Source organism: Vipera ursinii (assembly GCF_947247035.1).
Source record: "Vipera ursinii genome assembly, chromosome: 2".
Classification (NCBI taxonomy): Eukaryota; Metazoa; Chordata; class Lepidosauria; order Squamata; family Viperidae; genus Vipera; species Vipera ursinii.
Window position 1 is genome coordinate 150,266,048 of NC_139513.1, and position 140,384 is coordinate 150,406,431.

At 40.9% G+C, this 140,384-nt stretch overlaps 1 protein-coding gene across 2 annotated transcripts; it reads left to right on the forward strand.

Annotated features, from left to right (window-relative positions):
- Nucleotides 1-3,633: 3,633 nt before the first annotated feature.
- Nucleotides 3,634-116,359, forward strand: ATF7 (activating transcription factor 7). 2 transcript variants are annotated; one of them, XM_083353674.1, is made up of 13 exons: nucleotides 3,634-3,805; nucleotides 24,524-24,639; nucleotides 39,526-39,590; nucleotides 91,770-91,866; nucleotides 96,143-96,261; nucleotides 101,361-101,495; nucleotides 104,121-104,278; nucleotides 104,994-105,093; nucleotides 106,554-106,667; nucleotides 107,923-108,075; nucleotides 110,838-111,035; nucleotides 114,433-114,541; nucleotides 115,601-116,359. In XM_083353674.1, the coding sequence occupies exons 3-13, from the start codon at nucleotides 39,543-39,545 to the stop codon at nucleotides 115,816-115,818; spliced, it is 1,449 nt and encodes a 482-aa protein (XP_083209800.1). In that variant the 5' UTR covers nucleotides 3,634-3,805; nucleotides 24,524-24,639; nucleotides 39,526-39,542; the 3' UTR covers nucleotides 115,819-116,359. The 2 variants fall into 2 exon arrangements, with proteins under 2 accessions (XP_083209800.1, XP_083209801.1); XM_083353675.1 differs by lacking the exon at nucleotides 24,524-24,639.
- The last annotated feature ends 24,025 nt before the right edge of the window (nucleotides 116,360-140,384 follow it).

The following is a 140,384-nucleotide window of genomic DNA, read 5'->3' on the forward strand; positions in this document are numbered from 1 at the left end:
ATGAACCCATCCAACTATGGTTTATTCAATAAAACATGGTTAAGCAAATTATACTTTGGGACGATGTGAACTTAGTCAATGAGCCTGAAACAGTCTAAGGTGGCAATCCTAAATACATAATTCCCAGAGAGTAAATCCAGCTAAAGTTGGTGTATTCGTGCAATATACTTACCACATTCCACTGCAAAAGCTGGGTTTAATCTAAATTGTGGTTGGTTTGTAACAAGTTATGTCAACCCAGCTATTCTGTACCAGATTTACTGTATGTTAAAGTGAAAATAACATTAGATAAAGAAAACATTGACATAAATGAATATTAAGTAAAACTAGATAGCCATCTAATTCATTGAGCCATCTTTTCAGAGATACTGCCTTACCTAAACAGAGAAACAGAATTACTAAAGGTAAAGGTTCCCCTGCACATGCATGCTAGTCATTTCCAACTCTAGGGCCGGTGCTCATCTCCGTTTCAAAGCCGAAGAGCCAGCGCTTGTCCGAGGACGTCTCCGTGGTCATGTGGCCGGCATGACTAGACGCCAAAGGCGCATGGAATGCTGTTACCTTCCCACCGTAGTGGTCCCTATTTTTCTACTTGCATTTTTAGGTGCTTTCGAACTGCTAGGTTGGCAGAAGCTGGGACGAGTAACAGGCGCTCACTCTGTGACGCGGCACTTGCGTCCTAACCCACTGAGCCACCACGTCCCTATACAGAATTACTATGGACAGGCAAAAAAGCAGTGGGAGCAGGAGTCGGCTCTAGCTGTCTGCTGGCTTCCCCATTAAATTTTTCTTGTGAGAAGCTGAAAGGGCATACCGGAAGTCATGATCACAGGACCATGATTAACTGTGTTGCAAGCAGCCACAACTTTATAATTGTAATTGGTTTGAAGATCCTTGAAATTTCAATTACGTGGGAGTAATGGGCTGCACTATAGTAACAACCCAATTGTTGGTAAATTGTTCTCTTTCCTCCCCCCTGTAATAATGAATCTTTTGGAATTTGTGATACATTAAAAAGGTAAAGGTTCCCCCGCACATGCGTGCTAGTTATTTCCGACTCTAGGGGCCGGTGCTCATCTCCGTTTCAAAGCCAAAGAGCCAGCGCTTGTCCGAGGACGTCTCCGTGGTCATGTGGCCAGCATGACTAGATGCCAAAGGCGCACGGAACGCTGTTACCTTCCCACCGTAGTGGTCCCTATTTTTCTACTTGCATTTTTATATGCTTTCGAACTGCTAGGTTGGCAGAAGCTGGGACGAGTAACAGGCACTCACTCTGTTACGCAGCACTCGAGATTTGACCCGCCAAACTGCCAACCATCTGGTCGACAAGCTCAGCGTCCTAACCCACTGAGCCACCGCGTCCCTTTTGTGATACATTACAGGTAGGCATAAAAATACACATTATTTGAGTTAATCCCTGTAACTGATATCTTTAACTGAAATTACATTTTTCCTTAAACCAGAGGATATAAAAGGCTGCACAAGAATGAAGAAGGGAGCCAGTATGCACCACATCAATCTTTTCAATGCAAAACAAGTAATCTTCAATTTAGTTAGAATGGGGGGAAAAGCACAAAGGCAGCCAGTCTTAAGAAGAGAAGGTTTCTTAGTGGATTTATTGCTTGCATTTATTTTGGCTCTTCCTCCAGTAAGCTCAAAGTAGTGCAGTGATTCTTCCCTGTTTTATCCTTATAATAACCTATAAAGTAAAATAAGGTGAAAGACAGAAGCTGGGATTGGATAAGTTTAGCCACGCTTAATTCAATCTATGCAGTCAAGTTTTCATAGCACATTGAACCATAAAGTACAAAGGTTGGAACTGATCAGTATAGGCTTTATCAGCATAAACTAAGCCTGGGTCTATCAGATAGCTGAATAGACATCTGAATTGATTCCACAATCTTTATTAAATGCGGTTTAAATTCAGATATTGATTTAATTACTTAACTTTAGTTTATTGAAGCCATAACTGGGTTCACACATCAATCAAGACATATTCCATAATTCACAAATATCATTTCACACAAAACACTTAACAAAATGAAAGTAACTGTAGGATTTAATGTGATGACCAAAAGCACTATAATTCAGAGTTTGGTAACCTATGCTGTCCAGGTATTACTGTTGAATTATCCCTCGCCATTGACTGATTTATAGCTGATTTATACTTTTGATCATAGTTAATATCTGAGGGATATAATTCTACAGTCTCTGTGATAATTGGATCCTTTTATAGAAACTGTCTCATCTTGATAGTTGTAAAGCCTGCTTTTATCAGAGAAAAAATTTGGTCCTTAAATCCAAGTTAAAGCAGCAGAACCTTGAAGAATTTTAATAAAGAAGAGATAAAGGAAAAGACTTCCTTCAATCAAATTCAGCCTCTGGTAGTTTTCTTGGCAACGCTATATTAATGGATTACTGCCTTCTTCTGTAAGGTCCTTCTCCTGATGGCCTCCCATCCAAGTATTAGTTTTGATTCTACTTGGCCTTTTCCAGATTAGCCACGTTTGATTAGATACAAGAATCTGCTGTGGGGTTAACAAAAAACATCAAGGAAAGAAGCAACCTTAGAACTAAGGAGAAACTTCCTGACAGTTAGAACAATTAACCAGTGGAACAACCTGCCTCCAGAAGTGGTGAATGCTGCAACACTGGAAGTTTTTAAGAAGAGACTGGACAGCCATTTGTCTGAAATGGTATAGGGTTTCCTGGCTGAGCAGGGGGTTGGACTAGATGACCTCCAAGGTCCCTTCCAATTATTATTATTATTATTATTATTATTATTATTATTATTATTATTATTATTATTATTATTATTATTATTATTATTATTACATGGGCAATGGCACAGGGCAGTTGATTATCTTTAATTATGACAATTCCTCCAATCCTGCAGCTGTAACTTTGTTACCTGGAAATAAGGCTACTCAAGAGATTTATTGATTAAATGCATTGGGAATACGGTCATATTTGGTCCACGCTACGGCCTTCTACCATTCTTCTGTGCACTGGGTGGAAAAGAGAATGACTTAAATCAGGGGTCGGCAACCTCGGCTGTTTTATGACTCGTGGACTTCAACTCCCAGAATTCCTGAGCCAGCATAGCTGGCTCAGGAATTCTGGGAGTTGAAGTCCACGAGTCATAAAAGAGCCGAGGTTGCCGACCCCTGACTTAAATCAACCTTCCCTAAACTTACCGTCTTTCAGCTGGCATACTATTAATCTATTTTTTTAACTTTTGTATGTTATATTTTAATTGCCCTGTACACCGCCCTGAGTCCCTCGGGAGAAGGGCGGTATATAAATCTAATAAATAAATAAATACGAGGACACTTTCCCAGCCAGCCTCTGGAGGGCGCCAGGTTGGAGAAGGACGCGGGAATAACTACGTCTCGAGGGCCCTAGCTAGCCCGAAGTCTACTGGCGTACCTCGCGCGCACATTGCGCCCGCCCGCTCTTCCCACGCTGGGCACTAAGCGGCGAGAAGCAGCACCCACCAACTGATCCCTCAGCCACCGCGACCCCCCTCAGCACCGCCTTCTGTTTTCCCTAATTCCTCCCACCCCCCTCCTTCATTGGCTTTGCCATGCGGTAACCCCGCCTCCTCCTCAAATCTCGCGAGGATCTCGGGTGCTCAGAAAGCGGGGAAGGGGGGGGGGGCCGCAGCAATCCAACACAGCGAGACTTGGGGGCTGCTGCTCGAGAGCGGGGAGAGTCCCGTTAAGTGTCGGCGCCAGGCGGAGGGGCCCGGGGGACTCGAGGGGAAGGGAACTCGGTCACTTTCCCTCCCTTCTCCGCTCCCGAGGTGAGTGTCTCCGTTGCTTCTCAGCTTCCCGCACCCGCTCTCGCCTCTTCCTCCCCGCAAGAAAAGCCTAACTCCTCCAAGACTTTGCGAGATGGGGTTCCGCCTGGCGGTGATTGGCAGCTCAGCCGCCTCAATTAGCGCCGCGGTCGGGACGAGTGGTGGGCCAGTCGGCTAATCAGAGCGTGAAGCTGGAGCGAGAGCCCGCCCGCTTGCCTGGAGGTGGGCGGGACTTTTTAAGGGGCTGTGAGGAAGCTCGGAGAAAGGGGCCCGGGCGGTGGCCAGGAGGAGGGGCGCGCGGCCAGGAGTCGGAGTGATGGGCGTGCGAGAAGGAGAGAGTTCGGAGCAGCCTGGGTGGGTGGGTGGGTGGCCCAAGGCTGCTTCTGGCACACGTGTATGGATAGGTGTGCATGTGTGTACGTACCTATATGTGCGTGTGTCTACACACACACACACATGTGGTTGAAACGGCTGGGAATGAAAAAAAAGAGTCCGGGGGCTGAGGTTTATGAGAGGCAAAACAGCATCATCCTGAAGGAAGGAAACCTGGGTGCTGTTACTGATCTGAGACGATTACAGTTCTTGCAAAGACTTAGTGGGAAATACACGTCCCAATAGAGAAAGCCCCCCCCCCATCAAAAAAAAAAAGAAAAGCAAGCATATTGGAGGTTGTTGTACAGTATACTAAAACAACAAGGGTGACTCGATCGGGCCTTAAAAGATGCTGCAGAGTCAGCGAATAAGCTTTGGAAAGCCCTCCTAGCTCACTCGGGGAAAACTTCCATCTTTGGTGCCCAAGCAGATGCAGAGAAGGCAATTGCAAGTTCCTTTTAACACACACCTGTGAAGTAGAAATTAGGGGTAGCAAGTCTCCCATCTTCTCTTTGCCTTACTGGGCAGTGTAGCTGATGGAGAAGTTGCCGGATTGCCCAGAGGGAATCAAGTGAATAGCAGTTGCTGCTCCTGTGGTTATTGGCTTGTCCACGAAATATCCATTTCCATGTGAATGTCCAACCCTTTTGAGAGGGTATGGGGTGTCTATAATGCAAAACGTAATGGGTTAGGAATGGGAAACGTGTACAGAGATGGCTTCTTCTGAAAGTACTGCAGTTTTGCTTTTCAACAAGCTGAAAAGGACGAGTGTTGCTTATGTTGCTATAGGAGGTGCTCCCCACCCTAAAAATGGTGCTACTCTGCTGGTGCTGTTATATAATAACTATAGAGGCATCTGCATCCCATAACCCTTCTTCAGCCCCATCAAATGAGATTGCCCAGTAAAAGAAAGACCTCACATCACTAGTAGAGTGATGCTCCTGAACTGTTTAAGGGGATAGCATAAATGAGTAGAAGATAGCAAATGTTTGCTCACCTGAACTGATAGTCAAGAATAGTTGTTGCTGTGGGAAATTGCTGTAAACTAAAATCTTCTTTTTAGATTGTACAATAGCTAAGTAGCTCTGTCCACCATGACAGGTGTCTTTTGAGCTGTTGCTCCTTACTTTTTCTTATCTCACTACTACTACTACTACTACTACTACTACAGTATATAAAGGAGTAGGGCTGGCAAATAAGCGGTGATCACTACTTTTTAAAAATAACATTCACTTGCCAATTTTGAATGGGGAGGAGGAAATGATGCCTGCATCATGGTAGGTGCCAGTAAGGCAGTCTACTCTAGTGGAATGGATAAACGTGGTTGTGACAGCATAGAGGGTTGATGGTTGCTGCTTTGCCGTGTCAGCCAGTTAATTGAAATTGACATCACTGGGACCACAAAGATCTGTGCTTTGGCAGCAGCCCAGCAACTCCAGCTAGAATCATCATGGAAAAGATAGTGTCCATTTGGGAACATTAATTGCATCTTTGTCAGCCCCTTGAGTTGGGTGCAGACATTATTTTCTTTTAAGGAATGTTGGAAGTAGATTATTCTTTCTGATTGGCTTCATCATTTTTTTTTTGCAACATAGCATGCTTATTTCACACCATCAGATTGTATTAAAGCACTAACTTCAGTTGATTGATTAGTTTATCTGAATCTAACTGGGGCAGTGGTAGACTAGGTTGGAGCTAAAAATACTATACAGAGAGTCCTTGACTTATGAACACAATTGGGACCAGAATTTAAGCAATGCGGTGGTTAAATGAGTTGTGCCAGATTTCATGACCTTTTTTGCTGTGGTTGTTAAGCAGATCACTTCAGGAGTTACATGAATCCTGAGGTCATTTGGTGAATCTGGCTTCCACTGTTGACTTTGCTTGTTGGAAACCAGCTGGCAAGGTTGCAAATGATGATTATATGACCCTGGGATAGTGCAAACATTGTAAATACATGCCAGTTGTCAAGCACCTGAATTTTGATCACATGACCCTGGAGACCCTGCCAGGTTCATAACTATAAAGCACATATTTCAGGGCTATTGTAACTATGAACACTAGCTAAATGAATGGTTGTAAGTCAAGGCCGACCAGTATAATATTTGGAAATATATATTTTAATATGCATACCTGATTTAGCAAGAGCTTACAGTATCCACAATGATACAAAAGATGCTTTGTAAAAAAAAAGTCCAAGATATGCACTTACCCCACTATCTTGCTTGCAAGTGCTTTCATTTCAGTAGCAGTAATTGCAGCTTGTTTTGCTTAGAATAATACATGATATTTGTGTGGCTTATTTTAAGAGCTCCAGATGCTTCACACAGAACCTTAGCGACAACAGCAGTATGGGAAGTATTCTAATCTAGTCTGAATAGCTATTCGGAAAATGAAGAATAGTGGTTCCCTATAGCTGCATGGTCAAGTTTCAGTTAATACAACATTTGAATTATGGATTTACAGGCTAACCTTTCAGTCATTGAATTAACATTACTTTTTGTCCTGCAACTTCATATGTTGGTGGTTATGTTAAACCCATGTTTCTTCATGGGAAACAAATTGATAAGGAATAAAAATTGTCAAAATTGAGAAATATTGTAATATTGTATTTTAACATGACAAGTTCCTTTGCTGACTGAAGTTACATGAAGCAATTTATAATCAATTTTAATTTAAACTATCATTATTAACTATACATTGTAGAGTGTTTCATCAGACACTTACTTGTTATGTCCTTGCACTGAAAACAAAAGCTTTACTTCAAATAAATGAGGGATGGGCTTCATCTGAATATTATTAAGCTTATCTTATATTTGCAAACTATGGGGGAAAGGGAGACTGGCAGGGGAATTGAGGAGATGGAAAAAGAGTAGGAAGGCTTAGGATGATTAATTCCTCCTTCATAATACCTTACTCCCTGTAAAACTTTCAGATATGAGGATTTCTCAATTCTACAATTGGAAAGGGAGATTAGATACTAAATTCTGCTCAGATGCAGGGTCTTCCTTGTCCTTGACCTGGACTATAGAGGGCTGAAAGCTAAGGATTCTGCGATGCCCTATTAGCTATACAGGTCTTAAGTATTATTTTTTTCCTTGACAGCTGGCCCTGGTATTAGCATATGTTGATTTAATATATTGATGTCATGTCAGAGGTTTTTCACATTGCAGCATTGAATGTGGCTAAATCAAAGTGAAATTACTCAAAACTCGTGAAAATTGTGAAGAAAAGTGATTGATTCAAGATGTTTCCTGTGTACTTAGCCACTTCTTTTGCTAAGAACCTCATAGAATAGCACTGTGATTTGACAGAATTGTTTGAGAGCATTGGGCATAATGGGGCTGATAAATATATTGAACTGTCTTTGGGTAGAAATTAATATATTGCTTTCCTAGCAAGTGTTAAGTAAGTTCTGTTTCTGAATCAAACATTGTAGATATGTTGGCTGTGTCTGAGGACTTGGAAAGTGTACTTTTGTAAAGTTTTGACCCATTAGAACAGGGGTGTCAAACTCAATTTCATTGAGGGCCGCATCAGCATTGCGGTTGCCCTCAGGGGGCCGGGTGGGTGTGGCCAGGGTGGGTGTGACCTACTGGGTGGGCGTGGCTAGAGTGCGTATGGCCTACTGGGTGGGCGTGGCCAGCTCTACATCGTTCGCATCAAGGGTGCCTATGGGAGCCTGGGCAGGAGTGGGACAGATCTGAGGGTCTCTGGCAGAAGGAGGGTCTCTGGGCCAGGGCCAAGGCAGCAGGGGCCGTTCCCTCACTGTTTCCAGGATGGCTTCGTGGGCCACATGAAACCACTTCACGGGCCGGATCTGGCCCCCGGGCCTTGTGTTTGACATGTCTGCATTAGAACAACAAAATAATGGGAATAATGTAAGAAGAGTCCATTAGTTCAAATATTAAATGGCATACATAAAATGATCAACCTGTTTTATCCATTAGTTTGCTAAAATGAAGTCCAGCAAATTCAGGGTTTACTACAGTAACTTCTGGTAACTCTATGGACATACCCATGTTGCTTTGGTGCAATATGGAAGTAGTTTCCTTTGCCTTCTTCCAGACCATTAAAGTTATGTTTTAGTGTGACTTATCATTATCTTCCCTAACCTAAGTGCCTTCTTAGTAGCTAGATTTCCAATTTCCAGAACTGTTAATAGGTGTACTTGCTGACAAATTTTGTGAATCAAATACTTTTTATTTTATTTATGTATATCCTACCTTTATTATAACTCAAGGTGACGAACATATCCAACATACCTTCTCCCTCCTATTTTATCCCCAGCAACAACCCTGTGAGGTGAGTTGGACTGAGAGAAAGTGACTGGCCCAAGGTCACCCAGCTGGCTTTCATGGCTAGGGCTGGACTTGAACTCGCAATCTCCCAGTTTCTAGCCTGGTGCCTTAACCACTAGACTTTCTCTTATCCAGAAAGTGTTCAAGTAAGAAAATCTGTCTTGCATCAACTGGGGAAAAAAATCTGAAACTTTAGGATTTACATTTTTTGGTAACCATATCTTGATATCAATATTTGTTCCACCTATCAAATATTTCTTATATTATGCAACGCTCCTACCTAGAAGTTACATAATGCTCACCTGGATGAATAAAAGAAGATAAGTAGCATTAACTACTTAACAGTCTACACAGTTATCTGTAGCCCAGTAAGTAGAAAAAGTATTTTTATTAGGTAGGAATAAAATGTAGGCTTCCATTATGATACAAGAATGAGCAGATTTATTTTCAGTACATATACAGTTATTACCCAAACTGAGCATGCAAGACTTTTCTACTGGCCTAATTGTCTTTTAAGTATTGTAAGTGATGTCAACAATTGTGTTTTTACTATACTTTTGTTTGGATGCCAAAAATCTGAGCTTGTCGTGTATATTTAACCACCTGGCTGCTAATGGGAATTAGGAATGGTTTGCAGTAAAGCACATAGAACTTCCTCCAGACAAGTGAGTAGGCCAGTGATGGTGAACCTTTTGGAGACCGAGTACCCAAATTGCAACCCCAAACCCACTTGTGTAGTGTTGGGTGCCGGGTGGGTGTAGCCCATTGGGTGGGCGTGGCTGCAGTGGTAACGGCAAACTGGGTGGGACTAAAAAATTCAATCAATTCCAACTTTGCGAGATCTTTTTTTCCCGCAAGAACTTGAAATTGATTGATTGAACCTTTTTTTTTGCACACGGCGGCGGAGGCCTAAAGCGAAAAGGTTTTATAAAACCCAGATGAAGGGCTCTGCGTGCCACCTGTGGCAGGCATGCCATAGGTTCGCCACCACAGGAGTAGGCTATTAAAGAGGAAGTGAGATCGTTGTCCTTTCTTTGCCAGCCTTTAGCTACTGTACTAGCAGAAAAGGAAGGGGATTCTTACCTTCCATACCGTCTGTGTAAGAAAAGTAACCAGGCCATGGAGTAACAGCATATATATTTTTTCCCTGGTTGAAAGTAGATGAGTAAACTAGCAGTTTTTTAGAGCTTGATAACGATATTTGGATAGAGTTGGCTTAGAATAAAGGCCAAGTATATGAGCTGCAAATTCCAATATTACCCTATCTACGTACTCACAACAACTCACCATTTTCGGTCACAGCCCCCCTTTTTTTATGGGCTGGATTAGTAAATAAAGATTTCAGAAGGCGGCGTTCAAAAACCTATCTCTGCATCATGACAAACAACTAGCATGTACATATCTATGTATCCATCAGTAGGCAAGTTTGACATGAAATAACTTTCCCATGTGTTTGTAGTATGAAATCTTACACAAAATTGATTTTGTATATCCATATTAATTTTGTATTCATGAAAATATATCTTTGTGAATCCTTCCTTTTAATTCAGCCAGTTCTGTCTCTATAGTACATTATGTTCCCACACATATTTGCATGTCAAGCTGCCTTAAGCATATTATGCTTCTGTGGAAATAAGTTTTTATTGAGCAAGTATTTACAAGATGACCAGGTAAAGGAAAATTTTCCCATCATTTTACAAGGTATGGAATGTTGAGACTTTTGAACAGGGCATCCCAAAATAGTGGCTGAGGAATGCTGTTGCTTATTCCAAGTACACTGGTTGTATAATTGCTAGGATCATAACTAAATTTTGCTTTATGATTCCACAACAAACAGTGTAATTGCACTGTGCTAATAGTTTATTATAGGTATATCTAAGATTTTGCAAGCATGTTCAGTTGATAGTGTGGGGATTAAGAGAATTACATTATTGCCAAAGCCTTTATAGATAGGAAATCTTGGATGGCACTGTGAGTTCATTTGTGATCCCGGTCATAGTAGTTTTTATGAACAGGTTTGGGAATGCAGGAGCTTTGCTTTTTCATATGTTGTAAATCTCAGGCTAATGCCTAAGTCTTTTGTGTAGTTATGGATTATGGGGCCCCATAACTAAGGCTTTCACTATTGAATCAATAACCAGCATAAGTTTTTTTGTACAGCCATCTAACATTCAGTAATGCTTCGGTTTCAATAATACAAATGTTATTTCCTATATTTATATGGTGTTAGAATTTCTTCCTTGTTATATTTTTGGGGAAAAAATATCCAAAGTAAATAAGATTATAAATCAAAATGACAAGTGTTTCAATGTTAAAATAGTAATCAAAATAACAATTATAGAAGTTTCCTCTTTGGGCGCAAATTCTTTTCCTGAAGTACTGAATCTATATAGGTATGATTTTGATACTTTTCAGTAGCTATGGAACGGTAGTGTAGTATTAGCCAATAATACTAGATATTTGACTAGACATTTGAAACTTGTTCTAAGAAAGACATGCTAATGAGGCTTATTTATACTTTTTTAAGTCCTAACAAGGGAACAATTATGTTTTCCCTCCATGTATTTACAATTATTTTGACTCATAATAGTGATTTAAATAAAAGCATTCCTATTTGAAAGCCTAAATTACTCAGATTTATTCATGAATTGTGTCCCTAAAGCACAGTTTGAGCTAGATTCGAAGTTTAGCCTTCCAATTTGAATTACTAATTTAAAATCTTCACGCTTCAGTATATGCTAGATGTTGATAAAGCTTTAAGCAATCAAATCTGTAGACAGGTCATTTTTTGTTGCGTTTCTACCCCAATCAATTATCCTCATGACTTAATTTGGAAATTGCATTAAAAAATCTAATAAACTAAGGGCATTATTATGACTATGTTTTAGCTAAGATAAACTATTGCATTTATTTCTGACACTTTTTTGTTAAATTAGTTGAAATAATCTCAAACATATATTTTTTAAAAAAATGCAGTATTAGTTTTGCTTAGTGAATTGGTATATTTGTGATAGCTCTGCTTTACAAAGTATGTTTTGTTATCCATAGGAACATGTTAGAGTTTCTGCTATGAAATTATTTAGCTTTTTTCCTAGTCCTTTTATTTACACAATAAGTAATAAGAATCTACAGGTAGTTCCTGAGTTATGACTGTAATGGACCCTGTCCATTGTGATCATAACTGGTGACAGTCGTAAAGTGTGCCAGCCACAAGACCAACTTGATTTTACTATCTTTTTTGCTATGGTCATTTAACGAATACTGTGGTTATTAAGCAAACCAGTGGTACTCTTTTCAGCAAAACTGTTGTAAAATGTAGTCACATGACTGGGATGCTGCAAATAGCCATATAGAGAGAGCTGATTGCTGAGTGCACAAAGTTCAGTCACATGATCACATGGGGGTGGCGTGACTGTTGGCACTTTGAATACAGGTTGTAAGTACCGCCCAAGTAGATCCATCAGAACTTTGAACAATCACAGGTTGAAGATTACCTGTATTACAAGAAGTAATAAGTAATCAGGATCTATTTATATTTTTGGAGACCATGTGAGTGCCAATATCATACACTGGGATTTTCAAATGCCTTTTTAAAATGAAAGTAAAAAAGGACATTTACAGATAGTCCTCAACTTATAACAGTTCATTTAGTGACTATTCAAAGTTACAATGGCACTGAAAAAAGTGACTTATGACTGTTTTTCACATTTTCACATTTCGACTGTTGCAGGTCACCTGATCAAAATTCAGGTGCTTGGCCCGCGACTCATATTTATGACAGTTGCAGTGTCCCGGGATCATGTGAAGGTCCCACCTTTTGGGACCTTCTGACAAGCAAAATCAGTGGGGAAGCCAGGTTCATTTAATAACCATGCCATTAGCTTAACAACTGCAGTGATTCATTTAACAATTGTGGGAAGAAAGGTCATAAAATGAGGCAAAACCTAACAACTGTCTTCCTTAGCAACAGACATTTTGGGCTCAATTGTTGTTGTAAGTCAATGACTACCTATTATGTTGCTAAAATTGGCTAAGAAATATTTGCCAATAAATGGTGGCTAGAGAATCCTCTTGCATCCTGTAATCTAAAAGAGTAGCATTGTCAAAAATGCTGTAAAGAATGACTGGCTGAGTTGCATGTTTCCAGTCTCCTCAGATTTTACTGGGAATAAGGGAAGAGTGAACACACACATATATAATTTTCAATATCATTTTGCTTGAGTCGTGTTTTTGATGTTTGATCCCCTGCGCTGTAGGATGCACATGGCATTCTGAGAGGATGATGTTGTTTATAGCAAAGTTATTAAAATATATAGTAAATTCCTTCTCTCTCCCCTTCTAATTAGGGCTGTATAAAAAAAGGGGTAAACTTGTTTGTCTGACAGCATCAGTTTTTTGCTTTTATATTTTAATGGGCTTATACCATTATAAATCCTGCCTCAAAAGGCGGTATTGGGGAACAAGTAGAGATCCAGCAGTCCATCAATAATTCTCACTTGATTGCAGTACTCTAATCTTGTTTTTCAAAATGCCTATTTAGACATGAACAATTGTGAGGAAACATTTATTTAACAGTAAGGAAATTGGGGAACAGTCTGAAAATAGCAAATGCTGCAGTTTTGCTAAATCCCAGGAAGCCAACATTTCCTGAAATCTCAAGGTCCCCCTTGGGAAATCATACTGAATACAGTCTCTATTCATATGCCATTTAGAAAACTATGGGCATACTCTGAGCTAACTTTTTTAACTTAGTTTCCATCAAAACCACAAGACCCATCATCTCTAGCTATTATGTTGTACTCTTGAGGTGCATTGCAGCCTGTAGAGTTTAGATGAGAATAGTTGTGAATTAACTTTGAGCAAAAAGGGCATTCTTTTTACTGGATGTACACATTGCTGTCTATGCAGAGTCGCTGAATAATAAAACAAAAATAATAAAAAGGCTGAAAATTTAAAATCGTGTCCTGTTGTAGGCCTCTGCAAGTCATTTAACTTCTGCAGCTGATACTCCCCTTTTGATCTGTTCCTGAAAACTGCAAAGAATCCAACTTTTTAAAGAATCGAAATGGCTGTTTTGAAGCTTTCCTGTAGTCTTCGGGATGAGTGGAAATTCTGCCAGGATTGGTGACAAAAGGCTTATACAGGGATGTCCAGAGGACCTTCAAAGGATTTCGTAACAGCCATTCTGGCAACTGGGATGGTTGGAGCATGAAGAATAGATCCAGTGGGTCATTTTGCCCCCTCCAAATGATTTGCACATGCCTTAACAAAGTTTGTTTACTGAGCCCAGAGCTAAATAAATATTAGCATTCTGTACAAGGTGGTGACTCCAAACTACATTCAAGAGCATATATAAATCAGTGTAATAATCCAAACAAAGTATGGATCAGTGTGGTTAGGTTATCTTCATCTAGTGCTCTAGCTGACAAACCACTCAGAACAGAAAATAGGCATGATTTACAACTGCAGGTACTTTTTAATGGGAAAGGTGAATTCAAGTGTTCTGTGACATTACGCACTGTTTGCTTCTTTTAATCTTTCTTAGAGCAGGTTGTCTTTTTTTATCCTGTATACGGAAACTATTCATCAACAGTGCCTCCTTAATTAAGGCCTTTATGTCTTCCAGTAACTTGCCAGATACTTTTTCCTTGGGACTTTATTGATATTTCTCTTACTCATTCTTCAATATCTTGCAGATATCCTTCTGCAGTATTTTGAAATTGTCATTTTCTTTATCAAGCTCTGGAGTAGGAAAGATTTAAATCTTGAGATCAAGATCAAGACCTTAACAGGGTAATAGGTTTCTTGTTGAAGTTTTGTGAATTACTAGTTTCATTTTATTTATTCTATTGGATACATTTCTAGCCCTCAATGAATATCTGGGATTTTGAGAAGAAATAAAGCAATAATTAGAATGTATTCACAAAGAGCCTTGGTGGAGCAGTGGGTTAATGCCTCCTTAAGTAACACCAGCTGCCTGCAATTAGTGCAGGTTCGTATCCCACCAGGCTCAAGGTTGACTCAGCCTTCCATCCTTCCCAGGTAGGTAAAATGACCCAGATTGTTGGGGGCAATTAAGCTGACTTTGTAATTGGGGTGTGTGTGAAAGCCCTAATAAGCAGGCATATACATAGAATGAAGGCTACTGCTAAGCTTGTAAGCCGCCCTGAGTCTTCGGAGAAGGGCGGGATATAAATGGAATTAAAATAAAAAATAAAAATAAAAATAAAAGAATTGTTTTAATATATGTTTTAGTTCTTATGAGTTCTTGTTGTATGATTTTTATTAAAGATTTTCACAGAAACAAAAGATAAACATGAAATAATATAAAGTAAAATTAAAAGACAAAAGGGAAGAAAAAGTGTGAAAAAGTAAAAAAAATACGGTATATAAAGAAGCAATTTCCTATTTTTACAGCAGTTACAAACAAATGTATTTATCTGTCCTCCTTTTTTAAAGTTATATCATAATACACTTCTTCCCATATTCAACCCTTTTAATCAACAAATTTATAAATCATCAATAAGGTAGCAATAGTGCATTGAAATTTAAGAATCTTTTCCACTTTGGATATCAGTTTGAAATCAGGATTGAAGTGGGGAAAATGTAACTCTGCTTTTGATACATTTATGAAATGTACCATATTTCTTAAAAGTATCCAAGTTAAAATATTTACAGTGTACTAATTCACCAATAAGTGAATTGGATTATAACTGTAACAGATACAGCAAAGAATGACAATTTTATTCAGTGTTTATTACATGGTTCATGTTGACAGAAGGAAACTTGGAAAGAAAGTGTTGTGTTCATATACAACAGACATGTCAAACTCACGACGTCATGTGACGTCGCACAACGTATCGGGACAGTTTTGCCATTGCCGGCAATGGGGTGGGCGTGGCTTCTGGATGACGCATCCGGCCTGTGGGCCTGCAGTTTGACACCCCTGATGTATAACATAGTATATTATAAGGATGAGCTGCAAAACCCTTCCTGCAGAACTCCTGTAGGAGGAAATTAGAATTATTTCCAACCATTTTAGACAGCAGATTTAAAATCTGTAAGTGGAAATCTTTCAAACTCAAACCATATTTTTTTTAGTTTGCATGTTTTCACTAATCTTACATGGTAGGTATCATTCTCTATCAGACCTGTAGAAAATGTCACACAATGCTGGCAATCTTCCATGAGCTCCTTGAAATGTTTGTACAGTTGCTGAAATCTTATACATCAGAACACTGAAATTTTGAAAGGTTTTACCTGACAGTGATTTCAACAACAAGGTGTAGCGTAGATTGGGAGCATCTCTTGATAACACATGTCATGCCTTGGTAGCCTGGAGTAGTCCAAAATAAGAGTAGTATGTCTAACATTTTAATGAAGCATATTTTAAAAGTTTGGCTTACTTATATATTCCAGATCCAGTCAGGCACTAGACCAGTGATGGTGAACCTTTTAGAGACCGAGTGCCCAAACTGCAACCCAAAACCCACTTATGTATCGTCAGGTGCCGGGTGGGCGTGGCCCATTGGGTGGGTGTGGCCCATTGGGTGGGCGTGGCTGTGATGGCAGACGGGGTGGGACTAAAAAGTTCAATCAATCAATTCCAACTTTGCGAGATCTTTTTTTTTTTCCGTGAGAAGTTGAAATTGATTGATTGATTAAACCTCTCTTTTTGCACACAATGGCGGAGGCCTAAAGCGAAAAGGTTTTATAAAACTCAGCTGAAGGCCTAGGACTGGGGCTGTGGTGTGTGTGCCCACAGAGAGGGCTCTGCATGCCACCTGTGGCACACGTGCCATAGATTCGCCACCACGGCGCTAGACTAATACGATGCCCCAGATTCCAACATGTAGTTGTAGTAAAGGCAAAATAGTTCATTTTACTTCTCCCTAAGAATTTTATATTACTTTGTAGTAATATTGAGCAGTTAAAGTATAAATAGTAGTGATGTGTTTCTATATCTTTTGTACAATTTTCCCCAATCATTCAGGAACTCAAGTTTGTTGAAACAGAACTATTCTATTGCAGCAATACAATAATTAAAACAGGAGATAGCAGCTAAAATCTTAATTATTAAACAGTCTGTTGCACCTTATGGCAGAATATATGCTGGAAACAATCCAGTTCACACCCCCCCACACACTTGGAACATTCTGTTTTGTTGTTGCAAAGCAGAAGTTCTTTGGTAAGAAGCATACTGGTTAAAAAAAGTGGTACAAGAAAGACTACAATATTGCGATTCTTTGGTATTCTGAAATTTGTTTTTAAGCTTTTGATTAATATAATGTAACTATGGGCTCCAAGATCACTGCAGATGGGGACTGTAGCCAAGAAATTAAAAGACGCTTGCTCCTGGAAAGCCATGGCAAATCTAGACAGCACACTAAAAAGCAAAGACATCACCCTGTCAACAAGAGTGCGTATAGTCAAGGCTATGGTCTTCCCAGTTGCAATGTATGGCAGTGAAAGTTGGACCATAAGAAAGGCTGAGCGCCAAAGAATTGAAGCCTTTGAACTCTGGTGCTGGAGAAGACTCCTGCGAGTCCCTTGGACTGCAAGGCGATCAAACCGGTCAGTCCTAGAGGAGATCAACCCTGACTGCTCTTTAGAAGGCCAGATCCTGAAGCTAAAACTCAAATACTTTGGCCACCTAATGAGAAGGAAGGACTCACTGGAGAAGAGCCTAATGCTGGGAAAGGTTGAGGGCAATAGAAGAAGGGGACGACAGAGAATGAGGTGGCTGGATGGAGTCACTGAAGCAGTAGGCGTGAGCTTAAATGGACTCCAGAAGATGGTAGAGGACAGGAAGGCCTGGAGGAATGTTGTCCATAGGGTCGCGATGGGTCGGACACGACTTCGCAGCTAACAACAACAAACTATGTTTAAGGGGCTCCATATGAGTTCTTCCTACCCTGGGCTTCACCATTAAGTTGTCATTGAAAGAATATGTCTTTTCACCGAAAGAAAATCTTACTCCCATTTTTAGTAATGGTTTGTTTTGTTTTATTACTGCAAGCCATGATTTGGGTTGATATTCAAGCCCAGCTTTACATAGTAAGCCATGATAAGGATTATATGGTTTTGGCTTGATAAGCAGCCATTGTTATTTGTAAACTATGCTTTATGACTTAGGTGTCTGTGCAGAAAAGATCACTATAGCTTTCAATATTAATAGCCTAGCACACTTTGGGATTCTAGTGTTACTTAATCTGAGTTCGCCTAGGTTGTTTTAATTGTTTATAACTGGTTTTTTATATATATATACCACTCATAGTCCTTAGTTTAGATGGGTGGCTATAGAAACCAAACAAACATCAGGGTTTCTTCCTTGTGGCTTGAGTGAGCCCAAATTTTTATTTTTACATAAACATTCAGATAGAGGAGCCGAGGAATCTCTCTCTCAGTCCAATTCATCTCACAGAGTTGTTGTGGGTGGAAATAGGAAGAGGAAAGTATGTTGGATATGTTTGCCACCTTGAGTTATTTGTAAAAAAAAAAGGCGGAATACAAATTGTGTGTGTGTGTGTGTATTTACTTATATATGTGTATTAGTGAATTTACATTTTTTATTTACAGGTTTTTTTTATTAAAAAGTTTTAACATACAATTTTTCCCCTTACAAATCCCCCTCCCCCTCCCTTCTCCCTCCCCCCTTCCTCTCCCCCCTCCCCCCCTTCCCCCCCCCACTTCCCAGAGCTAAATACAAGGTATATATATATAAAAAAAGCAAACATAAACAACCATAAGCCAACAACCCTAAACTCTCAGATCTATCACTCTCTAGCTTATATAGGATAAAACAAACCTTAATAATATTAAATATATATTAAAAACAAAAAGAAGAAAAAAAACAACCCCAAGATAGAAAGGAAAAAAAGGAAAAAAGAGTTATTCAAATACTATAATACTTCTTAACCCTATACTTATCCTAAATAGACTCCATCCCTTTTGTCCATTCCATAATATAACATTCTTACAAATAATCTTTCAAATTGACCAAAATCTTCGCCACCTCAACCAAATCAGAAAACTTTAAAGTCAACTCTTCTGTAATCGGCAGTTCCTCTTCCAGTAGTGAGCTATCAAAAGTCTTGCTGCCACATCTATAATTATTCCAAACAAAAAAAAAACTTTATTTACAGTTTTATATCAAAATAAATACATGTTCTACCCAACCTGGAAATGGGCTAAGAAGACGTGTTGCAGGTGTCTTGATAAAGAGCATATGTATGAGAACATTATCAGTGCTTATTAGTGATATAATTATTAGTGAAATTCATTTTAAAAAATAACGGATGGATTACGTGCCATCAAATCATTTTCAGCTGCTAGCTATCACATAAAAGATTTTCTCAATGGCATTCCATCACCACAATAACTGAGTCCATCCAACTTGCTGCAGGTACCCCCCTTCTCTTTCCTTCCACCTTTCTCATCAGTAGAGCATCCCTGCCACAATGAGACAACACAACAGGGCTTGTGGGGCAGGAATGGGTAGAACTATATAGGAGAAAATAGATTGCAAAAAGTATATTGGGCAACATGATATACAAATATCTAAATATATATAGCAGTGGTGGCGAACCTTTTAGAGATCGGGTGCCCAAACTGCAACCCAAAACCCACTTATTTATCGCTGGGTGCCAGGTGGGTGTGGCCCACTCAGCCTTCCATCCTTCCAAGGTAGGTAAAATGAGGACCCAGATTGTTGGGGGCAATTAAGCTGACTTTGTAATAATGCCGCTTGGGGTGTGTGTGAAAGCCCTAACAAGCAGGCATATACATAGAATGAAGGCTACTGCTAAGCTTGTAAGCCGCCCTGAGTCTTCGGAGAAGGGCGGGATATAAATGGAATTAAAATAAAAAATAAATGTTGCTCGTGGGGAGGGACACCTGTGGGGGGTGGGCAGGGTTGGGGCAGCTCCAGGAGGTCTCTGGCAGGTGGGGCGGTAGGCAGGAGACTCATCCTCTGGGGTGAGGCGAGGCAGGGTGGGGATGCCATTGCCATGGGGCAAGGCAAGGGCTGGGGTAGTGTCCATCCGCAGCCACAGTCTGCTGGCCCCTCGACCGGCACACTCTGGAGCTCTGCAGCCCATCACCAGCAGTTCAGTGAAGCCGCCTCCGAGATGGATGTTTGGCCGACAGCTGAGGCGATGCAGTGGGTTGTGCCCAGGAAAAGGAGAGCATGCGAGGCCAGGAGGGATGGGATGGGGGGGGGAGGAAAACCAGCCGTGCTGGGATGCATTCAGCCACGTGAGACCTTGGTGAATTAGCAGGCGGCTGGTTGAAGAGGGACAGTTGCCACCTCCGGGGCGTGGCCCGGGTGCCCACAGAGAGGGCTCTGAGTGCCGCCTCTGGCACCCGTACCATAGGTTCGCCACCACTGATATATAGTTTATGCAAACTTTACGAAAAAGGTTTTTTGCTTTTAAATCTTTATAATTATTGTCTTACTCTTTACTGTAATCCTTCTCATGCCAACATCCTTTTTAGTTGTGCTGCATTTTAATGAAGAATATTAAAATATTTCTAGAAAATATTGCTGTATTGTGTATAGTGACCATCATAACCTGACGTAGGTTTTTAAAGAAATAGATACTGATTTCTTGCTAATTTTTCTGTTTGGGAATTTTATAGCTTAAATTGGCAGATCTGTGCTAGCATCAGTCTGCTAAAAAATAGAAACGAATCCTTATGCTGACAAACAATATTTTTTAGAATGTTTGCAGAACATTTTAGAAATGACAAGAATGGTTTTGATCTCAAATTCAAATTCTGGTCAACCTTTAGAACAATTTAGAATCTCTGACTGGGTTACAGGAATACTAAGACTTAGATTTTGAAGACTTTGTAACAAAATGCTTGTATGTATACTGAAAATAATTTTCTTAGATCCCTATTATAAGTAGCAGGGATTTCTCATCCCTTTCCTCTTTTTTTTCCAAATTTATTCTTCTGGAAATTCCTTGAATAACTCTTGGGGAGTTATAGGAAAGAGACAAAAGCCAGGTTTTACACAAGAGAGCAAGTGCTTCTGTAGTTCTCCACTCTAATTACAGCCTTTTGTGTTTTACCCATGCAGTTCTGGTACATTAACTGCCAGTAGTGAGATTTAGGAGCAGAGCTGTGGGCTTCCGCTGCATCCAGTTTTGTCACCTCAATACAAAAAAGATGTTGAGACTCTAGAACAGGCATGCCAAACTGCCGGCCCAAGGGCCAGATGCATCACACCAAAACCGTGCCCACCCCATTGCCGGCAATGGGAAAAAAGTTGTGATATGTCGCGACACATCATGTGATGTTGCGAGTTTGACATCCCTGCTCTAGAAAGAGTGCAAAGAAGAGTCACAAAGATGATTAGGGGGCTGGAGGGTAAACTATACGCTGAACTATTGGAGAAACTGGGAATATCTAGTGCAGGGGTGTCAAACTGCCGTCCCGGAAGCCACGCCCACCCAATTGCCGGCAATGGCAAAATCGTCCCAATACTTTGCGCGACGTCACGTGACATCGTGAGCTTGACATGTGTGATCTAGTGTAACAAAGGGAAGGACTAGGGGTGATGATAGCCATGTTCTGATATTTGAGGGGTTGTCACAGAGAGGTGGGGTCGATCTATTCTCCAAAACCTGCAAGGGCAAGACAAGTTGGAAGCTTATCAAGAAGAGTTCCAACCTACAACTGAGAAGAAATTTCCTGACAGAATAATTAATCAGTGGAACGGGTTGCCTTCAGAAGTTATGGTTGCTCCATCACTGGAGGTTTTTAAGAAGAGATTGGACAGTCATTTGTCCAGAATGGTATAAGGTCTCCTGCTTGAGTTGGGGATTGGACTAGAACAGGGGTCCCCAAGCCCCAGGCCGTGGACTAGTACTAGGCCGTGCCGTGCCAGCAACTGGTCTGCACAAACAAGCAAAGCCCCATCTGAGGGATTCAGGCAGCACACAAAACCATACACCCTCCAGACCGTGAAAAAAACCTCTCTCCACAGAACTGGTCCCTGGTACCCGAAAGGTTGGGTACCTCTGGACTAGAAGACCCCCCAATGTCCCTTCCAACTGTGGTATTCTATATTGTAGCTGCTCATGTTTTTCTGTGCACTTATAGTCTCTTACGTATTTTCCATTTTGTTTCTGTATGTTGGCATTAGTACAAGCAGTCCTGGGCTCTCAATCATTCATTTATCAACTCTTTGAAGTTATAATAGCGCTGGAAAAACTGACCTACAACCAGTCCTCACACTTACAACTCTCATTTAGCAACTGCCATGATTTGCTTAACAGCTGGGGCAAAAAAAAACACATCATAAAATCAGGCACAACTCATTTAACAACCACCTTCTTTAGTAGTGGAAAGCGTGAGGATTCCTCTCCATTTAGCTACTTCTGGTCAATACATTCTCCAGCCTACATCAGAAAGTTCAGTGAGCATGGGAGGAATGTGTTTCCTCTGAAACCTTGTCAAGGAGCGATGTGCTTTTGGAACAGTTTCAGAGCACAGATTTCCTTTCTTTCACTTTTTTAGCTAGGGAGATTTTGCTGCTCCGGCAAGATGAGTTGTTCTTGAAAGCAAAGAACTAAGGGTTCTTTTTAATGACTTATTGTAACCACTGCTTTATTTGGTTTGTTGGGAACTGTATGGTTTTCCAGGATGTTGACTTAGATTTTTTTTCTTACAGAAGCACATCCTGTAGCATGTGACATAGTAAGAAAGTGCCCATTGACATACAACCTTAATTTTAGTACATTGAGTGGTCATCTTGGCATTTTACTTTGTGTACTTTTATGAAACCTGTTTGTTGTGCCTTGAAGTTTGGGTAAAATTTACAACACATATTGGACTAATTTATTGGTATCATGGCTCTGTAGCTTGCTTATACTAGACGCAGGGGTAGGCAACCTTGGCTGTTTTGTGACTCGTGGACGTCAACTCCCAGAATTCTTGAGCCAGCTGGCTCAGGAATTCTGGGAGTTGACGTCCACGAGTCATAAAAGAGCCAAGGTTGCCTACCCCTGTACTAGAGTTTTAGCCTCCCAAACTCCCAGCATGCCTTACAAATAACAGAGGTGAGAAAGCCCTTTGTCTTCAGACTTACGCCATAAAAACAAAAAATGAAAGAAAAATAAATTGAAGAAAAAAAATGTAAATGAGATACCTTTGCAGACAATTAGTTTTAATAAGTGGTTATTGATTCAATTAACGTTTGTTTTTCCCCTGCCCTTTTTTGGACTGGTTGAAATATACATGCATGTTCATACATTTACCTGTGTGTCATATAGATACATTCATTGGTGGAGAAGAGAATATCTGTGATGGCTGACATCAACCAATAGACCTAAAGTAATGGAGGTATGATAAAATATGCCTTTACACGAAACATGATTCTCAAAAAAACAAAAAGTTCTTTAAGGCATATTAAAGTTGACTTAGGGTTGTATTTTATCGGGTGGGTCAGAAGTGTGGGAACACTAGAGAGAAAGAATGCTTGTGTGAATGCCTCAGACTACTGTAAATCCTCTTCCTCATCAGCACTGGGCAGAAAAATAGTCTTCATTATATATCTATTCTGGTAATCTGGTTACATTTATCATGTCAGTAAGAAATTACAGGAAACTCTGGGACATGGATTGCAGTTCTAGCAAGCGCCCATGTTGGCAAAGAGCAGCTCCTTAAATCTGTTGTTACACAAGATGTCTCCCAATTTAAACGCTGGGGAAACTAAAACTAATTACCGTATACAGGTACTAGTCAAGAGTGGCTTTTGTTACTGAGCATGAGAAATGAAGCTGCTTTTTAGACATAGATCTTTGTTTATTTCAGGCATGCAAAGTAGTTAGCAGTCTCTTGCCCGAGGCAGGGGAAGATACTTGAAAGAGGCATTTATAACATTTTCCCTTTAACTGTTATTAAAATCTATATTAAGAAACACAGGATCTGATGGATGGAAATACATGAACTTGAAGTTTTAAATGGGATTCCTGACAACCGGCAACCATTTGGAATGCACCTTAAGGTCCTATATAGTAAGTGGGAAATTCTGCTCTGCACACCAGTTGCTCTTGCTAGCTGGAAAGCTGCTCTTCCAAAGATCGGCTTCATGAGGGATCTTTGGGTCATGTCTTGGCCCGTAGTGAGGCAGCAGTTGGAAGTTCATTTCATTCTTCACAACTGAAAATTGTCCTCATTTTCACATTTGTTTTTATTGGAATAAAGCATTCATTTTCCTTATGGTAAGATGTGACATTGGGTTGAAACCGTACTGAAACCTTATCTTTGGCTTCTTTTTGAAAATATTTTTTGAAGTGCAGCGTGCTGGACTTTGTTGGAGTTTGTCTTCCTAAAATGGTGACAAGCTGAAAGGCGAATACTAGGAATGGCTGACGGGTCAGTTCCTCAGATTTTTCTTCTCATCGGTTTTGTTCATCTATCAACCTATCTCTTTCTGATGTTGATAGTGCCTAGGCTCAATTCCTGAATGTAAAATAGTTCTTGAATGTAAGATAGAGGCAAATTACAATGCTTTATTTCATATTATACATATATCTACGTATATACTATTTTATATATAAACATATATATTTGTGTGGTATATAAATACTATGAATCAACAAACATCCACCATCAATACATAAAATATACTTGTGGGAAGCATCCTTTTGACTGAATTTTTGATGGATGAAATGTGGTCTTTGTCGACCAATTGATGGGAGACATGTGCACAGACAGTTGTGAAAACACGCAAGGACAATTCTCAATATAAATAGGCAGAGGATCGTGTTTCTTCTCAAATGGATGACAAATATAGATTAAGAAGTGTTGAGCCTTTAAAGGTGTTCAGTTTTTATTTGAGTCCTATGGGGTGGGGATGCTACTATAGTTACTTTTTTATGTATTCTGCAAATCTCAGAATGTGGTCTAGTTTGCCAAGGCTCACTAATCAATTTTGCTATCAATTTTTTTTTAAGGTGCTGATTGAGTGAACTCTTATGTTTGGGTATTGTCGCTGATTTTTGTGTGTGTGTGTGTGTGTGTAATCCATCTTTAGAATGCAATCAATTATGGGAAAAACCTGAGATGACTATTTCAACTATAATTTGCAAGATTATTTCATCAGGGAGAAAAGGAAAATAAGTCAAGAGCCTAATGAAAGCCTTATGAAAGGTATGTGTATCTTCTTTGCTTCAGCCTCTGCATCATCTCCTGAATATGTAAACAAACTGCTTATGAGCATGATGTTCTCTAGGACACATAATTAGCCCGGGGCCCCATTCCAGCTCAGGAATCTTTTTTTTATCCCAGTTTTTAAAATTTGAAATGTGACATAGTCTCCAAACATTGGGTTTACTGGAATTTTAAACTTAGTCTTTCAAGTTTTAAGGATTAGTTTAATGCTTTTTTCTCCTCACTGAAGCCTAGTCTGGTCTGCTATTCCCCAGATGTCCCTTGGGAAGTCTTTACGTCAGGCCACAGCCCCTTTAGAACAGACCCACACCCATGTTCACCCACCTCCCATGGGGGAAGGAGAGAGATCAGGAACCCCCATTTTGGGGCTTCCCAACCAAATCAAATTGCAAGAGTAATATATTGTAATTGTGTTTAACTATTTTATGATTGTTTGCTGCCCAGAGACACTTGCTTGATTTGGGTGGATGTAGAAGTTGGAATAAATGAATAAAAGCATCTAGATTGGAGATTGGGTGGGGCCACCTTGTAAGCCTGTAATACAATACCAAAAACTTACCATCCTCCATAGACAACTGTCAGTCCCTTCTTCAATCTTATCACCAGAATATTTCTAAAGAAAAAAAAAAGGAAGATTTCTATGATAGGCCTCGCTATTAAGACCAGGGCTTTTTTTCTCATAGAACACTCAGAACGGAGTTCCGGCACCTTTTTTGGATGGAACCTTGTAGAGTAGGCATGTGTGAGTTCCGGCACCTTTTTCTTTTACAAAAAAAGCACTGATTAAGACCAACCACTGCCTTTTTTTTTAATCTGTTAAGGAACTTTCAGCTAATAGGCTAAGCCCTATCCATGCCTCATTCAAAATCTTTGAATAAGTCATCCCTTGACTGTTGACGTGGTACCAGTTGCTAACTTGCTAAAGAAATGTCAGAGGTAAGAGTGCTCTATGCCAAAAAAAACCCGAAGTGGTAGATCTCCCACCTAGCCATTCTGAATCGCTGGCACAGCAATTTGCTTATAAATTCTCAGATTCACAGAAATCTTGAGGCCATTTTGATAACTAGGGAGAGTCCGACCACATTATCTAGGACTGCTTCTGGCCTGTGAACTTTAACAAAAGGAAATAAATAGGGTGTTGTTTTAGTGTCTCTGGTCACTTGTGTTCTTGAATTAGTGCCTGATTGCAGGAGACTGATACTACTAGTCTTAAAAGAGGCTGTGATGCACCCTCTCTTTCAAGAGGCTCTCCTTTTTGCCAGTGGCGTAGCGTGGGTTGTCAGCACCCGGGGCAAGGCAAGTGACGTCACGGCACCGCCGAAAAGATGCGCCCCACAGCGGCGTAGACTTTCCAAGAAGAGTCGCGCACATGCGGGATGCTTCCGGGTCCCTCGAGGGCGGCTGGGCGGCTGCATTCAAGCTCGCACGTGAGCCCCGCTAAATAAAACCATGCATGCGCATGAAGCTAGGCCGGCCGGCTGGCCGGCGAGTCCGTCTTCGCTTGGCGAAGCCTTGCGGGGCGCTTGCGGTTGGCCTGAGCCTGGGCGGAGAGTTGGGCGCTTCTATTTATTTTATTCAGTTTATGTGGCTGCCCATCTCACCTGCCGGACTCGTTTCGCTTTGCAAGAAAGAGCAGCTTGAGAGCGGAGCCAAGCCGACTCTGTGCAGCCCTTGGGGCTCCCTGAGCAGCTCAGTGCGAGCGCCCCCCCCAGATGTTGCATCTGGTGTGGCCGGCCCCCCCTGTACCCCCCACGCTACGTCACTGCTTTTCGCATCTGATAAGGATTGCCCAGGCTCTAAACTGCTCTTCTGGAGAAAGGCTATTGAGACTACAGTCAATATGCAGCCGTAGAGCACCTTAAAGGAATCATATTCCTTTTCAACCAGGATTCAGAAGATGGTAGAGGACAGGGAGGCCTGGAGGAACGTTGTCCATAGGGTCGCGATGGGTCGGACACGACTTCGCAGCTAACAACAACAACAACAACAATGGAACTAAGATATGATTGGTTGTTCCTATAGAAGATGACCTTGATTATGACCTGTGTGGGGGAAATGGTTCATTTCTTGCACTTTGGGGCCTTTCAGCAGCTTTTGACGTTATCCATCATGGTAGCCTTCTGGACTACATGCAGAGAACTGTTTTAAAGTTCCGTTGTGTTCCTAGAGAGTTCTAGTCAACGGACAGGAGAAAATTAAGGCAGATTCTCTGAAATGTTGCAGAAATTAGTTTTCTCTCCCCAGGTTTTTAATAACTACATGAAGCTGCAGGAGGTCATCCGTTGTTTAGGATACAATATGTTAATGATGCCGAGTTGTACAGTTGTTACTCCCATACCAGATGAAGCACACTCTCAATATCTTGATCCATTGTCTGGTGCCTGGGAAGTTTGAAGAAACAGGATCACAGTGCGGGGTACTCCTGATTTCAGCAGCTACTGCTCGATGGATAGATGGAAGCCATGGCCAAGAGGCCTTTGCTCAGCTCTAGCTAGTGTACCAGTTGCCCTTATCGCAAATGTTAGGACTTTGCAACAGTGATTCATACTCTCATTGCCACTTGCTTGGGATCATTGCAACGTGGTCTACGTGGAACTGCCTTTGTAAACCACCTGGAAGCTTCAACTAGACCATTATACTTGTGTTCAAGTCTTGCATTGGATACTTAATGGCTTCCAAGTGAATTTCAGAGTGCTGGTTTGGACCTTTAATGCCCTACATGGCTTGGCTGGAAGATATTTCAAGGATCATTTTCTCCAAGAAACCTGTCTTAACACAAATGTCCCTAGAGAACCTTTACTCCATCCATTCATTACCAAACTTTCCACTTCATCATTTTCACAAAGTAGATGGAATGGTGGCTCATAGGAACGGCTTCTCTTTTGTCATTTTAGATAGATAACCTTTATTGTCATTTTTTTTACTGTGGGCACAATGGCACACATTAAAAATGAAATTTAGTTGCTCTCAAAGTGTACGTGTACATAACACACATTTAAACATACTATATACAACATATGTATTGACCTACACCCTTACATATAAGTAACATATAAATATTATTCACTGTCCATCTTGAATACATAACGGAAAGAGGAAGCTTGAGAGTTCACAAGGTTAATGCTGTATGGAACGAAACTGTGACTGAATCTGGATGTTCAGCTGCGGATACCACGGAGCCTCCTCCCAGAAGGGAACAAGGAAAACAGGTCGTGAAGAGGATGAGTAGTGTCCCAGATAATCTTATGGACCCTGTTCAAACAGCTCTTCTGTGCTACGTCCTGGATGGGAGGGAGGGAAATGCCAAGGATCTTTTCGGCCTTCCTCACCACTCTTTGCACTCTCTTTTCTCCCTATTCATCAACTCCTACTTTATTAACAATTTATAAACTGTTCAGGATAGAAGCATTTATAAAAGTGTTTGAATTGTGATTATTGTCATCTACTTATTTTGGGGTTTCATTTTTTTTATTATTCTACCATTTATTTTGTATATAATTTTATTTATATTTTATTTATTCATTAGATTTGTGTGCCGCCCATGTCATCTATTCTATATTATGCCATTGATGCTTTAGCATAATGGATGATTTTGTAATTCACTAAGAGTAATTTATTTATTACGGGCAAATAAATTAATAAATAAAGTCTCCTTGGGAGATATCTGTAAGGTTGCCACATGAACTTCTCTTCCTCCTTTATAAAAGCACTTCACCTCCATGCCCCCTTTAGAAAATGTGCTACCAGAAATATTTCTTAGCAAGGGCCAGAGACTCTCTCATCGTCAGGAACAGCTGTGATATATTCTGTTGTAAAGTATCCTGGCCCTGCTGAAGGAAAATTGCTAGGAAAGTCATCTTTCTACTGCAGTTTCAACAGCCAAGTATTTGTAATTCCATATATTTCCATACTCGTACCTTCCTTAAGCACACTGTTTTTATTTTTATTTTTATTTTTTATTTTAATTCCATTTATATCCCGCCCTTCTCCGAAGACTCAGGGCGGCTTAGAAGATTAGCAGTAGCCTTCATTCTATGTATATGCCTGCTTATTAGGGCTTTCACACACACCCCCAAGCGGCATTATTACAAAGCCAGCTTAATTGCCCCCAACAATCTGGGTCCTTTTGTGCTTTCCTTGTGTCTTTCCATTCTGAAACTGCAAGAGTGGAGTGTAATGGTATGTGAGAATGACCTTGGGGATAGTGGATTGTAATGTAAAGGGAACCTTTTCCCCTTCCTCTCCATCTTTGTGTGTGTGTGTGTGTGTGTGTGTGTGTATTTATTTTATTTTATTTATTTTAATTCCATTTATATCCCGCCCTTCTCCGAAGACTCAGGGCGGCTTACAAGCTTAGCAGTAGCCTTCATTCTATGTATATGCCTGCTTATTAGGGCTTTCACACACACCCCAAGCGGCATTATTACAAAGTCAGCTTATTGCCCCCAACAATCTGGGTCCTCATTTTACCTACCTCGGAAGGATGGAAGGCTGAGTCAACCTTGAGCCTGGTGGGACGCGAACCTGCACTAATTGCAGGCAGCTGGTGTTACTTAAGGAGGCATTAGCCCACTGCTCCACCAAGGATATACACACACACACACATGCATACACACACACATGTATATGTATGTGTGTGTGTGTGTGTGTGTGTATATATATTATATATATATATATTTGCATTATTGGTTTTAACTTTGTAAGCCTCCCAGAGTTGCCTTGTGGCAAGATAAGGGATAAATAAATTTAATAAATACTAATAATAATCTCAGTCTGCAGAAGGAGAGGCAAGACACACGAGAAATGTTTCAAGAAGGGGAAACTTCCTAGATTTCCAGAGAGTAAAAGGAAACAAGAGGAGGAACAATTTCAATCCTGCAAGATTCTGTTAATAATAGAATTGGTATTCATAGCTGTGCTTCTTATGTGGACTACCTGAAAGGGGTAACATGGAACTGTGTCCTCCATCTGAAGCATGTTCAGGATCTTCTAGCTTTGCCTCTACCACTAGTGTTGAAAAAGCAGCATAGTACATTCAACACACTGTTTTTTGTTTCACATTGGAATTGAAAATTACCACATGACAAAAAAAAGCGATGATTTTGTCTGTGGAGCCATTTAAACTACTCTGCTGGTGGGAATCCAAATATGTTAGTTCTCCTGCTTCATATTTAAATACAGTGTTGGCACAAAAGTCCGATAGTCTTGGTGCATGTGATACAAGTCTTCTCATTTTAGCACACCCATGTAGAAGCACACTGTTGTATAAAGAAGCAAAAGGAAATTGATTTTCTCAGCCCATGCTTCTAACAATCATGTTAACATTAGAAGTTTTGACTCCCTGAATAGAAGCTTATGCACTTGAACATAGCCTCACAAACATTTATAAGAAAGCGCAACTAAAATTGCAGCATATGAAAGGAAAGGACAGTGTAGCACAATACCTGTGTTGTACAAATGGTATTGCTGCTTTCAGAAAAGTGCGTGAGAGCAAAAGGAATGTAGAAAGGAAGGAGATTCTAAAATCCATTGGATGAAAAATAAAATACAATTACTGAAGATAGAGTAGATATACTACTATTCCTGATTCATCTTATTTTTGCCTTCAGTTTTTATTGAGCCTCATGATAATTTTGTGAGTTTAAAAAAAACTTTTAATAGTCAAGTGTAGTTTCCTGAATCAATTGTGTATCGAAGTACATTACTGTCAAGGTGCAATTTGTGATCTCTGTAAATATTCAAAGAGTCTATCTTAACATATGACTTACCTCCTCCGAACAAGCTAACTGTTTTACTCTTTTCTGCTTAGTTTTATATTTGTACTTCCTCAGTATAGAGATATAATACTCCCACATGATGAAATAATGTACCACTTCCTGTTTGTGAAACTGGTGAGGTAGACTTCTCCTAATATTCACAACAGTGTGCTACAGTATAGTAATACAGTGCTGGACTCTGCTTGGGAAAATCCAGATTTGAATGTTGCTTCCCTTTTAGCTCCAGTGGGTAACAACTAGGTTAATGGCTAGCTGTCAGCCTCTCCTCCTCCATGGGATTGATCTCTCAGAAAAAAATGATTGGGACGTATTTTTACAATTTGGATACGGTGGCGGTGGCTCAGTGCATTAGGACACTGAGCTTGTCGATCAGAAGGTCGGCAGTTTGGCGGGTCGAATCCCGAGTGCCGCGTAACAGAGTGAGCGCCTGTTACTTGTCCCAGCTTCTGCCAACCTAGCAGTTCGAAGGCATGTAAAAAATGCAAGTAGAAAAATAGGGACCACTACGGTGGGAAGGTAACAGCGTTCCGTGCGCCTTTGGCGTCTAGTCATGCCAGCCACATGACCACGGAGACGTCCTCGGACAAGCGCTGGCTCTTCGGCTTTGAAACGGAGTTGAGCACCGTCCCCTAGAGTTGGAAACGAGAAAATATATGTATGTATGTGTGTGTGTGTATGTATATGTATGTGTGTATATATATATATATATATATATATATATATATATATGGGGTATCTTGTACCATGCAGCACAGGTGTGCATTTTTATTAGAAGGGAATATATTTTGCTTTAGGTCTGGCTGTTGTGATGTATGGTAACTGTGATGAGTGTGGATTTAGGAGCTATATTTATAGCATGGCACCAGCTGCTGCCCTTTGCAGATATCTTACAGCACAAACATGGACAAACTAAACCTTTGCTGCTGTGCAAGGAAATGGAGCTTTTTGTGAGGTGGGACTCTTTGCAGAATTCCCTTCCCCAGAAATCCTACTGGCACATTAGGAGGCCAGTTAAAGCTGTGTTGTTGTTGTTTTTTTCAGGAGACCTTTGAAATAATAGGCTGACATAACGGCTGATATTCTGTGCACTTTGTGTTCATTCATCTGGATGGTATCCATCCTACTGCTCAGCTTACTATTTCAAAGGTTGCAATTTGAAATGCGGTATTGTGAGAATATGGCCCGGAGGCTATTCTTATCGTACAAATCCTGATACAGATTTTAACAGTTCATTTAGTGACCATAACAGTTCATTTAGTGACCATGCAAAGTTACAACAGCACTGGAAAAAGTGACCTATGACTGTTTTTCACACCTGTGACTGTTGCAGCATCCCCAGGGTCACATGTTCAAAATTCAGGTGCTTGGCAACTGGCTCATGTTTAGGATGGCTGCAGTAGCTTGGGGTCACATTTTGTAAACTTCTCACAAGCAAAGTCAATGGGGAAGCAAGATTTACTTAACAGCTGTGTTACTAACAACAACTGCAATGATTCACGTAACAACAGTGGCAGGAAAAGTCATAAAACGGGGCAAACTCACTTAACACATGTTTCAGTTAGCGATATAAATTTTGGGCTCAATTGTGGTCCTAAGTCAAGGGCTACCTGTAGTCAGCTACTAGGGATTTAAATCTGTTTTGTACCTGAGATGTAATTGCCATAATGAACTGAGTGGGCTATTAAAGCAAAATGATTTGAATGTGGCCTTCCCTACCCACCTCTGTAAGAAAAATCTTGTAGCACTTGAAAGCTGGTTTATTAGCTCTTGCTTTCCGACTTCCAAAACCTGATTATTGCATTCTTAGATCTGTGTCTCTACCAGATCAATCTGATAGCCCTTGGTTATATTGCTTGGTCATGGAATTGGGCCATGAGCAAATTTGTCATGGGAATGGCACAATCCTGGCAATAGAAGGGAAAACGGCCTCTCTTGCCATTTTTCCCTTGGTCAGTGTCGGAATCTATCCTTGTTTCTCTCTTGCCAAGATCTTACTGAGCAACAGGTAATGTAACCTCCAAATTTGGGCTTTGTCTTTGTGACTTTTGTAACCTCCCTGATTTGTCCCTCTATAAATTGGGCATATGCTTTCCCATTTGATCTGGAAGTAGCGAAGAACTATGAAGATTTCAAAAACCAAGTGAAACCAAGTCTAAACAGTTTTTTTAAAAAAAAAAAGAGATTTGTGGGTTTTCTTTTTTTTTGCACATTCTTCCGTTTTAACTTTAGCTATTTATTTTAATAACAACTTTAGCATGGCTTCATATCGGAAAACTTTATATTGAAAGTTGCAATGCTGAACAATTTAAAATAACAGTAATGGTTTTTCACTGATGTACAGTGGGACAAAAAAGTATTTAGTCGGCCACCAATTGTGCAAGTTCTCCCACTTAAAAAGATGAGAGAGGCCTGTAATTTTCATCATAGGTATACCTCAACTATGAGAGACAAAATGGGGGGAAAGAATCCAGGAAATGACATTGTAGGATTTCTAACGAATTAATTCGTACATTCCTCGGTAAAATAAGTATTTGGTCACCTTCAAACAAGCAAGATTTCTGGCTCTCACAGACCTGTAACTTCTTCTTTAAGAGGCTCCTCTGTCCTCCACTCGTTACCTGTATGAATAGCACCTGGTTGAACTTGTTATCAGTATAAAAGACACCAGTCCACAACCTCAAACAGTCACACTCCAAACTCCACTATGGCCAAGACCAAAGAGCTGTCGAAGGACACCAGAAACAAAATTGTAGACCTGTACCATGCTGGTAAGACTGAATTTGCAATAGGCAAGCAGCTTGGTGTGAAGAAATCAACTGTGGGAGCAATTATTAGAAAATGGAAGACATACAAAACCACTGATAATCTCCCTCGTTCTGGGGCTCCACGCAAGATCTCACCCCGTGGGGTCAAAATGATCACAAGAACGGTGAGCAAAAATCCCAGAACCACACGGGGGGACCTAGTGAATGACCTGCAGAGAGCTGGGACCAAAGTAATAAAGGCTACCATCAGTAACACACTACCCCGCCAGGGACTCAAATCCTGCAGTGCCAGACGTGTCCCCCTGCTTAAGCCAGTACATGTCCGGGCCCGTCTGAAGTTTGCTAGAGAGCATTTGGATGATCCAGAACAGGATTGGGAGAATGTCATATAGTCAGATGAAACCAAAGTAGAACTTTTTGGTAAAAACTCAACTCGTCGTGTTTGGAGGAGAAAGTGCTGAGTTGCATCCAAAGAACACCATACCTACTGTGAAGCATGGGGGTGGAAACATCATGCTTTGGGGCTGTTTTTCTGCAAAGGGACCAGGACGACTGATCCATGTAAAGGAAAGAATGAATGGGGCCATGTATCGTGAGATTTTGAGTGAAAACCTCCTTCCATCAGCAAGGGCATTGAAGATGAAACGTGGCTGGGTCTTTCAGCATGACAATGATCCCAAACACACCGCCCGGGCAACGAAGGAGTGGCTTTGTAAGAAGCATTTCAAGGTCCTGGAGTGGCCTAGCCAGTCTCCAGATCTCAACCCCATAGAAAACCTTTGGAGGAAGTTGAAAGTCCGTGTTGCCCAGCGACAGCCCCAAAACATCACTGCTCTAGAGGAGATCTGCATGGAGGAATGGGCCAAAATACCAGCAACAGTGTGTGCAAACCTTGTAAAGACTTACAGAAAACGTTTGACCTCTGTCATTGCCAACAAAGTGTATATAACAAAGTATTGAGATGAACTTTTGTTATTGACCAAATTTTTATTTTCCACCATAATTTGCAAATAAATTCATTAGAAATCCTACAATGTGATTTCCTGGATTCTTTCCCCCCATTTTGTCTCTCATAGTTGAGGTATACCTATGATGAAACTTACAGGCCTCTCTCATCTTTTTAAGTGGGAGAACTTGCACAATTGGTGGCTGACTAAATACTTTTTTGTCCCACTGTATGCATGCAACTTACTGAACATGTGAGAAAGCAAGAAATTGGATGGAATAAACATCCCAATAAATATTGTCCCTACTTTAAATCCTGGATTAAGCAAAGCACTTGACAAAACAAATAGACTCTACAACTACCATATATATTTTTCTAGCCTAGCATTTTCAGTATGATAGCCAGGATGCCTGTTAGAAAATTTGGGAAAAGAATTAGAACACATCTATAATGGAAAGCTATTTTAGAAGATGCTATTTCATATTTTGAGAATTCTTGGCGCAAATTGGTTGGAGTTCCATTCAGTGTAAAGGATATGTGTTTGAGTTCCATGCTGAAAAGGACTAGGAGTTGAAACTATTTTCCCAATATACTAGGGAGTAAATAGCAAATTTCAATTTTTTAGTATGAAATTAATTTTGAGGCTAAATAACAAAATGTGTTATTTAGCCTCAAAAGACCAGAGATCTTTTCAAGAAAATTGGAGAGATGAAGGGAACGTTTCATGCAAAAATGGGCATGATAAAGGACCAAAATGGCAGGGACCTAACAGAGGCAGAAGAGATTAAGAAGAGGTGGCAAAATTACACAGAAGAACTATACAAGAATGAGCTTAATGTCCCAGATAATCACAATGAGGTGGTCACTGACCTCGAGCCAGACATCCTAGAATGTGAGGTGAAGTGGGCCTTAGAAAAGCTGAGCAACAACAAAGCTAGTGGAGGTGACAGTATTCCAGCTGAGCTATTCAAAATCTTAAAAGACAGTGCAGTAAAAGTGCTACACTCAATTTGCCAGCAAATTTGGAAAACTCAACAGTGGCCACAGGATTGGAAAAGATCAGTTTACATTCCAATTCCAAAGAAAGGCAGTGCCAAAGAATGTTCAAACTATCGCACCATTGCACTCATTTCTCATGCTAGTAAAGTCATGCTTAAAATCCTACAAGCTAGACTTCAGCAGTATGTGGATCGAGAACTACCAGAAGTACAGGCAGGATTTCGAAGAGGCAGAGGAACTAGAGATCAAATTGCCAACATACGCTGGATCATGGAAAAAGCTAGGGAGTTCCAGAAAAACATCTACTTCTGCTTCATTGACTATGCTAAAGCCTTTGATTGTGTGGATCATAACAAACTGTGGCAAGTTCTTAAAGAGATGGGAGTACCAGACCATCTTATTTGTCTCTTGAGAAACCTATATGCGGGTCAAGAAGCAACAGTGAGAACTGGACACGGAACCACTGATTGGTTCAAAATTGGGAAAGGAGTCCGGCAAGGCTGTATACTGTCGCCCTGCCTATTTAACCTATATGCAGAGCACATCATGAGAAAGGCAGGGCTAGATGAATCAAAAGTTGGAATTAAGATTGCCGGAAGAAATATCAACAACCTAAGATACGCAGATGATACCACTCTAATGGCAGAAAGTGAAGAAGAACTAAAGAGCCTCTTGTTGCGGGTGAAGAAGGAGAGTGCAAAACTTGGGTTGAAACTTAACATTAAGAAAACCAAGATCATGGCATCTGGCCCTCTCAATTCTTGGCAAATAGATGGGGAAGAAATGGAGGTAGTGACAGATTTTATTTTCCTGGGCTCCAAGATCACTGCAGATGGGGACTGTAGCCAAGAAATTAAAAGACGCTTGCTCCTGGGGAGGAAAGCCATGGCAAATCTAGACAGCACACTAAAAAGCAGAGACATCACCCTGTCAACAAAAGTGCGTATAGTCAAGGCTATGGTCTTCCCAGTTGCAATGTATGGCAGTGAAAGTTGGACCATAAGAAAGGCTGAGCGCCAAAGAATTGAGGCCTTTGAACTATGGTGCTGGAGAAGACTCCTGCGAGTCCCTTGGACTGCAAGGCGATCAAACCGGTCAGTCCTAGAGGAGATCAATCCTAACTGCTCTTTAGAAGGCCAGATCCTGAAGCTAAAACTCAAATACTTTGGCCACCTAATGAGAAGGAAGGACTCACTGGAGAAGAGCCTAATGCTGGGAAAGATCGAGGGCAATAGAAGAAGGGGACGACAGAGAATGAGGTGGCTGGATGGAGTCACTGAAGCAGTAGGTGTGAGCTTAAATGGACTCCAGAAGATGGTAGAAGACAGGAAGGCCTGGAGGAATGTTGTCCATAGGGTCGCGATGGGTCGGACACGACTTCGCAGCTAACAACAACAACAAAATGTGTGTTCTGTGTCTGTTAGAGATTTGGAAAATTTCAGTCACTATAGATTATTCTTTAAGGCTGCAATTTATTGGACCATTCCAGTAAGTCAACAGAAATCAGACAGAATAAAAAATGCAATGCATGTAGTACTCTAACCCAAAAGAGTAAATCTATAATAAATGACCAGTAAGTATATTAACTTTTCCTGGAGAAGATCTGTCTTTGTGGTTACTAAAGGTTAGCACTGATTTGATGGCTCATAATCAAAGTGTATTAAAATAGTATAAAATAGTAGTGAAATATAATTCTTCTAAATTCACAAGACGATATTTTAAAGTTACAAATATAGCACATGTATTAAAATGTGTAAAGACAAATTCCAGATTATTTGCCTGTGGTAAAAATTTCAGTTATGCATTGTGATCCACTTCATCATTTTAAGTACCGTAGTTTGATCAATAATTTGTAAAAAAAAAAAAAAACTTCCTCAAATCTGCAATTAATCCTACTTTGCAATTTCCATTGAACATCACAGATTGCTTAAAAAGAAATATCATTACAGGATACAGATTATTCCAATCGTGATTTCTTTTTCTCAGACCTATTTTTTGGAGGATTGAGAACATTATCACCTGATGCAGTCAGCATGAACATTACAAAAAATAGTTTGCAGGCAGATGTAGTTATATACGCTCAGATACAAAAAATAATGTGCATTTAAATTAGGTGCATTTGAAACTGCACTTGCTGAAGATAGGATTCTGATTTAGCAATCAACAGTTTCCAACAAACGTAACTTCTTAAGTTAGGAAAATATATGGAAAGTTCATGAACAGTTATAGTACAACTAGTCTTCAACTTATGACCACAATTGGGAAGAGAATTTTTGTTGCTAAGCAAGGTGGTTGTCATTTTACAACTTTTAGGTGTGGGTCATGTACGTGTTTCATTTTGAGAGCGGGCAACTAAATTTCATTTTTGATGTGTGCCGTTGTGCCCACAGTAAAACAAATGACAATAAAAGTTACCTTACCTTACCTTATCTTTTCTTGCCACGTTTGTTAAATGTTAAATTAATTGTTAAATGAATGAGTTGTTAAATGAATCACTGTAATTGTTATGTGAATCTTGCGGTTGTTAAGCAAATCCAATGTTAAGCGATTTTCAGAAGTGGTTTCAAGTGGTCTGCCACTGTCTCCTTCCTAAGGCTGAGAGAAGGTAACTCCCCAAGGTCACTCAGCTTGCTTTGCCCTTAAGGTAGGACTACAACTCAAGTTCTCCTAATTTCTAGCTTGATGTCTACAGCAAACTGAGTCTCTGTAACTACGAGTAGTCCTAGACTTAAAAACCACAATTGGGACTAGAACTTCTGTCACTAGGCGAGTGAGTTGTGTCCGATTTTATGATCTTTTTTTGCTACAGCTGTTAAGCATATCACAGCAGTTACTAAATGAGTCATGCAGTTAATCCAATTTCCCCCATTGATTTTGGGAAGGTCATCGAGAGTGATCACATGATCCGAGGATGCCGCAACAACCGTAAATGCAGGCCGATTGACAAGCACCAGGGTTTTGATCGAGCGGCCGTGGGAACGCTAGGATTCCTTAAGTGCAAGGTCTGGTTGCAAGTCACTTTTTTCAGTACCATTGTAACTTCAAACGGTCACTAAAAACTGGCTGTAAGTCAAAAACCGTATTCCTCTGAAGAAATAATAGCAATTTCATTATAGTGGTTTCACTGTTAAAAAGCTGGGTGGGATGGAGGAATGATCATTTTTAAAATTTGCATAGTAGAGACTTCTTTTGATTCCACTTCTTGTTACTAAGAATAGTTTTACATGTAGTATAACAGGACTGATATTTTAAATTCTTTTACGGTGTCAGATGACAGATCATTTTTGTCATCACTCTTGCAGTTTTACCATCAGGGAGCTAAGATTACTGCTTTGAGAAAATGGAGCTTCATTCCTACAATCCTGTTAACTAATTACAGATTTGTAGTTCTCTCATATTAAAAATACTGATTCCGCATTGCGTAGAATTGAATTTATTTCTCCATAGCTTGGAGATAGAGTGTTGTGTATTGTACAGTCACCTTATAAATATGTGTGTTTATCTGTGCTGTGGCGATCACAAAAACCAAGACTGCCTACCTTCAGAAGAATAATGCATGGTATTTCATAATCCAGCTATCTTCATTCTGTGGCCAGGATTGAAGATTAAGGCCTGAAAAGCAACCTGAGTGTAGTCTAAAGCAGAACTGAGATTTTGCTAAGTTGTGCAGTATGTCTGTTTCTTGAAATACTGAAACTTTCTGTGATTCCTAAACAACATTTTTCTCACTCTGGAAGGAGTGTAGACTACTTGAAATATCAGAATGTACATAGTATCCGTGGTCCAGATGTTTTCAAGGATCTGAGTTTTTCCTCTACTTCACTATTGGGGATAGCTAAAGTGTTAAGAAAAAAAACTTCCCAATGGTAAAAACTGGAACAGAGAGACAATTTCTCAGAGAGCTGCTGAGTTGCCTCTTAACTGGATGAATTCAGGAAACTGGACCGTCATCTATCTGTCTGGAATATTTTAATCTGCATTCCTGTACAATACTGAGCAGGGGATTGGAATCAGACCTCCTTGGCCCCTTCCAACTCTATGATTCAGTGATTCTAAATAACAGTTGCGTTACTGCAGTGTGTGTGGCTTACGTCCCGCTGTCTGTGTTGCACATTTTTGTAGAAGTACTTCGGGCCCAAACTGGGAGCCAGGCAGACCTTGCTGCTCAGTATGTATCTATTCCCCCTAGAATTCCCATTGTCTTTCCTTGTCCCCACCTCCTTGCCCCAGGTGGTCTGTTCAAGCATGTCATTCATATCGATGAACTGCACTCCTAAAAAGTGCTACGCTTTTGATATTCCGACTTAAAATTCATCTTTAGCTAACCTAATTATTTTTCCCCTCCTTCCTCCATCCCTTTTTTTTTTCCCCTTTGCAGCTCAACTGTAGAAAAATATGGGAGACGACAGGCCGTTTGTGTGCAGTGCTCCCGGCTGTGGACAGGTAAGTTTACAGTATCCTCTGCTGTTAGTATATTATTATGAATCAAAGTGGCTGTTTTATCACCAAGGCAAAGAGTTTAAAGCCGACCTCTTATGTGATTGCTGGAGATAATCAGATCGGAAGATTTGCTGTGTGTAAATCCTAGTTATGAGCATGTGCAAGAGCCCTGAAGTAATGAAATTTGCCTGATATGCCTGGCCTTTTGCAGTTTTTTCTCTCTTCTTGTATCTCACATCTAGTAGTAATCACAGAACATAGAGGGAGGAAATCCTATAACTGATATCTAGATAACATAATCTGAAAGCATAATACGATTTAATAACATTTCTTGGTTTCTCCCCCCCCCCCCCAAACATATATTTATTTCTTAGGGAAAGGTTAGAATGTCTTTAAGCTTATTTTTTAAAGCGCATATTGTTCCATATCAGGATACTACATTTTCTTTTTACAATAACATTCTGTATTATTTAAAAACATACCCACCAGGATAAAAAGAGAATAAAAATAAAAATAAAAGCCTCCAAGCATATAATCTATACAAGGATACTCTTCAGCAAAATCATCTAAACATTAGCCTATTTAGTTTTAGAAACAGTATTTCAATAGCTTAAGAAAATAAGTTGACATTTGCTCCTGGATGAACACATTTATTTTTCAAATGGAGACACAAATAAATACACCTTGTTTACATTCAGAGTCTATGAGTGAAGGTTTGTACTTGCTCTGGTAATAATCTTTGCCATTAAATGGCTTCCGATGTGCACGTAGTACACTGAGATTCATATTGCAGGATGTGCAGTTTGTCCTCAACTTACAGCAGTTCATTTACTGACCGTTCAAAGTCACAACGGCACTGGGGAAAAAGTGACACGACCATTTTTCACACTCACAGCCACTGCAGTCTCCCTATGGTCACATGATCAAAATTCGGATGCTTGGCAACCGACTCACATTTATGATCATTGCAGTATTCTGGATCGATGCGATCACCTGTTGCAACCTTCTGACAAGCAAAGTCAATGGGGAAGCCAGATTCGCTTAACAACGATGCTACTATCTTAACAACTGTAGTGGTTCATTTAACAACTGTGGCCAGAAAAGGTCTTAAAATGGGGCAAAATTCACTTAACAAACGTTTCACTCAGCTGCAGCAACGTTGAGCTCCATTGCGGTCGTAAGTCAAGGACTACCTGCATATTAAAAAAATACAGGTAATCCTCAACTTATGACCACAATTGTGGACTGGAGTTTCCATCATAGGTCGTTCTCGTCATAGGTCGAGTCAGATCTGATTTCACAACAATTTTTGTGGCGGCTGTTAAGAGAATCATCCTGGTCCTTAAGTGAATCCAGCTTCCCCTGTAGCTGTTTTTTGCTAGAACTCGGCAGAGGTTCCAAATTAGGACCATATGATGCTGCTACCAGTGATAGATGTGAGCCATTGGCCAAATGCCAAATTGTGATTGTTTGACGGTGGGTGTGGTGCAATGGTTGTAATGCAAGTGCAGGCCATAACTTTGAACTGTCGTTAAACAGACAGCCGTGAGTCGAAGGCTGCTTCTAAGTCCAAAGGAATTGTCTCTGTAAGTGCTTAGCTGAAGTGCTTAATTAATGCTTAATCTGAAAAGATGCCCGTATGTGAGTGTATTGGGTTTTGTAATGAGATGCACAATTCAGTTGTTATTATGTACGCTTGTGAAAGCGAAACTACACAGCAACTCTATAAGCTCTTATCTGCACAAGTCCATTGAAATCAGCCAGACTTAATCCTGAATTAGCATCATTCAATCTGGGTAACTTGCATGGTACAACAGCTGATGTTATGCTATATTTGTAAGGCTCTGAAGTTCCTTGTGGAATGCAAAGAGATACTTACCATAGGTCAGGGGTAGGCAACCTTGGCTCTTTTATGACTCGTGGACTTCAACTCCCAGAATTCCTGAGCCATTCTGGGAGTTGAAGTCCACGAGTCATAAAAGAGCCAAGGTTGCCTACCCCTGACCTATGGTAAGTATCTCTTTGTATAGCTGGCTCAGGAATTCTGGGAGTTGAAGTCCACGAGTCATAAAATACTGCTAAGCTTGTAAGCCTCCCTGAGTCTTCGGAGAAGGGCAGGATATAAATGGAATAAAAATAAATAAATAAAATAAAAGAGCCAAGGTTTCCTACCTCTGCCATAGGTGGTCAGAGCAAGGTAAAGACCTCTATAGAGGTTTAAAACAAGTGCAACAAAATTAAAGAGATCTTGATGACCTGTTGGTCTAAATTTGAAACAAATTCTTGCTTAAAATTGTCTGGTGAACCTTTTATTAGGATCCATTTTTCTGTGCTGGTGATAAAAAATGGTATTAGAGCAGTACACTTCAGCATTTCCATAGGTCGGTTATTTTGTAATCCAGATTAACTACATTTTATCATTGCTGGATTAGTTGAACTACTACCATTTTCAGTCTTTCTGAACCATCCTATACGATCCACTGCAGATGTTGATATTTAAACTGAATAATTTTAATTAGCTGTCTTTAAGTTTGCTTCTTTTCACTTCATACTCCTGTTTTAATATTTTTCCTGATTTTTTAAATTCTTCGTTATATGTATGTTATGATTTATAATGTTAAATGAATGAGTGAAGATGAAGATTGGCCAGAAAACAGGGACTTCAGGAACAAAATAGAAATGGGATAAGTGTTGATAACTGTTGCTAAATGACTTACTTTTAAATGTGAATTATTCTTCGGTGGTTGTATGGTTGTTTTTTCTTTCCTGGCTCAGTTATGAAAGTAACCACTAGAGGCAAAAAATGTAGCACTAAAATCAATGTTATTCCATGTACTAGTAGACCTGGCTCCTGCAAAATGCTGAAGGCATAATATTTTTTTAAGTAACACATTGTATGAAATTAGCTAGAACATTGGAAGAGACCTAATCTAATCCCTTACTTGATACATTAATTCACAATTATGGCAAATCAAATACATAGTTGTTTGAAGGCCTCCATAGGACTACAATGAGTCTGTATTGCAGTTATTATAGTCAAGACTCTTCTACCACCCCAAAGGATAGTAAACCTAGTATGAAATAAACTTATGTAGATATAGGTCCCTAGAGATGCTAATTCCATAATAATGTTAATAAGTCTTTAAGGAAGAGATGGGCAATCTTTTTAATTTATTAAGAGCTGCATTTCCTCAGGGGTAATTGATATTGTGGAGATTGGATTTAAGCAATATTGAAGAAAGTGGTGTATTTCTTTTGGACACTTCCTCCCTCCCTCCCAAGCACCAGACTTCAGGGAAAGCGACAGTATCTCTTATCATATGTCTGAACTGAGAGATAGCTTTTAAACTAATCTAAAGGCCCCATATGTGCTTTCCCTTCTTTAAAAATATATGTCTCAATAATATGCTAAGTTTGCCTTGATACTTAGAGTCATGATGCTCTCCTGTAAGATTCTATTAACAAATATTAAGTTGTGGTATCTAGCAGATGTATTTTTAGTGTATCCTTTCATGCATCATGAATTTCTTGTGTATTGGAGATGAATAACTATAAGTTTGTATAAGTCTGTGTATGTCAAGGACATAAAATTATTGAAATGACAGGAAGATAATGACCACTAACATATGACTACCATATGTCCCTTAGCATTTGCAGATGTGTTCTGCCCTTTGAAATATTACGATTTTCAAATATAATGGAAGTATTTCAGAGCAACAGTCCAGTGACAAATTCATCTGTACTGAAGATCCGTTGAATTTTCCCATATTATTTCTTAAAGAAAAGCAGAAGGAAAGCCATACTGTAGCAATTTATCCTTTTTATTTCCTTTATTTGGAAATTAACTTACTACTTTTCAAAAGTGTGGCATGGTGAGGGCTCATATATGTAGGAATGATTTAAACCTGGAAAACAATTTCACTTGATTCATCAGTGTGCTCTTTTATAAAATATGACTGTACAAGGAGAGGAACTGATTCTGCCTCACGCTGTCATCTTGATGCTATAATTTTGTTTTGTTTTATTTTTGTAGTTTGGGAAATCCCAAACCAAAAAAATTACCTAGTTCTATATGGCTATTGTTCTGTACCAGCCTGCTACCGGCCCTGCAGAAAAGGCAGGGTCAACCCCTTTACAAACGGCAAGAGGCTGGAATTATGCCTGCCAAATTTATAGCTACAAAAACAAACAAGACACGAACCAAGAAACATGAGCTTTAAGAAATATGAACCATCCGAGTGGTTGCCTTCAGCAAACCAGCCCTCCCAGACATTCCCCTTATATAGAGTTCAGGGCGTGGCTTCTCTCTGCCTCCTTCCGGCGTCCTTGAACAGGGCCAGCTGTGGGTCATCTTCATCCACACTGTCAGGCTCACACAGCTGGGTCTCCGTGGTGACCAAGTGGGAGGAGCCTGGCTGAGGGCTATCATCAGCAAGATCTTCAACCCCCTCAGCAAGGTGTTCAACACCCCCCTCCTCCTCTGAGTCGTCCGACCCAACTGCCGAACCCACAGGCTGACCCTGAATCACAACTGCTATATTTGTTCATAGTGCTAAGTTGAGATTCATTTTGTTTATATTTATTGAACAAAACTGAGTTTTGCAGATGAGCAATGTAAACATGGCTTTTGCAGTCGATTTCTTGTTCATGTTCTCCATTTCCTTTGTTAGTATCACAAGAAACAGGTTAAGCACAAACACCAGAAATAGACCAGGGGGAAATATACTGATAAGCATTGTTGAAATAAGTCATGACTCATAAAACAGGTATAAATCTCTGAAAATAGCCATGAAAGCCAGCTGGATGACCTTGGGCTAGTCAGTCTCACTCTCTCAATCCAACTTACCTTAGAGGGTGGTTGGTTGTGGGGAAAATAGGAGGGAGAATATCTTCACCACTTTGAGTTATTTGTAGACATAATAAAAGCGGGATATAGATAGATGGATGGATGGATGGATGATAGATAGATAGATAGATAGATAGATAGATAGATAGATAGATAGATAGATAGATAGATAGACAGATAGACAGACAGACAGGAGTTCATCGGAAAAAGAAACTTGGGTTAGAGCCAAACATCCATAAGTTATCACAAGAAGAGTCTCAATGTGTTTTTCTTCACTTCTGCTCAGAACTGTGTTTCACCCCATGTCCAGACAAAACAACCCTATTTTGTTTTCCGTACAAATCAAAGCATTCAGAACATGCCTTTTCAGTTCAGGCATGGATCACTTGAAAACAAACTGTTAATGCATGTGCACTCCTAATGTACCCTTAAGCAGACACTGTTCTTTTTAAAAGTGAAAGCTTTCAATCAGGTTTTAGTTGTCTTTTGATTCCAATCACAATTCAATCTCTTTTATCTATAGTATATATCACATATGGTTGCTAGTAACCATAGAATTCATGATAGGCAACCCATTGGTTTGTAGTGTTAATGAACCTTCAGAAGCTTTTTTTTCTCCCTTCTTCCCCTTCACTCCTTTTTCATATGTAGCTTTGGAGGGGAAAAGTAGGGCCTGAGACCTTGGTATATCCCTGCTAGGAGTCCCAGTATCTACTGTCTTTTTGTAGATTTTATTTTTAATAGTTTTCATACTTTTTTTAAAAATAGTTAGCTATTGGGAGTTCTTGAGTATTGCTTCTGAGTATAGCATTTTAGTAAAATCATGTTTTGGTTCTGCTGATGTGCACCATTATATGTGTTCCATTGCTTATTGCTAAAAGCTTTTTATGATTTATATGGCGTTTAAGGAAAATGTAAACTTGTCTGAATATTTAGTAATTTGCCATTTAGACCCAGGATCTAGCCTGATAACTGCTTTAAACAATTTGATGTTTGTTTGTTTGTTTGTTTTAAAAAAGGCAGGTATATCCTAACTTAGAGCATGAAAGGATTCACAAAAATATCTAAATAAAAGTGGATTGTCTAAAAATTGAAGTTAAATCAAACGAATAAGCTTTTTTATTTTTTAAAAAAAATCGAACAGACAAATACAAATACATCTATTTTACCTCTGTTAATAATATGTGTGGCCTGGTAATGTTAGTGCATAGTATTATAGATAAACCAGGCATAAAACATTACTTGTAACAGCAAGTAAAATAAAGTTGAAATGGAAACTGAAAAGAAGGCTGGCAAGTTTTTACTCTTTGGTCTTGAAAGCTGGTGTTAAAATAAGTCATTTGGTATTTCAGTGCCTCTGGAATGTTGCACAAGAGTATTTTGTATATATCAGTGGCATTCCCAATTCCTCCCGTTATATTGTTTTCTGAAAAGTGCTGTTACAGTTAGGGAGGTTGATAGACTGAAATTGAATTAGGTGAAACTGCTTTCCATTCTACCCTGTAATTCAAGCTATTGGACTTTTAATGGACCTATAAACATGTTTTTTCGTTGCTAGGTCTTCAGTGACTGTTATTTTTGGATTCTGTACACGATCGCTTCCCAGCAATAAGCTTGGTGTGACACAGCTGAATGTGTCGCTTCTTCCTTTTAAAAAATCCACTGAATGTCATTAATCTATTTTTCTAAGAGGACAGGTGGCACTTCTTTCCATTCCTCCCCAGATTCCTTCTTCCACCTGGTTTCCAAGTAGTTGCTCAACAGGAATATTTCTCATAAAAGGGAGTTTGGAGAGTTAAGACTTTCTGTGGCTCAGTCAGCAGCCTCTTCTTCAGTTACATTTAGGCAGTTTCTTCTATTAACGATATGAAAAAAAGTTATAAAACTGATTCTGTGGAACAACTTTCAGGAGAAGGAAATTACAGGACAACAACAGCTGTGTATTCAGGCAAGTGGACGATTGCAAGCAAAGAAAAAAAAATAGAGAAAACGTTTAGCTAAAGGTCTAAAGTTTTTACCCCCACGTTCCTGCCAAAATCAGAACGCAGCCCCATCAAAACAGCCCATGATAAGTAAGGAGTGCAAGGATACCTGTTTGCTAATCACATTGTAAATTAGAAAAATCCAGTGGATATTATCTTTGAAAAAAATCATTGTATCTTCCCAATTGCTATTCATTTTCCACTTGCTCATACACAACACTGTATGGAAAATCAGTGTGAAATATTTTCACTAAGTTAAGATATTATTTTAGAAAAGGCTGTCATGTACGTATTTATCAAATTTATGTAGCTGCCCATGTCACCAAAGGCAATTCTGGGCAGCATAAAGGTAAAGGTAAAGGTTCCCCCGCACACGTGTGCTAGTCGTTTCTGACTCTAGGGGCCGGTGCTCATCTCCATTTCAAAGCCGCCGAGGACGTCTCCGTGGTCATGTGGCCGGCATGACTAGACGCCAAAGGCGCACGGAACGCTGTTACCTTCCCACCGTAGTGGTCCCTATTTTTCTACTTGCATTTTTTATGTGCTTTCGAACTGCTAGGTTGGCAGAAGCTGGGACGAGTAACAGGCGCTCACTCTGTTACGCGGCACTCGGGATTTGACCCGCCAAACTGCCGACCTTCTGATCGACAAGCTCAGCGTCCTAACCCACTGAGCCACCGCGTCCCTATCTGGGCAGCATACAACAGTAGATAAAACCAAAAGTATAAAAACACAAATACTAATTATTTATTATTATTATTATTTATTAAATTTGTATACCGCCCTTCTCCCGAAGGACTCAGGGCGGTGAACAGGGCATATCTTAAAACTACAAAAATACAAAAATTTAAAAAGAATTAAATTATTGCCCACAATAAAAACAATAAAAATATATATAAATATTAAAACCCTAAGTGATTCCCCATCAGGCCAGGCCAGCTTGTTCAAATAAATGGGTCTTTAACCCGCGACGGAAGGAGCGGAGATCCGGTGCCATCCGGAGCTCAACCGGCAGCTGGTTCCACAAAGCCGGAGCGCCCACAGAGAAGGCCCTCCCCCTGGGGGCCACCAGCCGACATTCTCTGACTGGAGGCACCCTGAGGAGGCCCTCTCTGTGGGAACGCACGGGGCGGAGGGGAGTTGACGCCGGCAGCAGGTGGTCCCCGAGGTATTCCGGACCCATGCCATGTAAGGACTTAAAAACCATCACTAAGACCTTGAACCTCACCCGGAAGACAACTGGTAACCAATGCAGCTCACGGAGCAAAGGTGTAACATGGGAGTACCGGGAAACTCCCAAGACAACTCTCGCGGCCGCATTCTGTACCAGTTGGAGCCTCCGAGTGGTCTTCAAGGGAAGCCCCATGTAGAGAGCATTGCAATAGTCAAGACGAGAGGTCACGAGCGCATGAGTGACCGTACACAGGGCATCCCGGTCTAGATAGGGCTGCAACTGCCGCACCAGGCGAACATGTGCGAAAGCCCCCCTGGTCACGGCTACTACATGATCTTCTAAGGTGAGCCGTGCATCAAGGAGGACTCCCAAGTTGCGAGCCCTATCTACGGGGGGTAAAGACTCACCCCCCATAGAAAGTGATGGAACGTTTTGAATGTCCCGGGATGCCGGGACATTATAATAATAATAATAATAATAATAATAATAATAATAATAATAATAATAATAATAATAATAATAATACCTTTATTGTCAAAGTACAACATGTGTACATTGAGATTATCTGAGCCTCCCCCCCCTGCTCCCTCTGCAGCCACGTTTTTGCTTTCGCTCCTTTCTCTTTCACTTACGTCGTCTCCTCCCCGGCCCGAAGACAATCCATGGAGATCCTGGAGGCCTCACTATGCAGTTCGGTATGTTACCGTATGTGACTGCTGAAATATGAAATATGAAAACCATACTAATAAATATCCTAAAACCTCAAAATAATAATAATAATAATAAAATCTCCCTCTCAACAATGGAGCCATCTAGACCAGCGTTTCCCAACCTTAGGAACTTGAAGATGCGTGGACTTCAACTCCCAGAATTCCCCAGCCAGCTGGCTGGGGAATTCTGGGAGTTGAAGTCCACGCATCTTCAAGTTCCTAAGGTTGGGAAACGCTGATCTAGACAACTCTCCAGTTCTGTGGGAGCTCCTGGTGACATCTTGAAGGCCTTTTAGAATATCAAAAGGGATGTAGCCAATCTGATTTGGGGGTGGGGGGAGGATATTCCATAAGGCTGGCATTACAGCAGAGAAGGTATGTCTCCTGGGACCCACTCAGTGTTGATTCCTAGCTGATGGTAACTGCAACATGCTTAAGGTGATTGTTCTGAAGGCTAAAAGGGGTATTTACAGCCAAAAGGGTAGCGAAGACAGTAATTCTGAAGGTGAGAAAAGGTTTTTCAGCAGCTTCAGAAAAAGGCAAAGGAAAGGGTTAGGGAGAGAGCCCAGGCCTACTGGGCATGGTGGGGTAGAGAGAAGGCCCAACTCTCCCAGATGTGGGGGGGATGGAGAGAAGTAGCCAGGGAGCTGAGCAAGTCCTCCAGGGCCATGTCAATTTTGTACACACTGGTGGGCAGGTGGATAGTTGAGACCCCGGGTGTGGGGGGTGTAGCTATAGGTGGGGGAGTTGCAGCACATCTGCAGTTATAAGGGCAGACATGCTGTCCTAAAGTGCCTAAATTTTAATCACATGGACCACAGGGATAACGTAACAGCTATAACCTGAGGCCCGGGTCCCAGCTCTCGCTGCTCGGCACCATTTATAATTTCAGACAGTCGCTGAATGAACAGTCATAATTCAAGGACTACCTGTAATTCAGTTTGAAAGTGATTTGTTTGGGAGCAATGTCAGGGAGATGCGTGCACTTATAGTAGATGAACTGTGCAGTATGAACTTCTATTAGCTCTAAATCACTAGGTGTCAGTCCACTAGTATTGTTTAGTCAAATAATGTTCCCCAGTCTTGATTGATACTTCTTAGTACACATCTTGGTATGCTTTAATTTCCCAAAATGATCTTGCTTGGTATCTAGGAAATTCTGGGAATTAAAGTCAATAACCTGGAGGGTGCCAGGTTGAGGAATGTAAAGTCTTTGTACTTTTGGATAAGTTGGAAAAAATTGCCATCTGTGAAGTAGTTCTGGTGGAAAATGTGCACCTACCATATTCTACCCTTCGGCTATACTGTTTCCACTTGAATTCTACTAGTGGTATACTATGGCTGCTGCGGTATATTTGCTTTATTACATTAAGACAAAAAATTCAAACCTTTTAGAGAGTCCAGTTTATATGATTTTTAGTACATCTTATAACAGGCCAGTGGAGAAGGTTTAGATTGTGAGTGGCCGGTGAACTTCGTGACTGAGTAGTTTTAGATGCTTTAATTCTTATGAACAAGCAGAACGTGTCAGTAACCACACTAATAAAAAAAACAGCTATCTTCTTTAAAAGTTGCCTTGAATGTGAAAAAAGTATTGAGGCAAAGCCCATTTTCTCTCTGAGATTTGTCAGGATCTAAAACTTTCACACTAAAGATAGTAGAATTGTGTTGGAATGAATCCAGAAGTCCATTGGCTGCTGTTCCTGCCTGAAATAGTATGCCTTCTGTTTTAGTTACTCAGATTGATATACCAGCTGTACCATCAAGATCTCTAAAGAAAGTGACTCCATATACCACCTTTAGAAGTTATAGTATTGTGAACTGACAGCTGGGAAAAATTTTCCTTATAGTTTGATTTAAAGCTGTTGCCATTGTAATTTTAACTTCCAGGACAGCATTATGAAGTATAGATGAGGAGGAAGGATTTTTGTTTCAAAGAAAATTGCCTATCCATTCATTTCTACCCTAGTTCTTATAATGTGTAAGTTCTCCAGAACCTCTAACCTGCATATTGACAAACCTCAGTATAAATTAATTGGAGAGCCACTTTGATCTAATGGTTAGGACACCAGGCTAGAAACCAGGAGACCATGAGTTCTAGTCCCACTTTAGGCATTAAAGCCAGCTTGGTGATTTGAGACCGGTCATTCTCTCTTTCTCAGCCCAACTCACCTCGCAGGATTGTTGTGGGGAAAATAGGAAGAGGAAGGAGTATTAGGTATGTTCATCACTTTGAGTTGTCTATAAAAAATAATAAAGGTGGGATATAAATAAATAGTTTGCTTAGTTATTACAAGAAACAAGAGTTATCAATACAGGTGTAGTTCTTGACTTGTAACTGGTCCTCGCACTTACAAACATCATAGCCATATGATCAGAATTCAGGTGCTTGGCAACCAGCTTGCATTTACAACAGCTTCAGTGTCTTGAGGATCAGGTGATCGCCATTTGCAACCTTCCTAGCTGGCTTCCAACAAGCAAGATCAATGGGGGAAGACAGATTCACTTAATAACCACATGATTCACTTTATAGCTGCAGTGATTTACTTAGCAACAGTAGCAAAAAAAAGTCATAAAATCAGATATAATTCACTTAATAATGGCCTTGCTTAGTAATGGAAATTCAGGTCCCAACTGGGATTGTAAGTCGAGGACTACCTAACGTCTGTCCTCATAGTTTTCTGGGTGGGTGGATTTCCTTGTACAAATTACTTTTATATATTGAATCTAACACAGCAGTTCAGTTCGGTGGGTAAAGTTCAGTTTTTGACCTGAACACTCCAACCATAAAAGACTAATGGTGTTGTTCACCATTATTTCTGTGGCTTGTAAAGCAGATTGTAATTTACATGTGCTTAGACAACAAAAGTCATTATTATAGCAGCAAGTACAGCATCGTAGAATTTCTAGCAAGAAGAAAAATCCTATTAAAAAAAAAACAGTCCTGTGTTTTGACTGAAAGGGTCAAATTAAATGGATCCAAATAGTCAGTTTGGCAAACATGCCAGACCTCCCTAGTGATGATTTAACATAATTTTCTAAAAACTATTTAAAATTCTCTGCATAATAAAACACACTTTCTGTAGAGGCGAGCGTGAGTTATAAACTTCAGTAGTGTCCTTAAAACCGAAAGGTGTTGACCAAAACATACACTGATGGAACCTTCTCATTAGACCGGGAATACTTGGTTGTGTGACCTATCTCAGACCTACAACAGCTATTATTAGAGGTAGGATATGGCCTACCATGGCTAAAGAAAGTTGATTCTGATGTTTGTTCCAGAAGCATCAGTGACAATTTCACTGCTTGAACAACCCATCATTGAATGCACAATTTCTAGCATGCTTGGCAGCCTTTGCAAGATGGTATTATGGTTGCCATACCTGCTCACATTGGAGGGAAATTATGCAGCATCTATGCCAACAGTGCAAATCCAAACTAGAGAAACCCAACCCCTGTTTGTTCTGTGGTCATTTCCTTTGAATGGAAGCAATGCGGGCAGAACTTCAGAATTCTGCATCAGGTTTGAAACATAAGCCAGCCTGTCTTTCTGTGCTAAAAATCTTAAGTTAAAGATTGGTCCTTACCTTGCTGTCTCAAATTAAACAGTTAATATGCATGCCTTCTTTTTACCCATTTCCTTAAAATCCAAGCATAGGACATTGTAGATAGCCTTGTAAAGTACTTAAAGTAGAAGGCTATAATTTGTCCGCTTTACTCCATGCAGCTACCAGATAGAGATACTTTTTTTATGAGCGGTACCATAATACTAGTTGCAAGGCAGAGACATTATACAGCCACCAAAGGGGAGTTGGCGAGGGGGGTGTACTTGGAATATTTCACTTTTTAACACTTACCACAAATCATTGCTTAGATGCTGATCGCATGACTACTTTTATGTCAACCATTTCCTCAAACAATTGTCTGCTTTTTAAATCTATCCCTTGGACAATTTATTCCCCCTTAAGTCACCGGTCCTAAGTGTGTCCGCCTGTAGAACAACCAAGAAATCGAAAGTTCAGAACCTGAATCAGACGGCACAATATCTTCCCCCTCTTGGGGCTTTATTACATCCTCTTATCTTGTCTTATAATAGAAATAATGTTTATGGCACTAAAGGCTCGGCTTCACTTGGCATTTAACCAGCCTCGAAAGTTGTTTATTGCTTTGTATGCTCTGCCACTATAACCATTATCCCTTAAATCTCTATTCTTTGGTAATATATGATCCAGCAAATGGCTTCTCTGATTGGCTAAACATGGCATGACACTAAGGTGTATTTTATAGCTGGTATAATGCAAACCTATATAGATTACTTTGGTCAACAAGCACTTGTATTAAAAAGGAAAGGTGGCCTTGGGAGGTGCCTCTTTCCCCCCCCCACCCCCCCAAACCTTTTAAGTCAAAAGCTGTTCTTGCTGCCTTTGACTTCATACCAGCAAATGAAAAGGTTGCAGGAAAGGCCTTCTTTTGCACATTGCTGCATTTTCCCCTTCCTGTAAGTGCTTTCCTATGTTGGTGGCCCCTGAAGGTTGGTTCCTTCTACAAACTTCCTTTCAGATAGTTTTGTGGAAAATATAAAAAGGTAAAGGTAAAGGTTCCCCCGCACATGCATGCTAGTCGTTTCCGACTCTAGGAGCCGGTGCTCATCTCCGTTTCAAAGCCGAAGAGCCAGCGCTTGTCCGAGGATGTCTCCGTGGTCATGTGGCCGGCATGACTAGACGCCAAAGGCGCACAGAACGCTGTTACCTTCCCACCGTAGTGGTCCCTATTTTTCTACTTGCATTTTCACGTGCTTTTGAACTGCTAGGTTGGCAGAAGCTGGGACGAGTAACAGGCGCTCACTCTGCTACGCGGCACTCAGGATTCGACCTGCCAAATTGCCGACCTTCTGATCGACAAGCTCAGCGTCCTAGCCCACTGAGCCACCGCGTCCTTTGTGGAAAATATACATCCAGTGAATTTTTCTGTCCTGTAAATATCAGCTGCAAGTGAATAAATAACACAAAAATGATTAAATACTCTCAAAGAAAGGGTGCTTCTTTGTATTTTAAAACACATTGCTCGCAGGAAAAAAATGCTATGGAATATATTTCACAGAAAGATTGTCCAGTGCCAGCTGTGTGTTCCTTACACTCGAGGCAGATTCTCTTGGGAAGGATAGTCAAGGCTCTAGGCCCTAGGGAGACGCCTTTAATTCATGTTTAAAGAAAATGCCAATCCTTTCATGCCTCTCTTTTTATGAAGTCCATTTTTCACTTTTGCCTTAGTTGCTATTGCTGGGATCTCATCCCCTGGAAGGCCAGTCTTATTGCTCAATGTATTCAGTTGCTCCGTTTTTGCATACAGGAGTACAGTTTAGATAAGTAAGGTTGCACAACACAATAGTTTGTTCAACAAACCATGTTGTTGGGTTGTTTTTTAATAAAATAAAATAAAAATAAGATCTTAATATGTGTACCAGCTCCATGTGGGTTCTAACTGCTCAGGTGCTTATTTTTGTATTGGGCTTTGATGTGTGAAGATACAACATCTCTGTGTCTTCTCTACAATAAAGTGGGTTGATCATTAGGAGAAGAGTAGCACCTATTTGAGGAATTTCCCAACCATGAAAGCTTATTTCGTTTGTCCTTTGTTATTTATCTAAACAATTAGCATAGATTTTTTTTTCATCTCAGGGATTAAGTACTTGTATCTGCTGATTTGTGTGGTTTTTTTTATTATGTTAGATGATACAGAAATCTACTATTTTGTTAAAATTCTATTTTGCTAAAGGAAGGTATATAAATCAACGTATTGGTGTTGATTAGATCAGTCAGTGGTTAGATATAGATCTGATGCATAAATAACATCTTCAGTATCTATATATCTTAGCACCCTATAGTAAATTCCTGCTGGCCTGAAGGAAACACCTTCAGGTGATTTAAAAGATCCATATATTTTAATTGAAACAAATGTTAATTTGGATTCATCTAGGGAGATTCATGAACTACAATAGTTCATGTGGAATTTTTAAATTATTTATTTTTGTAACTAATAACTTTTGTGAGTTGACAGGCCCAAATATATCAGTTGATTTCACTATGTCTTTGTTCACTAGATTTTCCTACCACAATTTAGACATTTCTGATGCACAAAGAAAGTAAACCATTTAAATCTTTTTCAGCCCATTATTGTGAAAGCAACATCTGCATCTTGGAAACTGCAGAAGTCTAGCTCTTACAAATTGAACCCTAAATCATGCATGCATACTATGTAGCTTTGCCAGTGTTGTTAAATCACTTTTCCCAGCAGCATTCAACAACAAAATCAATAATAAGACATAACATTCGGTAACAGCTAATGGCTATAGCAAGGTAACATCTTCCTGATATCTACATGGCCACATTTATGCTTGGTTTTTTAATAGTACAGAGCTGATGTAGAATAAGGAGAGAATAAGGAGAGAATGCATTTAGGCAGGAAAAATCAAATGCACAGTTATAGTATAGGTGGTACCTTGCTCGATAGTAGTAACTGTGAGAGGGATCTCGGAGTCCTAGTGGACAATCACTTAAATATGAGCCAGCAGTGTGCTGCAGCTGCCAAAAAAGCCAACACAGTGCTAGGCTGCATTAACAGAGGGCTAGACTCAAGATCAAGTGAAGTACTAATACCATTTTACAATGCCTTGGTAAGGCCACACTTGGAATACTGTATCCAGTTTTGGTCACCATGATATAAAAAAGATGTCGAGACTCTAGAAAGAGTACAGAGAAGAGCAACAAAGATGATTGGGGGACTGGAGGCTAAAACATATAGGGAACGGTTGCTGGAATTGGGTATGTGTAGTTTAACAAAGAGAAGGGTGAGGGGTGACATGATAGCAGTGATCCAATATCTCAGGGGCTACCACAAAGAAGAGGGAGCCAAGCTATTCTCCAAAGCACCTGAAGGGAGGACAAGAAGCAATGGATGGAAACTAGTCAAGGAGAGAAGAAACCTAGAACTAAGGAGAAACTTCCTGACAGAACAATTAACCAGTGGAACAACCTGCCTCCAGAAGTGGTGAATGCTCCAACACTGGAAGTTTTTAAGAAGAGACTGGACAGCCATTTGTCTGAAATGGTATAGGGTTTCCTGCCTTAGCAGGGGATTGGACTAGATGACCTCCAAGGTCCCTTCCAACTTCTTCTTCTTCTTCTTCTTCTTCTTCTTCTTCTTATTCTTATTATTATTATTATTATTATTATTATTATTATTATTATTATTATTATTATTATTATTATTATTATTATTATATACTATACAGGGCATTTACAAAAAGAGGAGAAGGTCAAAGAACATGAGGTTGACCCAGAAAAGATGGAGAGACATCAAAGACATACTACAACAGAGACAAATAACAATGGTTCAGGCCACCAGAAATTGCAAGAACTAAAACTTTATATCTCTGTCAACACCCAAAGTAGTAAAAGAGGAAGAAGATGGAAGTGATTTGCCATTACTTTATTCTGGAATGGTTTATCAGCATTCTAGTCTGCAACTCTGGGATTCTTTGGTTTCCTATTCATTTCCTAATCAGATTTTACCTTGCCTAGTTTTTAACAAGATCAGTCAAGCTTTGCTCATTGTTGGGACGTTAAGTGACATGAGGCTGGATTTATTATAAGGTTTCCTTTTATGATCAACACTTTAAAATCAGTAATTGATCAGTATGTATATGGAGATTCTCAGTCATCCAGGTAATGGTTGTGCCAAAGGTGCTTTTTCAAGAGGCAACTGGACTTTCTTGGTTTTTCCTTGAAGACCTTTTGCTTCTCATCCAAGAAGCTTCTTCAGAACTCATTCAAGAAATGTCTTGGATGAGAAGCTCATCCAAGAAGCTTCTTTAGAATTTAGAAGTGAAACAACTTCAAGAAAAAACAAAGAAAGTCCAATTGCCTCTGGAAAAAGCACCTTTGGGATAATTGATCAATAGTTATCTGGAATGCTCTTTCTCACATTCTTTGGTTATCTTCGAAAAGGTTTTACATTAATCAGGTTATTTAATTAGTTAGAAGCACAGTATATTAAGCTTTTAGTTGCTGCTACTTAATTTGGCATACAGTATTTTTGTTGTTTTAATTATTTGTGGTTTTAGAAATTGATATGCACATGTAATGAATTCTTAAAGTCTAATCTGCTTTCAAAGGTGTTTTTTTGGTCATAGAAAGTGGACTGTGACTCTATTAAAATTTTCCCCTTTAAATTTAACTCAGAAGCAATTCTATTGTAAGTGCGAATATATGCTAATTTTTTAATAATAATTTGAAAAGTCATCTGAAGCCAGCAGCCATTTATTTTTTAACATGCCTATAATTTAGAAATGGCTAAACTAGTTTAAACCAAATTGGATAATAAAGAAAAACCTCCTGGGCTGAGCTTCTGTATGCCAGGTTCTACCCTAGAATGGATTTTTATAACCCATTTATAAACCCCTTAAAAATTAGTCTTTAAAATGGAAATGTTGACAGACCTTTAACTACAAAAGCACAATAATGTGTTCTCTACTCTAAAACATAATTAAAGGCTTAAATATTATTTAATAGCCACACTTCCAGAAATCTGAAAGCTAAGACATTCTCATAATAAGGATTCATTGCAGAGTGTAAGAACTCATTGAATCCAACATGCTGTGACCTAGGAGCACATGTATATGTCTGTCAAATGTAAATTACACAGTTCTGCAGACCCCTTCCTCTTCTAAATCCTTTTGAAATCATGTTTTTGGGGTGCAGTGACCCAAAAACCTTAATCTATAATCTGAGGAAATGTGAGCGTATAGGACTAGGTTGTCAGTGAGAGTCCTTCCATGATGATAGGTCATTGTCTACCATTGGCTTGATTGGTAAGTCTGTTAGCTTTCATCCAGAAGGGTTGAGGTAGATACTTATTAAAGGAAATCTGAGTATTGCAGCTTATTAAGGGCAGGCAGCTGACCCTTCTTCTTTCCTTTCAGATACCTGCTACTGCTTGGTCTCAAAGGGAAGCTCAAGGGGGAGCTCATGGAAAAGGAGAGGAGAGTTATACTAATCAATCGAATGATTAATTAATGGCAGGGAATCCTAATTCAGGATCTTTAGTCTCTTCCAATTCTCAATCTATAACCCTGTTCCTTGTTTATAATTCAAAATGCAAGCTACTAAAAGCCCCACCCCACCCCACCCCGCAATCAAATGTGTTTATATCTATGGACAATTATCCTTGGTTTGGAATGAATATCCGAGAGAAAGGGCACAGCGTTGTGTCCTTCCTCAGGCAAGTGAATACCAGCTGTATGTTAATCAAATAATGAAGCTTATCACTTTATTCTGTCCCCAGTTTCAGTGGATAATTTAAGCAGGCTGGATATGGATAATCACATATAAAAATGTGATTATAATGCAGATTTGATATGGAAACTGATTTGGTGCAATAGAAAGCAGTACTTCTCAATAATCTTTAACATCTGCCTGCAGTGTGGACCTTAGAAGTAACACTTTTTTATTTTAGCATTTTACCCCTTTTTTCACATGCCATTATGAATAATTAGTCCAGTGCTTTAATGGGAAAAGTAGTAAATTAATGTTATAAAATCCACAGGAATAACTCAGTAATCCTCAGCCACTTTTACTTTTAACTCTTCCCATAATGTTCTTAGTAAAATAACTAAGAGCTGCCACCAACTGCAAAGGGAATTGTCTTCCCAGTTGCCATCAAAATAGACACCAAAGAAATCCCCAAAGTGCTTTTTCACGAGGCAACTGGATTTTCTTTTTGTTGTTGTTTTTTAAGACATTTCACTTCTCATCCAAAAAGCTTCTTCAAGCTCTGACTAGATGGTGGGGAATGGAAGGATTTAACTTCTTGCAAACAGCTGGTCATTTGCATTCAAAGGTTTATTCTCAAGTTTTAGCCTCAAGTCTACATGGCTGTTACAATCTGATTGTAGTAAGTTAGAGCAGCTTGGATAATAATAATAATAATAATAATAATAATAATAATAATAATAATAATAATAATAGGCATGGCTTAAGATGGGAACCATCAAGAAAGAAACGGGAGGCTTAATACTGGCTGCTCAAGAACAAGCACTACAAACTATGAAACCATGAAAGCAAAGATACAAAAATCTACTGACAATCCAAATTGCTGACTTTGCAACAACAAAGTTGAAATTGTTTCACATCTAATATGTGAGTGCAGCAAAATTGTGCAAACTGATTACAAAGCTAGACATGACCAAGTTGGTAAATTAATCCACTGGGCATTGTGTAAAAAATATGACTTGTCGTGGGAACATAGGATGGAAAAAGTTGTTGAGAATGAGAGGGTGAAGATCTTGTGGGACTTTCGAATACAGACATATCGCCATTTGGAACACAACACGTCAGATATCACAGTTGTAGAGAACTGAAGCGTACAACTGATTGATATCGTTGTACCAGGACATGCCAGAGTTGAAGAAAAAGAAAAAAGTACGAAATATTGCGACCTGGCTATCGAAACTGTGCGATTATGGATGGAATGTGTAACAGTGATACCCATTGTCATCAGGGCACAGGGAACTATGTCCAAAAACTTTGCAACATACATCAAGAAACTGCAGCTTCCTGCAATAACCCCAGCAGTGCTACAAAAAACTGCACTACTTGGAACATCTTACATTTTAAGGAGATATCTGGTTGATATGTAGGATGCTGGCAGCAACCCATGTCAACCATTAGTGCCAGTCAATTTGAGTGTTCAGTTGACTGAGTTTCATGTTTTATGAATAAAAGTTTTATATAATAATAATAATAATAATAATAATAATAATAATAATAATAATAATAATAATAATAATAATAATAATAATAGTTGGAAGGGATCTTGGGGGTCTTCTAGTCCAACCCCCTGTAGGCAGGAAACCCTACACCCTTTCAGACAAATGGCTGTCCAGTCTCTTCTTAGAAACTTCCAGTGTTGGAGCATTCAGAGCTTCTGGAGGCAGGTTGTTCCACTGATAAATTGTTCTAACTGTCATGAAATTTCTCCTTAGTTTTGGGTTGCTTCTCTCTTTGGTTGGTTTCCATCCGTTGCTTCTTGTCCTGCCTTCGGGTGCTTTGGAGAATTTCCTTGTGTGCAATTAATTGAGTTGTAGAGGTGTCTACTGTGCCTCACCTGCAGCACCCGTAGAAACCTCATGAAGATTTTGCATGCTATCGTTTTGCAAATTAGAAACAGCAAGTACTGAACTTCAGCCAATGAAAGAATGTACAATTATATAAGAAGCTTATAAAACTCTGAATAGTGCATGTTGCAACAAGCATAGGGGCACAGCAGTGGCCATTTCTAATTCAGCTGATTTTGAAAAGGTATGTCGCACCTCTATAAAATAGCCATCTGTTTAGTGTACCAGTTTAGTGTACCGGTTTTGTACACTAAATGTATGGTACACATTTGTACTATATTGGCATATCGGTTTGATATAGTGGTTAAAGGCATCGGGCTAGAAACTGGGAGACTGTAAGTTCTACTTCCAGCTGGGTGACCTTAGGCTAGTCACTTTCTCCCAGCCCTAGGAAGGAAGCAATAGCAAAACACTTCTGAAAAAAAACTTGCCAAGAAAACCACAGGGACTTGTCCAGGCAGTCTCCAAGAATCAGACATGATTGAAAAGAAGAAGAAAAAAGTATTGCATCTCTATAAAAATGCATACATTAAATGCCCTATTGCCTTCAAGAAATCCAAGTTTACAAATCCAGCTCTAAATTCAACTTGGCATTTGTCATAGTTTTGTTTCCTCAGAAATTAGGGTGCTTTTCCTGATTTTCTGCCCTTCTTTTCTCGCGTGCAGTTTCTGAGAAATGTTGTCAACCTGTTTTGTCAGGCTAAATATGCACTCCTGCTATCCCTGGCATTTCAGAAGTCATAGAATACAGCAGGGGTCTTCAAACTTGGCCCTTTTATGACTTGTGGACTTCAACTCCCAGAATTCCTCAGCCAGCAAGTCATAAAAGGGCCAAGTTTGAAGACCCCTGGAATACAGTGACTTTCCCACCCCTGCAGTATAAGGGAAATTGTTCTTTTTGGAGTCAGAAATCCAACTCCACCTAACCTATCCTCCCATCCCATGCCCACTCCAGCAAATATTAAAGCCTCTGTAGTCCTTAATGTTTATGATGTGAAGAGTGTGGAAAAAGAAAGAATACATGGGCATTTGTGTAGGTATACCAACTGGATCCCTACACCTACAAAATGGGAGTGTGGAGTAACATCATTCTGGAGCTAATCAGTGGAATATAATTTGTTACCAGTGGGACAAAAACGTTTAACCAACCAGCAGCAAATAAGGTTAAATTAATTGTTACCTGACTTGCTGAGTTTATGCTATGATTCCTGGGAGTTCTGTAATCAAATGGTAAGGTCTCTTTCTTAAGTTGCAGTAATTGAGAATATAGCTGTTTTAAAATCATTTCGGAATCTTAGGAATCTTGGCTCTTATATTCCGTTGCAGACTTGGTGGATACATAACAGAATTACAGCAATGCTTAGAACACTGCTGTGATCAGATTAGAAAGCGCTTAATCAGACATTTTTGCGAATTCATAGAGGCTTTTTCAAAACAAATGTGTTCAGGCTTGAGAAAAAAAATTGCTTTGGTATGACTCTTCCTGCATAATGAATAAGCGAATTTGGCTTTTCACATAAGGCAGAGTTTTGTTATTATACATACTAGCAACAGAGCATGACCAGAAATTTTATATAAATACACATTTGCATTCCTACTTCTTGTCTGAAAGTATTCAAAAACCTTTCACCAACTGCATCTGTGCAGGACCTCTGAAACCCAGCCAACTGCTGTAAAGCATGTAACAACATGGAAGGGCCTCCAAGATATTTTTGGCCATGCATACCACATCAGAAATCTCATAAGTGAAAAGTTCAACGAGGTCTTTATTTTTACAAGGATGAGAGGGAATTCGCCCCATAGGTCAGTGCAGATTGAGTTTTTATGTGTCTTTTGTTTTCTGTAGTTATTTGAAAATAGCTGTTTAAACAATTTCTTTCCCATTTAGGAGTATGCCCCTGCTGCTTTATTTTTTGATTTTGTTCTTCAGTATAAAGAAACATATTCGCTTCTGTTCAGGCTGTCAGGGTTATTATACTTTTAAAAATACTTGTTCTGATTAGGGCTGGTCCTTTGTAAGCACATTTAGACACATTTCTAATGCCCTTTTAAAATTTGGTGGGAAAAGAAGGAAAGATAAATACAGATTGCTGTTAAATGTCTAGATGTAGATTAATTCAACTATATATCTTTTTGAACAATTTGTTATTAAAAATGATTCTACAAAGATTTTAAAAAACTACAGAAATGTAGAAGAAGAAATAGAAAAAGATTGTAAAAGGGTAAGAGAAAAAGTGAAAAATAACAAAATAGCAAGAAAAAGATACTTTTTTATTATTGGTGGCCATGTTTTCATCAAAATTATTGTAATTTGTATTTCTGGATTGATTTTATTTTATTATGATTGGTCGCAATTTTCTCGAAATTGTTCTGCGCTGAGTTGGCCGTGGCAAGTTGTCCTATTCCGGTTATAAACATAGTAATCTCCGCCCTCCCATATTGCATATTATAGTTCCCTTCTTCCCATAAAAATGCTTTTTAATCAATAAATCTCAAAAGTTAGCAGTTCATTTTTTATCCATTTCCAACAGTTTATAAGGATTTCCCAAACTCAGCCCTCTTCACGATCTATTACTCCATTATAGTGTTTCTGTAGTCTTCCATCTTTGGCCATATAAAACCAATTCTCCCTAAACTTTTTTAGTTGGGTGTCCATAAGTCTTAATAACAGAAGTTCCAGTTTCATCCGAATGTTAATTTTTTAGAACTCTCTGAATCACCATGTATTTGTATGCAATATCTTTTCACTTTTTCACAAGTCCATCATGCATGATAAAATGTTCATTCATGTTTTTCACATTTCCAACAGTGATTAAAAGTATCTTTATACATCTTAGACCAGAGCTCCCCAAACTTTCCAGGATGGCGGCCCAGAGGGAAAGGGAGGAGCAGGGATATGTACGCATACACACGTGTGCAAAATGAGTGCACACACAGCAGCGGCGCTCATGCGTGCGGGCCGCATGCACACACAGTGATGATGGTGGCGGCGCTGGTGCCCGTGCACATGTGCAAACAGGCCACTAGCACCTGTGCAAATGGGGCCGGTAGCACTTCCGCAGCGGCACTAGGACAAGTGGGGAGGGTGCCAGCCATTCCCGCAGTACCGGGCTGTGGCCCACAGGTTGGGGACCCCTGTCTTAAGACAATTTGACTTGTTTCGTAAACTCAATATCATTTTTTTAAAAAAATTCTTTTAAATTGTAAGACTGTGAATTTCAGACCTTTCAACCACATTCCCTCCAATTGATCCATTTGAATATTATAATCAAAGTTCCTGGCCCATTTTACCATACATTATTTAACTTTGCCTTCCTCCATTTTAAATGTCAGCAAAGGTTTATACATTTTTGCAATCACATATTCACCATTTTATCTAATTCGTTTTCAAATTCTGTTTTTAATACATTCTGTTCTTGATGCTTTTTTATCTGTATTAAATCTTAATTGTGCATATGAGAATCATTGAAAACTAAATCCCTCTGAGGTCAATTGTTTTCTCAATTTCATCTTAAGCTCCCCTTTTTCCTGTGCTAGCAAGTCTTTATATGTTAACCACTTGTCATTGCCCATTGTTCTTTTCTATAAAATCCTTCTTGAGCTGAAGCCAACAAAGTCTGGGTTTGTATATCTAGTCCACATTCGTAGTACAGTATAGCATTCCTAACATAATGATTTTTAAAATGTAGGTTTACTTTATCATACCTAGTTATAACTACATCTCTCATCTTACCTTTCACCTAGATTTCTAAAATAACCTAGGGAGAAGACTTTAAAAATAGTTTGATTAGTAGATGTGCTTTAGTTGGGATGCGATATTTTAAATAAGGAATTATTATTTTTCTCCCCCAAGCAAATGAGTTAGGAGGGAGACCCCCATCACACATTTCAAGCTTGCAGTGACAGTTGGTCAGACTGCAGGAAGAGTTCTCTTCAGCCAAAGACTTGCGTAGATCAAAACATTAGATTTCTCATCTGTTTTTGCCAAGGGTTCTTAATGATCTCACAATTAAGCTATTATCATATCAAACCAGTCAGGAGAATACCTTGTTCTGAATTCATTACGCCCACCAACCTGTAATTTTGTTTCATCTTTCTGCTATTTTGCCCCCTGCCTATGCTTCCTCTCATAATATTTCTTCTGAAATCTTTAGAAAGTGCGTAAAATAAAAAAAATGTGTACCTAAATAATATATTTTTATATTATATTTTTTCAATAATAAATATTCCATTTTTATTACTTATTCCTTCTATGTTTAAATTATGAATTGGTTATGCATTATGTTATTAAGTGTCTTTCTTAAGGGATGTTTGTTACGAGAAGCAGCCAATATTGTTAGTCCTCTGTTCTATGACAACTTCTTATGCTGCCAGAAGTCAAGACAGTTTCTAGAGAAGACTCTATGTGGGTTTTCTCCTGATTGCCATCCTTTTGTTTTATTTATGAAAGATGCATGTTGCTTCTAGCCTGTTGTCTATTGCTTGTTGAGGAAAGAAAAGGAGTTAATTATCCGATTGCGAATTCTAACTTCATTTCCATCTTCCATCTGCCCATATTGGAAGGAGATAAGCTATACTACTGGGTTTAAGCCTTAGGCAAATGGTGCCTTGAAGTATCTCTATCGGAGATGAAAATTTCAGTTTTGGAGTGGGAAGCTTTTAATATTTTCCACTTTAACTTTCCAAATTTTGCTTAATTGGTTTTGAATTAAACTCTTTAAGAAAGGAGACATAGTTTTAAAACTCCATCTTAAAGCATTGGCTCCCATCTGACTCACAAGTAAATGGCCAAGTAATGCTGAGGCTGCCAGGGCTTTTTCTCTTGACACTTGGTGGACACGGCGGACTATTATGCTATGAAAGTTCTTAAATTACTTAAGACAAAATAGAACAACTGACCTGTAAACCTCTGAATACATCATGAACCACTGGATGAGAATTCCTGATTTAGTAACCATTCTAACTTACAACAGTGCTGAAAAAAGTGACAACCGATCCTGGCACTTACAGCATCCCCATGGTCACATGATCAAAAGTCAGGTGTTTGGCAACCGGTGTGTATTTATGGTCTTGTGAATGCCATTTTGCAATCTTCCCAGCTTCCAAAAACATAGTCAACTTGGGAAACCAGATTCACTTAACGATTGCACAATTCACTTAATGATTAACTGATTTGCTTAACAATTATTACAAAAAAAAAGTTTGTAAAATCAGGCATGACTCACTGAACAATCGCCTAGCCTAGCAACAGAAATTCTGGTCCCAGTTGTGACTGTAAGTTGAGGTCTACCTGTATTCTTACTTGTAATGTTATTGTTTTAAAAATACTTACTTATTAAGATTTTAGTGTTTTAATATGTTAGCCACCCAGAGATGGGCAGCAAATAAATTTAATACATGCATGCATACATACATACATACATACAGTGTTTTGGTTTTGGGGGCAAGGACATTGTTTAATACTGAAAGAAAAATGTTTTCCTTCCAATCCTTGATTATTGGTTAGAGTGGATTTGTGATACATATTGGGTTTTTTTGTTTTGTTTTTTGGTAGGTTCAGGTTTTTTGAACCAAATAATTAACACTTCAAAGGAGTTGCAACCTTTTCTTCTCAAACTGCAGAACTTACAGCAAAATTGTTTGAGGATTGTTCCAGTTCAGAGTGCATATGGCTCCATACCACACTGTTTTTTGCAGACAGAGGAAGAAATGGCAATATAGGGATAGCAGTGAGTTAGATGAGATTCAGTAAGTAAGAGGCTACTGGTTAGTGATAGACTTGAAGACGTTCCAGATATAACCTTCCACACTGCAAGTCAAAATTAAGGCCTGCTTGAAAACCTGGGGGGGGGGGGCTATTGTCAGTCAGGATCAATAGTACTAGAATAGCTGGATCAGTGATTGGATCACCATCCTATATTAGTGGCTCTGAAGCACTGAACCCCTATTCTAAGAAAATGTGTAAAGCAATATAATTATCAGTACATTTTCCATTAGTAATTAAACATTTTAAGGTATTGCAACCACAGCCTTTTGGCAAATGTGTGCTAACTCAGATTTTTCTCATTCGCCCAGGCTCAAAAAAACATTGTGAAGTTTATACATTTTTGAGTGTAGAATGCCTTCCTGTTATTCTAACTTAGTCAGGCTTAAAAAAAAAAGGTATAATTTCTGTGTGTACCAAGATTTCTCAGGAATTAGCTCAACTATTGAATGAGCAGGATGACACCAGAAAAATGCCTTAATTTATTTTTATTATATATTTTATTTATATGTATCCCACGTTTAATATGTTTACAAATAACTCAAGGCAGTGAGCATATCCAACACACCTTTCTCCTCCTATTTTCCCCACAACAACCCTGTGAGGTAGATTGACTGAGAGAGAGAAACTGCCTCAGAGTCACCCAGCTGGCTTTCCTAGCTAAGGCGGGACTGGAACTCACAGCCTCCTGTTTTCTAATCTGATACCTTAATCACTAGACCAAGTTGCCTCTCCTACAATAATTCATAAAAGTAAGCGAATTGCCTGTAACTCTTGACTCTCAGTTTTTTTTTTATCAAGTTGTCAACTAAAGATAAAAACAACAAAGTTGAGCAGAAAAACAGTAGCCTCAGGCAAAGTTCACAGTTTAGACGTGTCCCAAAGTCCCAGGAGAGTTAATTCGGTTTAAGAACTGGGGTTTTTTTTTTCCTAGGTACTTGTGGCTGTACAAGTGCGGACATATCTATGTTATTGATCTGCCAAAAAGGGTATGCAGATAATCACATTCTCAAGTGTCTCTTTTAAGGATATGGAGGCACTTGGTGGTAATTTAATTCAGTAAATGGAGGTGCAAAGCTCCCTTCAAGGAATGGGGGAAAAAATAGGCAGAGGGAATTGTAAGATTAAGATCTGACCAATGCCCACAGAGTGGATCGAAATAGAAGCTTTTCTTCTCTCTCTGTGTAAATCAAAAAGGTGTGTCTGCCAATCCAATTGAAACGTTAGGATGCAAAAAAAAAAAGGCAACCTGGCTTATTGATGAGACCGTAGAAAAAGGCTAAGAGGAAAAGCTGCTTAATAATCGCAGAGTATGTGCACATGAACACCCACCCTGTTCTGTTTCTTCCTCTGTAATGTAACACACGAGATTTCAGATTGTTGCAGGGTTCCCCTTTGTACATTCTAACAGTAAACAAAATATTGGGAGTCTGGTAAGTGCATGAAAATGAACAGGCCAGTGGGATTGCAAGGAACTTGCTGTTCTGAAGGGACCCCCCTGAGGACTACTTGAACGGGACACTCTTGGGAAATGCGGCATCTTGTTTGCATGTAACAATCTTAATGATACATGCTAGCAAAACAAATCCTGTGTTTTTAAGCTACCAGCTCTGTTTTTAAAATCATAACAATCAGAAGAAGCGACATCTCCATGGACTGGTTAAAAACCATTTTTTTAAAAAAAAATAAAAATCAAAATTACAATTCAGAGATTACTTCTTTGTGTAAAAACGATGCAGGATAGAGAATTCAGAAAGCACAGCAAAATAAAGCTGTAAATTATCCAGTGTCGTCAAATCTTGTTTTTTATTATAATGGAGGGTATGCAAATGTATCCCATTATAAGCAAAAAGCTGCAGAACTTTCCAACGGCTCTGAAAATTACCACCCAATAAACAATCCTGTATAAAAGCTAGACGACCAAATTATGAAAATCTTTATAGCACACCAACCAAAACTGGATAAATCACAAAACGAGAGCAACGCATCCTCTCACAGTTCTACAGACATCCCAAAAATACCTGAACCTGACATCCTGTGCTAAATGCCCATACTGCTACCTGGTAAATGGCTGTGAACACTTCACCAGCTCTCATTAAACTGCTTTTTTAAAAGAAAGGGGGGAAAAAGATCTTAGAATATACATTATCCTTCATCACCACTCTTTTCACATCAGTTGCCCCCAAACTAGCCGAAACAAAATGTTTACTCTTCCACACAAAGCACCCAAACTTAATTGACTACACGCATTTGTACACACACAGAGAAAGCAGAACGTATGGCTCTTACAGAGCCATGCCACAGCCAGTGTTTTCAGTTCACAAATTTGTGAACCAAGCAAAGGGTCTGCAGTGGGATCCGCTATCCCAGAACTCATAGCAGAAGCAGTAGCACAACAAGAAATTATATTCCTCCTACTAATTCAGCCAACTAATATGGTGTGCTATGCAGCCAACACCTTTGTCATATTTAAACAGAATACTTAGAAAATACAACTTAATTTGTTAGATGGAATCAAATTTATATATCTAAGAAACCACAGGCTACTACTGCTAGACATTTTCCTCATTAGAAAAAATATCAACACTCTACAAACACCAATCCACTGCAAAGCAAGCCACAGAACAGGTAATAACGCAGAAGTGAGCCATAACACTTTGGGAACACAATGAAATTTAAAGAAAGGAGAAATAATCTACCCACATGATATATTTTAACACAATGGAGATACCAGATACATCCATCAAAAAGTACACATTGCTAAAATCAACAGCAGCCATTACAACCTATAAAACAACAGATAGCCCTCATTTAGATCAAAGGCCTTGCAAAGTTCCACTAACAAATTACTCCAGCTATTTTAGAACAGTTGTGGTGCACAAATCAAAGTACTCCAAAACCCAATACAAGTAAAACAAGAAGTTTAAAATTTTTCAGCAGAACATATTCGTAAACACCAGCTATCTGTCAGAAGATATGGCCTGATGGGGGAACCTTAGGGTTTTAATGGGTTTTACATTTTGATTGTTTTAATTGGGCAATTATTGTAATCTTTTTTTAACTTTTGTATTTCTATCTATATGCCCTGTTCACCGCTCTGAGTCCTTCGGGAGAAGGGTGGTATAAAAATTCAATTATTATTATTATTATTATTAATAATAATAATAATAATAATAATAATAATAATAATAATAATAATAATAATAATAATAATAATAATAATATGCATGTCCTGACAACTGTCTGGACTAGCGTCTGCAGTTTTCTTGGCAAGGTTTTTTAGAAATGGCTTGTCCTTGTCTCCTTCCTAGGTCTGAGAGAGATTGAGTGGCTTACGCTTTGCATCTAAGGCAGGAGTAGAAGTCATAGTTTTACAGTTTCTAGCCTGGTACCTTAAGCAATAAACCAAACTTGTTCTCCAGAAAAATATGACAAAACTGCTAATCTCCCTCCTCCTCAGTCGTAACCCCAGTTGAGAAGTAATGGAAACAAGCACTGGTAGAAAATCCAGAGTTAAAAAAAAATGATTATGCAAGGAAATTCTTAAAAACATGGCAATTTGACTCAAGCGTGTAGACTACTGTGTCTATGAATCTTATCAAAATATATATTCTGAAGCCCAACATTAACACATGAGTTTAATACACAGCAAATTATCCACCATCACAAAACAATCTGCCAACAGCTAAATGAACTATAACCATCTCCATATGAACCTAATAATCAAGATCTTCTACAAAGCAACAAGAGCCAGTTTGGTATATTGGTTATGTTGTGATTCAGGGTCAGCCTGTGGGTTCGGCAGTTGGGTCGGATGATTCAGAGGAGGAGGAGGGGGGTGTTGAAGAGCTTGCTGAGAATAATATTGAGGCTCCACAGAGCCCTCAGCCAGGCCCCTCCCATCTCGTCACGACGCAGACCCAGCTGTGTGAGCCTGACAGCGTGGATGAAGATGACCCACAGCTGGCCCTGTTCAAGGACGCCCGATGCAGGAGGCAGTCAATCAGGAGTAAACAAAGGAAGGCAATGGGGCACCTCAGAAGGAGGCAGAGAGAAGCCACGCCTTGAACTGTTTAAAAGGGGAATGTGTGGGAGGGCTGGTTTGCTGAAGGCAACCGTTTGAATAGCTCCTGTTTCATGGTTCGTGTCTTGTTTTGCTCTGTTTTACGTTAATAAATTTGGCAGGCTTAGTTCCAGCCTCTTGCCGTTTGTAAAGGGGTTGTCCCTGCCTTTTCTTCAGGGCCGGTAGTAGGCTGGTACAGAACAGGTTAGAAATGGGGAAACCATGATTTCTTGTCCAATTTTAGGCATAAAGCTAGCTGGGTGACCTTGGGCCAGTCACACAAGAAGGAGGCAATAGCAAACCACTTCCAAACAAACTTACAAAGAAAACTGCAAGGACTAACTAGTTAGAGCAGTCACTAGGAATCAAAAGCTGTCTTGAAGAGACGCACACATACACTACAGTGGAGCAGTAAAAGAAAAGAACACCGTCCTTTCAGTGAACCATCCCATCATACAATAATCCACCCCACTGATTACACATGAAACACTCATTCTATAGATTAGACACACCCATGACCTAATCAGCCAATAAATAATCTATCAATAGCAAGGCAGTCACTTGCCAATGATCCATCCCGTCCACCACAGAAGGATCTCACGCCCTGCTTATCAATGAACTTTTTGTTTCTTTAAAACTCCTTCACGTAAGATGTTACCATGAAAGGTAATAAAACGGCCGAAACTCGAAAATCAAGCTTGGAGAGCATCATCATAATCATCAGTTATTATTATCATCATTAGATTTTTTTTATCACACCTCTTTATCTATCTTTCTGTCTCAAGGTGGTGATCATAATCCTGCCTCCTATTTTCCCCACAACAACAGCCCTGTGAGTTAGGTTGGCCTGAGAAAGAGTGACTGGCCTGAAGTACTCCAGATGGCTTTTCGTGGCTAAGATGGGACTTGCGCTCACAATTTTCTGGTTTCCCCGGCAGCATCTTACACTATATTAAACTGGCATGCGTGCTTTCTCAGTGAGACGTAATAGTTGGTGCTTTTAAAAGTGACTGTAATTCCTGAAGTTTTGACTTTTCTGGCTTTGATAGGAACATAACTAAAAGGCATATCTGAAAGTAAAAATACCGGTAGCCCCTCATAGGATTACATTTGGGCATTGTAATATATATTTTATATAGTTACCATGCAACAGACCTTAAATTTGTCACCCCCCTTCAAGTGTCTGTCTGGATAAGATATATTTTGCTTTTACACCATAAGTACAGTGCTCAGGTGGCTCAGGGCACTTTAAAATTGGAAAAATAAATTGCAGAACAACAAAACATTACAAAACGATAGCAGTAAAACTGACAAATTTAGCAAATAAAAACAATTTAAAAACAAGGAATCAGCACAATAGCACCTCAGCCCAGAAGCCAAAAGCTGTTGGAATCAAAAGTATCTTAACTAGTTATCAGAAGGCAAGAAGAGAAGGGGATAAAAGTTACCTCTAGAAAATTTAGATGCAAGTACAGCAGACATGTCAAACACAAGGCCCGGGGGCCGGATCTGGCCCGCAAAGTGGTTTCATGTGGCCCGTGAAGCCATCCTGGAAACAGTGAGGGAACGGCCCCCACTGCCTTGGCCCTGGCCCAGAGACCCTCCTTCTGCCAGAGACCCTCAGATCTGTCCCACTCCTGCCCAGGCCCCCATAGGCACCCTTGATGCGAACGAGGTAGAGCTGGCCACGCCCACCCAGTAGGCCATACGCATTCTAGCCACGCCCACCCAGTAGGCCACGCCCATCCTGGCCATACCCACCCGGCCCCTTGAGGGCAACCACAATGCTGATGCGGCCCTCAATGAAATTGAGTTTGACACCCCTGAAGTACAGAGAAAGGGTTCCCCCCCCCGCCTTGTCCCAGGTCATCGTGACTGAGCCTGTTGTACCTCTTGTTTTAAGAGTTTTAAAGTTTGAGTTGTGCTCTTTCCCCAAAGAATATGTTTTATGTTGTTCAAGAATTCACACGGACCTGGTATTTTCTACTTTGTGTTTGTTCCTTTAGTGTTTGCCTTATTACTGTTGTTTTTTATGTCTTGCTGTTATTTTGTGTGGGTCATTGATTGCAATAAAGAATAGAGAGATGAAAATTATATACCTTACTGTATAAGGTAGAAGTGTCCAACCTTGGTAACTTGTAAGACTTCTGGACTTCAACTCCCAGAATTCTTCAGCCAGTTGAAATCCACAGGTCTCAATGTTGCCAATATGGGACATCCCTGATATAGGATGTACATCCTTAGATTATTGAAGCAAACAAAAATTATGAAATTATTTTAAAGAAGTCTGTAGTTCCTAGAAGGGCAAGAAGACAGTTTATCCATGACTGTCAGTCACTTCTTGCAATGTACCACTTCAGTAAATTTTAGGAATGGTGAGGTATAATAATAATAATAAATTAATATAATAAATGATGATAATGATGATGGAAGGGACCTTGGAGGTGATCTAGTCCAACCCCCTGCTCAGGCAGGAAACCCTATACCATTTCAGACAAATGGCTGTCCAATCTCTTCTTAGAAACCTCCAGTGTTGGAGCATTCACAGCTTCTGGAAGCAGGTTGTTCCACTGATTAATTGTTCTGTCAGTAAGTTTCTCCTTAGTTCTAGGTTATACAGACCAGACTTGTATTCTGTAGATGCAGCATGTGTACTAATTAAGCTATGGTCCAGTTCCATGTATCATCAAACTATGGTAATCAGTGATGAGCTTGTGAGTTTGAGTATCAGTAATGGCTTGTTTTGTATTTGGTTCTTTGTGAAGCTATAGTGGGCTAATGATAGAGAATATATATTCACAAAGCTTAGTGTTACTTAGTCCTGATTATCTAAACTGGAAATATGCACTCTAGAACAGGGCTTTTCAACCGGTGGTATGCATACCACTGGTGGTACATTGGCACCTGGCAGGTGGTACGCGGCCATCCTGGAAAAGTGGTAGCGGTGGAGGGGAATGAGCTGAACCAGGGGCACCACCACACAAGCCTAAGTGAGAGATGGCTGGAGCTGCAGGGCTGTCAGGGCTTAGCAGAAGCACCAGGATCAGCGCTGGGCTCCAGCTTATAGGCTGGCCACAGTGGGAAACCCTGTTCAAATCATGTTGTGGTAGCAATCAAAACTTGATCATAGCTGGACAGTTTTACCAAGAGGGTCACTAAGTTTTTGAAGCTCCTTTGGACCATTGCCTGTTTTTTTCTTCTGGTATCCTAGGAATTCCTAAGAAGCTATACCATTGGCTATTAAATACTTGACCAATGTTTGAAATACAGAAGTTGCCTCTTAGCTATGGAGCTTTTCCCACATTCTTAATTCAGCACTTTAGTATATTAGATCTGTAAACTTCAAACATGACAACTAAACACCTAGAGAAATCTAGTTGTGTTATTTTACAACCAGGGATTTTTTTTTATCTTAAACCATTTTATCTCATTATAAAAGAGATTAATTGCTTTGATATATGCTTTTAATATAATTTTAATGCTTACTTCTTTGCCAAATGAGCTTAAGACAAGAAATTGAGAATATTGGATATAGAGAAGTACAGAAGAGAAAGAGAGAAAGAACTTTGTGGAACTTTAGAGTGAGATTTATTGGCCTAGCTGTATTCAGAAAAATATGTACACAATTGTTCACATTGTGATATCAGGATTGATCTCCTGACCATATAGCTTTTTATAAAGGGGCTGCAGCTGGAAAGTAAACAGCTTAAGAGCTTTGGCGACTGCTCAGGACTATTTTCAAAAGCTATTAGCACTACAAATTAGGGAAGCAAGAGTCTCAAAGTTACATCTGGGAGTTTGGAAATAGTGAACATAGGGAGATGATTTTCTGGTGAAGATTCTATCAACTCATTAAGTATGTGATTCACGTAGGTTCACTGGGGGTTTCCTAATGGACTTACCAGACTTAATTTTCTTTCAGTAGAAATCTTTTTTCCCTTCTCCCTCTTTATGAATCACGAGTACTATAAAAATAAAGATTTTAGAGAAGAACTGGGAATTAATTTAAATCATTTGCTTAATCCTGTTTGGCTTTATAATGAAGCCAGCATCAAATGAAATGGAAGGGATTGGATAAATTTATTGCAGTTGGCTAAGGCTTGGTGGTAGTTATTGTGATTTGTCAGAAGTGGAAATTTGTCATGCAAGTTATGTCTTAAACATAAATCAAATGGCTTTATAAAGTGGATTTGTGGCAACTTCAGTGGCCCCTTAAAAAGTACATTTTGGACGTGCTTCCATATACCAAAATTGTGTCAGTACTTACTATTTAGAAATTTGTCAACAATTAATGCAACATAAACATCTTCCTTGATCATTTTTCAAGCTCAAGAAAAACTCGCGGTATTAAAATCCCTGAAGTTAAGACTTCTATCCTGGGGCTTGCTTATACAGTAGTGAAAATCAAATCAAATCTTTATTACAGTCAAAGAACAGCACAAGCAGGGTATGGTACAAAAAAATGAAAAAACATAAAATATACATCAAAATAAAAAATTAGGTATAAAACCTAAAAAAATATAAAAACCAAAACCTAATAAAATCTAAAAGGACTCTGAAAGGAGGGGAAAGAGCAGTAGATGGGTATAGGGGAGCATGTCAACTAAATCTATCACTAGGATGATGAACTAGGTGTTCATTAAAACTGGTTGATGACACAGGTCGTCTTCTGATGGATTTTAACTGCTGCTATGCAGACCCTGGAAGCACTGTATGTTGTAGCAGGGAGATATAAAATTGTCCTATATGCCCTGGGTGTTTATGCTTTATTGGAGAGATAATAGGAAATCATTATTCTGAAATTTAGCAAGAGAGGTTAGATTTTAGAAGGCAGTGGGCTTTCACCATGATATATTCCAGAAGTCAACAGAAGCCAAAGCGGCTAATCCTATTATAGACGACCCAAGCACGAGATATAAGAAACACTTGTTGCTAGAAGCCCTAATAAACTGATGTCTCTTAGATCAGAAGAGTTAGATACATCTGAACAGGAAAAAATTTGATCTATCTGCGTTTGGCTGCCATAATATGGAAGTTAGAATTTGATATGTGATGTAGGGTTTCATTCTATAAATAATCACTTACTTGGCCACCTCTGCACTGCAGGCCACAATTATTGGGCAAGTTGTATTTTGGAGGATTAATTTTCTAACTGAACAACTACAGTGCTCCCGGTCAATTAAAAGTGCTAATAAACCTCAAACCTGAATATTGAAGAAAGTAAAAGTGAGGTTTTGGCTTTCTTAGGAAAATATCTATGTGTGCACAATTATTGGGTAACTATTAGTATACAGAATTATCATGCAACTAAATGAAAATTTGCCCATCTCCCTCGTTTATTTGCATCTGCTAAAGTGAGAATAATAAACAACCCAAAAATGTACAAATAAACATTTCTGACATTTCAAAAAAAAATCAGTGACAAATATAGCCACCCTTCTGTACAATAACAGTAATAAGCCTTCCATTCATGGAGTCTTGTCAGTTTCTTGACGATCAGCGTTTTGTGCAGCAACAACTGCAGCCTCCCAGACACTGTTCGAAGAGGTGTACTGTTTTCCTCCACCGTAAATCTCCTGTTTAAGAAGGGCCCACAAGTTCTCAACAGGGTTTAGGTCAGATGAGGAAGGGAACCATGTCATTATTCTTTCATCTTTAAGGCCTTTACTGGCTAGCCACTCAGTGGAGTACTTTGATGCATGCGATGGAGCGTTGTCCTGCATAAAAATCATGTTCTTAAGATGCAGACTTTTTCCTGTACCACTGCTTGAAGAAAATGTCTTCTAAAAGCTGGCAGTAGGTTTGGGAGTTGACTTTGAGTCCATCTTCAACTCCAAAAGGTCCAACTAGCTTATATTTAATAATACCAGCCCGTACCAGTACCCCACCCCCACACTGCTGTCATCTGAGTTGAAGGGGACTCTGGGCCCATTACTGATCCAGCCATGGGCCCATTCATCTGGTCCGTCAATAGTCACTCTCATCTCATCAGTCCATAAAACCTTTGGAAAAAAAATCTCTCTTCAGATATTTCTTGGCCCAGCCTTGCTGCTTCAACGTATGTGTCTTGTTCAGTGGTGGTCGGGTTTCAGCCTTTCTTACCTTGGCCACGTCTCTGAGCACTGAATACCGAGTACTTCTGGGCACTTCCGGTAGATTGCAATTCTGGAATATGACAGCACTGGAGGATGATGGGTTCCTGGTAGCTTCACGTGTGATTCTTCTCAAATCTTTGGCAGTTAATATGCGTCTTTTTTTCCTCAACATATTTCTTGCGACCCTGTTGACTGTTTGCAAGAAAACTTGATGGCTCTGTAATCATGCCCCAATAGCATAGCAATTTCAAGAGTGCTACATCCCTCTGAAAGACTTTTTACAATTTTTAGACTTTTCAGAGTCAGCTAAATCTCTTTTTTGGGCCCATTTTGCCTGAGGAAAAGAAACTGCCTAATAATTATGCACACCTTGATATAGGGGGTTGATCTCCTTAGGCCACACCCTCCCTCATTACACAAATACACAACACCTGATATGCTTATATCCACTAAACTTTCAAGTTTATGCAGCTTGGAGATGGACAATATGCATGAAAATAATGATACCGTCAAAATACTCACTTACCTAATAATTATGCACACAGTCGGTTAAATTCTCTGCAGAAAAAAATAAGTGATTGGGGGTTGTTTTTTTAATTTTAATTTTACTTTTTACCTCCAGACATGGAAATGCCACAGATGTTTTAAGTAAGTATATCTGAATAGGAAACTCCTAAAATGTATATAGATAATTTCATGAGCTTATATTCTATTTTAAAGGAAGTTTACTATTATTTCTGAGCTACCAAGACAAAAATAATGTGATAGGAATTATAGTACTTCTCCATGGCAGTTTGATGGCTGTAATTTCTTTTGTTCTTAATGTTAGAAGAATAAAAAGTTATATTAAAATAAGAACTATATTAGTATAATAAATGCTATTTTAACAGGTTACTTCCATATTAATGCTGCACATAAATCCTTATTTACAGTTTGGACTACAAATAAATTTTATATAAGGTGTTAGCATACAATTCTCTTCCCGCCTTAATAAACTGAAAAACAAAAGCAAGATGGAGTTAATTCAAAGGACCAGAGAATTAGAATTGAATAATAAAAATAATCCAAGTAATAAAGTTTTAGAAGGGGTGAAAAAATATTAAAAGGCTTTACAAGCAGTAAAAGCCAATAAAATTTCAGAAGCTTTTGGGAAGCCAGAAAGCTTAAGAAAGACGTCCCCTTTTGGTTCTCAGATTTCCCGAAAAAATGAAGTAGAGGAAAGCAATGTCAAAAATCTCCTTGAATTTCCTTAAGTGTTTCTCAAGCTAATACAGGTAGTCCTCAACTTATGACTAGTCACGTAGTGACCATTTAAGGTTGCCACAGACTCCCCCCCCATAGTACTTACTACCCAGTTCCCATTTCATTTGACTACAATTTACATTTTTGCCAGAAACCAGCATGTACTTCCAGTCCAATGGGTTTGCTTTATGACTGCTGCATTTGCTTAATGACTGTCACAAAAAAGTGATAAAATCAGGTTTTTCATGCGATGACCCACTTTAGAACTGCCACAACTTATGACCATAATTGTCAAGCTCAATTAACGGTCATAAATTGTGGATTACCTGTATTCATAGAGAGGAAGCCATTGATACATAGGTCCACCAATCTATGAATTCCTGGTCAGGTCCTCAATGCAGGGGTGTATGTGTCTATTCCAAAACAAGTGATGAATATTTGGGCCATTCATGAGATAAATAGAATATTTACCCTATTCATGAGATAAATAAAAAGAGAAACTGGTGCCTCCGTGGTTGAGAAAAAACAGACATCTCAAGTGACACTAGCAGAATTCATTGCATATGCAATCTAGATTACAAAATCTTGTTTATAAAATTTGGCAAGATGAATCGGGAAGCTCCAAGATCAGATTTTGAATCTAATTTTTCTCTGGTTGTTTCAAACACTTGGTGGATAATTTGATGGTTGTTGATATGAAAGGGATTTTAATAGAATCATATTGCCTTCATTTTTAACAGTTTAATCTGAAAATATTAAAACTATGAATAGGTAACAGCAGTGTAAATGATAATGATATCCTTAATGAAGCTTGGCTCTTGGTCACTAGATAGCCATATCCATGTATTATTATTTTGGTAACAATACAGAAGCATTTTTGGTTGACTTATTTCATGGTGTTTTTTCCAGCTTCCCATTGTAGTTTACAGCCTTGGAATTTCCTAGTAGTCTCCTATCCTAATACAAACCAGGTCTGATTCTGCTTAGTTTTTTTAAAAAATCTGCCAAGTTCAGCTAGGTGCTGCCACCAAGTGAAGAACCTATGAATTATATAATTAGTTTACTACATAGAGGTTTTACATAGTGAAATTAAACATAGTTGTCCCTGCTACCATTTTATTTGTGATTTATTTATAAAGTTTTGGATCATTTTCTTCAGTGAATAAATGGACAGGTATAATGTTTTGACTCATTTGTTTAATTTTATCTAGGTTTACGGCTTGTGTGGAGAACATCACATTTTAGGACACATTTATGCAAGAATATTGAACATTCAGAAGGGTTCACTAAACTTTTAAGTACCAAGTGTCATGATATTTTCATCAATAAGTATCTAACCCTCAGTGAGGGGAAAAAATTATTTGATCCTCTGCTAATTTTACATGTTTGCCCACTGACAAAAAATGATCAGTCTATGATTTTAATGGTAGGTTTATTTTAACAGTGGGAGACAAAATAACAACAAAAAAATCCAGAAAAATGCCTTTCAAAAAAGTTACAAATTGATTTGCATTTTAATGAGTGAAATAAGTATTTGATCCCCTATCAATCAGCAAGATTTCTGGCTCCCAGGAGTCTTTTATACAGGTAACGAGCTGAGATTCGGAGGACTCTCTTAAAGGGAGTGCTCCTAATCTCAGCACTGTTACCTGTATAAAAGACACCCATCCACAGATGCAAATCAGATTCCAAACTCTCCACCATGGCCAAGACCAAAGAGCTAACCAAAGATGTCAGGGACAAGATTGTAGACAAGGCTGGAATGGGCTACAACACTATCACCAAGCAGCTCGGTGAGAAGGTGACAACAGTTATTGCGATTATTCGCAAATGGAAGAAACACAAAATAACTTTCAATCTCCCTCGGTCTGGGTCTCCATGCAAGATCTCACCTTACGTAGTCTCGATGATCATGAGAACAGTGAGGAATCAGCCCAGAACTACATGGGAGGATCTTGTCAATGATCTCAAGGCAGCTGGGACCATAGTCATCAAAAAAACAATTGGTTACACACTATGCCGTGAAGGACTGAAATCCTGCAGCACCTGCAACAGACATGTCAAACACAAGGCCCGGGGGCCGGATGTGGCCCGCGAAGTGGTTTCATGTGGCCCGCGAAGCCATCCTGGAAACGGCCCCCACTGCCTTGGCCCTGGCCCAGAGACCCTCAGATCTGTCCCACTCCTGCCCAGGCTCCCATAGGCACCCTTGATGCGAATGATGTAGAGTTGGCCATGCCCACCCAGTAGGATATACACGCTAGCCACGCCCACCCAGTAGGCCACGCCCACCCAGGCCATACCCACCCGGCCCCTTGAGGGCAACCGCAATGCTGATGCGGCCCTCAATGAAATTGAGTTTGACACCCCTGACCTGCAAGGTCCACCTGCCGAAGAAAGCACATGTACAGGCCCGTCTGAAGTTTGCCAATGAACATCTGAATGATTCAGAGGAGAATTGGGTGAAAGTGTTGTGGTCAGATGAGACCAAAATCGAGCTCTTTGGCATCAATTCAACTTGCTGTGTTTGGAGGAGGAGGGGGAATGCTGCCTATGACCCCAAGAACGCCATCCCCACTGTCAAACATGGAGGTGGAAACATTATGCTTTGTGGGTGTTTTTATGCTAAGGGGACAGGAAAACTTCAGTGCATCAAAGGGACGATGGACAGGGTCATGTACCGTCAAATTTTGGGTGAGAACCTCCTTCCCTCAGCCAGGGGATTGAAAATGGGTCGTGGATTGGTATTCCAGCATGGCAATGGCCCCAAACACACAGCCAAGGCAACAAAGGAGTGACTCAAGAAGAAGCACATTACTGTCCTGGAGGGCCTAGCCCAGGGCTTTTCAACCAGTGGTACGGGTACCACCTGTGGTACATTGGCACCTGGCAGGTGGTACGTGACCGTCCTAGAAAAGTGGTAGCGGGGGATGGGAATGAGCTGAACCGGTGGCAGCACCGCACAAGCCTGAGCGAGAGATGGCTGGAGCTGCAGGGCTGTTAGGGCTCAGCGGGAGCGCCAGGATCAGCGCTTTTGGGGGCTGTCAGGACTCAGCAGAAGTGCCAGGATCAGCACCAGGATCCAGCTGGAGCTTGGCGCTGATCCTGGCTCTTTTGCTAAGCCCAGAAGAAGCGCCCATCAGCTGGAATGTTGCAGCATCTCCAGGGTCTTGTGATTTACTTTCAGATGCTTGGCAACTGATTCATATTTATGACGGTCACAGTGTCCCAGGGTCATGTGAAGTGACCAAAACCTGCTGCAACCACCCAGCAGGGGAGGGGGAATAAAAACCAAACACCCCACCCCACCGCCACTGCCAATTTTCAACAGAAATGCTCACAACAATGAAAACCTCGGACAAGAGGAAGAGCGCCACTGGGTGGGCAGGCAGGTGTCTTGCTCGGCTGTGGCTTGGGGGGCACTTTTTTCAGTGCCATTATAACTTCGAACAGTCACTCAGCAAACTTAGTAAGTCGAGGACTACCTGTACTTCATCACTTTTTTCCTTTTTTGGGGGGGTCATCAGGTTTTTGACACCTTGCTAGTCCCAGGGTTTAAAAAAAAATCTAAATAAATAAATTTGCAAAACATAGTAACCAAACCAATATATCAACCAACTGAAAAAATCATGAGAGATCTTCGTGTTATTAATATTATCAAGTACAATTTTGCTTGTTGGCTGAAATTTTTATCTGAAGGCTTGACAGTTATTAATATATCATGGCAAATGGCAACATTTAGTTCCTATGATCTCACATAAGAAATATCTGCAATGAAACATTATAATATAGAATGCTGCTATTCAAAATTGCAGTCATAAGAATTTTCTTCCACTTTCTCCAGTTTTTATCAAATGACTGGCTTGTGGGCATACTCAATCTTATTGTGTTGTTATTACCGGTAGTTGGAAATCTCTACAGATTTTAATTCCTCAGCAGTTTGGGGGATCCCTCCATCTGATATCACCTTTGTATATATAGTTAGTATTTTAATTACATGCCTAAGTATCTGAAATAGAGGGAAAGTTTATGTCCTTTGCTAATACTAAAAGCTTGAAATAAAGTATTTTAACCATAATTTTTAGGTTTTATGTGATCCGTCTGTTTTATTTATATTGTGAATATATTGTCTGTTTTATTGTGAGCTGGCTAGGATTATTTGGTATAAGATAGACAGCCACATAAGTTTCCAAATAAACTCATTTAGAAGTGGCCAGTAAGTGGCCAGTCAAACAATTTGTGTCCTTAAATTTCAGGATCCTGCATGGAGAGATTACTACTTAGTCTGAAGTAAGATACCAACATTTTTTAGTGTAACTTCCCCCATCAAACTTGATTCTCCCTAAACATACTAGATTTCATGTTTCATAATTTGCTTGATTTGGAATGACAAACTTGATCTAACACATCTGAAGGGCTTTGGAGAAGAATACATGAATACAAGTCTTTCCAGTTAAGATATAATACTATTATAACACTAAATAATGGGATGAGAATAAAATTTGAAACAAATACAAACAGTAATTGAAAGGAATGTTATTCTGATCTATCTAAGATTTAGGCAACTGGGAAACACTTCTAAGAAGAAAATGCAAAAAAAATGGCAAGCGAAGTGTAATAAATGATATACAAAATGGTTTTGTTTTGGTTTTTGTTACAAATCCACCAGAATCTTTTTTCAGTCTCAGTATGGTTAGTGCCTGAGTAAATAACATTTATAAAGAGTCCAAGATAAATATTTGATTTTGGGGTAGGCCCCAGAGTTGCTATATGATTGTTTGATCTGTGAATCCTGAATGACTTCTTGTTTCAAACATTACATGTCATTATTTCATTTCACACCTAGACTGTAATTTGTATCATTGTTCCCATGTGTTGTGCAAACAAATCCATCATGTTTCATAGTTATAGTAAGCAGACTAGGTGATTGAATGTCATATTTATAGTAATTGCCTCCATGTGTCGGACACACATTGAACATACTTTATAGTTCTGATTAAATTCATACTTTAGTACGTATTTTTATCAGGTAAAGGTGGCAGGAGGTCAAAATGTGATAGTTATGTCTTTTGAATTTAATGGTGTAGGAGAGATAACAGATGTTAAAAAAGGAACTTGCTGTCTGTAGTGCCTCAGTTTCTCATCCATTAAGCAGGGATGAAGTTTTTTGGTGAATAAGATGAAAGAATGACTGTTAGTGAATCGAGTATAGGATGCTTGTGGGCCCAGAAGTGCTAGATGCTTATTCAGGCTGTTAGTCAACATGAATCATTTCCTCTGAGAAAGATGTTTGACTGGGACACACACTGCATCTTCACATTTCTTGAGACATTTGCATATTTAATAAAGAACTTTCTTATCCTGAAAATGCAGCTGCTTGTTCCTGTCTTTCGTGGGCCAGCAAGACAGCTTTGATTTTTGCAGTCAAGCACAGCCTGCCTTTTGAAGAGAGATGGGGTTCTGAAATAGGAATGATTACTGCTGACTGTAGTTGAGTCACTGAAATGTGTTTATGCTGGTATGTGGCAGCATGTCAACACAAGGAAAACTCTTAATTCACAATTTCCTCTACCCCTTAAGACCCACAGATTTTTTTTGATATGATGTTATTAGGTAGATAATAATGTCGAAAGGAAGGCTTCTGCAGATGTTTCTTAGAGAAATATGTCAAAAGAAGTGCAAGTCTCCAAGTTTTCTTTTATGTGTAATGCTTAGAAGCAAGCATATCTTGCCATTTCTCTACGTGCAAAGACTTCTAGAGAAAAAATGGATCTGTTCCATCTTTACCCATAAATTTTCTATAAGCGAAATGCAGAAATATTGAGGAAACATTCTTGGGACTTCAGAATAACAGCCTAAATTTCCTCAGGCTCACTGCTGTAGGCATAAAGGGATCTGGGCAACTTTGGGCCAGTCACTCTCTCAGCCCTAGGAAGAAATCATTTCCAAAAACCCTTGTGAAGAAGACTGAAGGGACTAGTCCAAACAGTTGAGTCAAAAATGACTCAGAGGCACAAACAAACAAAAATGACTTACATCAGGCCAGTGCTTTTTTTGTAAAAGAAAAAGGTGCCAGAACTCACACATGTCATACAACCCGCCTTGCCTACCCTACAAGGTTCCATCCCAAAAAAGGTGCCGGAACTCTGTTCTGAGCGTTCTATGAGAAAAAAAGCCCTGCATCAGGCGTATGTGAATTTGGGGTACCGTTGGTATGTGTTGGTTTTTTTTTCCAATTCATTATTACAATTGTTTTTAATTAAAACATTGTGTCTGTATGCTGATCATCTGGCAAATTCTTTCGAGTGTACAAGATCAAGTATAAAAGAAAGCAAAGACCAGATCCTGCATAAAAGGACTAAATTAATATCAACGTCAATTAAATGGAGAGAGAGAGGGAGAAATAGAGAGAGGAGAAAGAGGGAGGGAAATAGAGGGAGAGGGAGAAAGAGGGAGAAATAGAGAGAGGGAAAGAGAGAAAGGGAGAGAGGGGGGGGAGAGAGAAATTAAATTAGTAACGATTGTTAAGTGAATCTGGTTTCCCCACTAACTTTGCTTGTCAGAAGGTTACAAAAGGCGATCACATGACCCTGGAACAATGTGACCATCATAGATATGAATCGATTGCCAAGCATCCGAATGTAAATCACATGACCCTGGGGATGCTGCAACGGTCATAAGTCTGAAAAATGGTCATAAGTCACTTTTTTCAGTGCCGTCGTAACTTTGAACAGTCACTGAATTGTAAGTCGAGGACTACCTGTACTTTATCATTTTTTTCCTTTTTTTTTTTTGGTCAAGTTTTTGACACCTTGCTGGGCGACTGGTGGTACTCGGACATTGCCTTGTCCTAAAAGTGGTACAATGGGTGAAAAGGTTGAAAAGCCCTGGATTAAGGCATCGGGATAGAAATTGGGAGACTATGAGTTCTACTCTTGCCTTTGGCACAAAGCCAGCTGGGTGACCTTGAGCGTCTCTCTCTCTCTCTCTCTCTCTCTCTCTCTCTCTCTCTCTCTCTCTCTCTCTCTCTCTCTCTCTCTCTCTCTCTCTCTCTCTCTCTCTCTCTCATCTATCTATCTATGAGGGAATAGGGTAAAAGAAAAGCAATAGCAAAGAGACAGAGGGAAAAAAAGGAAGGAAGGAAGGAAATTGTGCATTTCCTTGCCAAATGTTTGACAGCACTATCTGGAAGCATTGAGCAAATTGAATGTTCTGAATTATAGGATAACACAGCATAGCTCTGTGTTGATAATAAATTCTAGTCCAGAAAAGAATATACATTATTGTAGGTATCATTGATTGATGATGGCCAAAGGAATACAGACAGTAAATTGAGAGCATTGAAATTGATCAAGTTCCTTTTAATAGGTGGTAAGAAAAAGAGATAAAAAAGTTATTAAAACGTAAAAGAAAAACTTGCCTGAATATTGATTCACAAATTTAGTTCATAGATGGAATCTATTACTGTAACTATATATGTGACATTCAGCTTTCCTGGGTTGAGAACATTTATGGTCCGTCTTTATGTATTTGATGTTTTTAGTCATAAGCTTCCCCATAACACATAAACAGTGTAAACCACATACTATTTAATTGACCCAAATATCTCATAAGGTTTTGCAGGTCAGAGACCATACGTTTACTATGCAACCATAAACAAACCAATCGTCTTAGCCTGAACCGTCTTAGCCTGAACCTTGACAGTACAGTATGGCCAATTCTGCCTTCTTTTTTCTTCTATGGCATAGATGGAGATGCCACTTAATATAGTAACGTTATAATAGTTTGAAAAGGAAGCATCTGTCAGGACCCACCTCAATCCACATCTTAGGAAATAAGAACTCTTGGATGCAAGTTTAGTCCAAAAGGAAAATGTTTACTAGGATGGAATCGATTGTGGCAATACAAGACGGAATCTTAACAAAGTTACATTTCAATCCTATATAAAGCATTCCCATTTCAGCCCCCTCCCCTCATCCATTTGGTCAGGCTCCCATCATTTACTTAGGTGTCAGGCCCTTCCGTGGGAAAGGGAAATCTCCTTGGTTTTATGGTTATTGCTTTCCTTTTCAGTTGTAAATGAAGATGCAATCCAGATCTGTCTGTCCCCCTCCCTCCCCCAGTTCAAATGTTCCCTGTTGTTTGAAGATCGCCTTAAGTAACCATCCTCTCCCCCCCCCCTCGGAGAGATGGCAGAATCCCCAGAATAAGCACATTGTTCTACCTATACAATTATGAAATGTGATATAAATGGATTCTGACAGCACCATTCTAGGAGAGAGGAGAGTAATGTTAACAAACATTAGTCTGAGAAGTACCGCTTTGCACATGCAGAAGCCTTATTCTAGCAAAAGATACTTCTCTGTATTTCAGTCTTTCTCATCTGGAGTATGTATATATATATATATATATATATATATATATATATATATATATATATATATATATATATATATATATATATGTTTTCGTAGATTCTCGCGGGTGTCTGTATGTGTAGATCTAGAGTCTCGGGTTTCTTCCCGCGTTCCTTTCATCTTCAGAAAGTTGTGGCGACGTTTCGACGAAATCCCATCCGTCATCATCAGGCCGGAGTGTTCCTCCTGCTGCTTCCAGGAGCAATGCGTGGTCTGGCTGTTCCTTTCCTTCCAACTGCCGGTGGGGCTGTGTTCTGACTGGGTGGAGGCGTGGCTGCTTTCTGATTGGGTGGGGGTGTCCTCCGATTGGGTGGAGGCGTGGTTGTCTTCTGATTGAGTGGAGGCGTGGCTGTCTTCTGATTGGGTGGATGCGTGGTTGTCTTCTGATTGGTTGGAGGCGTGGCTGTCTTCTGATTGGGTGGGGTGTGTTCTGAATGGGTGGGGTTTTTTGTTGTGTTGTAATATCCTGAGTGTTGTGATTTGGTGTCCTGAGGAGTGGGCTGTGTAGTGGCCTCCAGAGCTTTGGTTTGGCTCCGAGTTCGAGGACCTGCTATGTATCTCTGGTATGGGTCAGTCAGGTTCGTGTGTGCGTTCTTCTGCTTGGGTGATGGCACTTTTGCTTGACTTGTTCTGTCTTCTGTGTGGGGGAGTTTTTGTTCTGGGTGTGGATGAGTCTTGCTGGGGCTGGTGGCATTTGGGGTTGTTTGTTGGTTTTTTAAATCCTTGTTTGCTGAAATTCGTTTCTCTATCAATGCTGGTTTCCAAATGTCATGTAGGCGGGAGGTGTCGTCTCGCTTGTTCATACTGTCTGGGTGTTTTTCTATTTCAATGGCTTCTCTGATTATTCTGCTATTGAGATGTTCTATTTTGGCGATTGTTTTTGTACCTTCAAAATTGATGTTGTGTCCCGTAGTGTTTATGTGTTGTACTAGTGAAGATGTGTGATCTTTCTTCTGTACTGAGTTCTTATGTTCTTCTACACGTACCTCTATTCTTCTGTTAGTCTGTCCGATGTATGTTGCTGGACAGGAGGCGCATGGGATTTGGTATATGCCCTGGTTTTCCAGTTCTATTTTGTCTTTGGGATTTCTCAGGATGGTTGATATCTTTCTGTCAGTGTTAAATGCGGTTTTGATGTTATGTTTGCGTAGTACTTTACTGATTTTGTCGGTTGTTCCTTTTATGTAGGGCAAGATGGCTCGTCCGTTGTTCTGTTCTTCTTCTTGGATGTTTTTCTGTTGTTGCAGGGGACTCCGAAACAGAAAAACATCCAAGAAGAAGAACAGAACAACGGACGAGCCATCTTGCCCTACATAAAAGGAACAACCGACAAAATCAGTAAAGTACTACGCAAACATAACATCAAAACCGCATTTAACACTGACAGAAAGATATCAACCATCCTGAGAAATCCCAAAGACAAAATAGAACTGGAAAACCAGGGCATATACCAAATCCCATGCGCCTCCTGTCCAGCAACATACATCGGACAGACTAACAGAAGAATAGAGGTACGTGTAGAAGAACATAAGAACTCAGTACAGAAGAAAGATCACACATCTTCACTAGTACAACACATAAACACTACGGGACACAACATCAATTTTGAAGGTACAAAAACAATCGCCAAAATAGAACATCTCAATAGCAGAATAATCAGAGAAGCCATTGAAATAGAAAAACACCCAGACAGTATGAACAAGCGAGACGACACCTCCCGCCTACATGACATTTGGAAACCAGCATTGATAGAGAAACGAATTTCAGCAAACAAGGATTTAAAAAACCAACAAACAACCCCAAATGCCACCAGCCCCAGCAAGACTCATCCACACCCAGAACAAAAACTCCCCCACACAGAAGACAGAACAAGTCAAGCAAAAGTGCCATCACCCAAGCAGAAGAACGCACACACGAACCTGACTGACCCATACCAGAGATACATAGCAGGTCCTCGAACTCGGAGCCAAACCAAAGCTCTGGAGGCCACTACACAGCCCACTCCTCAGGACACCAAATCACAACACTCAGGATATTACAACACAACAAAAAACCCCACCCATTCAGAACACACCCCACCCAATCAGAAGACAGCCACGCCTCCAACCAATCAGAAGACAACCACGCATCCACCCAATCAGAAGACAGCCACGCCTCCACTCAATCAGAAGACAACCACGCCTCCACCCAATCGGAGGACACCCCCACCCAATCAGAAAGCAGCCACGCCTCCACCCAGTCAGAACACAGCCCCACCGGCAGTTGGAAGGAAAGGAACAGCCAGACCACGCATTGCTCCTGGAAGCAGCAGGAGGAACACTCCGGCCTGATGATGACGGATGGGATTTCGTCGAAACGTCGCCACAACTTTCTGAAGATGAAAGGAACGCGGGAAGAAACCCGAGACTCTAGATCTACATATATATATATATATATATATATATATATATATATATATATATATATATATATATATATATATATATATATATATATATATATATATATTCTGTCACTTGGAGCAGATTCACATCTGTGGTACACATATTGAAGGAATCCCTTTAACTTCATAAGAGAAGCTTGAGAAGTAAAAAAGCTTTGCCTATCCTATGATTTTCTCAAACTGAATACTTTATATGCGGATAGAAGCAGAGAGCACATGTTTAGGGCTATCAAGCCCAGTGCAAACTGTGCTTTTATGTTGCATGGAAGCGAAATGTTAGCCATTGCAGTTTTTTTAATAGTGTTGCAAAAATTTGGCAGAGATATTATTCGCTCAGTCCATGCCTGACAAAGCCTGTTCAAAGTTTGGAAGTGGCAAATTTGAGAGAGATTAAAAACACTGATTCTCTATTTCCAATTCCTATCCTTTTCATTTTATGTTCCATCACTTTGCCTTCTGTGTGCAGACAGATGATTTAGGACTGAAAAGTTACATTTTGCCTCCAGGTTTTGGCATTAATTAGAAAGCAGCTGAATCTCTTTCTGTTTGCCTGAAGCACATTGTAAAGCTACTAAAACCCTATTTAAAGCTTGTAAACTTCGGCGGTGAAGAACAGAGGTGTGTGTGTGTTTTCTTTTTGCAGTGCTGATATAAGGATGTGTGGCATGAATATAACAACAGATAGCTCTTTCCCAGGTAGCTAGTGCAAGGCAGGACCAGGGTCAGCTCCCAAGGCAAAATCCCAGTATTAATAAAAGAGCTTTACCAACCATATGATTTCAACTGTGCAATAAATAATGCAGCAATCATACTGCATATCTTACTCCAGTTAGCAAAATATTCATATGGGCAATTACATAGTATGGAGCCTTACATTTTTCTGCTGGGTGTTCCTCTGTTTCTGCTTGGAGCAGTGGTTTGATGGCTGAGTTGTGATGCCCATTCAGTTGTGAAGTACACAACTTACATTTATCCACCAATTTACCATCTCCTCTTCCTCTGCATTACCACTGCCCCTTTACGACTGTTTTGACATTCTTGATACACAAGACCAAAAAGCTGAATCTTCTCAGCCTGATAATACAAGGGGAGGAAATACCATTTCATGTTTTTAAACTCAATTCAAGGCATCGTAATGGCGGATTATTATTATTATTATTATTATTATTATTATTATTATTATTATTATTATTATTATTATTATTATTATTATTATTATGGTCAGGAAACTATTCTTGTTTCTAAACAAAGAATAATAAATAGTTTGTTTCTGTTCAAACATTACTTGGGTACCAGAATAACTTTAGATTGGGAAATAAATAATGAACAATTTATTGTAGCAATTTACAATAATGTACGAAGCCAGTAGACATTTTACTAAAGAAGGGAAGTTTGATAGAAAAAAATTAAGTTACAGAAATATTGGTAGAAAAGCATTAAATAGTACTTAGTTTGAAACAAATATTGGTCAGAAGAAGCAAACATGAGTGTAGAAGTATGTTTCTGCCCAATTTACTACATGGAAGTGAAAGTTGGATATGGCAGGTCAAAACATAAAGGGAAATTGAATAGGGTGGAAATGATTAAGTTTGCATGAGAAAACAGGAAGAGATAGGATAAAAATGAATGGGTGACAAATGTGGATTGAATATTGTACAAAGCTGAGTGACTAATATGAAAGAGGTCTGTTGATGTAGTTTATTTATTTATTTATTTATTAGATTTATATACCGCCCTTCTCCCGTAGGACTCAGAAAGAAGAAATAAGGTTGAACTTACACAAAATAAATATACAGAAGAGTGCATTGATAGACAGGGCTGATTTTCCAGGACCGCTTCCATCATAAGCTGCAGAATTCACACTGCAACTCTGGGAAGGCCACATCCCTCCTCTTGCTCCACTCTCCTGCCACCCCATACTGTTCCTCCCACACAGCCTCCAACTTCACCCAGGGAGCTGTGGGTGGCACAGTGGTTAAAAGGCACCGCTCAAGATCGACTCAGCCATCCTTCCAAGGTGGCAAAAGTGAGGACCCAGATTGTTGGGGGCAATAGGCTGACTCTGTAAACCGCTTAGAGAGGGCTGTAAAGCACTGAGAAGCGGTATATAAGTCTAAGTGCTATTGCTGTTGCCGTACACCGACAGCACTGTGCCTCACCATCTCGCTGCCTCCTCCCTGGCCAGGCCTGGCAAGCTCCCTTCCTCAGATGATGCTCTTGGCCCCCTGCACATCCCAGGGCTGCATCCTCGCAGAGCATCTGGATCCCAGGCCAACAGCAGGATGGGGAAGGGGACGGCAGGGGTATGTGAGAGAATACAAGGGATCCAAAAGGTCAGAGATGAGGGGTAGAGAGGTGTCAGGGGGAGTTCAAGAGCCCCTGCAGTCGAATTTTGATTATGTGACTGAGAGCAATGCAATGGCCATAACTGTGGGGACCAGTCACTATAACTTCAGTCAGTCACTGAATGAATGGTCATAAATCTGCTACCTATAATCTGCTTCTTTCTTGAAGTAAATAGGTATGGCTTCTCAGGTAGTGGTATCCACCTAGGGCAGGGGTGTCAAACTGCCGGCCCGCGGGCCGGATGCATCATCTGGAAACCGTGCCCACCCCATTGCCAACAATGGCAAAACTGTCCTGATACATTGTGCAATGTCACGTGACGTCGCGAGTTTGACATGTCTGACCTAGGTCAGGGGTAGGCAACCTTGGCTTCTTTATGACTCATGGACTTCAACTCCGAGAATTCCTGAGCCAGGATGGCTCAGCTTGGAAACCTCTCCCTTTCCCCTCAGCATGGCTGGCTCAGGAATTCTGGGAGTTGAAGTCCACGAGTCATAAAGGAGCCAAGGTTGCCTACCCCTGACCTAGGACATACATTCAGGATCTGGAGTAAAGCATAGATCCTGATTTTTAGCTCACAAGGGGAGAAACTGCTTTTAATACTTGCATAGCTGGTACTCTTTTACTTCGATTTGAGCATATGCATGGCTTTTCTTTTCTTTTTTAAAGCATTCCAGAAAAGAGCAGCAGCAGCAGCAGCAAACTAGTTCTGGAGCATTGTCCAAAAAAAAAAAAGGATATGGTTGCAGTCACACAGTCTCAGAAGCATTTTTTTTCCTTTTCAGAATCTCAGAATGGGAAGAAAATATAATAAATGGGACATTGGAATATAGTTTCAGTTCAGTGTGGGGTTGCTTAGAAGCCCTAGCACAGACATGTCAAACACAAGGCCCGGGGGCCAGATCTAGCCCGCGAAGTGGTTTCATGTGGCCCGCGAAGCCGTCCTGGAAACAGTGAGGGAATGGCCCCCACTGCCTTGGCCCTGGCCCAGAGACCCTCCTTCTGCCAGAGACCCCCAGATCTGTCCCACTCCTGCCCAGGCCCCCATAGGCACCCTTGATGCGAACGATGTAGAGCTGGCCATGCCCACCCAGTAGGCCACACCCACCCTGGCCATACCGACCCGGCCCCCTGAGGGCAATCGCAATGCTGATGCGACCCTCAATGAAATTGAGTTTGACACCCCTGCCCTAGCAGGACTATATGATACATCCTTAGCCTTGAGGTCTTGGCAGCAGAGAGTGTCCGTGTTTGCTACCAAGGTCCCAGAGACCAGCTATGCTTAATTCCTTCTTGTAATCATGCTGCAGGTTCAGCATAGCATATTCTGGCACACAAGATAGGCAGGCCATTATTCACTGGGAGCAGTGATTGAGTTGTTGCATTTCTCTGTGTTTGCATCCATTAGAATAAAGTTCTTGGGCCAGCTTAGTTCTGTCATGTTTCATAAACGGCAGGATCAAATCACCTTGTAGATGCCAGCTCTGTTTGGCACAACTCAAACCATTAGCTGATCCTTCCCACTCCTTCCATTGCCAGTAGTAAATAATTTCTCTCTCCATTAGTCAGTAACAAAACTGACACATTTTGCAGGGTACTGCAGAGAGAGCATTACACATTTCCTAGTTGAGTTGCAGTAACTATGAACTGTGGCCTTCCATCCCCTCCCCCTTTTTTAAAAAAATGTGATTATTAACTCCATTTCCTTCTTAGCGGAGAGTTCTGCATGTTACGGTTCCCCCCCCCTTCAATTTAGAGATATTGTGTTTGCGCAGCACTTCTCTCACAATCTGTCATGCTCTGTTTTGTTTAGCACACACTTTAGAGATTTTATTATAGCCTGTCTTAGAGCCTTTCTTTCCCAACTCAAATCCTGCTGCAGGATGTACGTTCTAGGATAAAAATGCATGTACTTGTCTCATTCCAGAGATTTACCAATGAAGACCACCTGGCCGTTCATAAACTCAAGCATGAGATGACATTGAAATTTGGTCCTTCCAGAACAGATTCAGTCATCATAGCAGGTATGTGCCACGTTCCAGATCAATTTAAAGGGAAACGTTTAGTGGAGCCCATTGTAAGATTGATAATACTGTAGGAGCTGAATGCACTTAGGTATTGCTTGTTCCACCTGTTTTGCAGACTTCAAGTAATCAAGGTAAAGAAAAAAGAAACGCTACTAAATAGATCTCTACCTTTTTATGTATTACAGAAGTGTCAGATGTTGTGCCTTAAAAGTGAAAGGTTTACAAATGGTTCTTTTAACACATCACGTGTAATTTCAGGATGACAAACAATAATTGACTGCCCAACTTCCTTTTCTACTCCCAGGTGTTGGTTTTCTTAAGTGTTAGGTGATCACTTAATTACATGTGAAACCTCACCTAGCACTTTGCGGGGAAGGCATTCGCAAAGCCCAGACTAATCTCTCTTAGATATGCACAGATTTGAGGAAAATATTCCTGGTAGCCTAGCAGCAGGCCATGTAACACAGACAAGAGCATTCTTTTTCTCTTCTACCAATTGTGTTTTGGATCTTTTAAGAACAAGACCGACAGGTTACAGATCTGGTAAGAAATTCTCTTGTTATAAAGTCTCAAATGGAGAAGAAAAATACTTCCAAGACATTTCTCTCCCATGTTGACTGGGAACATAGGGAGTTGCAGTCTCAACATACCTGAAGAGTGCTAGGTAGAGGAAAAGAATTTCAGTTAAACAGTTATTTCCTTTACACAGGCTGTCCTTGCATATTTTGGTTTCTTTATCTGCATCCCTTAGAACAGGGCTTTTCAACCTTTTCACCCATTGTACCACTTTTAGGATATGGCAACATCCGAGTACCACTAGTCGCTTAGCAAGGTGTCAAAAACTTGATGACCCCCCCCCCCAAAAAAAGGAAAAAAGTGATGAAGTACAGGTAGTCCTCGACTTACAACAGCCCTGACAGCCCCGAAGAAGTGCTGATCCTGGCTCTTCTACTGAGCCCCCACAGCCCTGCAGCTCCAGCCATCTCTTGTTCAGGCTTGTGCGGTGCTGCCACCGGTTCAGCTGATTCCCCTCTCCTGCTACCACTTTTCTAGGATGGTCGCGTACCACCTGCCAGGTACCAATGTACCACATGTGGTACCTGTACCACTGGTTGAAAAGCCCTGCCTTAGAAAGGGACAATTGCAATTTCTTCTGTTCCTGCAGCTTTGACAGGGAAAAGTGCTTTCATTCTTGCTTAAAATAGAAATATTGAAAATCATTCTAATTAGTTTGGGTCCATGAATATATTTGTAGCAAGTCAACACTAATAAGCCAATATTGTTTCCTTTGACAGGCAGATGTAAGATCTGAAGGAGAGGATTATTATTATTATTATTTTGCCATAATCTCCCTGATCCTTTTTTTATTTTACTTTACTATAATCATTTTGCAGCATTATGTAAGAAGACCTACAGGTAGTCCTCAACTTATAACCATAATTAGAACTTTCATCCCTAACAATGCAGTCATTAAGAGAATCATGCCCAGTTTTTACGGCCTTTTGCCATAGTCGTTAAGCAAATCACATGGTCATTAAGCAAACCCAGATTCCCCCATGAACTTTGCTTGTTGGAAACTTCCCGGAAAGATCGCAAATAACAATCATGTGATCCCAGGAGGCTGCAAATGTTATGAATACATGCCAAGTGCCAACATTTTGATCATGTGACCTAGGGAACATTGCCGCCATCATGAATGCAAGGACCAGTTGTAAGTCACTTTTTTCAGGGCCTTCATGACTTCATATGGTCATTAAATGAATGGTTGTAAGTTGAGGACTAACGGTACAGTTTTGTGGGGATTGCTAACCATACTTAGTATGATCAACTTTTTAGTAAATTATAACAACAATAATAGCAATAGCACTTAGACTTATATACCGCTTCATAGTGCTTTGCAGCCCTCTCTAAGCTGTTTACACAGTCAGCCTATTGCACACACCCCCAACAATCTGGATCCTCATTTTCCTGACCTCGGAGGGATGGAAAGGCTGAGTTCAACCTGGAGCCGGTGAGGATCGAACTGCCAAACTGCTGGCAGTCGGCAGTCAGCAGAAGTAGCCTGCAGTACTGCATTCAAACTACTGTGCCACCGCGGCATACAAACCATGCTTTGGGGGCTTATTTTTTCCCGACGTATGAAGGGATTGCTGGGCAAGAAGAGTGTCCCCTTGTGCCCAGTAAATACCTAATAGTCAATTTTAAAAGTCTATACATACGTAGCTCTTTAATGCTGATGTCTACCAGGTTGTGTGCTGTAATACACACACACTGACTATTTCACAGAATTGCCTGTCATTTATTCCTCTTGCAGCAGCTTTTGATTAAGCGGATGAATCACTCAAAGCTTCTGCCTTGTCTTTGCAAACATCCTGGATGTATCAGTTCATAAATGCCTCCCCCTAGCAATGACAAAGCAAATCACCTTTCTGTCTCCCTCACTAAATTACGTATAAAGTACAAATAAAAGATTCTCCTGAGGTCCTGGGCTTGCTCGTATCAGCCAACCTAATAAAATGTCCAACAAGAGGTGGGTGCAGTGGGCCAAAATCCCAGTCAGGCTAGATCCCATTCTTCTGTGGCTGGATGGATGCAGCTTGTCCAGTTTGATTTAAAAAGTGAAAAATAGATTGCAAAAATTCAAAATGCTGAGCCAAAAATTCAGAGGCCAAGCATTAATGGCTTCGGCGCTTTATGCACAGTTCTCTTTTCTTCTGTATAATGGATAGAAGCAAAAGAAGAAGACACATTTGAACATGCAGAATTCAAATCATAAAACATATCCCATTTGACACCAAACATGTTTAAAATTTTATTTCAGTGCATCGTGTACAGTGACACCTCGGTACGTGTCGCTAATTGGTATGATGAATACTAAAAAAGGACAAGTCCCAAACAAACCCCATGACTTAGCAGGCGACCCCCCCATTGTTTCATCTTCTGTCTCTTTTTTTATGTCAATGACCTTCCCAAAATGGCCAACTTCCTGTCCGTTCTCTGTGGCTGTCCCCCTCCTTTTGCAGCAGCTTAACCCAGTGTAGCCGACTTCCTGTACATTCTCCGTAGCCATCTCCCTCTTCCTATCGCAGCGTGTAGAACACTAAACAAATAGCGAGTGCCGGACAACATTTTCACCTCAGCAGTCGACGACTGAGGGACCACCGTAAATGTAAATGCTGTAAGTAAATCTAAAACAGGCATGCAGAAGCAGAAATGAAAAAAAAAAAAGCTGACGTTAGCGTTAACCAGTATGCTTTTTAAAATATTGTCCCTTCGGTGGCTTTTCTGCATCTAGCCAAAATCTAGGTTTTGTGAATTGGGAAAGAGAACTGGGTCTCTCTCCTTTTCTAGGCCATCGATATGATACAGCTGGAAAGGAAGAGCGAGTGGGGGGAGGAGGAGATCCTGAGAGGGATAAGAGCAGAAGTTCCCCACAGAGATAGGCCTGCATATTCTCTCTCTGTCCCTCCCCCCCCCCGCCCCCTTTCCCTTAATAGGGTAAGGGATCGAAGCTCTTCATAAAGGGGATGTTCTTTGGATGTCTCACTGTTTGGATAGGATTCTAGTAAGATAGAGATCCTTTATTCTTTCCTCATTCTTCTTGATATTTTTAGAAACGTCTATACATGCACACTGAGGCATCTTCCTGAGACCCTCTGAAGCGAAAGGTCATATCCCAGCACCATCCAGAGCAGTACAATGTCTTGGGCTTTCATATGCTCGCTCCGACTCCCCCTTCTGTTATGATATAGCCAATCTGTATTCCCTATTGCTAGGCTGCCCTGTTCTTACCCTTTAAAATGCCCTCATTCATTTCTCCCTTCAGGTCTTGACCAGCCCCTCCTAATTCCTACTGCATTAAGAGTCCTCCAAAACTGCAGTTCGTTTATACATATGTTTTCCTATCTCTGTTACAGATTCAGTATCACATATTGCAAAACACCTAGAATTATGTTTTATATTAATACATGGATGAAACACTTTCTGCCCAATGTGCTCTGCACAGGACAGGGTGATGGTGATGATGAAGAAGGAGAAGAAGAAAGAAGAAGAAGAAAGAAGAAGAAGAACACACACACACACACACACACACAGAGAGAGAGAGAGAGACATAAGTATCTGAAAAATGGAATCCACTCTTTCTAGCATGATAACTGCGTTTTTAATTTATAACTGTGCTGTAAATTAATATCCTGGCTGCACATGCTGTGGGATGAATCATGAACTTCAATCGCATATTTCTTACTGTCTTTTTCTCTTCTTTGCCATACAGATCAAACCCCAACACCAACACGTTTTCTGAAGAATTGTGAGGAAGTTGGTCTCTTCAATGAGTTGGCAAGCTCATTTGAACATGAATTCAAGAAAGCCTCAGAAGATGATGAGAAAAAGGCAAGAGGCAAAGTTCTTTGTTCTTGCTAAATTAAAATGTTGAGCAACATGAGGGTCCTCATCTGTATCAAGAAATACTGCGAACTCAGGGAGAATCTAAATTTTGTTTAGCAGGACCACACTTAACCAGGGAGAGGGTGGGGTGCAACGAACAAGGCAAAGTTAGTGAGTTTTGTCATGCATGTAAGATTATGATTAAAAGTATGTGAATTCTTTTGAATTTTTGATATTTCTGCATATATATGACTTAAAACATCTGTTTTCCACACATGTCCTAAAAATAGAAAAAAGAGAACCCAATTAAACAAATGAGTTGAAAACATTATACTTGTTTCTTTATTAAGGAAAATGATCCAAAGCTACAAACCAGATCCCGGAGGGCTGCACTTCTTCCCCCCATCCACTTTTCTAGTTGCCCAGTGTTCTTTATTCGTAGGGTTATTTTAACATGTGTTTTCGTTGTTTTGCTGTTAGTATACCCTGCCCAGTCACATTTGTGAGATGGGCAGCTGTATACATTTGAGTTGACAAATCAAGAAATAAATTAAATAACCCAAGACGGGCTTTGAGGAAAAGCTTAACAAAGGAAAAGATTGTATACAGTTAACAATGAAGAAGAGCTAAAATTAATTTCTTTCCACATATGGCTTCATACAATAGCACTGGTGTTCTCTTATTTGCTCAAAACTTTTCCAAAATACCAGAAACTCAGACGTGAATCACTGGGCAACACAATCCCGTCAGAGTTTTTCATGAGGTCAGAATTTTCAGTCTCTTTCAGGGGAGAACTTGATCAAGTTATTTTGGCTAACAATAATATGTATAATTAGTATTATTAACTTTTTAACAATGTACAGTAGTCGTTGCTTACTGACCATTCATTCAACAACCTTCTAAAGTTGAATGAATGGTATTTACGATCAATATTCAACATTCTGGCTGTCACAGTGCCCCAGAGTCATGTGATCACAATTTGGGCACTTGACGATTGGATTACTTATGACAATTGCAGCATCCCACAATCACATGAACAACATTTGTGTCTCAGTAGCAAAGTCAATGGGGAAGCCAGCAGGGAAAGTTGTAAGTTACAGTCACATGAGATCTTTGCTTAACAATCCTCACGGTCATCATCTCCCCTTAGTGACTGACATGCTGGGGTTATAATGGGGTTACAACCCTTGACAGCAACCAGGACTGCTGGGCTTGTCCTGGCTAAGTGATATAGTCATGTGATAATTATTCTTTACAACCACATGGCTTTCCCAATTGTAACCTGAGAATTAGCTATATGTGAAAAGCTCACTTGAGTTTACTAGAGTTACTAGATAGATATACCATTTATTGTAGTTCGGTAGTCATTTATTGAAATCACTAGCTAGATACATGTGCATTGTTTTTTGGATAACAGTATGCCATGGTCATTTTCTGGGATATTGTTCCAAGTTCCCAATCTATTCTAGAGCTCTAGAATTTTCAGGTGGCCTCCAGATTAACACCAACGAGGTCCTAATCTATAGCTTTCTGAAGATCGGCCAAGATCTGCTGGATGTTGCCGCCTGCTATAACACTCCATCTTAGGCCTTTGTTTGATTTAAGATGAAATCTAAAAGAGAGGGGGGAAATTGCATTGCGTCAGTGCTGCTTCAAGCTTTGTGTCCCAGCTATAGTTAAAGTCAGATTTCACAGAACACCCTGTTAGAACAGTAATGAAACAAATGTTGAAAAATAGATTTCATGAATTCATATTTTAATACAGGGGTGTCAAACTGCCGGCCCACGGGCCAGATGGATCATGCCAAAACCGCACCCACCCCATTGCTGGCAATGGAAAAAATATGTGACACATATCATGTGTCATGTGACATCACATGACGTTGCGAGTTTGACACCCCTGTTTTAATATGACAATTTTTCCCAAAGCATTGGAAGGGAATGCTTGGCTAGAACACGTATACCTATATTTTACTTTTCATGTTTTTCTTTATGAAATCATCTGTATCTTATTCTGCTCTTAGGAAAGGTATCCAAACGCTGCTTGCATGAGTTTGCGCTTTCCCTCCCTCTTTCTCTAATAAACGTTAAAGCAGGGAGCATTCAAATTGAATTATTTATTAAATAAAAATTTAAAATAGGATTAGGCCAGCCAGAACAAGAAACTAAGCAACCCTTGATCTTTTTTATGTCTCATATTATACTTTTTAATAGAAATAAACAACCACGGGTCTCTTAACGAAATCCTTATTTTTCCTGCTCAATTGCTGCATTGCTGTTCCCACTGAGCAATTCCTTTATGCCTGTCTGGGTTCCTTGTCTTTTAAAAATTGTGTGGCAGCCTGGAATCTTAATTTTAGCTTTTAATTTGAAATTTTATAGCCAAACACTTTATTGTGTTTAGACCACCCATAGTCCTATTGCTGGACTTTTTAAAATAGCTACCACTGCGACTCTTAATTTGGTGGAGTGTGTCTCCCCTTCCTCCTAGTTAAATATATGACTCAGCCTTAATATTTCTAACCTCTGCAAGAGCCTGCAGCAGTTCCAAGCCTGGCTAGTTTCAGGCAGCCTGAAGGAATTACTCCTCCAAGAATAGAGCTGCCTGGATTGTTAATTCCAGCTGGTTTCCTATTTAGAAAACTTGGCAGATTTTGCCCGCCACATTCATGGGATGCTTTAAACACTTGGCTAAATCGAGTCCAGTTGCTAGTGGTAGTTTTACTTTGCGGATGTATGAAAATTGATGGGGGAGGAGGAGGGTGTTGTTTCTTCTGGGTAGCTCCAGCTAAGAAATGTTGATGATCTTTGTAGCTGAAAAAGATTGGGGTATTTCCAGACGGATGGGTGACTCATCTCCCGGGTCAAGACGAGTCACATGGAGAACTTCCACATTCATTCACTCCTCGGTGCTGAGACCTCTTTTTTTAAACCCTGCAGGTCCAATCCTTGTTTCGAGTCTTTATGCCGTATGAAAAGGGTTGATGGCTGGAGGGATTCTGGGAGTCAAAGTCCACAAGTCTTAAAGTTGCCAAGTGTTCTGTACCAGCCTGCTACCGGCCCTGCAGAATAAGGCAGGGACAACCCCTTTTACAAGAAGGCAAGAGGCTGGAACTAAGCCTGCCAAATTTATTAACATAAAAACATAAACAGAGCAAAGAGAGCAAACACGAACCATGAAACAGGAGCTATTCAAGCGGTTGCCTTCAGCAAACCAGCCATCCCACGCATTCCCCTTTTATACAGTTCAGGGCGTGGCTTCTCTCTGCCTCCTTCCGAGGTGCCCCATTGCCTTCCTCTGTTTACTCCTGCGTCGGGCATCCTTGAACAGGGCCAGCTGTGGGTCATCTTCATCCACGCTGTCAGGCTCACACAGCTGGGTCTGCGTCGTGACCAGGTGGGAGGGGCCTGGCTGAGGGCTCTCATCAGCAAGCTCTCCAACCCCCTCAGCAACCTCTCCAACACCCCCCTCCTCCCCCTCTGAGTCGTCCGACCCAAATGCCAAACCCACAGGCTGACCGTGTATCACAACACCAAGGTTGAGGACCCCGGTTGGAGAGGGTTGAACATACCGGGCCTGTGTTAAGCAAATAAGAGGCTAAAGGAGAAACAACCAGGAGATGGTGAAGTCTGACATTCAGCATGTAATCTGGCAGTTTTATGTATGAGGTGACCAGGCTGAGCCCAAGGGAGGGGTCAAGGGTGTCATCATTTGGGGTCCCTTTGCGCCCACAAGAGATCCAAATCCAGCCCTCCTTGAATTCTGCTGAATCTTCCGTCTACCGCCGGTTTGCCTTGACTGCTAGTAGTTCAGATTCTTGTTTAGTGATAGCATGGAATAAACTTGTACTGATTTGAACAACCCTAGTTTCTGATTTTTTGCGCCTGGCAGTTTGTATTACAGTATGCATAGAAGAGGGGTACTAAAGAAACATTTAACTGAAGATTATGCACAAGAAATAGCCAGCAGAAGACCAAGGAGGAAGAGGCAATTAGCAGATTGCTAAGCAAAGAAGGAAAGAAAGATGATCTAATTAATTGTTATCCTGATTGCCCCTATTGGTAGCCACTAAAAGCAATTTTTTGCCTTGAATACATCGAAGAGTAGCTTGTTCATGCTGACCGGCCTTTTCCCTCCAGGCAGCTCATTATACCTTCTTTTATCACCTTGGCAAACTCCATCAAAGGCCTTGAGGAGGTACTAGGCCACTTTTGATTGCTTCAAGACAATTTAATGTCCTATTTTCTCGCTCTGCTCTGCTGTGCACGAACCATACCTCTGATACTGCCACTTCTTCCTGCTGTACTACGGTACTGGCCCAGTGATCTATGATCATAGCAGGCTGTTGTTCACAAAATTGGAAAAGGCCACGCTGAGCTGCTGAAATGGAAATAGGTGTGGTGGCACGCTGCCAGGCTCAGACATATGGTTAGGTTTTATTACAATGGCCTGGTCATAGGTTTGTAATAACTTATATGGCTCTCTCGTTGGCTTTTGATAAATCAAGCAGTAATTCAAAAGTGACTTATGTGGAGGATTCCAGCACTTCTGTGAATGAGTGTTTTTTTGTGACCTGCAGGCCTTCCAGCTTTATTTTTATATTAGCAAAAGTTTTACAAGAAAAAAAAAAGGGTTGCCTGTATAGTGTTACGTACACGATCTCCAAAATACTGCCTTTCTGGTTTAATAGGGTTTTAGGGTCTGAGCAATTTAGACAGACAGCTAAGCTGACATTATTGCGGAGAAGAATAGCAGATGTCCTTGTTGGGGGGGGGGGAATGTTGTTTGCATAACCTGCACTGCATTGTTTCAGCTAAGGGGCCACCGAAAGAGCATGTATGTAGTAAATGTAACATGTAGAACAGCCCAGTGCATGCATTCTGGTTAGAGAGATTGGATCCTGCGGTCTTTAGTATATTAGCTTTTCTGGGCTAAACAGCCATATTAGGACCAGAAAACCAGGATAAAAAGTGCCACAAGTGTGGGCAGTCATGTTTCTAGACTTTTCTAACTGTGCTTGTGGACGGCGGGCGTGCCAAAACCTGCAAACACATTGCAGGAGCTTTGGGCGCTATGCTAAAATCTGTGTTTTGTGTTTCCACAGTGTTCTGGACCTCTAGATATGTCTCTTCCCTCTACCCCAGACATCAAAATCAAAGAGGAAGAGCCTGTCGAAGTTGATTCTTCTCCTCCAGACAGTCCCATAGGGAGTCCACACTCACCACAGCCTAAGGAGAAGGTGAGCTTTCAGGAAGTACAGATAATCCTCAAATTACAACCACAGCTGTGAGCCCAAAATTTATGTTGCTAAGTTAGACATTTGTGAAGTGAGTGTTGCCCCATTTTACGACTTTTCTTGCCACTTCAGTTGGACCGCTTCATTTGTTAAATTAGTTACAACCGTTCTTAAGTGAATCTGGCTTCCCCATTGACTCTGCTTGCCAGGTGGCAAAAAGGGATCACATGACCTCGGGACACTGCCACCGTCATAAATATGAACCAGTGGCCAAGCATCAGAATGTAAATCTCATGACCCCAGGGATGCTGCAACGGTCATAAGTGTGAAAAATGGTCATAAGTCTCTTTTTTCAATGCCATTGTAACTTTGAACGGTTATTTATTTATTTATTTATTTATTTATTTATTTATTTAATTTGTATACCGCCCTTCTCCCGGAGGACTCAGTGCGGTGAACAGGGCAATACACTTAACTGTTGTAAGTCGAGGATTACCTGTATTATTTTAATAATCTGCTTTTAATGGCTTTTGCTCATTCCGGAAAAGATGCCCTTTGCATAAAAACAAAAGCAGAACTATCTTTCTTATTACATCTGATAGTAGTAACATAGAGACAAGAGATTCAGAAGTATTAGTCAGTTTAATCCTATAAATATGGGTTTACTGCTGGACTTGCTACCCATTTTCTGATTCTTTGGACATGCCGGGTGTAAGAACTGGCAGTTCCATGCCAGGGACAGATGCATGAAAACTGCTGAAATAATTTAAATTATCACCACCCCAGTGTCTTTCTCTATGCAGTCCGTTCTTGGCTTCATGTCTGCTGGCAACTCCATGTTCCTAGTGATGGATCTCAGCCAAATCATAAAGCAGGAAAGAGTTCAGAAGAATGAGATGAATTTATGGAAACATGGCTTATCACTGCTCCTGAAGTTCTTGAGGAAAAACATTGGGATTGGATTTGAATTTTAATGAACATCTTTTTGCACTGCAAATAGTTCTTATATTTCACTCAGAGTTCCAATTGCCCATTATCATCTACCAATATGCCTGCAGATCACATTAATCCACGTTTTCCATACCGTTGCACTACTTTGTGAGGTACCTGATAGGGTTAACATGATTTTGGTGCAAAACTACTAAAGGCTACAAATAAATAAATAAATCCGTTTGACTCATTTCTTAAACCAAGTGCTGTGGTAGATTCCTGTCTTGAGAAGATCTGGAACTTTTGTCTTTTGATAAAATTGGGATTTTTGAAACTACATTAATGCAATATTTATAGGCTTCAGCCTTATCAGATATTAGGAGTTAGCAGGGTATTATGTGTTCTGCATTAAGAAAAAAGGGGTGTTTTTGTATTTTTTGTGCCCTGTTTCTATGTTTTCATCAATAATAATCAGTAATATGATATATAATGTAATTAGCTAGAATAGAATAGAGCTGGAACCTTTGAAGTCTTCTAGTCCAGCCCCCTGTTCAAGCAGGAGAACCTCTACCATTTCAGACAAGTGACTGTCTAGCCTCTTTTTAAAAATCTCCAGTGATGGAGCGCCCAGGATTTCTGGAGGCAACCTGTTCCACTGATTAATTGTCCTCAATGTCAGGAAGTTTCTCCTTAATTCCAGGTTGCTTCTCTCTTTGATCAGTTTCCAACCATTGTTTCTCGTCCTGCCTTCTGGTGCTTTGGTGAATAACATGACTCCCTCTTCTTTGTGGCAGCCCCTCAAATTCTGGGATACTGCTATCATGTCTCCCCTACTTTTCTTTAGACTAGCCAAACCCAAGTCCTGCAGCCGTTCTTCATATGTTTTAGTCTTCAGGCCTTTGATCATCTTAGTTACTCTTCTCTGAATTTTTTCCAAACTCTCAACATCTTTTTTGTGATATGGAGACCAAAATTGGCTGAAGTATTCCAGATCTGGTCTTACTAGGATTTTATAAAGCGGTACTAATACTTTGTGTGATCTTGATTCTATGCCTCTGTTATACAACTGAGGATTGTATTAGCTTTTTTGGCTACTGCTGCACACTGCTGGCTCATAGTCAAGTGATCGTCCACTAGGACTCCAAGGTCCCTCTCACAGTTGCTGTTTTTAAGCCAGCTCTCGCCTAATCTGTGCTTGTGCCTTTGACTTTTCCTGCCTAAATGTAAAACTTTGCTTTTCTCCACACTGAAACTCATTTTGTTGGATAGGGCCCATTGTTCAGGTTTGTCGAGATCTTTTTGGGTCCTGAGTTTGTCTTCTGGGGTGTTGATTACGCCTGCCAGTTTGGTGTCATCTGCAAATTTGATGAGTTCCCCTTCAATTCCCTCATCTAAGTCATTGATGAAGATATTGGACCTAAGATGGAACCTTGTGGTACCCCGCTGCTCTCCATGAGGATGTAGTGCCATTGAGGACTACTCGTTGAGTACGGTTTGCCAGCCAGCTACAGATCCATCTGCTGGTGATGTTGTCTATTCCACCTTTTTCTAGCTTACCAAGGAGTAGGTTGTGTTTTACTTTATCAAATGCCTTACTTTAATCTAAGCTAATCAGTAAGATAATAAAACAAAAATTAATAGCATTCTACAAGGATGGTGGTAATGGGATTTGTCACTGACTGTCTGCATTTCTCTTAGGAGAATGTTTCAAAGCCTATTATCATTTCTACGCCTACACCAACTATTGTACGTCCTGGATCTCTGCCACTGCACTTGGGATATGACCCCCTACATCCAACGCTCCCTTCTCCAACCTCAGTCATCACCCAAGCTCCACCTTCCAACAGACAGCTCGGGTAAGTAGGGAAGAGAAAGCATCCTAACCAGATTAGCCCTGAGCAGTTGATCAGGTAGAATTTTCTTCTGCAAGTGTCCTGATATCAAATCTTACAGAGTATGGCAGTGGAATATATAATTGCCCAAGAACAGCCATGGGGGAAGAAAACATACCCTAGGGTTTTTGACAACTGGTTTCATCATAGTTACATGTTTTAATTATTACTGCCACCCCAGTTCAATTTTGAGATGGATTGGGAGACAAAGCTGGCTTTAGTTATCGTAGTCTTTGCTTAGCAACTGCCACATTCATGACGGTGATGAAAAAGTCACTTGGCGACCATATTTACAACCTTTACAGCTCCTTACGTAAAGGGGAAAAAATGAAATAAGATCATAAAATCATGAAGTTATATCACTTAGCACGACTTCGCTTAACAGCCAGGATGCTCAGTGAGAAGTAGCGTATTAGTTTAGAGGCAACTGTGGCTTTGCAATCCATGTTTTACTCTGTCAATTTAGTTAGCAATTAAAAAGTTAGATTAAGAAATTAGTTTGCTTTCCGTCCATTGGTTAGAGCACCAGTGGAGAATTTGGAGAAGGGATGGGTTCCATGAATCAAAAGAGAATCATGTGCAACCAGGATTTGTTGGAGAGAGAGAGAGAGATTCACTTCCTTGCAAATTGGACTGAAGTTTGCTTGACGCAGTTTCTTTTGCTTGAAATCTTTTCCAGGTCGCCTACCAGTTCTCTTCCACTTGTCATGCACCTTGTGAATGGACAGACTATGCCTGTCCTTCCCGGCCCACCCGTTCAGATGCCTTCTGTCATATCGGTAATGAAAGCTTCCAGCATGGCTGATTTTGATAAAGGAAGGGACAGCTTTTCCCCTTTGCAGAGCATATGGGGCACTTTAATTTGCAAAATTGACATCTCCCTCTACCTCTCTGCGTGAGATAAGCCTATGTTGGAGTAGAGGACGTAGGGGTGATGAGAGCCACTGCCTGTGAGGGTAGCAGTGCCTGCCAACCAAGTCATTGGTCAGGACGGCCCAGGCTGAATCCTTGTATGAACAGATGGCTGGCCCTGTTGGTTCTGGGGCTGGGAATGGCAGGCTCTCTGATTAGCCAGCTTTGTGCTTGAAACCATTCAAGCTTGCAGAGAACATGTCAGCTTTTCCAAGCCAGGAAAAACTCCCTCCCTGGCCTCTTCGGGGCATGAAATGGTTATTTAGCTTTTATTTCTGCATATGGATTTGACAAACATGAGTACCTTCTGGTGCGTCTTGTATTATTTCTGACGTTGCATGCAAATCAAGTGTCTGCCTCTTTGTGCGGTAAATTTTCATTGACTTTTAAGTGTTTAGAAAGTTTCTGCCACAATGGAAACAGGTCAACTCCAATAAATTGGAAAGGCTAATTTGTTAGGACAGTAGAAGACATCTCTCTATGTTCCTGGTGGGGAAGTTTGCAAATGACTGCCTTTTCTCCAGGATGTATCAGTAACACTTGGTGAATTCTACTTAGCTACATGGTATCTTCTTCCCCAATTGTTCTGAAAGTGAACAATACGATAAAATGGGAAAAAAATTCAAAGAACCTCACAGAGGATAACAAATCGGTCAGAGGTTTTGCTCCTTATGATAAAAATGTAATTCTGAGCATGCCCCCCCTCTAAAAATTCCGGGCTTCTGCACTTATTTTTATCCCTTCAACAACTTGAAAAATGTGTTACCTGAAAGATGACAATAGTCTTGAGTGTTGCTCAATGAAGCGCTCCCCCTTCTAGTTCAAAACTAAGGGTTTAATCATTTTAGCACGATTGATCTCCAGATGTCTTTCTTTTAAAACAATATTTAGTAGGTCTAGTTATCTGGAGCCAGAATCTTCCTTATGATCCGCAGGTTGCCAGCAACCCCCAATTTCAAGATAAGAATTGTTTGAGAGCTAGCATTCTGCTACAGTTTTTAGGTGACAGTTGAGAATTTGCACATGGACACCTAAAATCAAATGAGAATATTTGAGACAATCATAAAAAAAGAGAGAGGATTTGGCCTTTGTAGCAATATGGTATGGCTCAGAGAAAGTGAACTGGCCAGCAATTCTCCTCTGGCCTCCTGTTTCTTTCTCTTCTGTTCAACCTGGATAAGCTGCTGAAAATTTGTGGGTTTCATGCAAACACCAATGGTGAGGTTTTTATGAGGCTTCCCCCCCCTTTTCATTGTGTTATAAGTAAAAAAACAAAACAAAAAACCTGAGGTACTTCTTCCTCCTCTTCCTCCTCCAATATATATAGCTGGCAAGGCCAATGCCTATGGTGCCAAACATTCCTGGTATTCCTGGTCCCCCGGTTATCAGCAGCGGCTCAATTTCACCGTCGGGCCTTCCAGGACACTCTGAAGCTAAAATGGTGAGCTCCTGATTCTACTGCATTGTTCACAAGATTGCTCCTTTTTAAAGAATCTAACGAGAGAGAGGCACGCACCAAGATGCGTTGCAGATTTCAGAAACATTTTTCTATCGTTCTAGTCTTGAAAGCATGGCTGGCTGGCTGGGGTATTCTTCTGGGAGGTGAAGTCATTATAACTTAAAAGGGCCCAAGATTGAGAAACAGTGCTTTAAAGAAACCTCATCTTGTAAAAACTGTTTTAGGTTGTTCTATCATTTTTCAGAAATACGTCTTAGTCTCCTTTACCATCACCAGTTGTACAATTTACAGACTGGAAGAACTAGATCCAAAATTGCTAAAGTTCACAGCGTGGGTGGGGGGGAGTTGTGTTTTTTTTTTTTTTTGAATAGTGTTCCCTTGCCAAATACAATAAATCTGCTTTTGAAATTCCCTCTCGGGTTCAAAAGCAACTTGGTGTATGGCAGCCTTCCCCAACCTGGAGCTTTCCAGACATGTTGGAATTGTGAACCCCAAAATTCCCATCCACAGAGGCTAATATATGGCAGTAGAAGGGGAGGTACTCAGCCAAAACCACTGTAAAATCCTTTTCAGGGTACAAAACCGATCAGAGTTCCTTGAATTCTGTCTTGGGGTTACAAAGACTATAGCCATAAAAGTGTAGACATGTTCAAATACAGCACGGTAGATATTAACTTACATCTGGGCAACTATCGCATAAATATAAGAAAAACAGTTCCTGTACTTTTTCAGGCTAGGCTGCCTTTACAGCAACAGAATATTTTATTCTAACTTACAGGCATTACCCTCTTGGTAGTTTTATAATCTCTCTCTTTTAAGGGTCTTCCATTTGACCAAGTAATTTTGAGACTAACACACACATTCCTTGGAAGGAAAATGAAGTAAAATGTAATAATAATAATAAAAAAAACAATGTTTTACTAGAAAAATTCCAGCTGTCTGAACATTTTATGGTGACTTATTTCTTAATTGTATTGGAAAGGAATAATTCCTGTTTAAACATTCCATATTAATGAGAGCTTCCGTTAGCGAAAAGAATTCCCAGTCACATGTGAAGTTTTTACATCCATTAATTCTAGGGACATAAATGTGAACCTCTAGCTAAGAGCGTGTCAGGTTTACTGGCCCTTGTCTTCAGAAGTCTGCCTCTTTTTAGCAAACCCCAGATATGTATTAAAAACATCAACAAGCAGAAAGTTGGGCCTCTCATTATTTGTTTTGTCTTCATCCCGTGCAGAGGCTAAAAGCCAGCTTGACACAAGGAATTGCTTCCTCACTGAATGGCAGCAGCATGATGGTGGGATCAGCAAGCACCATGGTGACTTCCCATCCTGAACAGGGTCAGATACTTATCCAGCACCCTGATGCACCTTCTCCAGCCCAGCCACAGGTTGGTTAAGAGCCAAATTGGATTAAGTAAGGATTCAGGAAACAGAAGTGGGACTGCAACACATCTCATCCTTTCTCAGCTGGCAGGTCATTGGCTAGAGCAGGGGTCAGCAACCTGAAACAGTGAAAGAGCCACTCGGAACCGGTTCCCTCACAAAAGGAAAAACTGGGAGCCGCAGAAAATGTGTGCACATGCACATACATGCATGCATACACAGAACAGGGTTTGACTGAAGAGTGGAGCCAAGGCCAGATATGCACCTACCCTGCATATTTGAATTGATTGGTTGAACTTTTTTAGTCCCACTTTTTTTCTTTTTTTTTTTTGGACTGCACATAGCAGAGGACTGGGAGCCGCAGGAGACGGCTGAAAGAGCCGCATGCTGCTCCGGAGCCGCGGGTTGCAGACCTGTGGGCTAGAGGAAAGAGCCCATATTTAGGAAAGCTGCCATGGAAATTTGTAAAGCCACTTGCTAGACCACATGATATTTAATTAAAATCCAACAGCTACTATTGGAGGCAGAGTTTTATATAAAACGGTAATGTGTGCTGGTCCTTGTGGTGAATAAAAGGGGAATGGGGAATTTCTAAGTAGGGGCTTGAGCTAACTATGTATTAAAGAGAGCCTGATGGGTGGCATGGTATCATTTGCTATGGTATGCACACTGTTTATTCATAGTTTTAAAAATCAAATACGAATTGAAGATTTTGAACCATTATAAAAACAAGAATGATCTGATGATTATGTGAGGAGTATATATTGGGCTAATGAAGTCTCTTATGCAATAATAATGGTCGTTTCTGGAGAAGGGAAGGGAAATCGCCATCAGCTTCCAGCAGTCTTTTAGTTATCCGGAAATAAACGATACTTTGTTTTGCATTTCTCTCTTCCCTTATGTTCCTGTACATCCTTTGTCTTTCTGTAGTCTTTCTCTATTTCCTTAGAGAGCAACTCTCCTTTTTGCACTTTCTGAAAAACTACTTAGGAAATGGAAGTAAGCAATGGAAATAAGCTTGAAAATTCAGTATGTTGTTTTTCCTTGTTGCCAAATTTCAGCTTTCTAGCTGCAGGATGTGCTAGGTTTAGGCACTCGGTTTCTAATTCCCTGAGCAGGTGGGTAGACTTGGGGTGAGCCTCCGTTGCCTCTGTCAGCATTGCTACCAGATGTTTCCAACTGAGATACAACAGCAATGAGGACAGAGTCAGAAACCCAGAAGCAGTGTTGACAAATCTTCTCTCCCCCTGTCTCTCTTCCTGACTTAATTACTTGAGTTTAAATGCACCCCGTTTGGTCCTGCCAGCTTACCAAATGCCAGCCTCCCATCACAATTACCACCTGCTCCATCAGAGCTTCCAGAAGTTTACTGCCCATATGTTGCCTGACTGACAGCGAGGATAGAGAAGTGGAAACTATCTGTCTAATTATAGAGCCCATTTGGGGAGGCTGAGCTAAGGTGGGAACCTGCATTTCCATTTGGCTACTTAAAAGTAAAAAGGGTTTCAGTGACTAATACAGTGTTGGCTCTACCACACAAGCATCTCATTGCAAAAATTATATAGATGCTTGAATAGACACAGGGGAAAAGAGAAGGGGTTTTTAAAATTAAATTGATAAAAGGGTGCACAATCAAATAATGATTGATTATTCCAGGTTGCTTGTAGATAAATCCACAGCAATAGACATACCTTTGTCTTGTACATCCATTTTACAGAAAGACTATTGGGAACCAGACAAGTCAGAGGAATGTATTATTTATTGTTTGTTCATTAAAAGATTGTAAATATCAGAAAAATATCATGCAAAATATAATAATGAAAGCAATCAAGAATAAAAAGGAAACATTAAACAATAAAGTAGCATTTGAGAGCCTTGCTCATAGGCAGTGCTAACAGTCCCAAAAATTGCTTGGACAAGTTCTGTGGTCCATATACCAAGTTTCCCCGAAAATAAGACCTATCCCGAAAGTAAGCCCTAGCTTGATTTTTACATGTGCGCCTAATATAAACCCTACCCCCAAGATAAGCCCTAGTTCTGGGGCGAGGTGCACACATAAAAATAAGCTGGGATGGGGAGGGTGGAGCTGCCCCAGACTCCCTGCACCCGCTTACCTTAGGACCGCCTCAGCCAGGCCTCCCACACCCTGACAACTGTCACACCGCTGCCCGACTTCTTCTGTGGCTGCTTGCAGCCAGACGCCACATGGCGCACCGCATCAGTGCCACCTCTCGCGGCAGGAGGCTTGTGTGGCCCGTGGCCTGCCGTGAGCAAAGCACCACGTGGCATCTAGCTGCAAGCAGCCACGAGCAGCCGCAAAAGAATTCAGGCAGTGATGCGACAGGTGTAGGGGCATAGGAGGCCTGACTGCAGCGGTCCTAAGGTAAGCGGGTAAGGCATCCCCTGAAAATAGGAATCGTGCCTCTTTTGGAGCCAAAAAATAAAGACCGGTAAGTATGTATGACTGATAAGTGAGGGGGAGGAGCCAAGATGGTGGGCAGGCAGCAAAGGCTGTAAAGAGCTCCTCCCTCCAAAAGTAAAAGCTTTATTTTATGACTGATAAGTTCTTAATACAAGGTGGCCCTCTTCAGATAATGGCTGAACTGCAACTTTCACCAGTTCTAGCCAGCTTGAGTAGTGGCAAGAGATGCTGGGAGGTGTAGTTTAATAACACCAGAAAGCCACAGGTTCCTCATTTTTTAAAAAAAAAAAAACTGCCCATCTTCCGTATGAATAGCCTGCCCATCTATCTGTCCTTTGTCCTCAGGTTTCCCCAGCTCAACCCACCCCAAGCACAGGTGGCCGACGGAGACGCACAGCAGATGAAGATCCAGATGAACGTAGGCAGCGCTTCTTGGAGCGGAACCGCGCTGCTGCCTCCCGCTGCCGCCAGAAACGCAAGCTCTGGGTGTCGTCCTTGGAAAAGAAGGCGGAAGAGCTCACTACACAGAACATCCAACTAAGTGTAAGCAGGCTGCCAATATGCCTACAGTGTGACCAACGTACCCCTAATATCGTGTCTACCCTTGCTTTATTTTCAAGACCGTCATCCTCCAGGGTGCGTACGGGAGATCTGTTGCTCCTAAATTTGCTCCTAGCCAATGTAATCTCAAATTATGGAATCTCCATGGAGTATGGAGGTGATTTTGAGGCCTTCATCGCTTATCCTTGAAAATCCTGGCATGCAGTAGGTATTTTTGGTCTTGGCTGTGTACCGTCTGGAGGAGCTTACTTTGCCAGGGAGAAAAAAGAGATTTGAGGTCTCTGTGAAAGCATGCATTCTCCTGACATACACTTTCTTGGATTACAGTTCCCTTAGTTAAATTATAGCTCCTTGTGGGAATGGACATTTTGTGGAACAGATATTAGGGCCTCAGTTGTTTTTATTTCTTGTTACTCACTTGTCAGTGTAGGCTTTTTCAGAAAATCTTACCACTCAATTCCGATCTAACTTGCGGCAGATTTTTTTTACGCACCCTTTGACAAAGATAATTGATACTGCTTTTCTTCTTCTTTCCTTTCTTCCCCTCACCTATAAATTTAATACACTATTATTAATATATTGTTATCATTTCAAAATATCCTGCTATGTGAAACTTTCTGTTATCCTTATAAGTAAGAAAGACATTTTGTGCGGTCTAGATGCACAAAGGGAACCTTTTCATACTTTCCATCTGTCTCTTAACAGTGGAAGTTTAGCTTTCTCTCCTGCCTACTGTAGAGTCTTGGTCTGGTTTGATATATTGCTGGTGCTAGATTATAAAGCAAGCTATTTGCGCTGCTATGAATTTTTGGGTTAGCTTTTTACTACCATGTTGCTGAAGTTTCCTGAAGCTTAATAGGAATTTCCCGCCTCTTGAAGAAAAGGAATTGAGCCTTCTGGTTCTTGGACCTAAGCCAACAGTGGTAGTTCTGTCTTTGAGGGAGAAACTGAAGTTCAGTGTAATCTGTCTTTCAGTGGTAATAATGAGAACGTTAATACACTTGAGTTATTTCCATATGTGCCCTTGATATGGTGCTCCCACCTCTTTGAGAGACTTGCACAAGGAATGCAACTAAGCAAGCCTACCATGACTTAGTTACAAGTATAAGCAATGGCAACTCCGGTATTAAAACAGGCTGCTACCTGCCTTCTCTATGAGCAGCCTCTGTCTGCTAGAAACCAAAAATAGCTCCAGCATTCCATAGTTTTCCATGAAGGTGAACTTGGAAAACGCACTGGGTTTGTTGGCCTTTGTGAATTTTCAGCATCTTTTTTTGTAAACCCTTCCAGGTATTTTGCCCTCAGTCCTATAGCTTTCACTTTATATTTCATTGATGGAAAAGAGTTGAAACTACTGCCTGAGTATGTGTGTGTGTTTGTGTGCATGTGTGCATGTGCATTGCATTTACCGTATTTTCCGGCGTATAAGATGACTGGGCGTATAAGACGACCCCCTACATTTCCTGTTAAATTATAGGGTTTGGGCTATACTCGCCGTATAAGACTACCCCTCTTCCAACGCACACCAAATAAAAATTAAAAAACATCAGATTTGATTTTAATATGGTAATTTTAATTCAAATGCTTATGACATGCAGGTACTTAGTAGGAAAACTGTCACTTATAAACATAAGGCTGTTTGTCATCAAACATGTAAACATAAAACAATGCAAGTGGATTAAATAATAATAATAATAATAATAATAATAATAATAATAATAATAATAATAATAATAATAATAATAATAATAATAATAAAGTTGGAGGGGACCTTGGAGGTCATCTAGTCCAACCCCCTGCTAAGGCAGGAAACCCTATATCATTTCAGACAAATGGCTGTCCAGTCTCTTCTTAAAAACTTCCAGTGTTGGAGCATTCACCACTTCTGGAGGCAGGTTGTTCCACTGGTTAATTGTTCTGTCAGGAAGTTTCTCCTTAGTTCTAGGTTGCTTCTCTCCTTGACTAGTTTCCATCCATTGCTTCTTGTCCTGCTTTCAGGTGCTTTGGAGAATAGCTTGGCTCCCTCTTCTTTGTGGCAGCCCCTGAGATATTGGATCACTGCTATCATGTCACCCCTCACCCTTCTCTTCGTTAAACTACACATACCCAATTCCAGCAACCGTTTCCTATTTTCCTAATTCACTTTTGCACTTTTCCTAATTCACTCTAAAGCTTTCCCTGTGCAGAGCCTTAAGTAACACCAGCTGCCTGCAATTAGTGCAGGTTCTCATCCCACCAGGCTCAAGGTTGACTCAGCCTTCCATCCTTCCGAGGTAGGTAAAATGAGGACTCAGATTGTTGGGAGCAATAAGCTGACTTTGTAATAATGCTGCTTGTGTGGGGGGGGTGAAAGCTCTAATAAGCAGGCATATACATAGAATGAAGGCTATTGCTAAGCACATTGATTTGTGCTTTAAATTGTAAGCTGCCCTGAGTCTTCGGAGAAGGGCGGGATATAAATGGGATTAAAAAAAAAAGACTAAATGGGAGATCCGCTCCAGGTTTTCCAGCCAGTCCGCCCAGTTCCTGAGTCAAATGTGTCCTTAGAGCTAAGCAGCTGCTTTGGCTAGGCATTCCCCACCTGCCTTTCAAGTTGCTCTTGCATTCCCCACCTGCCTACAGCTGCTCTTCAACTTTAGAAGGAAAGACGCCCAGACCCCAGCCTGTAAAAAATCACAGACTGCAGCTTCTACTCCAATTGGTCCCGCTTTCCCTGCGCAGACTAAATGGCAGATCCGCTCCAGGTTTTCCAGCCAGCCCTGTTCCTAAAGTTTCAGCACCCGGCGTATAAGACGACCTCTGACTTTTGAGAAGATTTTCATGGGTTAAAAAGTCGTCTTATACGCCGGAAACTACGGTAGCCTAACTTATCTCAAAAGATTTTTCAGAATTGAAACATTTTATTTCAAGGTTTCTTAGATTAGAATCTCCTTTATTCACTACCAGGTTTCCAGATTGGCCTTTTGAAAGATATTCCAATAGCAAAAGACACCATTTAGGCATAGGAATAAGCCATAGGATTGAGGATTGATCATGGCAGTTTTAATGCTAAAAAAGGGCATGACAAATGAAGCATTCCCTAAGCCAAGGTTAGGCAACCTTAGCTCTTCTATGACTTGTGGACTTCAATACCCAGAATTCCTGAACCAGCCATGCTGACTCAGGAATTCTGGGAGTTGAAGTCCACAAGACATAAAAGAGCCAAGGTTGCCTACCCCTGCCCTAAGCTAAGTAATGAATAAACAGTGCTGGCTGAAACCCGTGATCCGTAAATTCCTTCATATTTGTGTTGTGTCTCTGTTTCAAGTGAACACTTAACAAGATTCAAGATTGGATGTTGAACCAATGCAGTGAGACTAAATGTTTCCCTTTTTCATAGAATGAAGTTACATTATTAAGGAATGAAGTTGCGCAACTCAAACAACTATTGTTGGCTCACAAGGACTGCCCTGTCACTGCATTACAGAAGAAAACGCAAGGTTATCTTGGTAAGCAGAATCTTACAAATATTCAGGCAGGGCAAATGGGGTCAAATACAAGGGTCCTTGGTGCTCTCTGAATTTGGTTGTTTTCTTGCAGCACTGATGATGTCACCTAATTTGGGTAATGAAATGTCTGCAAAAAAAACCAACCAAGCTCAGAGAAGATCAGAGAGGCCAATTTCAACCCTGAGTTATAAATAGTCTCCTTTATTGGGGTCAAACACAGATTGTAGAATTTCAGCACTTTATGAAGCAGCATTTTGAAATCATTCAAGATTTATAAAAGCATTCTGTAATTGAAGAATTGTGAATATTACAAGGACCCCCCACTCTGATGTAAGCTATTCCAAAACTGTTGGGGGTAGAATTCTCAGTGCTCCAGTTATTATGGCCAGTTCTTCCTTTGGATGATGGATGTTCATATTATCTGAAGGACACCCAGTTGAAAGAGATTCTACTACATTTGCAACTATAGAACAAGTTCTATTTTTCCCCAAAGGCTGATATTTTTTTTAACAGTGCTGTAAAACTGCATTTTTTTCTCTTTTCCTCTTCAATTCTGGAACTTCACATTATAAGCCTTAGCTGTAGGGAAAGAAATTCAATTGGCATCTAGTTAGTGCCAATCTAATTCTTCTCAGTGATGCACATGCACTCCTATGCAGTTTTATTATTGAGTTATATGGCTGGGGGGTTTTTATTCAAAGAAACCAGAATTGGCTGACTCTACACAATAATGAACTATGGTTTACCAAATACAGTGGCTGGATTCACATAACATGCCATGTAAAATGAAAATCTATGTTCCGTGTATCCAACCCAAGATTATACAGATACGTTCGATTAGCGTCAGAATGAGTTACATTTTTCATGGTCGTTACGTCTGTATTAAAGCTGAATTTTTGTACAGAGAATATTGTGGCCAAAAAAGAGCAACTCATTTGAGAAATGTATATAACTGGAGAGAACTGGCAGAATCGTTGCCGAGGCATGTGCTGTAGATGTCTGTAAAGCCAAGCCCAATCACTAATAACCTTTTATTTTTCCCTTTTCTTGAAAAATCAGAAAGCCCCAAAGAGAGTTCTGAGCCCACTGGTTCTCCAGCTCCGGTCATCCAGCACAGTTCGGTGACTACATCTCCCAATGGGCTGAACGTTCGCTCTGCAGCCGAAGCCGTTGCCACTTCAGTCCTCACTCAAATGGCCAACCAAAGGACAGAACTGAACATGCCCATACAGTCACATGTCATTATGGCGCCACAGTCCCAGTCTGCTGGCAGATGATGTCGCCAGTTGCATGGCATAGAACTAACCAGTGAACTGCAGCCAGAGAGACTGATCATAACTAAGCCCCTTGTTCAAAATGGGGTGGATACAGTTTTTGTTTTGTTCATTTGTTTTATTCTTTTGATTTCTTAAAAAAAATGAGTGAAGGGCAGCTATGGAGCTTCTAAGTATATCCCACATAGATCCAGGCCTCAAACATCTGTCGTAGGGCCATCGTCTTTCCAAAGGAAAGGGCTTTGGAATAAGTCACTTTGCCACACTTTAGAGACCATTTGTCATCCTATATCTAGAATCAACCATTTGGATAGCCTTCTACAGTGTGATCTTAAATGGTTAAAGTTCAGGTGTACATTGTGCTAACACTAAGCCTCCCCTTGGTTACTCTTGGCGCTTTCTTTGTCTTGGCTACTATAAGCAAGAGAAAGCAGTTCTTGGGAGGAGCTGTGATGTTTTTGCTGGTGCTGGCCATTTTTTGTGGAAAACTTTAACATCCCAGCTGTTTTTGTAGCCTGTCCATCAACATGGTACCTGATCTTCCATTCTACACTTTCACACAGGATTCCAGCTCGTGGCTCTGACGGTGGTAAGCTCCATAATTTTGTCGGTTTGAACCGTTCAAACTGTTTTGTGAAGAAAGTAAGAAACCTCACTCTTAGCTGCTGCAATTGATGGGTGATTTTGCTGTTCTGGGAGAGAAAAATGGCAGGCTTATTGTATACATTGTAGATCACGTAATTTGAACCATGCGTATGATCAGGGATACATTTTTTGGTCATGTTGTTAATCTAATACAGATTTTAAGTTTTGTAGTTCCAGAGGAAGCCATCAAAACACAATGGGAATTCTTTGGTTTTTAAGTTACCAGGTGGGAAATGCTAAGGTATTTTTCAATAATGAGAAGGAAGAACATTCACAAGGGCATCTCTTACTGTGTCTAGAAAAAATATATATAGAATGATTTATGCCAGTGTTTCTCAATCTTGGCAACTTTAAGATGTCTGGACTTCTAGGCTGACTGGGGAATTCTGGGAGTTCACGTCCAGACATCTTAAAGTTGCTAAGGTTGAGAAACTCTGATTTATATCTTTGGAATCTGAGTAGTTGCAGAATCATAAGCATTACAGTAGCAGGTTCAAAGGTACACAACGCTAAGCTGCAGGATTTAGCTAAACAACTCCTATATTGTTTTGGGACGATGTAGTAGGAGTTAGCTCAATGGCAAGGGAACAAGAAAATGGATCTCTGTTTGCAAATGCAAAAGATTCAATGCTCTTACAAGAGATGTTCATTTCAAAAGTTAAGCTGACATGTTTAACCCAGTGAACCTTTCAAAATGGTGGCCTTAAATCATGGACTATTTCAAAGAGAAAAGGATGGGGGCAAACATTCCAAATGGCTCCCCTCTTACTTTTTTTTTTTTTTTTGGTCAGAGGTTTTCCATCCCATTTCTTCTTCAGATGATGTCACCTATTGCCTTTTCCCATCTGTCTCTTCCAAAATAAATACAGAGTTTCTTGCACATTTCTATCGTAGGGTAGACTGAAAACTTTCGAAAGAGAAGAATAGCAAGCCATCTCTCCCCTTTTCTTCTGCTTCTTGTCAAAGTGTGTGTGCATGGTGTGTATCTTGGACTGACCTTGACCTCTTGCTAGTTAGCCAGTTTTAGCTTGAGTCACAACCAGAGGAAAAGGTGCCATAGGGTAGTTAGAGAGTAGCTATCATGAGCTTCCAACTTGTCAACTCTTCCACTATTTTGTCTTCCTAATTATGTGGGGGGTTTTTTAAAAATAAAAGCATTGTCCTCTAAGGGGCTATGTACTCCGTGCTGCCAGTCTGTACATAAAGATTTTTATTATTCCTCAGTTTCCACCCACTAGAAAGCACACATATGATACACACACAAATGCGCATGTCTATGTATATATGTGTAAATGTATATGTGGCATGCTAAACTTAATGCAGGTTTTCCATTATCGCTGTTGCTATTGTCACGATCAATCCAGCTTCTCAGGACTTTAATGCCGCACGCTCTCTGTTTCCTTGCCCGAATATGATGCTGTTGCTTCTTGTTCTGTTCTTCTGTGACGTGGTTTTTAATTTTAATTTCTCCTGGGTTCCTTTTCCTTTCTCCTTTGTTTAAAAGAAGCAAAATGTGTTTTGAATGTCTGCCGACTTCCTTTTAACAAGCATTTCAGACATAGTGTCACTTGTCTTCCTCTCCACCTCCCCCCCCCCCTTTTCCTTGCTTCCTTGATATGCTAAAAATGCAAGCTGGCAAAGGCTTTGAAATATAACTTGTCCCAACAGGGTATCTGTTTCCTTAGTGACAGCTCAATAACAATGCACAGTAGGTGTAGCCAGGATCTTCTCAGGACAAGAAATGAACTTGCCGGCAAGTGGGACAGGTGACAAGATATTTTAGTTTTCTTTTTTTTTATTATTTATATTTTTTGTACCTTTCAAAACAAAATTGCTGCATTCTTTCATTTAAAAAAAAAATCAGAATTCTGCTTGCTGTTGACTGAATGGAATGCAGGCCCAGAGAAAGGACTGTGGAATTTTGGTTTTTCATATTTTCCATTGAAAAATAGGGGCTCACAATAGCATTGAATTTGCCGTCTGAACTGGTGCCTAGATTCTCATTGACAACTAGTGTTTTGTTATGAGAAAGAACAAATGAAGCTGTCAATTGTGCTCTTGGCCAATGGTAAGAAACTTGGAAAGGGAGAATGAATATACTAAGATTTGCCAGTGAGCGATAGGCAGAGGCTTGCCAAATACAGGTTAAATTATGGGTGGATTTGATGGGTCTGGTAGAGCGCACAAGCTGCTTCCTATGGGGGACATCGGGCTGTGGTTCAAAATCAGGGAGTATAGTATAAAAAAAGCTTTCGTAAAAAGCAACTTATTCTGTTAGCCTACCCTAAAAGGAAACGACTGCAGCCTGCCTCCCTGCTGCAGTACTTCAGGATAAGAAGGGAACGTAGCACACACAAGCGCACATAATATGGGGACATTTTAATTTACTCCTGCTCCACCTTTGGATAAACTCCCACTCTTTCTTCTGTTAGATTAAGCCAATCAACTACCCAGGGTCTCCTCGTGACAAGATGGGTGGCGAATAAATTTAATAAATAAATAAATAAATGGATTAGAGTGTCATGCTGTTAGAGGTGGAGAAATAGTTGAGGAGAGGGGCTCAATAAAATTAGAAACCACAAACCACCTGTCTGTTGGACTCTGCTGTGTCCTCAACTAAGAAATGTCTCATTTTATTTCAGCTTATTTTCCGATTGTACCGAGGAAGCGTGTTCTGGGCTTACACCCATATTTGTAAGGAATTACTATTCTGTGTACCCTTTCAACCTGCCAATTGACCACTGGCCACGTGTCTGTCACTGAAACCTTTCACAAAATTCTGTGCCTGTAGCAAAGGAAGCAATCTGGGAAACCATATATATAGTTTAGTATAGCCATCTGTACTACTGCAGTATTACTGTTTTATGTGCAAAAAGCTGCTTCCGTGAGAGGGAGAAACAGCATCATCTTCCATAAGTAGTACATTCCCAGAACATCTGAATCTGTCTCTGGTAATTAAATGCCAGCGTTTAAATAAGCTTCAGAAGGAAGCTGGCTGTATAAGCTTCCTTATATAGCAGTTTTCACAAACTGCAGTGCCTGGGCTGGAAAGACTCGTATCAAGGATCTTGTGCAAGTTCCATCAAATCATGAGTAGATTTGTTTTACATACTCCCTGCCCCCATCTCCAGCAAATTGCAAACAGCTTTCTAAACATTTCGTTTTGTCTGCTCACAGCAAAGTTGAAGTGATTTTTCATATGTTCTTCTGATTTCATGGAACTACAATAGTTCTTACCTATGGGGCCTTTACCTCTGAACAGTTTCGTCTATCACTCCTAAGAGATACTGAGGTTTTGTAGAATCAAGAAACACCCTTTGGTTGGATATGCTCAGATATTTATCTTACCTTTTTGGTTTTTTTCCTTTTGAATCTTACAGTAATAATAGTAAAAAACAAAAACAAAAAACCTTATTCTGGTAAATGTCTCTAACAGAAATAAATATGATACCACTAGTTGCTGCTTAGAGAAATATGGTGGTGTATCCCAGCTCCTTGGGGAAAATGCAATATCCCATTCTAGTTCTATTGGTTTAGATTGCCCATCTCTAAGAGAAATGATGTTTTACTCATAGTAGGACACTCTTTCACATATCATGCTAAGCAAAAAGTTACATCATGGTTCGTATTTATCAGAGCCAGGCCTATGTCTGTTTCAGTGTAACAGTGTGCATTTCAGCACACAAGTCCTAGACAGTGGTGCTTCAGCTGGTAACTCAAAATCCATAAGGATTTGGTGCAAAGAATATGATGGCAGCCATACTTTCCTTATAAGTGTCGGGGTTGTGTAGGAGATGCTTGCAGCCAAAAGTAGACTTCTCTTATTGCTGTCTTTGTTATGCTCTCCCTACTCCTGGAAAAGCTGCCAGAAAGATTGGGAACTGCTGTCGTAGAATACCTATGGACATATACAGTAATCCTTGGTGTTCCACCAAGCAGCCTACTATTGAGTATAACCATTGCTTGTTTGCAACTTATGGGGAAGTTGTAATAGGTTCTTTTATCCGTGCCAACAGAAACGGAAACTACAATAGTTGCATATAAAAAACAAGAGAGATTCTGGAACTCATGATGGACGTGCCGTGTAGTACTGGCACGTCAAGGAATCTTTGAACAGAAAGCAGTGGTAGTTACTACCACATAGAGTGTTGACCATTAATGCTTTCCAGTACTTTTTTCCCTTAGGATAAGTATGTGTTAAATGCACATTTTTAAAAAAATTACCAACAGCTGCAATCACGTGCTATTGTAAGTGCGCGTGTATTTCTTCGCCTTGTGGTTTTTGTTGTTGTCTACCGAAGAGGATTCTTTTTTGTGTTCCCTGGTCAGCTTGCTTATTGGTTTCTCACCCATTTATGGTGCTGTTCCAAATTGCTAGAGAGGGATGGTCACCTGCTTCTGTTCTGCTTTTGTCTTCCATTCTTTTAATTGTGAAGGGTATATTTCCTGACTTCAGGCAATTTTTACAAGCTTCTTGAACATACTTTCTATGGGGAATGGTTAAAAAGTAGAATTCACAGATAACTCTGGTCCTGTTGCACAGTCTCATTCTTTCTGCCCTGCCTTCCTGCTTTACCACACTTCCACCCATTTTGGCGCTCTGCCAGAATCTCTTTCCTCTAGAGCAACGTCTCGCAATCTTGGCAACTTTGAAATGGGTGCATGCTGGGAATTGAAGTCCACATATCTTAAAAGTTGTTAAAGTTGCTCTAGTGCAGGGGTGTCAAACTCAATTTCATTGAGGGCCGCATCAGCATTGCGGTTGCCCTCGGGGGGCCGGGTGGGTATGGCCAGGGTGGGTGCAGCCTACTGGGTGGGCGTGGCTAGAGTGCGTATGGCCTACTGGGTGGGCGTGGCCAGCTCTACATCATTGGCATCAAGGGTGCCTATGGGGGCCTGGGCAGGAGTGGGACAGATCTGAGGGTCTCTGGCAGAAGGAGGGTCTCTGGGCCAGGGCCAAGGCAGTGGGGGCCGTTCCCTCACTGTTTCCAGGATGGCTTCACGGGCCACATGAAACCACTTCGCGGGCCGCATCCGGCCCCCGGGCCTTGTGTTTGACATGTCTACGTCTAGTGCAAGGGGGTCAAACTGGCAGCCTGCGGTCATGTGCAGGCCATTGCCCGCCCTTGTCTCCGCAAAGGCAAAAAATACCAATAAATGGTATTGCACTAGGTCAGTGATGGCGAATCATTTAGAGACCGAGTGCCCAAACTGCAACCCAAAACTCACTTATGTATCGTTGGGTGCCGGGTGGGCATGGCCCACTGGGTGGGCATGGCCCATTGGGTGGGCGTGGCTGCGGTGGTCATGGCAGACTGGGTGGGACTAAAAAGTTAAATCAATCAATTCCAACTTTGCAAGATTTTTTCTTCCTGCGAGAAGTTGAAATTGCTTGATTGATTGATTGAATCTTTTTTTTTTTTTTTGGCACACAGCGGTGGAGGCCTAAAGCAAAAAGGTTTTATAAAACCCAGCTGAAGGCCTAGGACTGGGGCAACAGTGCACGTGCCCACAGAGAGGACTCTGCATGCCGCCTGTGGCCCGCGTGCCATAGGTTCGCCACCATGGCACTAGGTAGTAGATTGCCATTCTAACTCAGGTCTGAGGATGGGGCAAAGCCCCTCTAAGTTCTGCTTATTGGCATAATCTAGCTTGCTGATTGATTGGCAGCTATATTCCCTTTATAGAATCATTTTGTTTTCAGCACTATATTGTTTGTGTGTGTGTGTGTGTGTGTGTGCTTAAGAGGATTATTTGTTGCAAATAATGTATTGTGACTTGGAATGCTATTCTTTCCTCACCAGATGATGTTCATGTTATATTCTAAAGAGGAAGAAATTTTCATGTCTTCAAAGCTGCATTCTCCCTGTTTTAAACAAGTCATTGGTTGGATTCATGCATCTGTTTAAGCCATAGTTTCATGAACAAACCACAATATACTAAGTTTATAAACTACAGTGACAGTGTTCACTCAGTGATGGACCAAACAGAACAAATTACCTTTGTTCTAGCGCAGGGGTAGGCAACCTTGGCTCTTTTATGACTCGTGGACTTCAACTCCCAGAATTCCTGGGGCAGCTGTAGCTCAGGAATTCTGGGACTTGAAGTCCACGAGTCATAAAAGAGCCAAGGTTGCCTACCCCTGGTCTAGTGGGTAAGGCTTCATGAGTTTTAGTCCAGCTTAAAAGTATGAAAGCCAGCTGGGTGACTTTAGATCAGTCATTCTCACTTAGCCCAAATCACCTCACGGGGTTTTTTTCTGGGGGAAAAAGAAGGAAGAAGTATTACGTATATTTTCTACTTTGAATTATTTATAAAAATAAAGGCAGAATATGATTTTTTTAATCTATGGCTTAAATGGATAATGAGCTAAGACATGGAATTGTAAAAAACAGAATTCTTTGAGGAGTTTTGGCCTTGGAAGCCAGCACAAAGTGAGAATTTCCACTTCTTTCTCTCTCTCTGGTGACTCTTGACCAAGGTGAATGAATGAATGAATGAATGAATGAATGAATGAATGAACCTTTATTGTCAAAGTACAACCATGTATACATTGAGATTGGCTGAGCCTCCCTTCGTGCCCCCACCCCCCAACTTACAGTGACACAAACCCTCCATCTTATTACACCATGTGAACTAATTGCACAACACACCGGCCTCGCAAGTCAATTATGCATAAAGTTTATAAAAATTATTTCCCGTTCAAAAGCCTAACAGCCTAACATGGATAAAAGCTGTTTTTCAACCTGTTGGTGTGGCTGGCTATACTCCTATATCTCCTACCCGATGGTAGGAGAGTAAAGAGATACCGTCCAGGGTGTGAGTCGTCCCTAAGAATTTTTCTCACTCTTCCACGGCAGTGAGCCCTGGCGACGTCATCCAGTGGTGTCAGGGGCAGCCCACAATGTCTTGTGCTGTGCTCACCACCCTCTGTAACACTTTCCTATCCATGGCTGTCAGACCAGCATACCAAACCACAATACCATACGAGAGGCCGCTCTCTATAGTAGACCGGTAAAAGAGGGTCATAAGCCGTTGTTCTACCCTGTTCTTCCACAAGACCCTGAGAAAGTAAAGCCTCTGTTGGGCCTTTCTGGACACCTGGGTTGTATTAACTTTCCAGGTCAGATCTTCACAGAGGTAGACTCCCAGAAATTTAAAGGAGGAAACTCCACGCAGTCCTCCCCGATGTAAAGTGGGGCAGGTTCCTCCTTTTTCCTCCGGAAGTCTAGCACCATCTCTTTCGTCTTGCCGACGTTCAGGTGCAAGTTGTTGTTACAACACCATATGGATAGTTTTTGTACCTCCGCCCTGTATGCTATCTCATCCCCACCGGAGTTTGGCTTTGTTACTCATTTCAGCTCTAACACGTCTCCACCACATCCACCAAATTTAAGGCAAACCTCCCCAACCTTCATGCTTTCCAGATGTGAGGAATTCTGCTCTCAGAATTGTCAGGAAAGGTTATGGGGAAGTGGAACTTCTCCATGCATCTGGGAAACAGCTGGTGGGGTGTATAATAGGCCCAGGTTGCATATACTCCCCAGTGCTGATGGCTTCCCATTTTTCTTAAATGTGTTTTGCTCATGAATTTCTGTCGTGCATCATGATGGTCGTAAGTCAAGGCATCTTCTTGACTCACCCAATTTTACGACATTTTTTTGCAGTGGTTGTTAACCAGATGCCACAGTCATTGTCCACGATGGTTTGATTTTTGTTGGAAACCAAAAGTAAAAGCCGATTTGTGCCAAAAAAACCAAACAAACCATTGTAAATCGTGGTCACTTGACTTGGATGCTTCAAAATGTCTTTAAATGTAAGATGTTGCATGTCACAGAACACTTTTTATATTCTGTAATGATAATAAATACAGATTTCCAATATTGGATAGGAAGGGAGGTTTTCACCACAGGTTCTGTTTGAAATTAGCCTGCAGTTAAGTAATTGATTTTGTGATTTATTTCTTTTTGCAAGTGTATAAAAAACACGTATTAACAGAAAGCTATCAAAAAATGGAGGAGGAATCCTCTGGGCCTAATGATAATGCAAGGCCCAGTAGATGGGTTGAAATATTTCAGTTCTAAGACCAAACATGAAAGCTGGTACAGAAACCTTACTCTCAGAAGAACTATTTCCTTTTGTAGACCCATTTCAATCTGGCAAGATAGGGTACGGAGTCTGCTTTGGAAGATTAGAAATTAGATAATAGGGGGTGTATGTCTCGGCTAATTTGTCTGGATCTTGGGGTGGATTGCTTCTGAACTAAGTTGGCGTAGTTGTTTTGCCATGGCTTCAATCTTTCCTGTTGGGCAACTTCCACAAGGTGGTGCTGAAAACAACTAGCAAGATACTATGGCCATTAGCCTACGGCGTCCCATAGAGTTGTTCTGTCCCTTATGCTCTTCCAACATTTACCTAAAATTGCTGGGGGAGGGGGAGATGTCATCCAGTGATTAAGAGTAGAAGTGTGTGGTGGTTCTTTTGCTCCTAACTATCCAGCCCCAAGAAGAAACCAGCACGCACCCTTGAGTGCAAGTTAAATTCAGTCGGATGAGGGACATTACAGCTAGTTGAAGTTATATCCAGACAAAAGACAGATGGTGTTAAATCGGTAGCAAAAATGAACTTTGAAATTAAGATCGAGTCCGTTCTGAGTAAGATTGAATGCCCTCTGGAAAAAAGTCTGCTGTTTGGGACTGATCCTTAATCTTCAAGTGTCACTGGATTTGTGAGCAGTAATTAAGTCAAGGAACATTTGTTAAGTTACTGGGATGGCGTGATCCTACACTGAAAGATTTGCAGTGGTTGCCAGTGGGACTTACTGCGCACATTTTAAGGTATGGCTATTGATCTTTAATGTAGTTTTAGGATCTAACTGAGGAACTGCCTGTCCATTAGAGATTATCTCTCTGTGTTTACATCTGCTGGAGATGTCCCACTGTGAAAACGCTGAGCGGAAAATGAGGTATAAAAATTAAGTAGTATTATGGCAGAAATAAGACAAAAGGTCCCAGGTTCTCTACAGCAGGCGTCCCCAACCCCCAGTCCGTGGACCGGCACCAGTCCGCAGCATGCCAGCAAGCGGGCCGCACAAACAAGCAAAGCTCCATCCTCAGGATGCAGGCAGTATTCAAAAACCACACCCCCTCTGGTCCGTGGAAAAACCTTTCTCCATGGCACCGGTCCCTGGTGCTCAAAAAGTTGGGGACCTCTGCTCTACAGTACTAACACTAGAGAAGCCAAGGAGAGAAATCAAGTACCTTATGCTAATGATTTTTACTTTATAATGATTCCCATAAAAGAAAGTTTAGGTGTGTGTGTGTGTGTATGTGTGTGTGTGTGTGTGTGTGTTCATTTACATTTTTGTAGTAGAATTAGCATGCACTAAAGCCTTTTAAGAAGCCTGTACTGAAGCTGTAGGAAAGGTATAATCCTATGCTCAGTATTGGAGGATGTGGAGTATCAATTGAAAGAGAAGGCCTGTTTTCAACAAGTGAGCACATTGTTGGGGCTACGGCAGTGCAATAGGCGGGCTCAGGATACTATCAGTACTTGAAGCATTCTCTCTGAATCTGTATGTTGAGCGATACAACAATTTTGCAAAGATTGTGCACATCCTAGCAAGGGATACAGGTGGAGTAGCAGTTACGGGGCAGTAGTATCTGAGTCAGCAACGGACATTTTCCTTCCTTTCTCTTGTGCTAAATTCTGTAGTCAGTGCTTAAATCCCGGCAGCTGAATGTCAGTTGCAACAACTGTAATAAATATATTTAATGATTCTCCTACCCAGTTATAAGCCTGCCTTAAAGCAAAATCCTTGTCACCAATGCATTCAGTTGTAACTTTTCTCACTTTTCATCTTTTGGAGACAGGGGAGGGGGAACAGTTGTGTTTACTTGCAGCGTGGTCGTAACCAGTTTTCCCAGGTCCCCAACCTTTCCTCATGCTATTGAGAGGGAAGATGTTATATTTATCCAAGAAAGCTCTCTTCCTGTATAATAGACCTTGCTTTTGTGAATGTGAGCACCCCAGAAATCTACCGTTAGGTTCCAGGTTGTCAGATCATCCAAAATGATGTATATCATGTCTGATCGCCATTGATTTGCCCTGTGTGCTTCCTCTCACATCTCCACAACCTCTTGGATTTCTCTCCCATGGACCTCACCTGCCTACATATCTGTAGTCCGTCTATACTTTTCCCTCCTTGTAGCAAAATGACTGTTTTGCAGGATTCCTTAGGATGCCTTCCTTCTTTCCATAATAGCTGCCTGCCTTGTTTTTGCTATCTTTTCAAGTGTAGAAATAGTATATGGAGAGCTTTTTTTTACGATCAATAAATTGAGGGTGGGGGAGAGAGAGAGAGATCCCTGAATGCTTAACCACAAAAGAGGGTTTAGTATCTCATAAAATGAAATGCGTATCTATAAATATATATATATATATATATAGAACTATATAGGTATATATATCGGCTCTTTTCTCCTCCATGGCTGCCGTTCCTTCTGCAGTGGCCTTGTGGATGTGTCACTTCCTGAAACATAGGTAGATCTGAGGTTCCAGCCCTTCTCTCCTCCAATGGAGATTTTTCTTAGGGTTTCTTGCCTGAAAGAATTAATAGGCGTGAGGGAGGGCTGTGAAATATGGAGTGATGTATCTTTCTGACTGGTAAGCCAACGAATAAATTCACCGAAGTGCTCCTGTGAGCAGGTCCTCACAAGCTAGCATTTTACCTGTCCCGTGTTTCCCATGGTCCTGTGTTGGCTACCACAGGCCTGGGTGAGTTTCATCTTTGTATTCTTCTATTTTTAAAACTTTAAAAATGAATAAATACACAAAACCCTGCCACTTAGCAACTTGTTCTTTCAGCCACTGTTCTTACCAAACATATAATGTGCCTTTTTATTTATGCTGCAAATGTAACATTAAAATATTAACAAAAATAAGTTCGTTTGTATTCTCTCTTTTTTTTTTCCTGCTTGGGTGGTTCATGAATTGTTATCTCCAAATGTCAGGATATATCTACTTTTTATTTTCCTCCTCTTGCTGCCCTCTGCTTGATGATTTTTTCTCAAATGCCTACTATTTCTCCTTGAATGCAAATTAAAAGTAAGAAGTTAATGGTGTGATTTTTTTTCCCCTGTAAGAGTGGGTCTTCTATTGGAGAAGCCGTTTTCAACTATAGTTCTACTTAGAACTATTTCTTTTGTCGTCTTCTTCTGACCTCTGTATAAATGGAAACCCATCAGGCTGCTGCCAAAAATATTTTGAAAACTGCTGGCATTAAAACATATGTTTCTGGGAAGCCCTTGGCTTCCTCTGACGTTTGTCAGGAGTGGTGAACTCTGAAAATATCCGCATATTTTTTTTTCTCTTAAGCGCTATCCATCTTTTGCTGACTCTTGTGCAGGTGTTGCACTGTGGAGTAGAAGACAACAGCCTAGCCAAAATTCTGCACTAACAAGAGCCTTACATTTTTGAAAGCCATTTTTTAATTCTGTGGCCAATGCTCTGGAATTTATGGGCACCAAATCATTATACATCAGATTCTTGAAATGGAGAATTCCTGTGTCTCCCTCGTCTTCTGCCCTCTGCTCTTAGCTGGGGTGGGGGTGGCAAGGAAAAGGCTCCGTTTGGCATATTATAGCTAAAGCTGGATGAAAGAAAAACACGTTACATTTGCTTACTTCCCACTTGTGCCATTTACCCAGGATATGGCATCCACAAGAATCCCACAAATAAATGGGAGTTTGTGAGGCAAAAGAAATGCCCTTTACCCCCTGGCTAGGCAGAGGTCTCTCTTGTACTCTCTGTCAGAGGAACTGACAGCCTGAAATAATAACAGTTGATACAACAATTAATAACATCTGCTCTCAACCAGGCAGATGCTTCTGAATCGGATCCTCAAAAGCGGCAGCTACTACCTAAGCTTGTGTTGCATGTAGAATATTTCTGCTTAAAAGTATTTCATTACAAAACCACTTTATTGTCTGCTTAATATGAACCTGCTTTCAGGGTCAAGGAGTCCCCCTGCGGATTTTACTCTGCTGGTCATTGCCAACTATGGGGTGCAGGGGGGTGGTGCTCATCTCCATTTCAAGGCCATTGAGCCAGTGCTGTCCGAAGACATTTCTGCAGACATGTGGGCAGAATGATGTCACAGAGCACTGTTACCTTCCCGCCAAAGTGGCGCCTATTTATCTACTTGCATTTATATGCTTGCGAACTGCTAGGCTGGCAGGAGCTGGGGTGAGGATAGGAGCTCATCCCATTGCGTGGAGCTGGGATCTCAAACTCAGGCCAAGCCCAGCATCTTAACCACTGAGCCGTCACGCCAACCCTTTCAGGATCAAGAGCGGGAGCGGGGAAGCTAAGGGTGGCTTTGGGGCACCTTCTGTTTTTATTTGAACCAGATATTGCTGTTCACTAACTATAGCTAGCTAATAACTAAGCAGTTGTTAGTTACTAACTATAACCAACACAAATTTCACAGTGGTGTACAAACACACTTAGCAACCCTTCCAAGACATCCTAAACCTAAATTAAAGCAAAAAAAGAAAATGTTGGGAGAAGCTGATTTTAAAATCACATCAATAATAAAAAGTTTTCAGAGAAAGGTTTTAACCAACGAAGGAGAAAGTTTTAAACCTACTTCTGGAAAGTTGGCAAGAAGAAATCTGGCTGTGCCACTTGGAAACATCCAGAAGACTCTGAAGAGGCCTTACTCCCGGCAGGACCTAAGCTGAATTAGGCTGTTAATCTCATCTCCGAGGGGCAGAGGATCTCTTAGGACCTATTAGCACGGTCCACCCCAAAAAAGTGTTGGAAGAATTTGCAGGTTTTCCTGCCAGAAATATAGTTGATTCTTTGATTGATAGCTGAAATAAGAAATCAACTAGTCTGGTTGACATCATCTGCTCTCTCACTTCAAGAATGTTCTTGTGGCATCCAGATGAACTCCAGGGGACTGGAGGCTAAAACATATAAGGAACGGTTGCTGGAATTGGGAATGTCTAATGAAGAGAAGGACAAGGGGGGACATGATAGCAGTCTTCCAATATCTCAGGGGCTGCCACAAAGAAGAGGGAGTCAAGCTATTCTCCAAAGCGCCCAAAGGCAGGACAAGAAGCAACGGATGGAAACTAATCAAGGAGAGAAGCAACCTAGAACTAAGGAGAAACTTCCTGACAGTGAGAACAATTAATCAGTGGAACAACCTGCCTCCAGAAGCGGTGAATGCTCCAAACTGGAAGTTTTTAAGAAGAGATTGGACAGCCATTGGTCTGAAATGGTATAGGGTTTCCTGCCTGAGCAGGGGGTTGGACTAGATGACCTCCAAAGTCCCTTCCATCATCATCATCATCATCATCATCATCATCATCATCATCATTATTATTATTATTATTATTATTATTATTATTATTATTATTATTATTATTGCTAAAGCAATATGGCAGATCATCTGAGTGGAAGACTTCTCAACCTGGTGTCCTGCTTTTTAGCCTGGTGTCTTAGCCGCTAGACCACACTGCCTCATTATTCACTCTAGCCCACAAAACTCTCTGCTCTGTTTAGGTTTTATAAGATAAATAAGAAGCTGGCATGCTGCACAATACCAGCCTGTGGCTTAGTCTTTTTATTTTCAACTCTCATACTCGTTCCTAGATTTTTTAAAAAACAAACAAACAAACAAACATAGATGGTTGTACAACAGTGCTTTGTTTGAAAGTACATTTTCTTCAGAAAATTGGAAAGAATTGCCCAGAAATAAGAGACCTAAAAATGAACGGGAAGAAGCACTCTCCTAATTTTATCCTGGCAAACGAATGCTAAGTGACTAGACCTGGCTCCCACAGCAGCCATTTTGCGAATGGGACAACCTCTGCATGGCAACAAAAACTGAGAGAGTAAGTTGGACAGAGTCGATCTGTGAGGGAGAAGGGCAGTTTCTAAATGTGATATGTGAATAAATAAATTAGTACTTGACCTAAAAACATGATGCACAGCTGAGCAGGAATCTGAATTGACATCTCATTGCTGTAAAAATGAAGTCCCATAGTGCTGACTCCTTCTGCCCACCTGCCACAAACAAAGAAAACAGTGATGTTGCTAACTGGGCTGTAAACAAAATTGTCTGAACAATTCTGGCATGGGCAGCCACAGCAAAGCATAAATCATACTTTACAGATGGGTTGATTCAGTATTAATTTTTTTAGATCATCATGATGTGGCCTTAGTAAATACTCTGAGGAAATGTCTGGATGTGCTCTTCATTTGATGCTTTAGTCTCCATAGGGGGAGGGAAATCAATAAAAATGATTAAATGCCCTTTAAACAAGACTTCAAGATCTCCACAAACTAAGAAATCTGGGGAAATTTATTTATTGATTTTGATGTATGCCTTGTCTTTCCTTCCTGAGTGCAAGTCTCCCACGATGGCACAGTTCCATTTTTTTCTGCAATAAGATAAATTGGGGAGGAAAGGACTTTTACAAAATCATCCTGTGAGTATATATGGGGGAGGGTGGACTTAACACGGGGGCTCCCCAAATCAAGTTCAGCCCTTTAAACCAGACATTACATTGGCTGCATAGAAGTGAAGAATTATTGGGTCTGACTCTGATTTATTTTTCTCTGGCGCAGAAATCCAGGCAATTACAATCGAGAAAAACTTACTAAAAAGGCTTATGGCTTATAATTTTCATATTATAGCACTATTCTATGGTACCATATTTTTCTCTATCATTTGGAAATATTCTTTACAGCAGCCTGTTTTTCTGGCAATTGTAGAAATGAAAGGTAAATTATTACACATTTATACAGGTAGGTGCTCCAATTTCCAGAATCCAACAATAACAAATAATTCTTTGGTGGGATTCTTATGCCAGTTAATTTGGCAGGACTCTTTGAATGAATCCCAATTAAACAAACTGACAAAGGATTAGTCTGTCCGTGGGTATTAGGAAAGTTCAGAGGCCAATGACCAGATGCTCCTGGTTTTGCCATCACAGGATGGCCTCATGGGCTCTTAAGGAATCTAACTGGCTGTTATGGCCTAACAAGATGGTATCAAATTGGCCTCAAAAAAGGAAATACAGCCTGGGACCTTAATGCAGGCCACTCCACTGCTCACAGCTCGGCTGATGCCTTAGTGGAAGCCTGGGAAAGGGCAGCCGCTGAGGCACTTGACCGGGTTGTACCCTTGCGGCCCCTGACCCGGCGCAGATCCCAGCGAGCTCCATGGTTTTCCGCGGAGCTCCGGGAGATGAAGCGTCGGAAACGGGGCCTAGAGAGCTGCTGGAGGTCTAGCCGATCCGAACCCGACCGGTTGCGGTTAAGAACCTATATTAGGTCTTATCTCGCAGCGATGAGGGTGGCGAGGTGTAATTACTTCTCCACCCTCATCGCGTCCGCAGATAATCGCCCGGCCGCCTTGTTTAGGGTGACTCGCTCACTTCTTAATCAGGAGGTGAGGGAGGATCCCTTGCAAGGTCGTGCCGAGGAATTTAGTCAACATCTGTCGGATAAAATCGCTCGGATTCGGACCGGTTTGGACTCCAGCTGGGCAGAGTCAGGCGATCAGGACACGGGCGGTCTTGTCAATGTTATCTGGGAAGAGTTTGATTCTGTGACCCCTGATGAAGTGGACAGGATTATGGGGAGGCTGAGCTCCTCCACATGTTTGTTGGACCCGTGCCCTTCCTGGCTGGTTTATGCAGCTAGGGAGAGGACACGAGGCTGGCTCCAGGCGGTTATATCTGCCTCTTTGAGTGAGGGTTATTTCCCCACCGTCTTGAAGGAGGCGGTGGTGAGACCTCTCCTCAAGAAGCCTGCCCTGGACCCAGCTGTTTTGAACAACTTTCGTCCAGTCTCCAACCTTCGCTTTCTTGCGAAGGTTGTTGAGAGTGTGGTGGCGCATCAGCTCCCTCTAGTCCTGGATGAAGCGGATTATCTGGACCCTTACCAATCGGGTTTCAGGCCCGGGTACAGCACGGAGACGGCATTGGTCGCTCTGGTGAATGATCTCTGGAGGGCGCGGGATAGGGGACATTCCTCTGTCCTAGTCCTATTAGATCTCTCAGCGGCTTTCGATACCATCGACCATGGTATCTTGCTGCGGCGTCTCAGGGGATTGGGAGTGGGAGGCACAGTTCTTCAGTGGTTCTCCTCCTATCTCCTGGGACGCTCGCAGTCGGTGTTGGCAGGGGGGCAGAGATCGGCCCCTAGGTCTCTCGTTTGTGGAGTTCCTCAGGGGTCGGTTCTCTCGCCTCTCCTGTTCAACATCTATATGAAACCGCTGGGTGAGATCATTCGTGGTTTTGGAGTTGGGTATCATCAATATGCCGATGATACCCAACTTTTTATTTCAACCCCAAACCACCCCAGTGATGCCCTCGCTGTGATGTCCCGTTGCCTGGAGGCGGTTCGGGTCTGGATGGGGAGGAACAGACTTCAACTCAACCCTGACAAGACTGAGTGGCTGTACATTCCGGCATCCCGGGACATTCAAAATGTTCCATCTCTTTCTATGGGGGGTGAGCTCTTACCCCCCGTGGATAGGGCTCGCAACTTGGGAGTCCTCCTAGATTCACGGCTTACCCTGGAAGATCATATAGTGGCCGTGACTAGGGGGGCTTTCGCCCAGGTTCGCCTGGTGCGCCAGTTGCGGCCCTATCTGAACCGGGATGCCCTGTGTACGGTCACTCATGCGCTCGTGACCTCTCGCCTTGACTACTGTAATGCTCTCTACATGGGGCTTCCCTTGAAGACCACTCGGAGGCTCCAACTGGTACAGAATGCGGCCGCGAGAGTTGTCTTGGGAGTTTCCCGGTACTCCCATGTTACACCTTTGCTCCGCGAGCTGCATTGGTTACCAGTTGTCTTTCGGGTGAGGTTCAAGGTGTTGGTTACGATCTTTAAGTCCCTACATGGCATGGGTCCGGGATACCTCAGGGACCACCCGCTGCCGGCATCGATTCCCCTCCGCCCTGTGCGTTCCCACAGAGAGGGCCTCCTCAGGGTGCCGCCAGTCAGGGAATGCCGTCTGGTGGCCCCCAGGGGGAGGGCCTTCTCTGTGGGCGCTCCGGCATTATGGAATCAACTGCCGGTGGAGCTCCGGATGGCACCAGACCTCCGAACTTTCCGTCGGGGCCTGAAGACCCACCTGTTTGAAATAGCCGGTCTGGCCTGACGGGGGATTATGGGTTTTTAATTGTTTTTAAATTTGTATTACTGTTTTAATTGGGCATGGGTTTAATCCTTTTTTTAATTTTTGTATTGTCTTTTTTATATATGCCCTGTGAACCGCCCTGAGTCCCTACCAAGGAGAAGGGCGGTATATAAATCAAATAAACTATAAACTAAACTATAAACTATAAGGTGCTGTAGGGTTTCATAGAACCGGTCAATTTCATCCTCTTCAGCACCGGTGGTTGGGGCATAGACTTGGACTACTGTGATATTGAATGGTTTCCCTTGGATTCGAACTGAGATCATTCTGTCATTTTGGGGATTGTATCCCAGTATTGCTTTTCCTACTCTTTTATTGACTATGAAGGCTACTCCATTTCTTCTGAGGGATTCTTGCCCGCAGTAGTACACCTGATGGTCATCTAAATTAAATTCACCCATTCCTTTCCATTTTACTTCGCTGATTCCTAAGATGTTGATGTTCAGTCTTGTCATCTCTTGTTTGACCATGTCCAGCTTTCTTTGATTCATGGATCTTACATTCCAGGTTCCTATGGAGAATAAATCTTTACAGCATCGGACTTTCCTTTCACCACCAGACACATCCACAGCTGAGCGTCCTTTCAGCTTTGGCCCAGTTGCTTCATTCTTTCTGGCGCTACTAGTATTAGCCCTCTGCTCTTCCCCAGTAGCATATTGGACGCCTTCCGACCTGAGGGGCTAATTTTCCAGCGTCATATCTTTTTGACTTTTGGTACTGTCCATGGGGTTTTCATGGCAAAGGTACTGGAGTGGGTTGCCATTTCCTTCTCCAGTGGATCACATTTTGTCAGAACTCTCTGCTATGACCTGTCCATCTTGGGTGGCCCTGCACGGCATAGCTCATAGCTTCATTGAATTACGCAAGCCCCTTCGTCATGACAAGGCAGTAATCCATGTAACCGATCAATTACTGAATCAAATTATTTTATCAGCAATTCACTATGGATTTATCTGCCTGGCAGAAATCAATCCCTATCTTTAGAAAACATTTTTTCCTGTTGATGTGGCCTGGCCCTTGATGTCTTTAAAACACAGCAGCATCCAGCATTTAGGTTACCAGTTTGCAAATCCTCCCTCGTGATCTCATGCAGCCTAGGCATTGTGTTCGTTCTTAGCAGCAGGCCTTAGCCTGCGCGTTTGCCACTAGCCACAAGGTGGCAGCATTGCTCCATCCACATCCAGAATCAACTCCTGAATTGAATCAGGTTTCCAAAGGAAGTTCTTTATTTTGCTGAACTAGGGACTCATTATTTGGAAAGTAAACTCCCCTGCCCCAGATAACATAAATGTTTTTGGTGATTCTGTCAAGCACATCAACACTACAGGCATTACACATCCAAATATGTCTCAGTTCCGTTGTCACTTTTGCTCAAAGCTCAATTCACATATGCTCTTCATGCAGCAAAAACTTGCTTTTAAAAAATGCAGGTGCTCAGATCTCAGGCTTGTGATTTGATTATTTTGTTCCTTGACACTTTTAGTGGGAGGTTTTACATGGCTGACCAATTTCTGACTTTCTTCATCCTGTTCAGAAAACCAACACCAAGCTCATCATTCCTGGCCTTGGAGCTGGGCTTCCTCAAAACTCTTTATTTGTCCTTTCTCTTCAGGCACAAATACTCCCCAGATTTTCCTATTCTTCCTTTTAGCTTCTGTTTTCCTCTTTGTGACTTTTCATTCCCAAATATCTGCCTTTTTCAATAACTGATTTCTCTAAATGCCTTTCCCTGCGGAATCTGTGCAATGTTTCTTTCTCCAACACCCTCCATGATTTCCTTGTTTAAAACACAGTGGTGGAAGGAAGTGGCCAGGCGTGATTATTCCAACGCCAACCAAAAGTCAGCTCTTCTGACTTTTCTTCCTTAATAGGAAGCAGCACGGAAAATGGGGGGGCGGGGGGAGAGGGCAGGAGTCACAAGTGGAACACGGTATGAAGATGCCCCATAAAATGATGGAAACCAAGCCACAAAGTTAGTTGTATGGGGAAAGTGTCTGTGGAAATTCTCAGTCATCCAGTTCACAGTTGTCTCAAAGGGGCTTTCTCAAAAGGCAACTGGGGTGTTTTGTTTTTTTTCCTTCATGAAGATGTTTCACTTCTCATCCAAGAAGCTTCATCGGTTCTGGCAGGATGGTGGGGGCTATGGAGCAATTAGCTCTGACAGGTGGGGGGGGTGTTGACTGCAAAGAAATATGATCCTTCCAACCTCTCCGCCCCACCTCCTGTCAGAACTAACCGCTCCATAGACCCCACCATCTTGCCAGAACTGATGAAGCTTCTTAGATGAGCAGTGAAACGTCTTTTTCTTCTTCCTCAAGGAATAAACTGTCCAGCTGCCTTTTGAAAAAAGCATCTTTGAGCGTGCGCCTGCATGGAATCCTTTCCTTTCCTTCTTCAAGTTGGCTAAGTATAGAACGGATGAACTTATAGACATCTAAATGATTATGATTGGCCATACTGACTGGGGATACTGGGAGTTGTAGTTCACTGAAACCAGGCTAGGTCCCAGATCCCCAACCCAAAATGTTGTTGTAACAGCCTCATGAACCCCCTCCCCCATCTGTCCCAACAACTCCTAGTCTCCCCATCGTGGAACTTTCCTTCTTTTGTAATTTTATAAGGTTGTTTTATATACGGTATTTTTTTAATTCTTAAATTATTTGGCTTTCAATGTTTTATTATGTGGGTTAAACTGTACACCGCCCAAGAGCCCCTCTATGAAGGAGATGGGTGGATAAGAAGTTTGATAAACAAATTAATAAACAACCCATGAAACAGGTGGAATTTTTTTCCCCTCTCCGTTCTGTCAACGGAGAATCGTCTGCTAGGACCTGCATCCCACCAAAGAGTGGGATCAGAGCCATTTTGTCTTTCCTTCTACCCAGCAATTTCAGGGGAATGCAAAAAAAATAATAATCTGGTAGAGGCTCAAACTGATTGCTTGCAGAAGGCCTCTGAAATGCAGCCAAGTTGACCACTACTGCTTTACCTGTTTCAGTTTATTCATTTTATACCATAAGCAGGATATGATGTGTGGAGGCCATTTTCGCTACAATGTAAGTTGTCTTCTTCTCTACCCAGAGATGTATCGCTGGTAAACAGAAAGCTGTGCTTTGTGCAGATTATTCCTTGCACTGATGAATACCAACCTGTCCATGGTGCCAATGCAGGAGAACACTTGATTGTAATTGGAAGTATTAATCAGCTGCCTATCAAGCCTGCAGGAAACACAGCCCAGGAATTAATATCTAGTCAGATGGATCCATTGCTTTCTCCTGTTGCCTAAGGGCTATACCGAAAAATCTCACACAAACACACATAAATACTTTTGCACCAGAAGCATACTTTTCTTAAATGCAAAAGCTTGGCAGGAAGAAAGTGGCTTTGTGAACTGCTTTGGAAGTCATATATTGTTGGTGGAGTTTCTTCCCTTTCAGGTAAAAATTCTAGGGAACCAGGAACAAATCTAGTTCAGCCAAAATGCTTCTTACATTCAGATCCAAGAAATGATTGTTTTTAATACCTTCAGAGTTTTTAATCTATCTCTATTTATCTATTTATGTCTGTCATCTATCTATCTATCTATCTATCTATCTATCTATCTATCTATCTATCTATCTATCTATCATCTAATTTATTTGCTACCCAGCATGCAATTCAAAGAGACACTTTGAATTCACATTACACTATACCATAATCAGACTGGCTTTGTTCTGGCTTGCACTAAGTTTTGATCTAATCATTTGTAAATCATAGTTTATCGCAGAGCATATTGCCTGAATCAAGGAATTTGTAGCGTACTGAAAAACTGTGGTTAAAGCAAACTGTGTTTTAGTAAAAAATGAGAATCCAAAGAGACATATGTGCACAATCTCTTGGTTAGGACGACTATCTGTAGCTTATTTCACATACAAAAAAAATGTAACTGGTCAGAAAACTGCACCCTGTCCAAATGTCCTTCGGAGGCTCAGGGATTTCTGTCACCTGAGGGGGAAGCCAAGGCAATGAATTCTGCAAGGGAATTGGCTCAGCTCCTGCTTCCAAGGAAATGGTGCAAGTTTTGTGTGGCTTGAATTTTCTGGAGCTGCCAGACAATTTCCTCCTGAGGAGAAGTCTTGCCTTCTCCCTCCAGGATCCCTCCCCCTCCTTCCCAAAATCAAGATACTGTGGCTCTTTGGCTTTCTCCAACTTTGACTGCATTGTTCCCTGCACCACAAAATGCTTAGGTAGGGCATCGTAGATAAAATAAACAAAATGGATACTCTCACCCTTTTGCTCCCTGACCTTTGGATATCGGGGTCAAGCTCAGTTCACCTCTTTGATTGACCCCATCGAACCCCGCTTGACTTTCCATGCCCCAGACAAAACACCCGCAACCACTTCTAAACCAAAGAATAGAGGCTCCTCACCAGCTCATAGCACAATGTCAAGGGATTTGCAACCTAGAGCAGAGGTCCCCAACGTTTTGAGAACCAGGGACTGGTTCTGTGGAGAGAGGTTTTTCTGCGGACCGGAGAGGGCCTGGATTCTTGTACTGCCTGCATCACGGAGATGGGGCTTTGCTTGTTTGCACTGACTGGTTTCTGGCATGCTGTGGCCCGGTGCCGGACCCTGGACCGAAGGTCAGGGACCCCTGACCTAGAGAAACTAAGCCTTCTAGCTCCTGATCAGCTGATGGCCTCAACGTTCCCTGGCCTTCACAATGGGCTGCTCTCCTGAAAGGCCTAAAAGTAGGAGTTACCCCAGGTACACAGACAAGGACTTGATTGGCTTTCCCAAACAGAGCGGCCAATCAGATCCCTAGGATTTTGCCAACTTGTAGCCCTCAACTTCTGTAGCAATCTTGGCTTATCCATGGTTCAGGCTCCCTCTTTCTTCTAAAGCAGGCAGCCAATATGGCATCTGCAATAAACATGGCTTCTCCTCCTCCTTAGTGTTGTGCTCTTGTTCTCTTCTTCAGACTGAATCCACTGGTCAAGTGAGGCTGTCTAGTTTCTAAACTCTGTGGCAAAACTAGTTCGTGGATACAATTATAGATGTCACATCTTGGAACACAACAAATTGGTCCCATGATCATCTTTCTCACTTGCCTCCTATTAACCTCTATGTATCTGTCTTTGAGTCAGTGTTGACCACTGGCAACTGCCTACGTTAGTTGTACAGTTTTCTTGGCAAAGTCTTGGAAGAGGTTTGCCCTTGCCTCCTTCCTGGGGCTGAGAAAGACTGACCGGCCCAAAGACACCCAGCTGGGTTTATGCCTATGCAGCAGTGGAAGTCACAATCTCCAGATTCCTAGCTTGGTACCTCTGTCACAAAAGGGACGTGGTGGCTCAGTGGGTTAGGACGCTGAGCTTGTAGATCAGGAGGTCGGCAGTTTGGCGGGTCGAATCCCGAGTGCCGCGTAACAGAGTGAGCACCTGTTACTTGTCCCAGCTTCTGCCAACCTAGCAGTTCGAAAGCACGTAAAAAATGCAAGTAGAAAAATAGGGACCACTACGGTGGGAAGGTCACGCTGGCCACACGACCACGGAGACGTCCTCGGACAAGCGCTGGCTCTTCGGCTTTGAAACGGAGATGAGCAACGGCCCCTAGAGTTGGAAACGACTAGCATGCATGTGCGGGGGAACCTTTACCTTTACCTTTTTACCTCCGTCACACCACCAAACTGGTTCCTTTATTTTTTATTTATATTCCACCTTTATTATTTTCACAAATACCTCAAGGTGGCAAACCTATCCAAGGTACTAGACCAAACTGGCTTAAACTTACAAGTGACTTAAATTGAGGGAACGGATTATTTGCTCATGGTTTTTTTTCTTCCTTCTGCTTGCCCAGCCCTTCCACTGCAGTTGTCACCTTACTTTAATATGTAGCTCATTCCAGGTAGCCCTTGACTTACGACGACAATTGAGCCCAAAATTTCTGTTGCTAAGTGAGATGGCAAAGTGACTTTGCCCTCATTTTATGACTTTTTGGCCACAGTTGTTAAGCAAATCACTGCAGTGGTGAAGTTAGAAACACCATTCTTAGGTGATTCTGGTTTCCCCATTGACTTGGCTTGTCAGAAGGTCGTCAAAGGTGACCCTTGGACACTGCAACTGTCATAAATATGAGAGCGTCTGAATGTTTAATCACATGACCATGGGGATGCTGTCAAGGGTTGAGTGAAAAATGGCCTCGTGGGGGGGGGGGGTGGGGGTGGTTCAGTCCCGTTGCAACTTTGAACGGTCACTAAATGGACCATCGCAAGTCGAGGACTCCCTGTAACAGCTATATGGTAGGAAGGAACCCATCCGATGAAGTTATTCCCATGGTTCCCTGGCTTGATTTCTGCTTTCGCCCTATTAATGAACTCCGGCAGCCAGCTTTTGTAAAAATAAGGAAGTTTTTTTTTGTTTTTTAAAAGTATTAGGCCTTTATACTGCAACGGGGGTGGGGGGGGAAAGAATAAACGCCCGAGGCTTTCCTCCCCGTTGGGCGGGAACGCTTCCGTACCCCACCTGAGGTGGCCGGGCTTTTATTCTTTCAGCCCGCCAAATTCCCCGCACCTCCCGCCCTTTCCCGGGCCGCGTGTTGTAAATGGGTTTCATTACAACGCGGCAAAGAACTCGCGCTTTGCCGACGTGAATGCCCGCCGGGAAGCGGGGCTTGTTAAAAGCGGCTTGACGGAACAGCCTTGACAGCATCTGGGGCTCCA

Bases quoted from the DNA above. Each gene is read 5' to 3' on its own strand.
- ATF7 (XM_083353674.1), top strand. From the start codon at position 39,543: ATGGGAGACGACAGGCCGTTTGTGTGCAGTGCTCCCGGCTGTGGACAG. The intron at 101,496-104,120 runs GTGAGCTTTCAG...CATTTCTCTTAG, and splicing joins CACCACAGCCTAAGGAGAAG to GAGAATGTTTCAAAGCCTAT. The intron at 106,668-107,922 runs GTGAGCTCCTGA...CATCCCGTGCAG, and splicing joins GACACTCTGAAGCTAAAATG to AGGCTAAAAGCCAGCTTGAC.